General features: G+C 40.2%; 4 protein-coding genes across 12 annotated transcripts; all 4 read right to left on the bottom strand.

The window, feature by feature from the left end:
* Positions 1 to 74,483: 74,483 nt before the first annotated feature.
* Positions 74,484 to 75,419, bottom strand: LOC100493210 (cyclin-O protein B). Its single transcript, XM_002945558.3, has one exon. The coding sequence runs from the start codon at positions 75,417 to 75,419 to the stop codon at positions 74,484 to 74,486; it is 936 nt and encodes a 311-aa protein (XP_002945604.1).
* Positions 75,420 to 79,867: 4,448 nt separating this feature from the next.
* On the bottom strand, positions 79,868 to 116,777 carry clcn5 (chloride channel, voltage-sensitive 5). 3 transcript variants are annotated; one of them, XM_012968564.3, is made up of 15 exons: positions 116,671 to 116,777; positions 115,542 to 115,683; positions 113,633 to 113,734; positions 107,098 to 107,244; positions 99,521 to 99,666; positions 93,796 to 93,895; positions 92,936 to 93,123; positions 88,519 to 88,641; positions 87,489 to 87,695; positions 86,552 to 86,632; positions 84,560 to 85,102; positions 83,004 to 83,190; positions 82,048 to 82,446; positions 81,318 to 81,534; positions 79,868 to 80,846 (listed from the first exon to the last, which is right to left on the bottom strand). In XM_012968564.3, the coding sequence occupies exons 4-15, from the start codon at positions 107,240 to 107,242 to the stop codon at positions 80,756 to 80,758; spliced, it is 2,427 nt and encodes an 808-aa protein (XP_012824018.1). In that variant the 5' UTR covers positions 107,243 to 107,244; positions 113,633 to 113,734; positions 115,542 to 115,683; positions 116,671 to 116,777; the 3' UTR covers positions 79,868 to 80,755.
* An 8,975-nt stretch (positions 116,778 to 125,752) lies between these two features.
* On the bottom strand, positions 125,753 to 130,972 carry LOC100486478 (gastrula zinc finger protein XlCGF8.2DB-like). 3 transcript variants are annotated; one of them, XM_018096959.2, is made up of 4 exons: positions 130,689 to 130,972; positions 128,823 to 129,062; positions 128,059 to 128,204; positions 125,753 to 127,471 (listed from the first exon to the last, which is right to left on the bottom strand). In XM_018096959.2, exon 4 carries the CDS (start codon positions 127,414 to 127,416, stop codon positions 126,301 to 126,303), a length of 1,116 nt encoding a protein of 371 aa, XP_017952448.2. In that variant the 5' UTR covers positions 127,417 to 127,471; positions 128,059 to 128,204; positions 128,823 to 129,062; positions 130,689 to 130,972; the 3' UTR covers positions 125,753 to 126,300. The 3 variants fall into 3 exon arrangements, with proteins under 3 accessions (XP_017952448.2, XP_004916854.2, XP_004916855.2); XM_004916797.4 differs by having other exon boundaries at positions 128,823 to 129,049; XM_004916798.4 differs by having other exon boundaries at positions 128,823 to 129,049; positions 130,696 to 130,972.
* Positions 130,973 to 133,217: 2,245 nt separating this feature from the next.
* On the bottom strand, positions 133,218 to 143,774 carry LOC100486333 (serine/threonine-protein kinase Nek6). Of its 5 annotated transcripts, none has more exons than XM_002936791.5 (5): positions 143,564 to 143,774; positions 139,321 to 139,567; positions 137,651 to 138,793; positions 135,688 to 135,888; positions 133,218 to 133,679 (listed from the first exon to the last, which is right to left on the bottom strand). In XM_002936791.5, the coding sequence occupies exons 3-5, from the start codon at positions 138,777 to 138,779 to the stop codon at positions 133,525 to 133,527; spliced, it is 1,485 nt and encodes a 494-aa protein (XP_002936837.2). In that variant the 5' UTR covers positions 138,780 to 138,793; positions 139,321 to 139,567; positions 143,564 to 143,774; the 3' UTR covers positions 133,218 to 133,524. The 5 variants fall into 5 exon arrangements, with proteins under 5 accessions (XP_002936837.2, XP_004916851.1, XP_031747476.1 ...); XM_004916794.4 differs by lacking the exon at positions 143,564 to 143,774 and adding an exon at positions 140,454 to 140,801; XM_031891616.1 differs by lacking the exon at positions 139,321 to 139,567 and having other exon boundaries at positions 143,547 to 143,774.
* Positions 143,775 to 144,179: the final 405 nt, after the last annotated feature.

Genomic DNA, 144,179 nt, shown 5'->3' with positions numbered 1-144,179 from the left:
CTCACTTGTACTGAGAGCTATCTCCCCTACCCCTGTATTCCCTCACTTGTACTGAGAGCTATCTCCCCTACCCCTGTATTCCCTCACTTGTACTAAGAGCTATCTCCCATAACCCTGTATTCCCTCACTTGTACTGAGAGCTATCTCCCCTACCCCTGTATTCCCTCACTTGTACTGAGAGCTATCTCCCCTACCCCTGTATTCCCTCACTTGTACTGAGAGCTATCTCCCATACCCCTGTATTCCCTCACTTGTACTGAGAGCTATCTCCCATAACCCTGTATTCCCTCACTTGTACTGAGAGCTATCTCCCATAACCCTGTATTCCCTCACTTGTACTGAGAGCTATCTCCCATACCCCTGTATTCCCTCACTTGTACTGAGAGCTATCTCCCATAACCCTGTATTCCCTCACTTGTACTGAGAGCTATCTCCCATAACCCTGTATTCCCTCACTTGTACTGAGAGCTATCTCCCCTACCCCTGTATTCCCTCACTTGTACTGAGAGCTATCTCCCATAACCCTGTATTCCCTCACTTGTACTGAGAGCTATCTCCCATAACCCTGTATTCCCTCACTTGTACTGAGAGCTATCTCCCCTACCCCTGTATTCCCTCACTTGTACTAAGAGCTATCTCCCCTACCCCTGTATTCCCTCACTTGTACTGAGAGCTATCTCCCATAACCCTGTATTCCCTCACTTGTACTGAGAGCTATCTCCCCTACCCCTGTATTCCCTCACTTGTACTAAGAGCTATCTCCCCTACCCCTGTATTTCCTCACTTGTACTGAGAGCTATCTCCCCTACCCCTGTATTCCCTCACTTGTACTGAGAGCTATCTCCCATACCCCTGTATTCCCTCACTTGTACTGAGAGCTATCTCCCATAACCCTGTATTCCCTCACTTGTACTGAGAGCTATCCCCCATACCCCTGTATTCCCTCACTTGTACTGAGAGCTATCTCCCATAACCCTGTATTCCCTCACTTGTACTGAGAGCTATCTCCCCTACCCCTGTATTCCCTCACTTGTACTGAGAGCTATCCCCCATACCCCTGTATTCCCTCACTTGTACTAAGAGCTATCTCCCCTACCCCTGTATTCCCTCACTTGTACTGAGAGCTATCCCCCCTACCCCTGTATTCCCTCACTTGTACTGAGAGCTATCTCCCCTACCCCTGTATTCCCTCACTTGTACTGAGAGCTATCTCCCATACCCCTGTATTCCCTCACTTGTACTGAGAGCTATCTCCCCTACCCCTGTATTCCCTCACTTGTACTGAGAGCTATCTCCCATAACCCTGTATTCCCTCACTTGTACTGAGAGCTATCTCCCATACCCCTGTATTCCCTCACTTGCTAAAAAGCCATCCAACCCCTTAAGAATTTCACAACTTCACAGCTCTCACTGTAAAAAACCCTTTCTAAATATTTAGATGGAACCTCCTATTATTGTATTATTATTATTATTATTATATTATTCCCTAAGCGCCTCTTCTCCAGTGTTAACAACCCCAACTTGGCCAGTCTTTATCCATATCTTCCATGCTCTTACCAGCTTAGTTGCCCTTCTCTGGACCCTCTCTAACTCAGTAATGTCCCATTTGAGCACTGGAGACCAAACTGCACGGCATATTCTAGATGGGGCCTTACCAGCGCTCTGTAAAGGGGAAGAATAACCCCCTCCTCCCGTGAATCTATACCCCTTTTAATACAGCTCAAAACCTTGTTTGCCCTTGCAGCTGCTGCCTGGCATTGCTTGCTACAGCCAAGTTTATTATCTACAAGGACTCCAAGGTCCTTCTCCATTATGTATTTGACTAGTGCAGTCCCATTAAGGGTATACGGGGCTTGCATATTTTTCCATCCCAGGTGCATGACCTTACATTTATCCACATTAAATCTCATCTGCCACTTAGCCGCCCAGACTGCTGGTCTGTCAAGATCCTGCTGCAAGGATGCCACATCCTAGATGGAATTAATTGGGCTACAGAGTTTTGTGTCATCTGCTAACACTGATACATTGCTTATAATACCCTCAGGGCCGCCATCAGGTGATGCCATCAGGTGGGCACAAGGGGGACAGTTGTCCCAGGCCTGGAGGATTTCTACTTTTAAGGGGGGCCTGGCTGTGCTAAACTTTTCTGATTAGCCGGAGCCCCCTTTAATCAACTACAGGCACAGTCCACCTTAACACTGGGCATCTTAAATTTCATTGGTGGTAAGCGGCTAATCTGATTGGTATGTGTGTATGCATGACGTCAATACGCAGAGGGCGCAACCCTATAAGAGGGCCTATCTCCTGTCGCATGGAGACACAAGTGAAGAGGCGTCTTTGGGGGATCTTCTTGCCGGAGGAGCCACTACAGCCAGAGGAACTGCCAACGCCAGACCAGCCGCCAGCCAGCTACCCCTGGCTACCAGTGCTACCCCCTGGCCACCAATGCTTTTAGGGGGCCCTGGCCAGCCAATGCTTTCCATGTCTGTGTGCCCTTTGGAGGGAGGAGGGGCTGAGGGGAGAGGCCGAGGGTTAGGAGGGGGGCCCAGAAAATTTTGTTTTCTCTAGTTGGAACCTTACTTCAAGTAGAGAATGTACCATTAACAACCCCCTCTGCACTCAATCCTGTTACCATGTTCCTATCCCTATGCAAAAAACATTACTTAGACCAGCAGCCCTTAGCTTAGAAAGCAGTCTTTTCTGGGCACTGTACCAGTTACTTCGGCAAAATCCAAACAGATCACATCTACTGCAACCCCTCTGTCCAGCTTCTTACTAACCTCATCATAAAAAAGAAATCAAATTACCTGACAAGACCTGCCCTTCATAAAGCCATGCTGATTACTGCTCATAATGCCATTCTCCAGTACATCATTTTAGGTTTGAATGTGATCCTCTAACAAGCCTTCAAATAACTAGCCCCCAGTGGAGGTTGAGATTTTTATCCCTTTTTTAAATATAGGAATTACATTAACTCTCCTTTAGGGATGGGTGAAATAATTCACTAGGCATGGATTCGCGGCAAATTTTTTTTGCAAAACAGATGGGGACAGATTCGCTCATCCTTACTCTCCTCCAATCCATAGGTACCATACCAGACAAAACTGAGTCTAAAACTGAATTTAGCTCTCTCAGTACCTGAGGGTGCATCCCATCTGGCCCCTGGTGCCTTATTCACATTTTGAGTAAACCTTTATGTTCTATGTCCTACGTCACCCACTGACTAGACTGGGCTGAGCCCACAAATTGTTGGTCTTAAAACTCTGGCTCTTTATTGTATACACTGAAGAAAAGAACTGGTTTAGCACATTTGCCTTTTCTGTGTCCATTATAACCATATTGTTACCAGAATTTAAAGGGGCCACACTCTTCACCCGCATCATTTTACTATTAATATACTGAGAGGGTGATTTATCAACAGTCGAGTTTGATTTTTTTTTCTTGATTCGAGTTTTTTTGTTCTTAAAAAAAACTTATGGTTTGAACACTTGAATGTCTGGTATTTATTAAGTGCACAAAACCTAAAAACATGAATGTAAACATTTGCCATGTAAAAGCTTGTGAGTTTCTATAGAAACAAACTCGAAAATTGATAAATAAGCCCATTAGCGTCGGCCTCAATGCCGCCCTCACTTTCTATCTTTGCCTTCCGGATTGCTGTTTTACAACACTTGTTACAGTGTTTTTATTCATTAAATGCAGCTTCCCCTCTGACTTGTAATTCTTAAATTCTTTCATTTTTTCTTCTATTAGCTTCTTTACCTCTGAATTAAGCCACATAGGGTGCTTGGTGCTTCTATATTAACTTCAAAGGGAATACATTGAGAACAGTAATGAATTAATATAAATTTAAATGACTATTTCTGCTCTGTGTTTTTAGCAGAAAACATAATGCCCCAGTCTATGCTGAGAAGGACAGCCCTTAAGGAGTTTGCTTTTCTGAAATTCAGGGTTTTTGTTGCTTCAGTGTATATTTGTTTTTTTGCACTAAACATCAAAAGAGACATTATGGGCTCAGAGGTTCAACTACTTGCTATACGTTTTCGGTCATTAGAGATCATTAGATCCAGTACAGAATGGTTTCTGGTTGGCTCCTCAACAACTTGTGCCATAAAATTGTTATGCAACAAGTAAGTAAACTTGTTCCTATTTACTGTCATGGCAGTACTGTTGCTCCTGTCAATTATCTGGGTAATTAAAAAAATCCCCCATTCTCATTACTTGCCCCAAACAGCCTTTTCTATTTGCGACAGGAGCTGAGCTTCTTCCTCTTTAGCATTAGGGAGATGCTGGACTCTTTACTATCTGTGAGCAGCTCCACCCATCAGGCTTCAGCTCCCTCATTTTCCATAATCCCTTTTTCCTTTATATTGGCTTTTAAATCCTCCTTAACAAACACACATACCCCTCCTACTTTTCTATTGCCTCTGTCCCTCCGAAACAAAGTCTAGCCCCCTATATTTACTGCCCAGTCATATGGCTCACACCAATCACACACATCATATTTCCTCCAACTCCCCATTTTACTGCCAGACTCCTCACATTTGTAAACATACAGTACATTTAATACTGGTACCAGCATGAGGACTTTTGTTCCTCCTTGTATTATCTCTATATTAAATACTGAGCTGCATTCAGGGTTGCTGTATAAAATATTGGGCCCTGTACACCAAATTTCTTTCCTGGTTTGGCCAAACCCCACCTCTTTAATAGGAAGCTCCACCTAATCGAATGCAAGTTGTGGCTAACATTTCAGATTGCGTCACTTTCGGTGCTTGGTGTTAAAACGGCAATAGTGTTTAAATCTTATCAGCACCTATTGACACAACCCACTTTAGGAACTTTGGAATTACCTTCATGTTCAGGGTGGCGGTGGGCAGTAGGAGAAGCAGAAGAAGCAGGATGGGCACAATTGCACTTGTCATTTCCACTACATGGAAGTCCAAGGAGTGGGTTTGGACACTGAATTGTGCCAATAGCAATTTGTGTTTATATGTGTCTTCATAACTGCAAAGATCAGTCCACATTATCATTACTATGAAGTTGTATGGGTCAGTACATAAGGATTCTTATCTGTTGACTGAAATTAGTTGTAAGTTTGGACCATGTAATTGTGTGCAGTCTGAATCAGGCTGTTGCAGTTTTGGTGTATCAGTATTCCAGTCCAACTGAAAAGCATTTAAAAACACAAGTATTTGGCTAAATAATGTGCCCTCCTGAAAAGAGTCTCTTAAATGCCAAACCCAATCCAAAACCTAATTTGCATGTTAATTTTAATAAAAAATGACCTAACGGAAATGACAGATGGGGCCCTTTGTGGCCCGAGGGAAATCTCCTCTGCAGCGAGCGACAAAGTGCCGAAAATAACTTTCCGTCTGGATCCATTGAAACCCCTGTATGTTTTCCACCAGAGAGGAGATTTCCCATGGGCCATAAAGCGCCCGTCTGCCAATGCCCGAATTTTGCAGTCTGTGAAAAATTGTCTGCTTTTAGTCAGTGTGGCCAGTCCATGGGCTTATTTATCAGTTTTCAAATTTGTGATTTCGAGTTTTGTTTTTCCAAATCAAATAAAATCGCATATCGAATGCTCACTGATTTATTAATAAGGACAATTCATTCAAATAAGAAACTCAAATACCTCAAAGTTTTTGAGTTTGAAAACATGGCTTGACTTTACCTGGACAACTCCCATTGACTTCTATAGAGCCTGGCAAGTTTTTAGATGGCGAATCTTTGAGTTTTAACCTTTTTAGTGCCACAGGACGTAGAATCTACGTCCTGGGTACTAAAGGACCAAAGTGCCACAGAACGTAGATTCTACGTCCTGGGGCACTTCCGGGTTTGGGAGCGGAGAAGCGGCTTTTCAAGCCGCTTCTTCGCTCCCCGCTCGTTCCCCAGCCTCCAGACACAAGTCAGAGGTGGGGAACGAGTGGCCCCTGGGGCGCGATCGCCCAGGGGCCCCATAGGAAATGTCAGGACACGCTGTCTATGCGTGCCTGACATTTCCTGCTCTCCCTTCCCTCCCCCCTGGCCCCCCTTCTCATACTCACAGATCGGCGTCGCAGGAAGAAGCTCCTGGGTCCTTCCTCCCACCTTCACACGATGTCTGTGCCTGCTTGTCCCAGGTAAGTGTAAAAAAACACACATACACACACATAATACACTAATACACACTTATACTCACACTTACACACAAACACATACATTTTGGGTAGTTGTTGGGTTTCACACATTCAGAACAGTTACACTTACACATACTTACTTGCACACTCACTTGCACACTCGCACACATGCACAAAAAACACATTTTACCATGTGTACACACTCACTTACACACACTTATGTAATTTTGTATTTTTTTTTTTTTTTCTATCGCATCGTTTTTATTCTTGCCTGAAAAAAATGTTTTATTGCCTTTGCGGATAGCGTATTCGCTAACCGCACTGCGCAATACCTTTTGTGTATTATTTTGGTGTTTCTACTACATGTTCTGTGATTTTGGTGCATTTTTGGGTTTTTTACTGCATGTTTAGCCATTTTATAGCATTTTCAGTTATGCATAGTTGTTGTTCGCTTGACTTTGTCTGTAAAACTTATTTGCCCAAGCCAAAATACTCAAACTGTTATTCTGCCTGCAGATATTATTAGGCAAAAAAAAAAAATGATTTTAGTGATTTCTTTTTTATTTTTATCAATTTTAGGGCTTTTTACATTGTTCTTTGTTACTTGTCTTTGCACATGGACATTTTGTCTGCTGTATTTCAATTTGGCATCCTCTGTACCCCACATAGTTTGGTAAATCTATTCATATTGGGCATCAAACTGTTCAGTAGACCCCTGGCGTTCATAGTTAGAATGTTTTATGTTGATACGTTACTAAATGTGGGGGTACATAATGGGGTAAAATGCAAGCTTTGTGACAATTTTCAGAAATGTCATAAAAACCGTTCTGTTTAGCATAGCTTTGTAGTTTGGTAGTTTGCAGTAGAAAGATGTATTTACCCATTTTTGTTTTGTCAGAATGTGTACTTTCGGAAAATATATGGTTTTCTAGGGTCTCTGTACTGTTAGGGGATCTTATGCCGCATAATACACATACCGGGTGCAAAAACTGCATGAGCCGGAGCGTCTTATGTGAAAATTCATATGCACTATTTTTACTTGGGTGCCCCTGTACCCCACATAGTTTGGTAAATCTATGCATATAGGGCATCAAACTGTTCAGTAGGCCCCTGGCGTTCATATTTAGAATGTTTTATGTTGATACGGTACAAAATGTGGGGGTACATAATGGGGTAAAATGCAAGCTTTGTGACAATTTTCAGAAATGTCATAAAAACCGTTCTGTTTAGCATAGCTTTGAAGTTTGGTAGTTTGCAGTAGAAAGATGTATTTACCCATTTTTGTTTTGTCAGAATGTGTACTTTCGGAAAATATATGGTTTTCTAGGGTCTCTGTACTGTTAGGGGATCTTATGCCGCATAATACACATACCGGGTGCAAAAACAGCATGAGCCGGAGCGTCTTATGTGAAAATTCATATGCACTATTTTTACTTGGGTGCCCCTGTACCCCACATAGTTTGGTAAATCTATGCATATAGGGCATCAAACTGTTCAGTAGGCCCCTGGCGTTCATATTTAGAATGTTTTATGTTGATACGGTACAAAATGTGGGGGTACATAATGGGGTAAAATGCAAGCTTTGTGACAATTTTCAGAAATGTCATAAAAACCGTTCTGTTTAGCATAGCTTTGTAGTTTGGTAGTTTGCAGTAGAAAGATGTATTTACCCATTTTTGTTTTGTCAGAATGTGTACTTTCGGAAAATATATGGTTTTCTAGGGTCTCTGTACTGTTAGGGGATCTTATGCCGCATAATACACATACCTGGTGCAAAAACTGCATGAGCCGGAGCGTCTTATGTGAAAATTCATATGCACTATTTTTACTTGGGTGCCCCTGTACCCCACATAGTTTGGTAAATCTATGCATATAGGGCATCAAACTGTTCAGTAGGCCCCTGGCGTTCATATTTAGAATGTTTTATGTTGATACGGTACAAAATGTGGGGGTACATAATGGGGTAAAATGCAAGCTTTGTGACAATTTTCAGAAATGTCATAAAAACCGTTCTGTTTAGCATAGCTTTGAAGTTTGGTAGTTTGCAGTAGAAAGATGTATTTACTCATTTTTGTTTTGTCAGAATGTGTACTTTCGGAAAATATATGGTTTTCTAGGGTCTCTGTACTGTTAGGGGATCTTATGCCGCATAATACACATACCGGGTGCAAAAACTGCATGAGCCGGAGCGTCTTATGTGAAAATTCATATGCACTATTTTTACTTGGGTGCCCCTGTACCCCACATAGTTTGGTAAATCTATGCATATAGGGCATCAAACTGTTCAGTAGACCCATGGCGTTCATATTTAGAATGTTTTATGTTGATACGGTACAAAATGTGGGGATACATAATGGGGTAAAATGCAAGCTTTGTGACAATTTTCAGAAATGTCATAAAAACCGTTCTGTTTAGCATAGCTTTGTAGTTTGGTAGTTTGCAGTAGAAAGATGTATTTACCCATTTTTGTTTTGTCAGAATGTGTACTTTCGGAAAATATATGGTTTTCTAGGGTCTTTGTACTGTTAGGGGATCTTATGCCGCATAATACACATACCGGGTGCAAAAACTGCATGAGCCAGAGCGTCTTATGTGAAAATTCATATGCACTATTTTTGCTTGGGTGCCCCTGTACCCCACATAGTTTGGTAAATCTATGCATATAGGGCATCAAACTGTTCAGTAGACCCATGGCGTTCATATTTAGAATGTTTTATGTTGATACGGTACAAATGTGGGGATACATAATGGGGTAAAATGCAAGCTTTGTGACAATTTTCAGAAATGTCATAAAAACCGTTCTGTTTAGCATAGCTTTGTAGTGTGGTAGTTTGCAGTAGAAAGATGTATTTACCCATTTTTGTTTTGTCAGAATGTGTACTTTCGGAAAATATATGGTTTTCTAGAGTCTCCTAACTGTTAGGGGGTCTTATGCCGCATAATGCACATGCCGGTAGCTTATATTGCAGTATATACACTTTGTATGCACTAACTTCCTTTTGGGGTCTCTAAATGCCAGATACATCAGTGATCCTATGCACAATGGGCATCAAACTGTTCAGTGGACCCTTGGCTTTCATATTTAGGGTGTGTTTTCTTGGTACCTAATGTTATGTGGGAGATAAGGTGCTTGAAAGTGGAAGATTTGATGTGATTTTCAGGTATTTCACCAAAACTAGCAATTTTGGGAAAGCACTGCGACTCTGTAGTTTGGAGTAGAAAGACATGGGTACCAATTTTGAATTCGCCCGAATGTGTACTTTCCAAAAATATATGGTTTTGGGGGGTCAATGTATTTTTTTGTGTTTTTACCCCACAGAAAATGCAGTAAATGTGTTGAATTTTCAGTAGCTAAAGAGACCTCTGGGGCAATCTCTATGCACTAACTTCCTTATGGGGTCTCTAAATGCCAGATACAGTGGTGATCCTATGCACAATGGGCATCAAACTGTTCAGCGGACCCTTGGCTTTCATATTTAGGGTGTGTTTTCTTGGTACCTAATGTTATGTGGGAGATAAGGTGCTTGAAAGTGGAAGATTTGATGTGATTTTCAGGTATTTCACCAAAACTAGCAATTTTGGGAAAGCACTGCGACTCTGTAGTTTGGAGTAGAAAGACATGGGTACCAATTTTGAATTCGCCCGAATGTGTTCTTTCCAAAAATATATGGTTTTGGGGGGGTCAATGTATTTTTTTGTGTTTTTACCCCACAGAAAATGCAGTACGTGTGTTGAATTTTCAGTAGCTAAAGAGACCTCTGGGGCAATCTCTATGCACTAACTTCCTTATGGGGTCTCTAAATGCCAGATACAATGCTGATCCTATGCACAATGGGCATCAAACTGTTCAGCGGACCCTTGGCTTTCATATTTAGGGTGTGTTTTCTTGGTACCTAATGTTATGTGGGAGATAAGGTGCTTGAAAGTGGAAGATTTGATGTGATTTTCAGGTATTTCACCAAAACTAGCAATTTTGGGAAAGCACTGCGACTCTGTAGTTTGGAGTAGAAAGACATGGGTACCAATTTTGAATTCGCCCGAATGTGTACTTTCCAAAAATATATGGTTTTGGGGGGTCAATGTATTTTTTTGTGTTTTTACCCCACAGAAAATGCAGTAAACGTGTTGAATTTTCAGTAGCTAAAGAGACCTCTGGGGCAATCTCTATGCACTAACTTCCTTATGGGGTCTCTAAATGCCAGATACAGTGGTGATCCTATGCACAATGGGCATCAAACTGTTCAGCGGACCCTTGGCTTTCATATTTAGGGTGTGTTTTCTTGGTACCTAATGTTATGTGGGAGATAAGGTGCTTGAAAGTGGAAGATTTGATGTGATTTTCAGGTATTTCACCAAAACTAGCAATTTTGGGAAAGCACTGCGACTCTGTAGTTTGGAGTAGAAAGACATGGGTACCAATTTTGAATTCGCCCGAATGTGTACTTTCCAAAAATATATGGTTTTGGGGGGTCAATGTATTTTTTGTGTTTTTACCCCACAGAAAATGCAGTAAACGTGTTGAATTTTCAGTAGCTAAAGAGACCTCTGGGGCAATCTCTATGCACTAACTTCCTTATGGGGTCTCTAAATGCCAGATACAGTGGTGATCCTATGCACAATGGGCATCAAACTGTTCAGCGGACCCTTGGCTTTCATATTTAGGGTGTGTTTTCTTGGTACCTAATGTTATGTGGGAGATAAGGTGCTTGAAAGTGGAAGATTTGATGTGATTTTCAGGTATTTCACCAAAACTAGCAATTTTGGGAAAGCACTGCGACTCTGTAGTTTGGAGTAGAAAGACATGGGTACCAATTTTGAATTCGCCCGAATGTGTACTTTCCAAAAATATATGGTTTTGGGGGGTCAATGTATTTTTTTGTGTTTTTACCCCACAGAAAATGCAGTAAATGTGTTGAATTTTCAGTAGCTAAAGAGACCTCTGGGGCAATCTCTATGCACTAACTTCCTTTTGGGGTCTCTAAATGCCAGATACATCAGTGATCCTATGCACAATGGGCATCAAACTGTTCAGTGGACCCTTAGCTTTCATATTTAGGGTGTGTTTTCTTGGTACCTAATGTTATGTGGGAGATAAGGTGCTTGAAAGTGGAAGATTTGATGTGATTTTCAGGTATTTCACCAAAACTAGCAATTTTGGGAAAGCACTGCGACTCTGTAGTTTGGAGTAGAAAGACATGGGTACCAATTTTGAATTCGCCCGAATGTGTACTTTCCAAAAATATATGGTTTTGGGGGGTCAATGTATTTTTTTGTGTTTTTACCCCACAGAAAATGCAGTAAATGTGTTGAATTTTCAGTAGCTAAAGAGACCTCTGGGGCAATCTCTATGCACTAACTTCCTTTTGGGGTCTCTAAATGCCAGATACATCAGTGATCCTATGCACAATGGGCATCAAACTGTTCAGTGGACCCTTAGCTTTCATATTTAGGGTGTGTTTTCTTGGTACCTAATGTTATGTGGGAGATAAGGTGCTTGAAAGTGGAAGATTTGATGTGATTTTCAGGTATTTCACCAAAACTAGCAATTTTGGGAAAGCACTGCGACTCTGTAGTTTGGAGTAGAAAGACATGGGTACCAATTTTGAATTCGCCCGAATGTGTACTTTCCAAAAATATATGGTTTTGGGGGGTCAATGTATTTTTTGTGTTTTTACCCCACAGAAAATGCAGTAAACGTGTTGAATTTTCAGTAGCTAAAGAGACCTCTGGGGCAATCTCTATGCACTGACGTCCTTATGGGGTCTCTAAATGCCAGATACAGTGCTGATCCTATGCACAATGGGCATCAAACTGTTCAGCGGACCCTTGGCTTTCATATTTAGGGTGTGTTTTCTTGGTACCTAATGTTATGTGGGAGATAAGGTGCTTGAAAGTGGAAGATTTGATGTGATTTTCAGGTATTTCACCAAAACTAGCAATTTTGGGAAAGCACTGCGACTCTGTAGTTTGGAGTAGAAAGACATGGGTACCAATTTTGAATTCGCCTGAATGTGTACTTTCCAAAAATATATGGTTTTGGGGGGTCAATGTATTTTTTTGTGTTTTTACCCCACAGAAAATGCAGTACGTGTGTTGAATTTTCAGTAGCTAAAGAGATCTCCTGGGCAATTTGTATGCACTTCCTTATGGGGTCTCTAAATGCCAGATACATTGGTGATCCTATGCACAATGGGCATCAAACTGTTCAGTGGACCCTTGGCTTTCATATTTAGCGTTTGTTCTTTTGGTACCTAATGTTATGTGGGAGATAAGGTGCTTGAAAGTGGAAGATTTGAGGTGATTTTTTAGAATTTTCATAATTTTTTATAGAAAATGCTAAATTCAGTAAAGCATTGCTGTTTGGTACTTAGGAGTTGGAAGACATAGTTACCCATTTCGGATTCGTCAGAATGTGTAGTTTTCAAAAATGTATGGTTTCCTGGGGTAAACCTAATGTTCCAGGATTTTTGGCTTTGGAATGTAAAGTATGCCGTATTCTGCTGTAATGCTTTGAAAATTTAGTAATTTACTGCTGGGAGTTTTTGATCTATAGAAGTCAGAAATCTCAATAAAACTATACATATCAGGTATTGGCACGTTCGGGAGACATGAGGCTTTCCAAATCAGTTGAATTTTTGTCCATAAAATAAAATATGTTTCTGGTAGAAATCCTTATATCATGAAAAATAGCATTTTTTCTTTTTTTTTTTGTATTTCAAGCTCTAAATCTTGTTCCAGAAGTGGAAATACACAAAAACTCAGGTAGATTTGGAAAGCTCATGTTCTCCTGAAAAAAACAATACATAGTTTGCCTACCTAAACTTAACCCTGCCCCCAGTAAAAGCCCCTACATTGAGAGAGCACAGAATGTTTACAAAACGTCTGGCACTGGGGGGAACTGAAATGACGAATTCGGCTGGCACTTAAAGGGTTAAGGGTTTGTTGAAGTTAATAAATAACAGATATATGAGCCATAACTGGAATTAAAATTTTTGTAGCACAAAAACACTTGAATGTTGATAAATCTCCTACTAAGGGTTTAGATTTAGTTGTATTAAACCCTCTGGTGCAGCTGGAGCAGGGACATTCGCTGGTGACTGCAATTACATAGGAATTATTGGGGGAAACACTGCAAAAACACATATAATTAGATAAAAGTAGAAATATCGTATTTGTCTTGAAGTACAATTCATTCTTATCTTGAAGTACAATTCAATCTCATTCATCAGTTTTTCAGATCGACTGACGTATCTTTCTAAATCCTTCATGTGACTGACTGGAGCATTATCCTGCATACCCCATCAAGCAGTGACAGCTATTTGGCAATAAAGGGAGGGTGCCACAGCTAATTACTTTGCAGAAATAATGAACTTAGCAAAGGAGGATAATTAGCCCGTCTAAATTCAGCCAAAGGCAAGAAAACTCTAAGCACAGCAAGAGCAACTTAAACACTTCCACTAAAAAGCACTAATTCTTTGCAATTATTGATAAATAACGAAGAAAGCAATTATTTGCCGACACATGCGGAACGGGTCAGTCCGGTGTCTGAGCAATGTATTCCAGTTTTAATTTGATAAATGCTGCTGTGCACTAGTGGGATAGTCATGCCAGTATAATGTATTCCATTCAAATCATTCTCTTGGAGTTCAGGGATTTGTTTTATAGATGGGAATTTATCCAATTAACTGTACACTCTACATCAGTGTGATTAGGCCTTAAAGCCTCTTCTCTCATATACTGGGTACCCCTGTTTAAAGTAGTAGAAAAAGGTTATAAAGCGAACTTCAATTAATTGGCTTCTCCTAAATATTTGATTCATCACCAGTGTGTGCCAACTTTACTACAATTATTTTGTCTGATTTTGCTCTATACCATACAGAAAGCAGAGGTTAACAACAGAGGTAGATAAAGAGCAGCAGGAGGGGCCCAGGAGTAGGCTCTGGTAGGGAGACCTAACATAAAGGGGACCTATCACTTAAACCTAAAAAGCTATAAAGTAAAAGTCCTTTTCAAATTAAACGTGAAACCCCAATTCACATACATACCTGTTATAAACTCATTTAGTAATCTCAGCTGTCAATTATATTTTGTCTTCCCCACCTCTGTGCCTGAGACATAGGGGCAGCACAGGAAATTACTGTTACACTTAGATTGTAAGCTCTACGGGGCAGAGACCTCCTTCCTACTGTCTCATACCACAGGGCACTTATTCCCTCTGTATTTATACTTAATTATTGTATTTATTATGACACTTGTCCTCCCTGTATGTTATTGTATATATTGTAAGATTGTATAGTGCTGGGTATGCTTGTACAGGTATGGGATCACTTATCTGGAAACTCATTATCCATAAAGTTCCGAATTACGGAAAGGCCATCTCCCATAGATGGAGATCTCTCCATTATAAGCAAATAATTCTAATTTTTTTAAATGATTTATTTTTTCTCTGTAATAATAAAACAGTACCATGTACTTGATCCCAACTAAGATATAATTAGTCATTATTGGAGGCAAAACAATCCTATTGGGTTTATTTACTGTTTGAATGTTTTTAAGCAGACTTCAGTTATAGAGATACAAAGACCCCTTATCCGGAAAACCCCAGGTCCCGAACATTCTGGATAACGGGTCCTATACCTGTAGTGCTTTCTAAATAAAGTTATGCATACATACATAGTTTCTAGTTATCACTTCTCCACTGTAGAACCATTTGGCCTAAACTACTTTGTTCTGCAAAAACAGAAGAAGAAACAAAAAATGCCACCTGCTGGTCACTATGGGTTACTTGAAGCGAATCAAATTTTGCCCCTGTTATAACATTACCATAAATGCAAAGGGCCTTTTATATTCTTGCTATTTAACCCACATGTATGTGTGTTAAACTGCATGTGTGTTAAACTGTAATATACTTTATAGTGACATGTGTTCTTTGGAATTCATAATTATTGAGCATTCAGACAGGGCAGGATGGGCTTCGGATTCTTTCTTTATTATTCTTGTTTGCGTTGCCCTGGCAGTTTTTACTAGAGCAGGCCTGGTTAGGTGCTGGTCAGGGCACTGTAGGTGAGATGGTCAGCACTTTGCCTCTGCCTGTGACCTTTGTCACTTCTGGTTACATCCCATTGTTTCCCAGTGGTTTCTATGAGTTGGGGCTTTTATCCTTTTGTGCACAGTTTGCTCTTTTCAGGGAATTCTCTTTTTCTTTCTGGTACGCTTTTTCTATTTAAAAAAATGTCAGCTCTGATAATGGGTCAGTCATTGTTCTTCTCGTAATAGCCTGCCTTGAAGTTTAAACTAACACATCTAATGGAAGCTGCTGGAAATTCTGCTGACATCAACACGTGGATCAGATAACAAGTGACCTTGGGTATTTGGGAAGGTCCAGGGTCAATAAAAAAGCAGAGACTGTTTATGATAGCAATTGTGAGCCATGTTAAACTATAGATTCTAGGAATATTTTTCTTTTCTTTTTTATGTTTCATGAAAGCCTGTGGCTAAGGTGGTAAAACAAGTGTTAAGGTCAGTGTTGGACTGGGGACTCAAACCCATTAGAGGACCTGATGCCCAAGGGCCCCACTGCCAACCCCACCAACTGCTTGAACCAAAACTCTACTAACATCACTGCAAAACCTCCCTTTCCACCTCCTTTCCACCAACCTTAATCCAACCATAGGGCAGGGCCGGTGGGCCATTCCAACATTGATTATGTTCCAGGATGAGAATTGCCATTTTTTGTGTGTCCAATAGTGCAACTTTTATTTACTAGTATTAGGCAGGTGGAGAGGGTTGTTTTGTTGATAGCTGTTTTCTGCTGGATGGCTGCAGTAAACCCCCACCCCCCATGTGCCTTCATGTGATGAAGGAAAGCCCCCCATTTGTATATGTATCTTGGACCAAAATACCCCAGTCCAACTCTGCTCACAGGATACACAATAACATAAGCTCTATTAGAATTTAAACCCCAAGTACTTATTTGTGGCTTATTATTTCCTTGGGTAGACTTTCACATAAACTGAGCAGTTTTCTTAGGCCACTAAGCATTATCTATATTTTATGTCATGATATGTAGCAGCTTCACATATACCACCACTTCATATGTCTCCTAGGTTGAATGCAGCACAATTAATGTGTGGCATTATGTCCAGCTTTCCCCTGTGCTGAGATGCACTCTGTTATGTACAGCTGACCTGCCACTCCTACAGCTGAGCAAAATAGCATGAACAATCATATATCACCATCAAGGGCTAAACTAACTCCTATGACAAACTGTTACCCAGCAGCCTTATTCTAATACCTGCAGACTGTGCATAGGGGAGATGCAGCAAGGTCACTGATCCAGATCTGAATGAATCCCTTACCGTACATAGCACTCACACATCGAATAGAAAAAAGTTAAATGATGTCGGAAATTGTAGGCTGGCTGGCTGTCACTATGATCCTTGGAAAAGTCTTTGCTCAGGATGCTAATCTTTTAATCTGTCACTAGTATCTGTCCCCTAAATTACATTGTGTATGTGATTCCCCTGCTGCGGCTGTACCATACTGTACCAATTATATATATTTGTAGTTTGAAGCCTCAACAACTATTTGGTAGAAGGGCTTATGTATTTTGGGTAAAAAATATATTATCATGATGTTTGTTAGCCGAGATGAAATGAGCTTTGGGCGTAAAAAAAAATATAATATAAGGCAGGAACAAGAATAAGCAGATTTCACACACCAGAGGCAGCGCAGAGTTTAAAATTAAACCCCGCTGTGCCCATATAGCACAAAGGAGATTAAACAGAGCTTGTTCTATTTAGGGCAGGGATGGGGAGCTGGCAGAGAAAGATGAAAAAGATAATGCTGGATGACTTTCTGAGTTTCTGAACACTGGGAATCATACAATTGTGGAGACAACATTAAGGGGGAATTCTTGGTTTCCTTGTTTCAGAAGTCACATTTCTCCAGGCCTGTAACCCTGCCTGTCTCATAACTTTGCTTCTGCATAAAACTGCAGCTCTGGGCAATGGGGGGCAGATGTTTGCTAAAATTGAACTTAGATTTACAGAATAATCAGAGACTTGTCGATGCCAAGCTACAACTTAATACTCTAAAACAAGTGTGTTTGTACATCAGTGTTCACTAATAGGTGCTTATTTCAAGAAAGAGCAAAATCTATCAGGGGAAAGACTACAGAGGTTATTGTAGGCAGATAGGGGTCTTGACTATTTCACAATATATACAGTATGTGCAAACACATCATCATCTTTACCATGGAGAATGTTGTTGTTCCCAGACTAGGGACACTGTAACCTCTGTACTGTATTCAATGTTATTAAACACTTTGCTCTTGAATAAGACAAGGCCTTTATATTTTACTCTTAAGAAAAGCTTTCTTGCTTTTGCAGTGATGCTGGGAGTTGTAGTTTTTTATTTTTAAGTAATGTGGGCCCCAGAGAGTCTGTTTTTCCCTGGGCCCTGCCACCAGTATGGACACCTCTGGTACAGTTATTTCACTTTGCCCAATCAGCATTGTGCCTATTTATGCATTCTATAGCAACGCCTCATTACAGTAAGCACAACTACTTGTATTTATAGTACAAATCAGCAATTATCACTGTAAATGGTTTAATCTGCATACAATAAAGGCCACTGTTTTTCCATTAAACAAACAGCTACTGCCTTGGATGGACCCTTCTATGCAGCCTGTGCTCTGAGCAAAAACCTTGATAATAAATCGTATAGTAAAGTGCTATTTGCCTTTCTTGAGGCTATGGAATAATTGGATACAAAACTTAGTTAGGGCCGCCATTTCCCTCTCTTTATGTTGGCGCTAATTAGGCAGCTCGTTAGTATCGCAGCCTTTCTCCTGTAGATGTTGAAGATGTTATCTCCTATGGGAGGCTCTGCGATGCCTTTCAAGTTGCTCCTTAGCTGATTTTCAGCCTGCAAAGCGCAGCAGGATAAAGTCGGAGAAACGCAGCTCAAGGAGAATTTTCTCTTTCCACTGGTGCAAGGTGATACGCAGAGCTCACCGAGCCTCTGACCTGCATTTCCATGCCTTCTGAAGTATAAATGCTGGTTGGACTCTTTGATATTGTGTTTTCTTCTCATGCACCCACATTCAGCTCTGTGTTTAAAGGGACTATCAGTCGTATACATAGACCTGAATATTCTGCACAGAAAAGTGTCTCCCAGCATACAGTGTTTATCAGCATACAGTGTTTATACTAACATATTTCCATTCTGAAGGAAAGGCAAAACCTTGGGCTTGATTTATCTTTACATGGCACTGTTTGCCTTGGCGCATGGGGAGGCTTGGGGCCATGATAGGGCTAGGAATATGGAACTGGGTTGTTTGGGATGTGGGTATAATGGGAGATGTAATTTTAGTGGTAAAACCAATTATTTCACAGAACAGCCCCTATCTTAAGCTAATAAACTACATGATACTGCATACCCATATGGGAATGGTAAAAGACAAATGATATTGTTCAGTATAGCCCAGCAAACGCTGTTTAGTTATTGCACAACAAATACTAGACAGAAAAAGAGACCATCTAATAATTCTAATAAGGTCCTGAATATATAAATAATCAACAAATTTAACAGTGAAACAAACTACCATTTATTGGCTCAAATTGTTAACAAAAAATTCAAAAAGCAAATCATACTATACCAAATGATAAACAGGAGACAGTTATTCATTGGTCTATGAGGGCTTTAGTTTTGGGAGAGTATAATGGTATGTTATTTCACCACTACATTATTTTCTTTTACAGAAGGCCTTTGGCCTTTTGCCTTTATATGGTCATTGAACTCCTTGGTGACTTAAAATATCCTTCTATTTTAAAGGTATAGGACCTGTTATCCAGAAACCAGTTATCCAGAAAGTTCCAAATTATGGAAAGGCCATCTCCCATATTAAGTAAGCAAATCCCATTTTTAAAAAATATTTTCTTTTTTCTCTGTAATAATAAAACAGTACCTTGTACTTTATCCCAGCTAAGATATAAGTAGTCCTTATTGTAACCAAAACAATCCTATTGGGTTTATTTAATATTTAAATTATTTTTTAGTAGACATAAGCTATGGAGATCCAAATTACGGAAAGATCCATTATCCGGAAAACCCCAGGTCTCATACCTGTAGTTGATTTACTATTTCTATTACACATATGCACTGTATTAAGAGATAATCTTTATGGATATTGTAGTGGTTCTACACCCAGGACAGAACAAACAAAAGTACATTCTTCATACGTTCCTAGATACGAGTGGAACCTAGAAAAGGTTCTAGGTTCCGTACAAATCTAGCTGTGTTATATAAGAATAAAAAGATTATTTTGTACAGGCTTGATATAGCACCAGACAAGAGAATGCAGGAGAACTCTAACTATATAGGCCTAAGGGAAGCTGCATTCCTGTGAACTGAAAAGTGACAGAAAGACAAAGTGCATAATGTTACCATTAATGGAAAACACTTTAGTGCTACATTATTTCTGTTTCACCTCAGGATGCGCTTCACTTTTTATTTAGTTTTAATAATCACATCAAAAATGGGCACCGAATCAGAATCTGTCTGTTTGGCAACAACAGGAAATTAATTATGTAATAAGCTCACAGAATGAAATGTCTATTGGCATTTACATCGCAGATAAGTTAGAAGACAGATTTGTAAGTTGGCACATCAACTTTTTCTGAAGAAGGTACATATGTATGTAAAGTATTCCTTTGACAGAGAAGTATGTGGGAGTTGGCTTCGGCAACACACAGTTCACAATGTCTGCAATACTCATGGAGCAAAATTGTTTACAGTTTTCTCAGACCTTAGAGAAGAAGTACGGCTAATGCCACATGGGGCTGACTGTTCACCTGCAGAAAAACGGAGGCCGAGAATCAGCCCCCTATACTGGCATTAGCCTTCTCCCTTGCCTGCACCTGGAACCACTGCATTGGTTTGGGTACAGGCACATGTGGCGGATATTGGCAAAGAAACACAAGGTTTTGCATGTCAGAGCTGATAGCTACGTGTGCCTGAGCTCAGCCCAATGAAATTGTTCCAGGTGCTGGCAAGATAGGAGGCTGATGCCTGCGTGGGAACTCTTGGAAATCTTTTGGAGCACAACCTTGTTAGGCCCCCCGATGTTTTTAATCCCTAACCTGCAACTTCTTCAATAAAAAAATTGCATCGGCCTGGGGATCTATATTCTGAGTGGTGTGCGTCAGAGCTTCTCTGCTGTTCCCAGTCTTGCCCTGCGACTACTGATGCTGGGCACACGCAGTACAGAAATTAACTAAGAGGATTTGGACTACGCTCGCCCAGGGTGGCACACTAAAAGATGTTGGTGTGATGGTTCAGAATAAATTACTCTGGGCCAAGGCATTTTTGGAAGACAATGAGCACCAGCCCTGGCTAGGAGGTTAGTAATTCTGTGAAAACCACGCAAAACAGCAAACTTTGGCAAATTCAATGGAAAGTTAAAAGGCATTGTTGTTGTCTGCAATAGCATAAACATTGCCCTACCTCAGTGATCCCCAACCAGTGGCTTGTGAGCAACATGTTGCTCACCAACCCCTTGGATGTTGCTCCCAGTGGCCTCAAAGCAGGTGCTTATTCTTTAATTCCTGGCTTTTGGGCACATTTTGGTTGTATAGAAACAAGATGTACTACCAAATAAAGCCCCCTGTAAGCTGATAGTCTGTACAGAGGCTACATAATAGCCAGTATTAGCCCTTATTTGGCTCCTCCATGAACATTATTATGCTTGTGTTGCTCTCCAAGTCTTTTTACATTTGACTGTGGCTCACGAGTAAGAAAGCTTGGGGATCCCTGCCCTACCTTGTTAGAGAAGCTTCTTTCTACTATACTACAGCCAGTGTTGGACTGGGTCATTGTATAGGTATAAGAGACAAATGGCTGGGTGAGTAGGAGGCCCACTGACACCTGGGCCCACTGGGAGTTTTCCTGGTATCCTGAAGGCCAGTCCAACACTCTCTATAACTATTCTTCATAGAAGGAAGATTCACATGTAGCCCATTTCTTCCAAACATGGTAACCAGGCAGATTCTTACAGACGTTGGTGGGCTCTGATGACTGATGATGAAGGCATGGGGTGCATAATACTGACGCTGGCATTTTTTCTGGTGCAGAAACCTGCATTTTTTCAGCAACAACAAAACAATGAAATTCTTGCACAGTTTCGAGAAAATTTTGGTGAATTATACCATAAAAACTGTACTGGACAAAAAAGTTCACTCATTCCTATTTAGGATCTCTGTTGTCTGCATGATTTCTTCTAAACCTAGTTAGAATCTCAGCCATAAAGCATGGAGGAATTACTGTTCATTCAGTATGCAGGGCACAGCATCAAACCAGTCTCGGCAAGTTCCTCATTCAGCTGCTTTGGAAGAAAGAACATGCAGCACAGCAAAATTAACACTTTCATAAATCATTTATTACAGCTTGCATTTTTAATACTATATACCCTCTGAGATATCCAAGTTTTTCTTCCTTACCAGTGTCTGAAAAATCAAACAGCAGATTTGTCCAAAAAAGGAAACTGTGATGTTACTTTACAGAAAAGTTTTCTATTCATCCGTGTCAGGCATCCCCAAGGGAACTTTACCCACCTCTTCCTTGCTTCTGTGTGTCTATATTATACCTATAAAAGGTGTTTTCCTAACTGGTTATGCAATTTGATAGTGAGGAAGGAGGGGGAAATTTCGGACTGCAGTGATATCCAGGATGTGCTGAATGGAAAGTGAAAGTAATTGTCTGCCCTGCCGCTATACCTAAGGCAAATAGGGGGGGTAGGCAATATACAATTGACAGCTGGGATTTTAAATGCTTTTATAATGGTTATGGATTATCTGGTTGCTAGAGTCCAATTTTCACTAGCAGCCAGCCAGTGGTTTGAATAAGAGACTGGACAATAAATAGAAGAAGGTATGGATAGAAAGTTGAGTAATAAAAAGTAAAAAAAAAACAGTAAAAATGGCAGACTCACAGAGCAATAGTTATGTGCCTGCCACAGTCAGAGACCCCCATTTGAAAGCTGGAAATTAGCAGAAGAGGAAGGCAAACCATTTAAAAACAATAATCAAAACCGTTTGAAAATTTCACAGTCTATAACATACAGTTACTAAGTTGACTTAAGGCTAATGCCAGACGTGGCGAAGGGCTGATATTTTCGGCAAGCGGAAAAACGCTTGCCGAAAATACCGCCCTACGCCTGCTACTTGTGCCTGCACCCGAATGAATGAGATACGCTCAGGTGCAGGCACATGTAGCCGATATACGCATGAAAACACGAGAGAATGCAAAGTCTCGTGTTTTCATGCGTATATCGACTACATGTGCCTGCACCCGAGCGTATCTCATTCGGGTGTAGGCACAAGTAGCAGGCGCAGGGCTGTATTTTCGCCAAGCGTTTTTCCGCTTGGCGAAAATATCAGCCCTACACCACGCCAGATGAGGTGTTTTTACGCTGCGTATTTCCTAATTCTCTCGGCGGCTGAAAAACGCATGATAACATCATCCATAGAAATAACTTAAACAGTCTCGATGGAAAACACACTATGCGTAAATACGCTAGAAAACGCGTTACCACAGACTTTTCATGCGTTTGCCGAAATACGCCGTTATTTGCACAGCAACCTATTCCTATGTATACACAAAGGCAGCTGCCAGACCTTGCGGAAATACGTGGCGTTTTTACTAGTTCGCACTATTAGCACCATGGAAAACCATGGATTTGCTTACGTCACCAGTACTAGGCTGAAAAACGCCATAGTCAGGGGCTGTGTGGGTTGTGCCGCGTTTTTAGGCCGAGAAAATACGCAGCGTAAAAACGCCACATCTGGCATCAGCCTAAAGGTCCCTTTTAAAGTCCAATATTTGTTCAGGTTTCCCCTGATTAGGGCAGCATGGGTTGACCTTACGTTTTACTCTTATTAAGCTTTAAGATGAGGTTGCAAGAGTATTTATGAGAGCAAATGGCCATTTTCCTCAAAAACCAAGGCTAATGCCACACATAGGTTAATCTCAACAAACTGAAAAACACTTGCTGAGAATACGCCCCTACACTTGTGTACTTGTGCCTGCACCGGGAAGCACTGAATACACTCGGGTATATTTCAGTGCTTCCCAAAGCTGCAGGGCGTATTCTCGGCAAGCGTTTTTGACACTACATGTGGTATTAGCTCAACCCAACAGGCTTTCAGGCTGGGCCTCTCAGCTGCTGATCCAACCCCCTATAAATGGGGCACCCCCAGAATTTAGGACACATTGCACACTGGAACTTTGTAAGTTTTGTCTCCCCTATATTATTCACCAGTATAACAAACTGGAAAAAAAGAAAGCATAATCATTTTTAAAACATTTTAAAAAGGGAAATAATGGAGAAGGATAGACAGACAGAAATTCTCCATATGCTTTAACTGATGAGCCATTAGCCAGTTATATAGGATTAACATGAATTAGCAGCAAATTCTTCTGCAAATACACAAGGCATTCCAATTAATCATGCGCTCCATAATTAATGTCACTTTCCCCTGATAAATGGATGCACATCTCCCTTCGCAGAGCAGAAAATTGGCTTGGTTAGGGGGTGTGACAAATTGTCAGCATTGTTCCGCAATCACTGTTGTGGCTTTTTGGATCCTCTTTGCAAATCTTTTTTTTTTTTTTTGAGAGGCAAAAAGAGGGCGGGCTCTTTGTGATTAATCTTAATTAAGCCTGCTGCCTTCAATTCAGTCTGTTGAATTTGTATCTAACCTTCCTGTTCTGATGGATCAATAGTTGTTTGTGATCTTTTAAGTAGGACAGCATTAGGTTTCCATCCACGTTTCAGCAGAGAGTAAATTGTAATCATAAAAACGTCATTTTATATATTAAACCTGTTACAGTTTCCAGCCCTTCTTCCTCCTGAGTCCATTTTCTATGCACTTCCCTTTTACTACGTCCTTGTTCACACTTGATATGGATGTACCTCACAAGGATTATTGTTAATGTGCTTTATTAGGTGATAGTCCCTGCATCCAGAGCTATATTTTTAGAAATCCAAGGGGCAAATTCCCTCAGCCCCCTACACAGCAAAGCCTTGCAGGTATTTATTCATGGGTTGCCATGCAGTAGCTTTTATATCAGTTTTACCACATAAGATAATGTAGGGCATTCTTTTCACTTGTAAATAAATAACTGAAAATTACACAGGCATTTTGAATTGCATTTACTGTGGGCAGATTGGAGAGGTTTTGCTGCAAAGCCCAGAGATAAATTGGTAGTCTGTTATTACATATATATCAGTGCTATTTTTTTATGCAGGCATAGGTTCCTTTATCCTGAAAACCTATTATCCAGAAAGCAACTAATTATGGGAAGGCCATGTCCCATAGACTTTATTTTAATCAAATAATTTAGTTTTTTTTTAAATGATATCCCTTTTCTCTGTAATAATAAAACAGTACCTTGTACTTTATACAAACTAAGATAATTAATCCTTATTGGAGGCAAAACAAGCCTATTGGGTTTATTTACTGTTTGAATTACGGAAAGATCCCTTATACATATGTTTATATATTTGTTATATATATGTTTTGAATTATATATATGTTTTGAATTACGGAAAGATCCCTTATATATATATATATATACATACATGTACCAGGCCTAAACCAATCCTTTTGGGTTTTGCCCGGACGGGGAGACCCAGCAAAGATGAGATCGGTATCCAGGGTGCAAAGAATGATAAATACCCGTGTGATGGACCTCTGGGGTTTCTACATGCCGTATGCCCCAGAGTGGGTGTTCGACGAGGTCGAGAAACGGGTACAAGAATGGTTGTATGGAGAGATCATCAGGCACGCAGACATTGGCACGGAAGGAGTCTTCCACGGTGATGCCGAGAGACGCGGCCGTGATGTAGAGTTCGTAGGAAACATGATGCACGAGTGGTGGTATGGGAGAACCATCCTTAAGCACTTCGTTAAAAGTTGTGGTAAATTTCATGAAGACAAGTTCTTCAGCATGAATGCTCAACTCCCCGGAGTGGGAAGGATTGACAAGCCTCATCCTTCTTACTACCTTTCCTACGAGGAGACCCTGAAGAGATTTGGGGTACGTCAGTGAGTATTCCACAGTGGCACCGGTTGGGCACTGTAAATTTCATTTTTGTAGGGACTGAGCGTCTGGCCAGTACCCGAAAATTTTGCATTTGGGAAAATTTCCCCACTCTGAACTCACGTTTTTGAGCATGCAGAGATCACTTCCTTCAGTTAGTTCAGTATGTGAGATGGTTCTCCTCCTAAAGGAGGCACTACTGAGACAATAACTTTTAGTTGTACATAGTTGGCTCTAAAAAGACTGCTGAGCCCCCACCTCACTACAACTTCTACCTCAACCTCACCAGGGAGGACCCATTGCCTAATCCACACCTACGAAGTGCATGACGGGAGATTCATGAACACTGGGCTAGGGTGGGAAGCAATGGACTAATAAAGTTGGCTTAGGTGGGGCCATGAATGTCTAAAGAGTTAACTATTGTTTGCACTAACCTTTTTCTCTTTAAGCTAAAGACCTGGGACAACTGAATGAAGGCAGGATCGTTCCCATGTGTAAGTGTATCTGTTATGCCCCCTGTTGCAGGTTACAGGTGGTATATAAAGGATCTCTTAAGTGTGTGCCTGAGCACCCCTGTAGTGGTCAGGAAGGTGACTCAAGAATTGCTCTAAGTATTGTGCCTGTCATACCTCTGTTGCAGAGCCAGATGGTATGTCATGGATCTATAAGTAAAGTGCCTGAGTGATCTATTATGACACTCACGAATGTATATGGTTTACAGTAACGTAACTAACAACAAAACAGTTAATATTTTGTTTAAATCAAATTTCTGTTACAGCTAAGAAGGTGCCTGGGAACCTGTACCTCAGGAGAATTCCCATGTGTGCACTGGAGTGATCCTACAGGACACTCAAAGTGTATATGATTTCACAAAAGTTGCTGTATGTGCCTAATCTTTCTTGCAGATATCCAATGTACCAGATACTCCTCAGGAGAGGGTATCAGAAACGGATGTAAGGGTACTGTATTTTTGCACTAACTCAATGCACTACTGTTATTGCTTGAAAAGTGTACTTATTGTTATTTACCATTGCCGGGTCGGAATGGATTCTTCCCCCAGGTGAATGTAGGGACCCATAGGGTTAAGCTCCCTATGGTGTTATCCCCTATCTTTATGTTATCTGTGTTGTAATAGGGCAGAGCCCTCTACACTCAGATTACAGTTATTAGGCTACCCCCTATAGGTTTAGCCCAGGTTGACCACTCCCCTTGTGCAGGCTATATAGTGTCTGGCACAAGGAAGTGTCTTCCTCTTTGGCTGATGGTGTCTAAAGGCTCCTGTCACTGAGCCTGAGGCATTGGCCCCAGTAAGGAGAACTGCTGATTTGTAAGTCGGGGACAGGGCCCCGTGAATGAGATAAAGCCAGCACAGTCAGTCATATGTAATAGCACCCTCTAGGAGTGGTGAGCATAGATAGCTTATTTAGTAAGGGCAGCACTAGCCCCATCAAAGGAGACTGTAAGGGTTTAGTATAACCCAGGCTCTGTGTGCCTTGCTGTAGGGACCACAGTTAAGACGCAGGATTCAGGCAGTTCCTTACCCTGAACCATAGTTGGCTGGAAGGGATCCGTTCCAGTAAAGGGCATCCATTCCTGGTATACAGCTAATACTCTGCATATCCTCCAAGTGGGCTATACTGTTACCTTGAGTGTCACTTCTGCTGTGTTCTCTGTGACCAAGTTCTATACTACTGTGACTGTGAGTATATACCCTGATGCACTATTCTATATGTGCCCTGTCCAAATAAAGTATCATTCAGTTAACTGCAAGAGCTCCTGGCTTCCTATCACTTATTATATTGCACAACACCAGTGTGGTTTGTAGTTCAGCAACACCATAAAGCCCCTGACATAGCTCCCATATAGTGGAGGCCCATTCCTGGGAAAGGGGGTTGCTGTAACACGTGCTCTAAGTGTCCAACTAGCCTGGTATAATACCCCTATTAAGCCAAACAAGTGTTACATATATATACTTTAGGGCTATATATTTATATATACTGTAATTTCCCAAACTGCTGGGTTGGGCCCTTTGGGCTGTTCAGACTAGACCCATCAATGGGAGTGGGGAAGTAAATAAAAGGCCAGTTAGGGTGAGATTTGGAATGTGTTCCTGCTCTAAATACCCCTGGAACTATAGCAGGGTCATTGATTCTATTTATCTGTAACTTTGATAGGATGGGACCCAGACTGAGGGTCAAGGCTCAAGGAAAAATCATTGAGACAGAGTGCAGGTAATTACCAAAAGTCTGAGTCCCCTCTTGGGTATTATTCAGAACACAGGGCACAGGGGGGAACCAGGGCTTCCTACCAGCTCTGTGCCCTGCACTTCCCATCATATTTCATCATAGTAGTAAGTGTATGGCCCTAAGGGGGTGTACCCATTTTTGCATTCAGGCATTTGATCCCATACCCACAGCAAATGAGCAAGAGGAAGTCTGAAGTATATTGCCTTTAGAAAAGCTAATATTGTTCCTTTTTAGCACTTTTTTTCCTTTCTATGGCAGATCAGGCATTCTGATTTACACGTTTGCATCTCAAGCAGCGATAATAACAATGGCCTGATGGTGGCTCTTAACAGACTGATGTGACTATGCATTTTTCTCTATCATTATGTGAGTACAAGCTTCCAAGCTAGAAACGAGGGCAGTAATAGCATTACCATTGGTTTGGGTGTTAATTACAGAGATTTTGCCAGAGATGAAATGCAGAACGAGAAGCAAAAATCTGATTTCTTGCTGCTGCTAAAGATTTGCTCATTATCCAGACTGGTTGTGTTGGCAAGGTTTAAATGCACATATATGACGTAGCCCCGCTCGATTCCATTTAAAGGCTCTTTTATTGAAATCTAACAGCCTGAAGCTATTGAAAAATTCTGATTATCTCTGCGGGTTTTGAAATCTGAAAAAGGATTTGTGAATGCAATCACGCTTGTTTCTTTTATCTGCTATTTTTGAGTTGCTTTGTTCTGCTTGTGACAAAACCTATAAAAGATTCCCCCCATGTAGCAGTAACGTTGCTCAACAAAAGAGAAATGAATGTCACACATTAAAAAAATGAATAATAGTGGTGTTTAGCCCGTTGGATATCACAGATGTTAAAATCACAAGGGGGCTTATAAAGGGAGAAAGAAAGTGTCCACGGGGAAGAAGAATTCCTCTTGATAGATGTATGCTAGGGGAAGCCAGCCTTACAGATTTGTCTGGGAAGCACATAATGATCAATAGGTTAATAGCACTAGGCTTTCAACAGTAATAAAATGCTTAGGACAACCAGACATTTATAATTTTACAACAATTCTGGAGGCGGTAATATTCCTTATCTCTTGGGGACTTCAATGTAGCAAATGAAAAAAAAATAATCAAAATGTTTGTTTGGAAAGCAATAGACTTTTTTTAAAGGTCATGCTAGGAAAATCTGTACAGTGGTTTCCCCTAGAAAAAGCTACTGACTGGAACAGAATTCGCTTCTACAGTTACACAGAGAAATAGTACGGGATGCTCACCTTTCAATATTTATTCATTATATCACCCATATCAATATTAAACATATCATCATTTTAGAAAAAGTGAATGATAAGAGTCCCAATGAAATTCGTTTGGTCCTAAGCATAACACTTGCTGCTATTGAAAGTTCCATGGCTCTGAATGGTTACATGACCAGGTCTACTGAAACTTCAGCTTTGAAGTCCATATCAAGTTTTACTTCTGGCAAGGCATCTGTCCCCAACATTGCAAGGCCCTTGACACTGATGGTAGGGGTAAAGCTGGCTTACAGGTAGCACCCAAAGCCATATATGATTTTAGTAGGGATGCTTCTGTTCTTCTCTTCATTGGATTTTTAAGAAGGCGACATCATCTTCTACTGGTAAGGTTGTCCTCCTCAACTAGAGAGCCACTGCTATATTCACTTGGAGGTTTTATCGAAAAACTTGTACCCATTCCTCTTGGTGGAAGAACATCTTGTAAATCCTGGAACTTATAGTGAACTTTTCATCTGTCTTCTCACATTCTTTTACAACAATCTTTAATTCCATCATGGATTGGGAATGTAGCCCCATCTCCAAAGATCTGACAGGGTTAAAAAAAGAGGGCTGTGCCTTCCTTTAACACAAGGGTTGGTTCAGTTATGACCTTGCTGCTTTAATAAATGGCTCTACAAGGGTTAAGTCTAAAGACTGTCAAAATCCTTCCTCTCAAAACTCTCTTATCTAAATCATCATTCATTGCATAATCCAGATTATGATTGAAATTCCTGATAGTAGTAACAACAGATTAGCCCTTCAAAATCACTCCTTGACCTTTTTATTTTTTAAATTAAACTTTACTCCTTCCACTACTGCCTGCTTAATACATTTCTTAATATCTGCTGTGTCTGCACACAGACTTTGTCTCGTCTACTTGAGCAACACTCAGTTCTGAGTGTGGGCTGGCTGTTTTTATTCTTTAATAATATACATTTATTATTGATATGCATTTAATACACTCAGCAAATTTCCATGTTTCACCATTGGCCGATTTTTCAAGAAGCGGACACAAAAGTTTGCCGCAGAAAAAGTTCGACAAGTGACAAAAAAAATCTTGTACGGCAAAAAAAAGCTGCATCTCAAAAAAGTTGCATTTCGCAAATTTTTCTGCAAAGCGAAATGGGACAGATTCGCTCATCACTACACTCTTTTCTTTATTGTATTTGTATTTACACATATACATTTGTTCAACTTCAGGAAACCCAAAAAATCCACATGAATCATGTTTTTAAGAAGCTTCCGGAAATATAAGGTGGCTTTGAAAAGACAAGACATTTCCTAGCAATGTGAATAAGAACAGGTAATTAATAGTATTTCCTTCACAGGTTAACAAGCCGATATCTTGACGTGGCTCTCAACAAGCTGTGATGAAGGGTGAATCAATATACTTAGGTGATTTCAGTCTGAGCGGCTGTTTTAATTATGAAAAATGAGCGAGTCCCACAGGATGTCTTTGGGGAGGTGTGCTTGATGGTATAGAAGTGAGATGTCAGCTGGGAGCATGCATTAACACTTATGTATATCATGTCAGGATGATGTTCCCTGCTTATCCTCTTTCACAAATATCTGTCACTGTTCTGTTGGTGTGGCCCTGTCAGTCACTGTGGGTCCTGCCTGCTAAGCTGTATCTGTTCCTGTCTGTGCCATGGGTGTCCTACTTCTCACTGCTCATGCTAATGTAGTGCAAATGTACAGATGTATAAAGACATAGTTAATTAAAGACGAAGGTTTATGAAACATAGTTTGCTGATGGGTGTTGGGTTAAATAGAAAACTAGCGGAGCATGGTATATTTGCTCCATTTATTTCAATTTGTGTATGTCACAGATATGCAAATAATACATTCTGCCGTACCCTATTTCAATTAAAAATATTTAGGCCTAGAACTTTCCTACAGGTCATGGGACTCTGATGTGAATTCTAATATCCTTATATTATACAACTGGGGGCAATGTTCTCTCTAAAGGTGGCCACACACGTGGCAATTTTCCAACCCGCCACTGACGTTCAGGGCTAAAAAGTCAGATATGGAGGTAGAAACAATAGGATTTATACCTCCTTCTGCCGATTCAGCCCTGAAGGCAGATTTTGCTCAGGCGCCTTCTACGGCACATGATCAAAATCTTTTAACTGGCCCTATCGGCGAGTCGTCCGATATCAGCAGCCTCCTGCGATATCGGTCACCTCGCCAAGTTGCCATATACGCACTGAATATTGTACGAAACGAGGTTTCGTATAATATTATCGGTGCGTGTATGGCCAGCTTAATTATTTTGTGCGCTCAGATCAGAATCTACACAAAATGTTTTGTTTTTACACAAAATTGTTTGTGCCTATGACAATTTGTTGTGCACGAGGACAAGTGCACAGATAAGAAGGAACATTGATTGGGGAAACTTTATTTCTTCATAATACAAATGTTTTAGTGAGTCGTGTATAACAAATCACATCACTGATCACAGGTTATAACTGACGACATCACTATGCAGCATGTATAAGATATAATTTACAGGATATTCATGGTTCTTGTGTATTATTTATATAAATGTATTGAATCTATTACCTGGAAACCCATTATCCAGAAAGCTCCAAAACCAGGGCATTATGCAACATTAGAACAACTTATTAACCTATGTCTGGATAAACTATCACACATCCAATGGTATGCTTATACCTCATAAAGGGCTACAAGCTTTGTCAGTCACCTTCCCCAGCTTTGTTGGATGGGCCAGTAGGGCAGGAAACTGGAACCCATATCTTCCAGGATCCAGGCCATAGAGAAGAACACTGTCTGAAGACTGCCCATTCATTCTTGGGCCTAAGCTTGTCCCCTGGAAAAGTTCCAGTAGCTCAGCCATCTAGCTGTGACTTACCCAAATTTGTTGTCCTAATACCCTCTCTTTAGGGTGGGCAGGAGGGATGTGGCTTAAAATCAAGGAATACTACAATGCTCACTTCCTGCCCTCTCTTGTGACCTCCTCCCAGCTTATTAGCACTGTCAAGGCAGCCCACTTCTTCTGGATATTACAGGTACAGAGGCGCTTGCTTGCAGGCAGTTTTTAGGAGAGTTCAGTATTTTCTATAAATAGCATAGTAACATAGTAACATAGTAAGTTGGGTTGAAAAAAGACATACGTCCATCAAGTTCAACCATAATGCCTATATATAACCTGCCTAACTACTAGTTATGGCATAATAACTCTTTGGAAATGTTTGCCTTTATTAAAAGCAGTGGCATTGAAAGCAGTGGTACACTGAAACTCCATTCTTGGGGACAAGCACCCCCCAAAATTAGGAAACATAGGTGTGAAATGCAAAATATCAATGCAACTTGACATGGTTTAACCAACAATACAACATTTGCATCCAGAATTCCAGTATAAATACACATATGGCATAACTTATACACTACTGGCATAACTACGCGATGGCAGGTCTAGGTGCGAAATTTGCAACTTTAAAACACCTGGCAGTGTTTGACTGGGCCTGGAGGGGTCAATCGGTATTGGCACAAATTGGCACCAATCAGGAGCTGATATGGTGTTGCTCTTAGTGTCTTGTACATAATGTCATTGCATATGCTACAATTGCCACAAGTAGAAAAAAGCCTGGCTTACTGAAGTACAGGGCTTCCTTGTGCCAAAGTTCTCCCTGTGCAAACAGCATATTGCTTTATAGCTTTAGTATAGATGAGCACTACTAGAAGGGGCAATAACTATACGGAATAATGCAATACTATGCCTATATCTCCACACTGAGTTTATGTTTTATACTTTTTTTTTCTCTATTGTGCAGTCCCTTTTTTAGAATCATTATGTTTTGCAAAAGTTGTATCACATTTCTAAATGCCACTTTTTAATTTGTCATATATTTCCCAAATATTGCCTTTAGTACAGTAGCTGACCCAACCGCCCACGCATGTAATGTGCGCATACAGTTACTTGGAGCAGAACTCTCACATAGCCAACAGCGCTGTCACTTCCTCTGTTTCACTTATCATTTCTCACGCTCAATAAAATTTCTTTTTGTCTACCTAAACGAGAAAAAGCTGCCGCCTGACTGTATATTTCCCTCCTAGCCAACAAAACCATTTTGTGCCTTACACAATGCGTTTGTGCACCCATGCCTGTGAATTTGTATTGCAGTGTCTGGGACACGCTGCCTGTAAGTCAAGGTTTCTAAGTAGTTTTATATTATGGCACATCCATTTAGTACAACTGTGTGTATCAGTGTGATTTTATTTAATTCCATGTATTATTTAATATATTTGTATGTAATGGTATAATAGATGCAAGTGTATCATCTCTGCTTTATGCCGCCACCTTTGTCTGTCCCCTTATCAAGTCTCAACTAATCTATTTTGCCTGGTGGCACTGTTTTTATACCAGAACAACTACTAATACTTTCAAAGAAAAATATTTTGCTTTTTATAAATGGTAATGCTTAATTTTTCAAAGTTTAGACAGAATGAACATAATATACTGTATATGTCAAGGTCCTTGAATAATAAGCAGTGGGTCATAAGAACATAATTGGAAGAGTAACGTTGTGAACTGTGTAAAATTTTCACCTTAAAAAGGTTCATAGTAGGATAATATGTATTGTTAGATACATAATGAAATCACACAGAAAAAAAGAGCAACTAAGGTAGTAAAGGCTATAGATTGTATCAGTTATGAAGAAAGACTGACTGACTTTGGGCTGTTTATGCTGGAGAGGAGGTGCTTAAAGGGGAAGGAAAGGCAAAGTCACTTGGGGGTGCCAAAATGTTAAGCACCCCCAAGTGACTTTAACCGCTTACCTTGTACCCCGGGCTGGTGCCCCTGTTCGGAGAAAATAGCACCAGCCCGGGGCACCTGGAGCGCAGCACTTCCTCCTTCCACCTTCCACTTCCTAAACTGCCGGTGGCCGGGCATGCACAGTAGAGCGAAAAAGCCGACTTAAATGTTTAAGTTCGGCTTTTCACTCTACTGCGCATGCGCGCGCAGCGAAGCCGGAAGGAGGAAGCGCCAGCAGCTACCCCGGGCTGGTGCTGTTTTCTCCTGACAGCGGCACCAGCCCGGGGTAAAAGGTAGGCGGTTAAAGTCACTTGGGGGTGCCTAACATTTTGGCACCCCCAAGTGACTTTACCTTTCTTTTTCCTTTAAGGGGGTGATATGATAACTATGTATAACCCAAGGGCATCTATTACATTAAGAAAGGAGGTTTCTTCATAATATTAGGAAATGTTTTGTTTTTTTTCAAGTGGAATCCGTTCCCTGAATCAGTCGTACTAGCTGATACATTAGATAGCTTCAAGAAGGGGTTGTATGACTTTTTAGCAAGTGAAAAAATATAGGGTTATTGACAATAGCTCTTAGTACAAAGCTAATCCTGGGATTAGACCAATTGCTGTCTTGGGGTCAGGATGGATTTATTTTTCAAATCCATCAAATTCAAGAGGCTTTAAAAGGGTTGTTTTGTTCGGGTTTTTATATTGGCACAAAAGGTTGAATTTGTTGGATGTGTGTCTTTTTCAACTTAAGTTACTAAGTTAATATACTAATAGTAAGTAATCAGTACATGTTTTGTTTTGCCACCCTTGGCAGGTCTGTAATACACATGGGATTTAAGGCAAAATAGGTGGGTGGCAGATTCATTCTTTATACAATGCCTGGGGCATAACAGACTATGTCGCCCAATTAATATAGTAGTAGCATGTCCAACTGGTGACCAGTAAGCTGTCAGTAACCTTCTAGCACATCTAGCACATTTCTGGCTGTCAATAGGCACTTAAAGACAAATTTGAGCAACTGATAGTCTGCAGGTTGGGCCCAACTAACTGTTACTCCCAATCTTCCTATAAGTGTTGCTCTGTGATGCTATTGCCTCTATTTTCACCCTGTAAAACCATCTATCTCTATACATGCAGCATTTAATTTGCTTTACCCAAGTCTCTCATCCTGCACAGAATATACAAATATGTCTGAGTATATTTCTCAGTACCCTGCATCAGTATTTATATCAGTTTGTCTGTTTATATTACCTTTCTATAAATCAGTATGTCTGTGTGTGTGCAGATATGTCAGTGAGTATTAGTGTATGCTCTTGGATATGTCAGTGACTATCAGATTAAGTCCATCACCACGTCTGTATGTATCGGTGCATGTGCATGAATATGTCTGTGTTTATCAATGTATGAATATGTCACTTGCTCTGTCTTCACCAAGCCATGATGTCTAAGTCTTCAAAAATAAGTTGCTATTGTTCTTTGTGGTCAACATAAATCCATACAGTACTTCTCTTTAATAATATATGCATCTTAGGCTTTGAAATGTTATTGGAAATCTTGAAAAAGCAATTTTGCAACAAAATACAATATCTGATTATAGATCTAGAGATTGTGTGAGTCATGTCGGGTTAATCACACTGGACCCTAGTGACATACCTTGAGGGCACACCAGGGCCCTCCTGCAACAAATCTACTGGGAGCCAGGTGCACACCCTCAGGCCCCTATACTCACCCCTATTGCTGGCAGCTTCCCACCACCTACAGCTAGGTAACAAGTTAATGCTGAAATATAAATGCAGGGGAGGGGGAACTACCATAAAGTAGACACTGCAATCTGTCCTCCCTTGTCCCCTAGAACCCCCTTCAACTGTGGGGTCTGCTGTATGATACTAATGCTAGACCCACAATCTGTATTTTTATCATGTCAGATATTCACCCTTGCCATGAAACATGAATACAATGTCACTTTAGAAACAATACAGTTTTGGAGGGCACACCACAAAATGAGTTAAGAAAAGAAAACAGAAAAAAAGGGTGCAAATGAGAATCTGCTTCAAAATACAGAATATCAGTACAAATCAATCAATTGCTCAATGTACACCTATTTAAACCTCAATGAAGCAGAAAAAGCAGACATGTATTAATTGAGAAAACCCCAACATTTCGGAACCAAGTCTTTTGTCAAAGAACTGGGTTCCGAAATGTTGGGGTTTTCTCAATCCATACTTGTCTGCTTTTTCTGCTTCATTGTATTTAGGCCAATTGGTGGTATGTATATTATGCATTGTGCTAATTGTTTTGTGAACATCTCCTATATAAAGAGCAATATATGTTAAACATACCATTTGCTGTTCTTTTTTTCTGAAGTTTAAATAGATGTGCATTGAGCAATTAACTGATTTTAACAATGTCACTTTGGCCCAGTATTAACATAATTCGAGGTGCTGGTGACTTTAACATTTCCTATGACTATAGTCATGATATAGACTTTCCCTGTGTATTTTCTAAAATTTGCCCACACACCTAATTAGGCTAATACAGAAACCTATCCACTTTAATGGTATTCAGCAGGAACTTGACCCAGTGCAGGATCTAGCTCATGTTGTATACTTATAGGATTTCCATTCCTCTGGGTCACATACAGCAGAAACTAAGTAGTCATTTTTTGTCTTTAATTAACAACTATAGTACTATATATGTCCAATGTTATGTTCATCTTATGCTTTGTACTCTATAACCAACATGCCCCTTGGGTACACTCTGCATGGATAAGGCAGGTTAAGTTGATTGGAAAAGTTTCCTTTGCAGAGAAACTCAGCAAATACGTGTTGAGATAACATGCCAACTTAGCATTGCACCAAATCTAATAAACAGCCCCTTAGAGCCTATTCCCTAGACCAGTGATCCCCAACCAGTGGCTGGTGAGGAACATGTTGCTCCCCAACCCCTTGGATGTTGCTCCCAGTGGCCTCAAAGCAGGTGCTCATTTTTGATTTTCTGGCTTGGAGGCAAGTTATGGAGGAACAAAGACCATGTGTACTTCCAAACAGAGGCTCCTGTAGTCTGCTAGTCTACACTGAGCTACAAATAACCAATCACAGCCCTTACTGGGTACCCCCTAGGAAGGTTTTTCATGCTTGTGTTGCTCTCCAACTTTTTTCATATTTAAATATTGCTCACAGGTAAAAACGTGTAGGGACCCCTGCCCTAGAAAACCTATCACAAGTATCTACTTTCACTCGCCTGGGGTATTAAGTTGTCTACCATTCTTTGAGTTTCTTTGCTGAGCTATCTAACTTGGCTAATATTTATATTTCCTATTTGAGGGATCAGTTTATGTCAACTCCATTGTGATCCGTATTACGAAAATGTAAACAAACTGAATATAAGCAATGCTCTTGGGTCTGAATAAACATACCTGGGAGTAATTAGCTTAATGTAGTTATAGCCAAGCCATCATTTCTAATCTTCTCCATCTTATCTGGAATCATAGTTATCTGAAAAGCTGGTGTAACCGGCGTAAAAAGGTTTTTGGTTTCACCATGGCACTGATTTTTTAAAATGTAGTAGATATGAAGTTGTATAGGCTAATTCATTCTATTCATGTGGCATCCTTGCAGAGAAAACGTGGCAAACTGGCATTTAGGGGGGTAACTGGCAGATGAGATTCAGTGTTGACCTTTATACTGTATGCATTTACAGTACTGTGTACATACGTAGTGCTATGTAAATAAAAATATACAAACATTTACAATTCCACCTCCATATATTCCTCTCGTGTAGGCATCGCAGGGCTATAATTATATCCAAGATCCACATCTGAGCATTTACCTGTGCTGACCGCAAGCTGTTATTCACAGTCACCTATGCAATGTGACATTTGTTTTGTAAAGATAAAGGCCTATTGGATTACCCTGTATAATTTTCTTTTGCCCATTAACCAAATCACTTATTTTTATGGTTAAAGTTGTTAAGAAAGAAATTAAAATATAAATGAATGACAAAACACATTTCAACATGCAGAAATGGAGAATGCGGTTGATGGCATTTATTTAGTTCCCCCTGGAGTATGATCATTTATTTATAAAGTAACTTCATCCCCAGTACAGAATAAAAAGCTTTTAGAAATAACAAGAAGCCACTTTAACCCCCTCTTGTTCTTTGAATAAAACAAGTGTTGATCCGTGATATTGTTGTCAGGGACAATAATTAGTATAGTAAGTCTCCCTTAGTAATCATATCAATTAGTCCCCAATGGCCAGATTATAAATTCCAAACTTAAATTTACAAAGATATAATATTTGGAGAAATATTACGTTGAATACTTATACAGTGCCCAACTGATATCTGGCCAAAAATTAGCCAGGTGGTGATTGGGCAGGTTTGATTTTGTAGTCAGACTGGGGCCTGCATCAGCTCATTGATGTAGTCCTTGCTCCGACTTTTCGTATCTCCTACATTTTAATGCAATCAATTGCATTAGCACAATATGGCCCACCCAAGGTGGGCGTATCGGGGAAAGATTTGTTGGTTTGGTGACCTCGCCCAAACAAGTAAATCTTACTGTGTATGGCCACCTTTAGTTACACATTGGTTCACCGTTTGCAGCCAGAGCAATTTCAGTGATGCTTGACAGAAAAGGCATTATTGGGGAAGAAAGCTAAAATTATATAAAGTATAGGTATTTCTTTCAAGAAGCGGTGGCAATGCTAGTTACAAATTTGCATATAGCATACATAAGTTAAAAGGCAATGTCGGACTGGCCCACAGGGATACCAGAAAAACTCCCGTTGGGCCCAGCGGGCCCTTCTGCTTCTAATTCATGGTCATTTCCTATTTCTCTATGGGAACAAATCGACTAAATATAAAGAAGAATAGATTACAGTACGTACAAATTAAAAACTTCGAAAATATAGAGGTTGAGTGAGAAGTGGATGGAAAATAGTTTGAAGCGTAGGCCCACGGTCTAAGGTTTTCTTCTGGGCCCCTGGCATCCCAGCCTGACACTGTCTAATACCCTTCTAATACCTTTCTCTACCCTTCTCTAATACAGAGGAAGTCATCTCCCAAGCCAATCATCTTCACCGGGGAAAATAAATATGTATCAAATTAAGTATAGATTATACCTATAGGTATAGGTTTAGTATATTTATTAAGCTCTAAAACATCCCAGGGAGTCACTATTGACTCTATTAAGTGGTAAGTAAATTTATAGTGGCCAATTCACTGTGACACCCATTTGTCTATAACCAGAAATTCATCCTAAGGCTGATGCCACACACGGCGTAGGGCTGATTTTTTCAGCAAGCGGAAAAACGCTTGCCAAAAATTCAGCCCTACGCCTGCTACTTGTGCCTGCACCCTAATGTATGGAATATGCTCGGGTGCAGGCACATGTAGCCGATATACGCATGAAAACACGAGAGAATGCAAAGTCTTGACATTACCAGTTGCCTTTAGGATGTTTTTCCAGAACTGTGCAATGGGCTTTTCACCTACTCTTTCTCCCTGCCTAATTGCTCTTTCCCTGCTTTGTTGCCTCTTTGTGAGTTATAAATGATGCAGCTGTCCTTGCTAAGCCTTGTAAACCTTAAATGTGGTTTCTTTTTGCCTTTATTTCCCATCTTTATTTATTTATCTTGTTATTAACCCACAATAGCTTTGATGCGATCTTTTATATCTTTTATATCTTTTAATCAAGGATACACACTTTAATGACATTTCAAAGACTAATCTTTTTTGTTTGTTTTTAGAAAATAAAAATTCCTCACAGTCTATGAACTATATGGATACCTTAATCAGCTTTATCATAAAGGTGAGTAAAGGTTTAAACAAGAACCTTAATCTTTTGTCCTGTTATGTCAAGAACACGCACTATTTACATTCTAAAGAACAAAAGCAGGAAAAAATATGCATACATATATATATAGGTATGGGGTCTGTAATTCACCTGGGGTTTTCTGGATAAAGGGATCTTTCTGTAATTTGGATCTCCATACCTTAAGACTACTAAAAAAAATTTGAACATTAATTACCAATTGTTTTGCCTCCAATAAGGATTAAGTATATCTTAGATGGTATAAAGTACAAGGTACTGTTTTGTTATTACAGAGAAAAAGCAAAGGCAGCCGGCCTAGGGGCGCACTATATTGAAAACCGGCACTGACCCTGAAGCTATCTCTACCGTGGACCAGGCAGTAACTCCAGGGTTCCCACAGCAGGTTGCATCAATCGGTGCATCAGACTTGCACCCTGGGAATCAGATACAAATGCTGTTTTTGAATGCATTTTCTGTAAATGATACAACCCCTGCTCTGAAAATGGTAGACGCAACATGCAACCAATTTGTGCCAAAATACAAGCGCAATTGCATCAGTTTTGACACATCGGCCTAATTCTGTCAAAGCACAATCACAATTAGCTTGGTGCCCATTATTGTGTGAGTGAAGTCTTGTGACATCTCCTACGAGTGAGCGCCTGGACAAGGCTAAGGCGTCCATTATTACTACCTGTGTTCTGCCTAAGTGACTGAGGGACTTTTGAAAGAATGTAAAATTTAAAAGTAGGAAAGAGAAAAAAGAAATGTTGTGCTGTCAATACAGAGAGGAAATAAATGGGACCTTTAGAAAGTATTCTTTAGCAATTTATATTTTATAGGGCATTTTGTAACAATGTTTTATTTATGTAACATACTATACAATCATGGACCCAGGGCTCATTTTCCAACTTCAAAGATGCCATGTTACTTTACATTAAATTGCTTATAGATGGTCTAATCTGCGTCTTCGGAAAATGAAATCGAATTGAGGTGGTGTCTCAGCGTGACCTACTGAAAGTCATCCCTGGGTAGTGCCGAGCTATGGGATGCTGAAAACCATTTATAATAATATTGTATTTATTTTCCGAAGCTTGTAGAAAGCCACTGATTTTCCCTTCCTACTGTGTCATACCATTATACAGTATAATCAGCTAACATGTATATTCAGAGAAAAGGAATATACAGTATTTTACTAAAGAAGAACAGAACATCCTTACATCATTTTGTATTCATGTCAGTCAACAGTCCTTTATAAAACAGGCCACGTTTTATTTAGAGTTTTACTAGGCCACTTCAATGCTCTGTATAAAAAATAAAAAAAATAAGCTTTTCCTAAAAAGAATGTCAGGCTAATATATACATGATATATACATGTGTGTATATATATATATATATATATATATATTTACAGGTATGGGACCTGTTATCCAGAATGCTCGGGACCTGGGGTTTTCTGGATAAGGGATCTTTCCATAATTTGGATCTCCATAACTTAAGTCTGCTAAAAATAATTTAAATATTGAATAAACCCAATAGGGCTGTTCTGCCTCCAATAAGGATTAATTATATTTTAGTTGGGATCAAGTACAAGGTACTGTTTTATTATTACAGGTATGGGATCCCTTATCCGGAAACCTGTTATCCAGAAAGCTCAGAATTACGGAAAGGCCATCTCCCATAGACTCCATTTAAATCAAATAATTCTAATTTTTAAAAATGATTTCCTTTTTCTCTGTAGTAATAAAATATATATATACACACACACAAAGGATGGCACACTGCTAAATATCATACCTCGGGTGCTTGGTCACTTCCTATTGGTTTGTGGATATTTAATGGTGTATGCTACAGGCATGGTTGCCTTGAGAAAGGTCCCAAAGGGGACCAAAACATTACGTTGGCTGTTCATGCTATTTTAAATAATAATAATAAAATTAATAACATTTTTGTCTTTTTCACAAAAAATCCCGGTGTTGCTGGTCTTTTTTTGTACTATATATACATAAAAAGACCAGCAACACTGGGATTTCTTGTGAAAAAGACAAAAATGTTGTTAATTTTATTATTATTATTTAAAATAGCATGAACAGCTATTTGTTTTAAATATTTGTTTTAAAGGAAAAATCTGACTTGGGGTTTGAAGTAAAATTCAAATTGAATTTCAATTTAACACTTGCCTTAGGAAAAATAGGAAGCAATGTCATTTTTTGGATGGCTGTGAATTTATATAACTTAATTTTCCTGGTGGCTTTGCAGCATCTCAGTGGCTTCCGGAGGTCACTTTATCTATTCATAATCAAGAAGAAAAAAAGATTTTCACAATCATCTTCCTCCAGGGCGCTCTGATTCTCTTCAGGTTTGTCTTGGCAGCCCTTGATTGGAGTGAGTGAGGAACCAACAGAGAGGGAAGGTAGTGTAGTAGTGTAGTAGGCCTATATCCTGTTGCATATGCACAGTGGGCATGAATGTTTTTTTATACCATGTAAGAAAGGGTCCTAGGGCTGTGCCTTTGAGCATAACATGTCATTGTGGAACTCACAGACGATTTGAGAAAAGACAAGATGGGATGTAGTCAACCATTTTACCTCATGAGGCAGATTCAACTTGACTCTCAGCCTGAAGGTCATGCAGAGGGCACCAATGTCTGGTTCACCAGAGAATGGCCCCGTCCATCAGCTAAATAGAAAGGGATTCAATGCCACAAACTGAGCTCTTCAGGCACACAGGAGTTGTTTAAAAAAAAAATCTAATTTTTTGCACACACAATACATTTTTTTAGTATGTTGCTGTAGCAACTGGTTTTATTTGTGTGTGTGTAGATAGATGTATAGATGGATATGTAGATGCATAGGTAGATTGATTTACTTTTTGTCACTTCTGCAGCTTTCCCACTTGGGATTGACTGTTGACTGTAGGCTATACAAATATAGCCTAATATTCTATCATTGGGGTTAATGTGATTAAGGAAGGGGTAGGGGGTCTGTAAAGGGAGGCTAGCAGGTAAAATAATGGGGGTTTAATCACCTTTTCACAAAGCGATCTCATTCATAATTCAGTGAGCAGCATAGTATAATTTTAAAGCCTGGTATGTGTAAATTGTATACATATTTTCATTGTTTACCATTCTTACCCACACTGGCGACATAAAACTCTTTTTTGAGTGCATGGTTTTATCTGTTATTTTCCAGCCCAGATGTCCATTAGACATGTAAAAAAGATTCTCTTACTGTATTCCTGCTCAGAATCCTGTATGCTCAGGATCACTATAGAAAGCAGCCAAGTCATTAGAAATATATACCTTATCTGGATCTGTATACAGTGTTCCAAGTACTGATGCCCAACTTTGCTGTCATGGCATTATATACTTATAACTTGAATTAGTAACTAGATTGCATTGTTATTCTGTGAAACCTGCTTATTGTAGCCTTGTGCTCCCAGGAAATGTCATTTGGAATAAATAGATATATCCATTTCCAGCCTCATTATCTGTGTTGTGAGCCCTATGCTTTGGTATTCAGCAAGGCTCCCACTCAGACATACTTTTTTGTGCTTCAGTTGGAAATAGTAGCAGATTACAGTGAGGAAATTAAGGGGTTTTAGCCTTATCCTGGCAGTTGCTGGCATAGATACGGCATTCAAAATCTGTGGCAAATGCCCCCTTTATGCCCCAAATCTCATGCCAAAAACACCAACAGTTGCTTAATCCCACCCCATCTATTCACTCACACTCAGTGATTATTCCTTTATGTCTGGCCCAATAGGGTAAGGGTCTGAATGTATAATAAATTAGAAGAATTGACACCGTACCTATGTCCATCTAGTCACCCCCTACACACCTTCTAACCACCTTAGTGTGGGTCTGAATTTATATTAAACTCTTAGCATACAGCCTAACCTGCACCATTTTATGCTGGGTTCATTGAAGGTATTATTTTATAACAAAGATTTAAAATATATTGTAACAGAAAATATATACAAAAAAATACTTTTTTGTATGTATGTCATGTTCCTTAGAAATGAAATGGGCCCCATGCAGGATCCATGACCTTCAAGAAATAGTTAGAACTTTCCACTTTTTTTTTGTTAGAAGACCTTGCTAAATCCTATGCAGCTGCAACAATGAATTCCTAAAAGGTTATCTGGCTCAATACCTTTTGTCTGAGCTAAAGATGAGCCATTTTTCCTGAGTTCTAAATAAAATATGTTTTATTTCTACTGGTCATTTATTATTCCGTATTTTTTCAGTACTAAAGTGAGTTATCCACAGTATGGCAGTCTGCCATCAACTTTCACAGCATTGCTAAAACAAAGTCTTTGATTTTCTTGTGAAAAATATATTTACTGGCGTCCAATGTTTGTGCTTGGATAGCTCATTTAGGAGTATAAGTTCAGTTGTACATTGATGCTATTCACACCGGTACTTGCGTCTATACATGCTGCTGGAAACTTGTGATGAATTGTGTACATAAATCCTACGGAACCCTGGAATAGTACTTGGCAATTCCAGTTTTGGACGGCGCCCATGACTTGCACCAAGCAAATGCTGTATTTGATGCCACACATATTTGCCACTGCTTGTACAAAAGAAGAAATGGACTTTAATTTTTTACTCTTATAGGTGCCCTCTCTAGTCATGTGTTATCCAACAATAGACAGCCCAAGGGAACTCACTGATTCTGTCTACTCACCTGTTGGTCTTGCCCTGCAGTTCACTACAAAGTGTAGCCATGGGGGTAGCCATTCAAGGTAGATTGAGCTATAGGGCATACATTTAAGGGGTTGTTCACCTCTAAATTAACATTTAGTATGACATAGACATTGATATTCTGAGACAATGTCAAATTGGTTATAATTTGTTATTTTTGCAGTTGTTTAGTTATTTAGCTTTTTCCAGTTCTCCAGCTCTCCAGTTTGGAATTTCAGAAGCTATCTAGTTGCCAGGGTCTTGTTTACCATAGCAGCCAGGCAGTAGTTTGCATGAGAAACCTGAATATGAATAAAAGTGGCACCATATAGAAAGTTAAGGTATAAAAAGTAAAATTAAAAAATAAAATTGTAGTCTTAAAGAGCAATAGTATTTTGGTTTGAGGAGTCATTGGCTCCTATGTAAAAGCTGTAAGATGTGGAAGAAGGCAAATAATTCAAAATCTATAAAAAAAATAAATATGGGAGACTAATTGCAAAGAAGCAAAATATATTACATTCTATAAGATACTAAAAGTTATATTAAAGCTGAACCACCCCTTTAACATTGCAGATAACAGATCAGCTGGGTAGAATACAATAGTTTTAGTTCTTAATAGAGAGATAAACAGCAGTCAAATGTCATTCTCTACAGAACTATTGAATGAAAACCATTCTCTAATAATACAGAATTGATTGCATTTGATGAACTGTAAAAAAAAAAATATACAGGAATGGGACCTGTTATCCAGAATGCTCGGGACCTGGGGTTTTCCGGATAAGGGATCTTTCCGTATTTTGGATCTCCATAACTTAACTAAAAATAATTTAAATATTGAATAAACGCAATAGGATTGTTTTGCCTCCAATAAGGATTAATTGTACTTTGGTGGGGATTAAGTACAAAGTACGGTTTTATTATTACAGGGAAAAAGGAAATCATTTTTAAAAATTAGAATTATTTGCTTGTACTGGGGTCTATGGGAGATGGCCTTTCTGTAATTCAGAACTTTCTGGATAACTGGTTTCCGGGTAAGGGATCCCATAACTGTACTTTATTGTTCTTTAACAATAATCCGACTTAGATAATGTTCCGGATAAATGGAAGTAGAGATTATGCGACTTAATGTTGTTGTGCTGCATTCCTTGTTAAAAATATTCCTGGAGTCCAACTGGCAAGGGTTAAATCCGAGTGTAGGTTTATTGCACCTCCAATATGAAGACAATGTTAAGGTCAAGCTGAGATTGTGCACTTTAAATTATAAATGAACAGACATTTACTTGTAAAAATTTTCAAAACCACATATGCTTGGGGGAATACTGTACGGCATATTACCATATAGAACCATGAAATATATATAAGGCATATACAGAATAATGTGTGCATATGTGTGAACATATATCTACTAGAGACTTATCAGGCTGGTTCTAACCTGGCATGTGTATTCTGTAATCTGCATAACAATGGCAGCCAGTCGCTAAATGGAAGGATAATACTGACATTACTAACCACAGAATACAATACGTGGAAATAAATAGAAAGGGGCATCTGGCTAAAAGAGAATTGAATGAATGCCTGTAATTAAACTTCACAAACAAGATCTGAGGAAATAAAAGACATTTTGTTCTATGCGTTCAAGGTAAACTGGGCCCAATTGTGTTGGTTTAAAATGGACATTCGATCCTCATTTTCATTTGGTTTCCACAGTTTCCTGAAATGTTTAATAATATATAAGTAAGGGTATTAAAACCTTATATTGTATCACTAAAAAAGTAGGAGAGTTAGGACAGATGAGGGAATACTGAATAAAGAAGTTTGATTTATGAGTTTTGTCTGAAGGAAGGAGGAATTCAGGTCTAGAAATTCTTAAAGGGTTGCATCTGAAATATAACGAGAGTAAATGGGGAGTATCAGTATAGTGTATGGGGCGGTGAATACTTAGGCATGACCTTGCAGTTTGAGGTAGATTCATACATAGCTATCATATTGAACCCAAGGGGACCTGTCACCCAGACATAAAAAGCTGTGTAATAATAAAAGTCCTTTTTAATTAAACATGAATCCCAAATTACTTTTTTTAATTTAAGCACTCATGCCTGTTAGAAATAATAACAATCTCAGCTGTCAATCATAAAGTGCCTGTCCAGCCTCTATGTCTTAGGAATAGAAGCAGGGCAGGCAATAACTTTCACTTTCCATTCAGCATTTCCTAGTTGTCACTGTACTCCTTGAAATCCCCCTCCCTCCTCAACATCTAATTGTGTAGCCTGTGCATGTTAGGTCCCCTATTCTGGCATAGGGATGTAGCGAACCTCAAATAAAAAGAATTCGCGAACTTTGCGAACCCCATAGACTTCAATGGGAAGGCGCACTTTAAAACCTAGAAAAGCCATTTCTGGGTGCCACGACCTGGACAGTGGTATGCAGGAGGGGGATCAAGGGCAAAAATTTCTCTGAAAAATACTTTGTTGACACAGCGTTGCGTAAAATCGCAAAGGCAGCTGGCAGACCTAGCGGAAATACGTGGCGCTTTTTGCTATTTCGCACTATTAGCACCATGGAAACGGGATTTGCTGAAAAACACCATGTGTGGCTTGTGCGGCGTTTTTAGGGCGAGAAAAAACGCAGCGGAAAAACGCCACGCGCACCCAAATTGCGAACATACGCGAAAAGTTTGCGAACTTCCGAACTTGCGAACACCCGATGTTCGCGCAAATTAGTTCGCCGGCGAACAGTTTGCTACATCTCTATTCTGGCACATTAACAAGATTTTGGCATGATGCAAAGTTTTCCTTTATAACAGATTTCAGAAAATGGCACTCGCCTGCTTGTTGTGATTGTTTAATTTTAAGATTGAAAGAAACTTGATTTGTATAATTTTTATAGCATAAGAAAAGTTTACTGACAAACCCAATAGAAACGTATTTAGAATTACTTCTTTAATGCTAGATGATACAGGTATAGGACCTGTTATCCAATTTGCTTATAATGGAGTCTATGGGAGATGGCCTTTCCATAATTCTGAACTTTCTGGATACTGGGTTTCCTGATAAGGGATCCCATACCTATATAGAGATTTGTTGAGTTGTATTTGTAAGGCACATAAGTCAGGCAATGAAATTCATTATCTGGAATTAGAGATGTAGCGAACTGTTCGCCGGCGAACTAATTCGCGCGAACATCGGGTGTTCGCGTTCGCGCAAATTCGCGGACTTTTGCCGATGTTCGCCACTTTGGGTTCGCCGCGTTTTTTTTTGGCGCCGCGTTTTTTCGCCTTGGTTTTTCCGCCGCGTTTTTCCGCCGCGTTTTATCGCCTATGCATATACATAGGAATAGCTTGCGGTTTTTTTTGGCGTTATTTTTTGGCGGTTTTTTTTTTTTGGCGGTTTTTTTGGCGTTATTTTTTGGCGTTTTTTTTTTTTTTGCATTTTTTTTGGCGGTTTTTTTACAAAGTATTTTTCAGAGAAATTTTTGCTTGATCCCCCTCCTGCATGCCACTGTCCAGGTCGTGGCACCCTTTAAACAACTTTAAAATCAGTTTTCTGGCCAGAAATGGCTTTTCTAGGTTTTAAAGTTCGCCTTCCCATTGAAGTCTATGGGGTTCGCAAAGTTCGCGAATATTCGCGAGTTTTGGCGAAAGTCCGCAAACGGGTTCGCGAACATTTTCGGCGATGTTCGCTACATCACTATCTGGAATGGTGTCTGTCTGTGGCACAGAACAAATAAACATAATAAGCAACATTACAATAAAATGCATTCATATATTTGTGGCATCACAGGAGGAAATGGTTGTATTTTAGAAATTTTCCCCAAGTGAACCTGTTATGATTTGTTTAGCAATAGGGAGACAGAAAGGGATTAAGCAGTGAGCATGGGTTGAGGTTGTGATGAAGGGGATATTCACTGTAATAAAGATTTGTGGAATAGCATGTGTGCTCTGATGGTTAAAAAGAACAATTTCTCTCTGCAGTTCAAATGATAACTTCAGAAAATAGTGGGTTTAGAGTAGAAGAAGGAGATTAACCATATCAAATGCTGCAGAGACATCTAAAAGCATCAATGGAATTAGAAGTTTCTTTTTGAGCTTTGATACAAGCCGGTACAGAGGAATCGTATAGAAGCCTTTTTCTCTGTAGTGTTGTGTTCAGGAACCATAATTGTAGTTAAGTAGATGGGAGAGAAATTAAGTGAAACAATTCTAATCTTGACAGTCAAGGATCTTGGAGATCAAACTTGAAACTTCTTCAGTCACAGGGGGTGAAGATGAATAAACCTATTGGTGAGGCAATAAAGTTATTTATTATTTCTTTGTTTTGCCTCTTATGCCAAGAGCAATATTTCCTACATTTAGAGGCTTATTTATCAACCATTGCTAATCATTAGTAATGAGCGAATTTTTTCGCCAGGTATGGAATCGCAGCGAATTTCCGCATTTTGCCATCAGCAAAACTTCAGTGAAAATTCACCGTGGAAAAATTTGCGGGTCACCTGAAATTGGGCGTGGTGGCGGCAAAATAACCATGATCACGGCAAAAAAAACACGGGTGACAAAAAAAAGACACAGGCGACAAAAAAATTATGTGGGCGACAAAAAATGAACAGGCGACAAAAAAAGTCACACAACAGATGCGTTTCACATTTTTTCCGCAGTTTCGACAGAATCGCTAATTACTACTATTTATCTAACAATTTATTTTCTGCCCTGGATTGATTGCCCCGGTGCAAAAAATTATTGTCCAAATGCTTTTTTCTCACATTCGTTTTATATTGGGATGGGTGTTAGTGTCGACTCAACTGAGCAGCACTGAACTCTGACACCCTCACAAACAGAATGGTGACTAACAGCTCAAAGCAAATCTTCTTTATGCCAATTTGTTAAAAACTCTTTTTTTTAATTAAACTGCTGGGAATCGGTCTGAATTTTTCAATTCAAACTTTGCTAAATCTGCATCGTTTAAAAGTGTAAATATAGAAGGTTCTCCGATACAACTAAGGAAATAATATTGCAGAAAACGTGCAGGTTGTCATAGGAGCAGTACAGACTCACTGATTTGGAGGTTTTTTAAGCACAATAATAAAGGTGTACAAGGGTAAATTGAACTAAGATAATTAAGTGGTGATTGATCAAAGGACAAATTCGATTTCCTGTCTGGAATCAGGAAGGAATCGACTTCCATCCTCCATTTTGATACGGCTCAGTAAACCTTTTATTTGCAAACTCTCTGAGTGTTTCTGGATGCTATTTAAAAAACATAACCTGGCCAGTAAAGCTCCACACAACACCGTAGGACACATTGACTATAGCTGACACTAAAATCTTGCACAATGTTTTTACCCAACATTCCAGACTAATTACACTGGTAGATACGTACATGCAAGTTGGGCTAGGTTCATCAATATTTGTGCTATTGTACATGGTGTGGGCATGCCAGAGAATGTGGTGATGGGGTTTGTATGCAATATAGTTAGCACAACATGCAAAGGAAACCCAGGAATTTCCACCCGCATTGCATATTGCACCAAAATGATTTGTGACTTATGCTCTATTCTACAGAGCAAGCACAACTAAAATACTGATGTATAGATGAATGAAAATAGGATCAGATAGCTTTATTATTTGCACCAATATGCTAAACCAACTCTGTTTAGACAAACTATGTTTAAATTAATTTCATGCCACACCTGCTAAGAAGTATGGGAAAATAACTAAGATATTTTCATCACAAACTGAACTGATTAAACTCAGATGGAAATTATAATTAAAATACAGTTACAGTCAAGGATGCTTAACTACATGAGCAGACTGGGCACTGGAAAATTTCCATCAGGAAGGGTAATCCATTTGGCCAGTTCAAGCCCAAAATATGATGATTAAGGCAAAGCCACAATACCCTTTTTCAGCACAGTTGTTCTTGTGCAAGAAAATACCTGTGCCTGTATAGCCTTATGGTATCTGTCAATACAGATAATAAAATGTTGTCCCTGGTGGGAAGAATGCCATAAATTGCCCTGTTAGACTGACCATACCCAATGTTGCCAGACCATACCCCATAACAATCAGAGCACTCACCACGCGCTTATTATAATGGTTGGTTCTTTTAAGAATCCTTTTCCACACTGTACTTCTGTAGTAGTATCTCGGCAGTTACAACACATCGTCACCAGAGGACTTTTTCCTGCTTTTTTTTTCTTTATGCAATTTAAAGTGGCCTATGAGAGGAAACATATGCTAGAATATAGTTACTGTGTTTATTATGGATATAAAACCTTAATGTTTCTGTAATATGTAGGCAGCCCACACAATAAAAAGGCTTTAATGGATATTGATATAATTAAATATGGATGAACAGTAATATTTTATGCAGTATGTATGGTTATTGCAATTTTAACCAAATTAGTAGCATTGTTATTAGTTTTAGCTTTCTTAGTTTTGGGTGCCCAAGGAGAAGCTATATGTACTCCACATGTAGGTGTAACTTCTTTTCTTGAAAAATAAAAAAGAGAGGGTAAATGTCTTGCCACCCAACTAACTCTCTTTTCCCTGGAGGCTAACCCAGGAACACTCTGGTCTGTTAACTCAAAATGGCTAAAGGCAGTCAGTTCTGGGGCCCTAACATACCAAAGAAAACCAAACTAATAAATATTAAGTTAATCTGAATTGGTGGAGGCTGACGGTATGCCTTAGGTATGCTTTGGCACAAGTTTTTATTGAAAGACAGTGGTTTTCAGATTTTTTAGGTTAAACCCCTATATGGTTCCACATTTGTTCTGGCCCCCCCTATCTCATAAGGTGATTACACATATATGAAAACACTGCTTTACTATATTTAAATTAGTTCTAAACATTCATGTAGATGTTCTCCTTATATCTTAGCCTAATTAACCTTTAAGACTGAGAATCACTGGTGTAGGATATTGCCTGAACTTATTTAGTGAGGTCTATCAAGGTGTTCCATATGTACTATGTCATATTACTTTTTTGATCATTTGCTGCTGTTTTTCTATGTATTGTAGTTTATTTGCCCATCCAGGTATACCACTTTCCTACCTGGTACAAACCATTTATAGTATTTGCCAGCAATCAAGGTAGCCACCAGCCATATTAACTCAAGAAAATTAACTTGTCCAAGATCATGTGGCTTATTCACAGAGATTAGAATCAGGGACTAGGGTGATGTACAATGTCAGATGAAGAACTGCTGGACCAACTCTAGTCGAATCGTTGATGCCGTCCCAGATTGGACTTTGCCTTTACCCGTCGTTTATAATTTGATACCGAATTAGCCTGAATTCTCCCGATATCGCCCACCTGTAGGGAGAAGATCTACTCGCTTGGCGATATCACCAAGCGAGTGGATCTGAAGGTGTATGGCCATTGTGTATTCGACTTCAACAAGAAAGCAAATAGCACAAAAATAAATGATCTAGTTTACATTTTTGTGTGATTTATCTTATAGCTGATCTTGGTGAAGACAAAGTCATTTAGCAAATGGAGCAATAAAAGATCCATATCCATCTCAAGTCCTTGTTTCATAATAATACAGACAATAGAAATCCTACTGAGACTCAGTGCCTATTCTACCTCCAAAGGATTTTATATTGTTTTAGGAATGCTGATCCTCTGCAGTACACTGGTAATGGAACACTAATCTGGTAGTGCTATTTCTTTTTTCTTACTGAAACAAATACACATTCTTGGGGAGCAAATCCTAGCTTGCATTTAAGGATTATTGAAAAGCAAAACAGCAGAAATAGAGATAATGTGTGTAGATGTGCTTTTATACTGCCTGGTAACTTTCATCTTCCTTGATTTATATAGTGTAACTATGCACCTGCCAGGAGCCAATTGACCTGCCCCTGTGCATTAAAGGAGAAGGAAAGTCATTTTGGCATTTTACTGCCAATACATTTGCCACATTAGTGCCACCTAAAACAATATATTTATCCTGCAAAAAGCATTACCATACCTGAGTAAAGAGCCCTAGAAGCCCCCTCCGTTTGTTTACGATAGCAGCTGCCATTTTAGCTTGGTATTCATAGCTTTCTGTTGCAGCTCTAGAGGCTGGTAGCTCAGATTACACATTCCTAAGGGTGGGAGGAGTGAGTTTTATGAATTCTTAAGGGAGGGGGGAGCAGGAGAAGGGAGACAGGAGAGAGCTTGGCAAATTTTGGCCTCAGGAATGAAGGATTTTTATGAGAGAGGAAGTCTAATACCAAAGAACATGTTTACAAAAAAGGAGACAATAAATCCTGTGTTTCTTTTGACAGAAGACTCAGTGCAGAGTTCCTTGAGTGCTTATGGCTGTATTTACATATACCTTTCTGATAAAGCCTACTTAGTTTTTACCTTTCCTTCTCCGTTAACAAGAGAAAACTTTGCTCAAGCACTTTAACCTATAGCAAACAACCAGCAGGTAGCATCTACTTGCCATCTTTACAACTCTTATGAGGTACGCCCATGACTGGAACTGTCAACAGTCCAACTGATGCAGTGTCACTAGATTTGTGAAGATATAGGTTAAGGAAGAAGAATACTGTTGTGTGTTAGGGTTTCCAGCTGCATTGTTTTGTCCTGGGACCCTCTCAAAATTCTTGTTCCACAAACCCAACATCCTGTAACTACTTAGGGCTCTGGAACACGGGGAGATTAGTCGCCCGCGGCAAAACTCCCTGTTCCCGGGCGACTAATCTCCCCAAGTTGCCTACCCCTGCCATCCCACCGGCGAACATGTAAGTCGCCGGCGGGATGGCAGACGCGCCGCCGGTGACTTACATGTAAATCCTCCACCCCACCATGTTTTGCTGTGGTTTAACCTGAATGCAGATAAGTACTAATTTTATTGTGCTCACCCCTTGGAAACAGCATTTTATCTGATTTTAGTTTCTTTCACAGCTGTCAGCTTCTTTTTAAGTCATCACACGTGTTTCATTGTCAGAAAAGAAAGAGGAAACTCTAATGCCTTATGTCCAATCTGTAGAGATGTGCAAAGATAACAGAACAACTGGCTGACAGTCAGAATTCTGGCAGGCTGTTTATTTTTGCCCTTCAGCTTAATGGATTAATTGATCTTTGGCTGGGCCTCAGTGAAATTGAATTTATTCTGTAAAAATGGAAATTGGTTGGCACATACTAGCAATTTATTATTAAAATAGATTTATAAAGTACAAATGCAGTGCTGTACAAGGGAATTACAAGCTGGAATTTCATCAGAACGGGATGGATGATTGGCTTATAAGTGAGCAGCGGAGCCCATAGCTCTTTTTACATAAACAAGTGATGGTTCTGACAGATGCTGGTCGGGGCAGTTAGTAACCATTTCTTGAGACAGTCACATGTCCTGTAGGTTCTGTTTGCCTCAATGAATAAATGTTTATCAAGTGGTTTATTAATCCTGAGCCTAATCACAATAAACGGATGTAAATGTTGCTTCCCAGAACATCAGCAGAGACATCCTACGGGCTTTATCTCCATCTGCTCCTCCAATTTCTCTACATTTGGCCCTCAGCAGTTGTTAAGACATCCCATAATGTGTCAAATCAGAATTAACTAAATGGTAGTGGCTTTGATTGCCATGTTTTTAAGTAGCATGAAAATATGTGAGGTCAGCGTACCAGAAACTATTCCCTCTCAGGTTTGCATTGAGATTGCCTTGCACTGAAACTGTGGACATGTAGACGCAAGTGTTTGTCAGGTGATTTCAAAGTCTTTGGGGATTGGTTTTAGATTTTAGCTTTGCTGCCATGGTCTTTTTTTTTTTTTTTTTGCAGTGCTCAAAATGCCCAAAAGCACTCCTTGTGCGTTACCTTGAACTCTTGAGATCATTCCCATATTTGGTCATTTTGTCATCATTTCTTATTTTTGTAAACTTTGAAATGAAAAAAGAAATCAGTGTTATTTAAATAACTTTTGTTATCAAAAGGCTCTTTTGACTAACTCTAGAAGTGTTATGGCTACCAGGCCGGTGCTGGGCAGTACCATGCTGGGGTTGAACCATGTACAAAATGTGACATCACGTGACATGATGCCAATGACAATGCCTCTTGATTATGTCATCCTGCTTCAGGGGCATATGTATTACTTTCTAAGCATCAGGATTGGGATAATAAGGGACTTTTTTGTGTTTTCTGGCATCGATCATTTATATTCCAAACCCAATACTAATAATTATCTGCACATGTAGTTGCATTGATTCTGGTGAGTCAGACACAATTGCTGTAGGCGCAGCGCATCCAGAGCATTGCCCCTTTGCAACCATGATTAGGCTGGAAAGATGCCCTAGGATGTTAAGAATTAAGAGAGTAGAGTAAGGAAAGATTAAAAAAGATTAGGGTAGTGATTGAACTTCTGAAGAGAACTGTTAGAAATGAAGATAGAAACAGAAGGGAAAAGAGTGGGGGAAATTGATCAAATGTAAAATTAGAGAAGAGAGGAGAGAAGTGAAGAGAAGAAAAAATAAAAGAACATAAGGTATATTAGAAGTGGGGAAAAAAGAGAGGAAACATTTTGTTGCTGTTACTAATATGAATCACAGCTGTAATGTTAACCTTATCAGGGCTAATGGTTTAAAGCTGGTACTGAACGTAGAAAAGATGGCAAAATGGTGCTGGCTATAGTAGGCAGGCAAGGTGGGTACTGAAGACAGGTAACTGAATACCAGTAAAGTCCATTACCGGATAACAGGCAAATTAGGCAAGCCAGTTGGTGTTGTAATAAAGTGGTTACACAGAATCTGTGGGCAAAGTTTTTTTTTTTTTATAGGTAAAATTTATATCAATTTTTGATAAAGATGAGTTTGACATCAGTCCAAGGGCATTAAAGCAAAATTCACAGTAAGGTGTAATGGATGGGGTATGTAGAACAAAGCACTAGGCTACCATGTATAGCTAGCAATCTAGTCCTACCTCCCACCATGGAGTCCAGATTCTATCAGATTTCTCCTGCTTTCCTCTTGCTTCAGGCATAATTTTAATTAGTTTTGTTTTGCTGACCAGAGTTTTCCATGCCTTAATTAGATGGTGGGTGACGACCCATCCAATGCATGGCAATGTTTTTCCTTGCATAGAATAGATGAGAGATGGTCTAGGACTCTGGATATAATGCAGCAATACCACATCATACTGTATGGTAAAATGTAACTGGGGAGGTACTGTATCTGAGGCAGGAGGTGTCAGGTCTCATTCCCATAGAATACAACCTAATAGGGGCCAAGTTTAGCCACAGGCTCGGACAGGCAGTGTGCAGCATAGTTAAAAGATAGGTCAGTAGTCCAGGAATAGATCAACAGGAAATCAGGAACAACAATAAACACAACCACAGCATGCTCAGTGTGCCAAAAACTGCAAGTGGCCAAAAACAATAGAATTATGGCAGAAGGGTTGCATCCTGTGGCCTGTTGAGGGTAAACCATGTGTATCAATCTGTCCCTGCCCATGATCCCCACAACTTTTAGGAAAGGTCTTGTTATTTTGCTGCTTATTGCTGCAGAAATCCCATTCTCACATTTTTAGAAATTTCACCCTAAATGTTAAAGTCCAAAAATTACTTTCTTAAGACTTAAAAGCAAATATAACACACAAGCCCTACATAATTCATTCTCGGTTACTCTAAGCCAGTGCTGTCCAACTTCTGCGGTGCCGAGGGCCGGAATTTCTCTCGCATACATGGTGGAGGGCCGCTACTGGAAGCCAGTTTTGGCCACTCCCCAATTTTAAACCACACCCACTTCAAACCACACCCATTTTATCACAATGGTCGCTGCAGGGATATCAACCATCATTCATATGTGAAAGAATTATATTATGTCATATTAAGACACACCCTTAAATCCATATGCCTCCTCCTCCCCTGTGGATAGCACAGCAACCTCCAGTATATAATTACACACCTGCACATAATTACAAACCTGCCAGGTTCACCTCCCACAGGCAGCATAGGGCAGGCAGAGTATGGCAGACACAGGCAGCACTCTGCCTTTCCTATGCTGCCTGTGTGTGCCATACCCTCCCTGCCCTATGCTGCCTATGTGCCATACTCTGCCTACCCTATGCTACCTGTGTGTGCCATACTCTGCCTACCATATGCTGCCTATGTACCATACCCTCCCTGCCCTATGCTGCCTATGTGCCATACTCTGCCTGCATAGGCCATGCAGTACATACAATGTCTGAGGTGTGAAGAGGTGAACAATGTGGGTGATTACAGTCTGAGCCTGAGGTGTGAACACTGCAGGGGGTAAACAATGCAGGTATTAAAAGGTGTGAACAACACAGGGGATTACATGTTTAAACAATACAGAGGGATTACAGCCTGAATCTGAGGTGAGAACCATGCAGGGGGCCAGTTAATCTCAGTACTGATACCATTTAATGCTTACTGAAAGGTAAGCCATCAAAGCAGCCAGACAGGTGGGGGGCCACACAGAGGGGGGTCGAGGGCCGCCAGTTGGACAGCACTGCTCTAAACTGTAGTGGTGCATTCCAAAAGTACAACCTTCATTGCTAGAAAGCTTGAGAAATGTTTTCTAAAGGGCAAAAAAAAAATGTAAGGAAGGCAAATTTCCCAGTAACTCCTAACCACCAATTACAGATTGTTGTTATTCATTATTCTATAAGCAGCAGAGTGATAAAACATAATTAAGGGCTGTTTGCCATAGCCAATTTCACTAAAGCAGATTTGCCCAGTGTTAGTAAATAATGTTTTTCTGCTTGTTTACTATAGTATGTAAGTAATATTGTGTAAAAATTTACCACAACCTATGTGTATTTACTATAATATATATCCCACTTTTCTTTGCTAATCATCTGTTCATATTTCCATCATGTTCTCTATTATTTGGTTCATTTAATCCTCATTGTTGCGGAGATCCTGATGCTTTAAACAAAGTTCAAAATATCTTTGTTGTCTTGCAAATGGCAGGCTTTTCATTACCCCTGGCCAATATTATGCTAAAACCAGTGTAAGTAGCTCTGATTCCTGGCCCTCGGTGACACAACTCAACACCATAATCCATCTGTGCATTAAAATCACTGCTCAGCTGTTGGATAATGGAATTAAACTAGAATGTGCATGGCCAATTTGATTTGATGCAACAGAATTTCTCTTGTGCAGTCTGTTTCTAAACCAATTCCTTATTTGACATGCATGGACAACTCATATATTATAATCAGTACACCAGATCTGTTTGTCAGATTATAATTATCTAATGTGAATGGTTAAATTGCCAGTGCACACATGACCTTCTCTCGGAGAAGTGTGATAAGAATACTAGTTTAATGTTTACTCTGTTTACAGGTAACAAGAATTATTTCTGTTCAAGCTATGCCTGTTTAATTGCCTTTTCAGCTGCTTCTGACAAGCCATAACATTCTCCTCGGATACTATGCTGCATCCATGCTGATTTATAAATACCAACGGTGGGGTCTGGGAGAGTAATATTAATCTCGTTGCATTATAGTGATCTAAAGGAAGCTTTATGTGCCTTGCAATGGGAAGTGGCCACAGATGATTTAGGTATTTTGTCTGCTGCTGTTCTCCCCATGAATCGCAAGTGTCATAAACCTTCTGTTTGCAATTATCTAATTAGCAGCTATGGATATCTAGGCCTGAAGCATACATTGAGCCTTATGTTAAATCACTCCTTATAGGGATCCTAATTTTTATGGTATACTTTTTATTTCTAAATTAAACTGTTTACATAGCAAATAATTCACTCTACCAACAAATGTATTTTTTTTAGTTGTAATATTGGTGTGTAGGCCCCATCTCAGTGCATTGTGCCTGAGTCTGAGCTTCCAGAAGGAGCCAGCACTACACATTAGAACTGCTTTCAGGTAACCTATTGTTTCTCCTACTACCATGTAACCGGAGGAGCCCCAAGCCGGACTTGGATTTCTTACTATGAGTGCTATTCTGATATCTACTGGGAGTTGCTATCTTGCTCCCTTCCCATTGTTCTGCTCAGCAGTAAAGTGTGACTGAAGTTTATCACGGCACAAGTCACATGGCTGTGGTGCCCTGGGAAATGAAGAATATGGCTAGCCCCATGTGAAATTTCAAAATTAAATATTAAAAAACCTGTTTGTGAAAAACAGGATTCTGCTAGAGAAGCTCTATTAACGGATGCAAAACACGTTTTTCCATGACAGTTTACATTATAGGTGCACAATGGTGCATTACCTTTTAATGGTGCAAGTTACATTTTATTGTTCAAGACAAACCATAGGCTAGAGCAGGGGTGGGCAAACTACGGCCCACGGCCCGTTGGTCTTTTTAATCTGGCCCGCCGACTTCGCAAGTCTCATCATGCAAGACTTGGCGTCTGGGGACTGACGAGCGGAAACGACGTAACGCTGGCCCAGCCCGTCTGTAAGTCAATGTGGCCCCTGAGCCAAAAAGTTTGTCCACCCCTGGGTTAGAAACAAGCGGGCCAGTCTAGCCAATGACTTCATGTAAACCCACTCTTATCCTAACAGTTGCTTCTGGTCTGAAATGCAGTTAGCTCTCTACATCTTTGACTTTGACTTCAACGGTTTGATTTGTGACAGAACATTAGTCTGCCATCTGCATATTGGTTGGCGAGTACTTGAAGACATTGTTATGCTTTACCAATATTAGTCTGCAGTCTGACATTTCACGCGCGTCTATTCTGCGTTTGGATTAGATATTCTAAATGGGCCACAAAGAGATTAATGCAGCTCATAGATTTTGTGGAGGGTGGAAGCCTTGTTACTGTTCTGCTTTAAATCAAAGTGTACAAGGGCAGCATGAAACACAAGCAGATCAGGGGAAAGGAAAAAACAACGTGGCCTATTTCAAAGGAAATCTAAACAAATCAGCACTCAGGGGTGTAAACAGCAGGTCCTGCGCTATACATACTAGTTCTGACCCAGCAATTTATTCTTAGGAGAAGCTTTTCTTCATAGCAGCATTGCAATTAATAAAACATGCTTTTGTTTCAAATCCCCCTTTTTTGATCTCTCTATTTGTTAGAGGCAAAGCATTCAACCTTTCACATAAAGCTCTTTTTTTTAATACTTAACATGCAAAACGTGTTAGAAAGATATGCAGATACATAACAGTGTATGTGTATGGCATGTATCCATGCCGGTATTAACCTTGATCGTATTATACAGCTCAAATGCTTGTCTGATAATAGACTAACTAGTGGATTGACATGAATCTAGCTAGAGATTGTATTTGGTACAAACAATGAAATATAGAGCTGTTATAGAAGATGTACATGGGCCTTAATTGGCCCCTCTATTAGTGAGGAATCGTACATTGTATGTTTGGAGCCCCTTTTATTTATTTATGCTTGGAGTGTCATAGTATGACAACTCATCCCTTGTATTTCATCTGATCTTCCCTGTACATACAGAATAGAACTCTCTCTCTCTATCACTTTTGTGATCTTCAGGATGTATTCCCTGAAACAATGAAGGGATATGTACCATCCATTTTTCTTTTAATGTATCTAGTTCATTTAGAGTTGTGTTAGAGTCCTCTGAGAGTTCTGTTAGAATACCTTTACTATGCCTTTACTAACAAGCCTGATAAATACAATATAGAGTGAAAATAAAATAACTCATGGAGCCTTGCAAGTCTATGAGAGCTGCACAAACAGGTATACTATGCTCTATAACTGTTTGTATTGAATCAATGTTAATTTACAGTAAACCTTGCCCTGCTGGAGTAGCCTGGGGCCACCAAATTGAATGTAACTTTTGCTTTTAACACACCACAATAAAGGAATCTTTTCCTGGAGTTGTGCTCTTTGAGGTACTGATAACAAGCATGGGGAGATAGGATGTACTACTCTTTCTTCTCTGTTTTTGAGTGTTCATATAAATAGGTTCTGTTATTTCTTTATCGCTATGTTCCCTTCTATCAAGCCACATGTGTTTAAAAATGGGTGGGGGCTGCAGTGTTATGCCACTATAAGAAAAGAGAAAAGGCCGCACTCCTTCTCTAATAAAAATTATCCTTTATTGTTTAGTTAAACTCATAAGTGGCTACTGCGTTGCCAACAGCCTGACGCGTTTCGGGGAAAAACCCTTAATCAAAGGCTAATCGATGATGTGTGCATTTCTTTTAAGCATTAATAAACAGTGCCATCTATAGGTCAAAAAACAAAACATTTTTATGCATAAGAACAATGACATTTTTACGTGCTTTGAAATCACTGCAAATCTTTTTGGATGAATTGCATGCAGTGCACCAATTAATGCAAGGGAAAGGGGTTTCACTGCAGCCAGTGCCAACATGCTCTGCAAAATTGTGCTTAAAGAATTGGAGACATCACTTTGATATCAAATTCCAGAAGTGATGGCGTTTGGACTTTTCAGTGCAAATTGTGTTTGAATTGCATCAAAACTCAGCATGCAATTGTGCGTGTTGTGCCAAATGCAACCCCTCGGCTTAGTCACAGTGACATTATGCAAAAAAGTGCTGTATCCCGTGTAAAAAAAGATAGAGTTGTATCAAGAATTGCACTTTGCACGCTGCATATGCTATTGTAAATGAGCCACTATGAAACATTATTAATATACAGAGATTGAATCAGCACCATTTATATGGCAAGGTTTCTGCTGTCACTTGTGCTGCCAAAGTGCAGCAAGGACACAACTATTAATACAAAACATACATAGAAATTGTACTTAAGGGAATAGATTTGCTATAGCTATTGCTAAATCCCAGTCTGCTGAATTACTGAAGATAACTCAAATCCCTCTTAAGCCATAAGCATAGATGGGATATTAAATTCTTCACTGGTTTCAGAATTTGCTTTGGATCAACATCTTACTTGTTTTTAACAGACTTCTCCACCCAAAAACCATTTATGAATAATAAAACCTTGATTCGTGGAGAGGTGGTAAGTGAAGTTGCTTGGGAAGACAGAACACCAGGGAGGAATTGGGGTAAAATAGAAAAAAGCAGGTAAAAGTACATGGTCAGTAGAAAAGGATGGTACATAATGAAACAAGCAGAGTAGGGAAAACCAATTAAGTTTACACAATGTGGTATCAGCAGCAGGTAAATGGGTTATAAGGTAAGAATTGGCATTTGTAGAGTGAAAATGGTCAGGACACGTAGTGTCTGAGGTGCCTTTGCTTTTCACTGTATATAACTTATTTGGGGTATCAGCACTCACTGTTTCTAACTAATGTGCCCTCTGTATATAGTTTTACAGTACCCACTGTCTCTCACTCATTGTGTATAATGTTGTTAGGTTACCAGTCCACTGCCTGCATATAATCATGACTTGTTAGTGGCCAGACTGTGCTTATCATGAAATGCTGGGGGCCATACTGTGCCTGTTAAATAATGTTAGAGGTTATGGTGTACCTGTCATGAAATGTTGGGGGCCATACTGTGCCACTAATACTGGGAGACCAAACAATGTGCGGATCCTGTTATTTCCTGCCATCCTGCCCAGCCATGCTTTGTACAAGGAGCGGTCTGTATGGCCATTTGTTTGGCTGGAGACCATGACAGCATTTGTTGGTCAATGGGTTCCCAATTAACACCAACACCACCAATGTGAATATACTGACAACTCTACACTAGATAATGGGGCTTCCCCTGCAACTCCCAGCCATAGTCTCCTGTTTAGCAACAACATCATAACTTGCATATTATGCATTGAGAGAAGCTGAGACTGCCACCACCATCTGCATCATTGCTTATCATTGCTACAACAGCGATGAGTGAAATTTCTCGTCAGGTTTAAGTGTGAAAAACACCCATAGACTCCAATAGCCTAATAAAAAAATGTCGGAGAAGCAAAATGGGACAGATTTAATAATCTAATCTAGCTATTTGCTAGTGTATATATCTATTTTACATGAACTGCTTCCAAAAGTGTTTACAAATACATTGTCAGAATTATCCAGAGATGATAGACCTGTCACTCTGACAGCTGTAGCAGAGAATTCTCTGTATGTTTGGCAGTGCATCTACAGTATGTTACTGAAAATGGCACCATCATTAGCAACACTGTGCATGTCAGTGTCAAAAGCTGGCAAAGTAGTGTTTGTGCCAAAGGGAATGCTACATGTCCCCAGTGCTCTGCCTGATCCCTGTGCCACTCTATCTTCCAACTGCTTGGAAAAGCGACATAGGGCCCCATAGCACCCAATAGGGATCGGTTCTGGGCCTGCTGGGTTTTTTCCCGGTGTCCCGCCAGACCAGTCCGACCCTGGCAGAGATTTATTGTGGGCAACTAATCTCGCTGTGGGCTATTAACCTTAAGGCATTTGCCTCTGCTAGCTACCCCCTGTTCCAGCCCTGTCAGTATTACTTTGACTCTTGGAATAACAATGAGCCCTAATATAACTTATGGGGCTAATACAATAATAGGTTCAAAGTTTGCTCCAATTCTTGTATCCCATAGCACATAATACTCAGTTTTAAGTACCTAGAATTCATACCTGACTAGCAACTCTCTATATAAAACTCATCATGCCTTGTACGGCTCAGTGCACGTCTTGTTATCCAAGACCAGATGGGTAGGTTAAAATGATTTAATGAGCTGATCATTAAAAGAGTTTAGTTTTCGACAGAGATTAAGAAATGTTTAGAATGCCTATTGAACTGCATAAATTATCGGTAGCTGAATAAGGAGAGAAAGATGTAATGCATGATAAAGTGCTATAGAAATAACACCCTTAACATGTGGGCCTGCTTTAACAGGGGGGAGTTGTGAGATAATAGCATGTATGCAACTGGGCCAAGTAGATTTACATTTCCTATTTAGAATATACAAGTAAAGGGAAAAGGTACCAAAATTCTCTTTAACTCTTTGTGTGCTAAGCAGATAGATTCAACATGCTGGCAGGCAAGGGCTCAAAGTGCTGCAATGTAAGATCTGCACTGGCAGCTAGTGGTTATTCAGTCCATCACTTGGTCTTGATGCCGCTGAGTTGGCACAGTTTCAGTTTATGTCAGTGCCAACATGCAATGGACTGGCGCAGGCCCGCAAAATATTTTATTAACATTAATGATTTTAATAAAATACTAAATAAAATACCCACACTGTTTCTACAAGACATTGATGTATTTTAAAGTGATTCTGACATAAAATACTTTGTAGCTAACCACTTTGCCAAGACCTTCCATACTATTCACTAGCCACTCCTTGTTCTAATCAAGGGCGTTCTAGTGTGGAGCTCTAAGGTGGTCCTTTCCAGCATCAAGGTTCTGACTCCCGGTAAGCTTGACACCCACTATGAAAACAATGAAACTATGAAAAGTTCCAGGGTCCCTTGCACCATTGTATGTGTGTGTGTGTGCAAATTGCATAGTTGATTAGAGCAGATTTAAAAAGCTTATTGGCACTTTCTACATGCTGCAAAGATGCATCAGTATATACAAATTGAGCATTAATATGTCTTGTGTATTATACAGTAATACCTATGAGACTGCAATATGGAGCAAATGAAAATGGAAAAGGACTTGTTTGACATTTGTATTATTCATTGTTTATCCAAATCTGCTGTTTGATAGTACAGTTGGGATCTGCTATCTGTAAACCCATTATCCAGAAAGTTCTGAATTACGGAAAGGTCAACTCCCATAGACCCCATTATAAGCAAATAATTCGAATTTTTTTTTTATTTTTAAATGATTTCTTTTTTTCTCTGTAATAATAAAACAGTACCTTATACTTGATCCCAACTAAGATATAATTAATCCATATTGAGGCCTTCTTGCCTTGTATTCAAAAGATATACAGGTTCTTTTCAAAAAATTAGCATATTGTGATAAAGTTCATTATTTTCTGTAATGTACTGATAAACATTAGACTTTCATATATTTTAGATTCATTACACACAACTGAAGTAGTTCAAGCCTTTTCTTGTTTTAATATTGATAATTGTGGCATACAGCTCATGAAAACCCAAAATTCCTATCTCAAAAAATTAGCATATCATGAAAAGGTTCTCTAAACGAGCTATTAACCTAATCATCTGAATCAACAAATTAACTCTAAAAACCTGCAAAAGATTCCTGAGGCTTTTAAAAACTCCCAGCCTGGTTCATTACTCAAAACCGCAATCATGGGTAAGACTGCCGACCTGACTGCTGTCCAGAAGGCCATCATTGACACCCTCAAGCAAGAGGGTAAGACACAGAAAGAAATTTCTGAACAAATAGGCTGTTCCCAGAGTGCTGTATCAAGGCACCTCAGTGGGAAGTCTGTGGGAAGGAAAAAGTGTGGCAGAAAACGCTGCACAACGAGAAGAGGTGCCTGGGCCCTGAGGAAGATTGTGGAGAAGGACCGATTCCTGACCTTGGGGGACCTGCGGAAGCAGTGGACTGAGTCTGGAGTAGAAACATCCAGAGCCACCGTGTACAGGCGTGTGCAGGAAATGGGCTACAGGTGCTGCATTCCCCAGGTCAAGCCACTTTTGAACCAGAAACAGCGGCAGAAGCGCCTGACCTGGGCTACAGAGAAGCAGCACTGGACTGTTGCTCAGTGGTCCAAAGTATGTCATTCGGAAATCAAGGTGCCAGAGTCTGGAGGAAGACTGGGGAGAGGGAAATGCCAAAATGCCTGAAGTCCAGTGTCAAGTACCCACAGTCAGTGATGGTCTGGGGTGCCATGTCAGCTGCTGGTGTTGGTCCACTGTGTTTTATCAAGGGCAGGGTCAATGCAGCTAGCTATCAGGAGATTTTGGAGCACTTCATGCTTCCATCTGCTGAAAAGCTTTATGGAGATGAAGATTTCATTTTTCAGCACGACCTGGCACCTGCTCACAGTGCCAAAACCACTGGTAAATGGTTTACTGACCATGGTATTACTGTGCTCAATTGGCCTGCCAACTCTCCTGACCTGAACCCCATAGAGAATCTGTGGGATATTGTGAAGAGAAAGTTGAGAGACACAAGACCCAACACTCTGGATGAGCTTAAGGCCGCTATTGAAGCATCCTGGGCCTCCATAACACCTGAGCAGTGCCACAGGCTGATTGCCTCCATGCCACGCCACATTGAAGCAGTCATTTCTGCAAAAGGATTCCCGACCAAGTATTGAGTGCATAACTGAACATAATTATTTGAAGGTTGACTTTTTTTGTATTAAAAACACTTTTTTTTTATTGGGCGGATGAAATATGCTAATTTTTTGAGATAGGAATTTTGGGTTTTCATGAGCTGTATGCCACAATCATCAATATTAAAACAAGAAAAGGCTTGAACTACTTCAGTTGTGTGTAATGAATCTTAAATATATGAAAGTCTAATGTTCATCAGTACATTACAGAAAATAATGAACTTTATCACAATATGCAAATTTTTTGAAAAGGACCTGTATACATTTCACCTCAGTTCATTGTAACATATCTAACAGATCTGCTCCTTGACTTTAAACCACAGCCTACTCAATCCCCTATACAGGTATGGGATCCCTTATCTGGAAACTGATCCAAATAGAAGGTCAAATCATGGCAAGGCTCCCATAGACTCCATTATAAGCAAATAATTCTAATTTTTAGAAATATCCTTTTCTCTGTAATAATAAAACAGTACCTTGTACTTGATTCCAACTGAGATATATTTTTTCCTTATTGGAGGCAAAATAATACTATTGGGTTTAATTAATGTTTAAATAATTTTTTACCAACCAAATTATGGAACGACCCCTTATTCAGAAAAACCCAGGTCCCAATCATTCTGGTTAACAGGCCCCATACCTGTACGGTCTAAAATAACATATTGGCTATATTATTGGGATACCTACAGTATAATCCACCGGGATGATTCAGTATTACGTGTTCTGGGCATGCGTAAAACAAGCTCAGTGAGGTTTTGTTAATCCTTTTGTCTGTATCTAACTGTTCAGAATACTGGTGGTACTTATATTTATTTGACATACCTATTTTGGATTAGTCAGAATGTTTATTTTCAAAAATACATGATTGCCTGGCTTCAACTAATTGTTTAGGGCCGTTCATTTTTTGGGCTAGCTGAAATGTCAGCCATGAAAATGTATATATTTATGTTTCAGGGTCTCTATTGGAATTTTTGGGATCTCTGTTGCACTTACCCTTAATTCAGGAGCTTATTAACCTACACCTGTTAGTAGTTCCTTGTTTTAAAGACCGAATGGCAGCTAGAAGCAATATTTGGTTACAATTTGTACACAAGACTCAGAAGCAAATCACCAGCCCTTGGTGTAACACAGGCTGTAGCATTGACTGCCTGATGGAATCACCTTTGCGCCGCATTCTGGCCTTGACCAGCTGTGAAAAATGTCTGTAAACTGAAAAAGCACAAAATGTTGAAATATTGCTTGGCATTAGGTATGTGTGTTTTTGGTAAATCTTCAATGGAAGGTTAAAAAAAGAATTCTAGGGAATTCTACCGACCCCATGTTCAATGTCAACTTCTGTGGAAATACCAAAGCCATGATGCAGCATTCTGAGAGTCTGTATTAAAGAAAAGGAATAATCTGCTAATCTCTATTGTTTGGAGAGAAAATTCTCTGCTGATTTAGTAAAAGAGTTTTCTTTTATTCAGTGGTGTAGAACCGATGGTTCTTTCTAACACAGCTCATGTGCTCCACCTGCTGGTACAGAAAAGGAGGTACATAGTAATTCTTGGATTGAGAAATTTAACTGGATATTTTTTATGGAAGTCTGTTGTTAGCTAACCTGGAATCTAATTGGGATGGCATGTCTTTGAATGCAGTTCTAAGAAGAGTTTGTAGGATATAAATGTACAGGTATGGGACCTCTTTTCCAGGATGCTCGGAACCTGGGATAAGGGATCTTACCGTAATTTTGATCTCCATACCTAAAGTCTGCTAAAAAAAATCACTTAAAACAGCATAATTGTAGTTTCAGTTCTCACATTAAATAATACAGGTAAGGGAGCTATATGATTCTCGATTCTCTCAACCTCTAGGACTACAGGGAAAACAAAAACGATTTAGACACTTGGCAGGGTAGTATAAAGGGCCCCCATCCTCCTGACAGGTGCAGCGTCGAGACTGCACCCCTACCCATTTGACCCAACCCCATACCTCCTATCCCCGAAAAAAACTCAGATACCTTGGTTGGAAAGAGAAGGCCGCCGTTGCTTATTAACTTATATATCATATATGTATATAACATAACATACTGGTAACCAAACCGTTTGTATAACAAACATTTTCTTCAACCAACAACGTTATCTTACTTGTCCTGAGAGAACTGACCCTGCTCCCAGCTGTAAAGCCTGGTTCCTGCCTCCTTACTTCCCAGGCTTAAACCAGGCTGCCTACCTTCCCATCAGGACCACAGGCCTGCCATGCTACTTCCACTACTTGGCAAATACCCCATTTCAACTCTGTATAAAATTACCCTCCGCCAACTGTGACAACAACACCTTGTCTCATAGGGATGGTGGGACGATGCGAGCTGCTGCTCCTCCCGTGGTTCACCTGAATCCTGAAATTTGGCGCATCCCTATATTTTTCATTGTGATTTGCTGTGTAAAACAAGCACAATGTTAACAGCAGATAAAGGCCTGTGGTACATAGAGTGGATTCATTGCCACTGTGCCCAGGCAATGACAGCAATAAGGTTATAACACCCAGAGCATGAACAGTGCACATGACATACACCCATAAATCTAAAATATGCAGAACTCCAATATAAAGGATTAAGTGCAGCAGGAAGGAGAATTTTTCCTCTTGTAGACCTTAGAAAAAATTATCTCCTGCATTGGTTGAAATAGTATCAGAGATGTCAACCTCCTTGAAACTCATGACATGTTGGCTGCAGCCAGTTATACCCTGCTTCGCCCAACCATGACTTACTGTGCACAGGGGTATTTAAACATGCAGTTGATATGACATTTAGTCTGTAGGGTTCATTTACAAAAACAGGCCTAGGTTTTTTGCACTTTGTACACTGTTCTGACCATGTGCTCTCACTGATGCAGATTGAAGGCAAGGACCAGTCTTTTCCTAATGAATAAAGTGCTGCCTGCATTTAGCAGTGCTGTATTCATGAGGGGTGGGCTAGGGGAAGCAGAGAGGTCCCTTTACCTGTCCCATAATTTGAGAGTCATTGACAGATAGTATAAACACCTACAAACAGCAAACGCAGACAAACATGAATATGGTATAAGAATGTTTTACTCGGGTAAAGCATAAATTCACCATAATGTGGCAAGTAGAAAGATATATACAGTAGTATGAATTAAGCTGACACTGTAACATGCACATATTTCACAGAAATTCCCTGTGGGTAAATCTGCCAAGAATTCTGTAAATGATGGGCAACAGAGTAATAGGGAAATGAAGTGCATATTGTCTGTATGTCAGGCTGTCAGCTCCATGATAGTGACAGTGTCAGTTGACAGTCCCTAGCCCATCAGACTAATCCTTCATTCCTCCATTTACTCAACAACACGCTGCACTATTTACATCATTTGGTGGAAAAGGCCACAGTTTGTTTATTAGTTTATGTACATAAACTTCAAAATATTTGAACTACAAAACTTCCAGCAAGTGGAATAAAAAAAAGTACAGCTGATATCAAGTATTAAAACCATTAACTTCCTTCTTTTAACATCCAATAGCCACTCAATAGCTGCAAACTGTTATAGTAAAGTTCAACCTGCGGTCACTCCTAGGCCCAATTCTCCCCCATAACTTACACCAGTTCTTGTCCCCAGTTCTGACCCCTACCACACCCCAACCTATTTACTCCCTGTCATCAGCAACCCAACTGACTGCTCCCAACACTAAGGGGCTGATTTACTAACCCACGAATCCGACCCGAATTGGAAAAGTTCCGACTTGAAAACGAACATTTTGCGACTTTTTCGTATGTTTTGCGATTTTTTCGGATTCTGTACGAATTTTTCGTTACCAATACGATTTTTGCGTAAAAACGCGAGTTTTTCGTATCCATTACGAAAGTTGCGTAAAAAGTTGCGCATTTTGCGTAGCGTTAAAACTTAACGCTACGAAAAATGCGCAACTTTTCGCGTAAGTTTTAACGCTACGCAAAATGCGCAACTTTTTACGCAACTTTCGTAATGGATAGGAAAACTCGCGTTTTTACGCAAAAATCGTATTGGATCCGAAAAATTCGTAAAGAATCCGAAAGAATCCGTAAAGAATACGAAAAAATCGCAAAGTACCGATCATTACGAAAAAAACGCAATCGGACTCCATTCGACCCGTTCGTGGGTAAGTAAATCAGCCCCTAAGTACCTGCTTACCCATGGGAGCTGCTTGAGGTAAAAGAGACCTCCTACCTTGTTCCTCTTCATCCATCACAAATCCATTCTACCAGTTCCTATGACTACAATCCCCATAATCCCTTTCCCCAAACTTTCTGGTCCTTTATTGCTTACCCTATCATTGCCCTCTTATTCCCCAGTTTATGCCTCATTCCTTGGAGGCCCCTTGTAATGGAGGATTTTTATCTCATTCCTTACAGGCCCCTAGGATGAAGAGTATTTATCTAATTCCTTACAGGCCCCTTGAAATGGAGGATATTTATCTCATTCCTTACAGGCCCCCTGGTTGAAGGGTATTTAAACAGGGAGTCTGGGATTGGCTGCACAAAATCTTACGAAACACTGGTGGGATGCAATATTCAGAAAAACACATACTAAGGAAAAGATAAAGGTCATTATGACCTGTCCCAATTAGATTCATGAGAGAACTGTAGACTGTAGAGCAACTACTGCCACTGAAGGCATGTACAAGTAAGACTTAGGTCTCCACATGAAAAACTAACTGTGTCATTCTCCTCAAATGTACACCAAATGGGAACCAAGCCCATAGCCACTCAGCGCTTACAAGAGGGACCCCTGATGATTATAGGCTGCTCTAAGCTCTGTCTCCATTCACCTACCCATGTGGCACTTGAGGGCTGAAATGTTGTTGTGTCTTTATTTTATTTTTAACCCCTACACGTTTGTCCACTACTTGGGGTGTCTCTAAAACTACTAGTACCTCAGTTGGAAAGGTTTACAGGTAAAAATAAATTTTGTAGTCTTTTTGTACCCCCTTGGAAAATTCTTGTGCTATAATGTCTTTAATGAACAGCAAACTCGTGATTTTTTTTTTTTCTCAATGCTGGAGGCACAATGAGAAGATGCTAAGCAGGCTCCATTATGTTATATTTGTTCTTACCCAACTAAAGTACTAAAAAAGGAGCAGCTGGCAAGGAACAGTGTTTGGAAAGGAATGTTGAATTCCTCAAATATCCGCAAATATCACTGCTTTTTTTTTTACAATGCAAAAGTGCAGCCCCTGTGTGCCTACAAGCAGAAGGTGACCCTCATCTTTGCTCTCATTGCAGAACGACATCCTGCAGAGATCACTCATAGCTCAGATATAATCATAACTAGGGTCAGACTAGGCTGGCAGGACAATGGGAAAAAAAGCAGTGGGTCTGTCTGGAAGCATTGGTTCTGCCCCACTGACCTCCCTCTCCCAAAGTAAGTATAAGGTAAGCACCTGGGGGGGGGGGGGGCGAGTCCCAATGGGCCCTGCATTCTGATGTGCAGACAAGAAGCAAAAGAATGTTCATTTTTAGTGATAAGAGATTTCGTCCCGTTTCACTTCTGCTGAAAATTTTGTGGGAAAAAAACCCAAAACCTTTTGAGTGAGCAATTTTGAAGCTCTTTTTTAACTGACTCACTTTGAAACAGTATTAGAAGTTCATCTCTACTATTTTAAGCCTACACCCTATTAGACTTGTCGTTGTGAGATATATTTCCTTTCTGTATGTACTTAGGTTTTGCTCCGTGTTTTTATGGACATACACAAATAATCTTGTTTGCTTGTGTTTATCATTCCAATTATTATTCTTACCTTAGGTATGATATAGCACCTTCAGAAATGTGTAAATTAGAGTGGGTATTCTCCCTAAAGCTTCCCCTGAGACCTGTAGCTTTTTTTACTAACACAGTGCTGACTGCATTAGTGAGCGCAGTATTAGTGAAGGGCAGGCAGGGAAGCATGTAGGTGTCCCCCATCCTATGGGGTATGATGGGGGACACCTTGCATGTCATTCAGATGTGCAGGGTACAGACAGGAGGAAGTATATTTCAGGGTACAGACAGGAAGAAGTATATTTCAGGGTACAGACAGGAGGAAGTATATTTCAGGGTACAGACAGGAGGAAGTATATTTCAGGGTACAGACAGGAGGAAGTATATTTCAGGGTACAGACAGAGGGAAGTATATTTCAGGGTACAGACAGGAGGGAAGTATATTTCAGGGTACAGACAGGAGGAAGTATATTTCAGGGTACAGACAGGAGGAAGTATATTTCAGGGTACAGACAGGAGGAAGTATATTTCAGGGTACAGACAGGAGGAAGTATATTTCAGGGTACAGACAGAGGGAAGTATATTTCAGGGTACAGACAGGAGGGAAGTATATTTCAGGGTACAGACAGGAGGGAAGTATATTTCAGGGTACAGACAGGAGGAAGTATATTTCAGGGTACAGACAGGAGGGAAGTATATTTCAGGGTACAGAAAGGAGGAAGTATATTTCAGGGTACAGACAGGAGGAAGTATATTTCAGGGTACAGACAGGTGGGAAGTATATTTCAGGGTACAGACAGGAGGAAGTATATTTCAGGGTACAGACAGGAGGAAGTATTTTTCAGGGTACAGACAGGAGGAAGTATATTTCAGGGTACAGACAGGAGGAAGTATATTTCAGGGTACAGACAGGAGGAAGTATATTTCAGGGTACAGACAGGAGGAAGTATATTTCAGGGTACAGACAGGAGGAAGTATATTTCAGGGTACAGACAGGAGGAAGTATATTTCAGGGTACAGACAGGAGGAAGTATATTTCAGGGTACAGACAGGAGGAAGTATATTTCAGGATACAGACAGGAGGGAAGTATATTTCATCGGTGCTCAGTGCAGTGCAAAGCACACTGAGGAGCACCGGTGATTCCAAAATGAACACGTCATGAATGACCCCTTTAGACTTTTTTTTCCTGATATAATCCATTTGCCTCAAAGCTTTCTAACAGGCCCACTATTCCTTATTTATCTCTGAATATTGAATCCAATCAGTCTTTTGGAACTGTCTGATCTGTAAGATTTTATGTAGCCAATCCCCACTTCCGGTTTAAATAACCTCCTTTCATAGAGCTGGAGAGAGACGCCAAAGGGAGAACGCGAACAGACAGATTTGCAAGCCGGGATCGAAGCGAGCCCTGCAGATCACATAAATGAAGAAAACAGCAGCACTCCGGTTGTTTTGAAAAATGTGAATCTTACTAAGTGCCAAAGGCTGAATTTATCTGCCCAGGCAGTGGGTACAGCGTGCACCTGGGGCTGCAAGAAGCTATTTTCACTGTGTAAGCACATGTTAACTGATTCTATTTGCAGATCACATAAAGAGACTGATAAGCAAGCAAGGATCCGACGCTGTTTATAAAAGGACTCCCGATGGGCGCAATTTTTATGGCGTTCGTGAGTTTAAACTTTTAATATGTTTTAGAACAAAGTTTTAGGATTTTACACATGTCCGTTGTATATTTGTCCAGCAGCAGGAGAAAGTGGAAAAAGAGAAGCTGGCAGTTATAGTTCTACCAAGAGGGAATTTGTTACAAGCTCCAAGACCATAGTGTCGGTCTGTAAGTATATGCGCAATTGGTTAAGGATAAAAGGAAGTCATGGAAGTGTGTGAAATACGGAAATTCACTTATTTAAATAGACACGAACTTTAAACAATTTGCGGTGGATTGTATTTATGTGTTTTCACAGAAAAGTGAAGTAAATTTAGTAGTGGTGTTCACAAGATTTGTTTTAGATACAAACACGTTTAGAGGGGGGATTATTAATATCATATTACTGTATTACGCTATATATCTATATATATTTTTTTAATATATTATTTTACCCCATAAGACCTCATCTGGGAAGTCTGGACAGAGGAGGGCGCTCCAGAGTAAAGTATTTTTTGTTTAAACCAAAGCACAAGGTATCTGGAGTGGGCTATACATTTCACTCACACTAAAAAATAGTTTTGTTTCACAGCAACCAAGTAGATATTTGTCTTATTTGTACTATAGCAAATGGACCGCTCCAGTACAAGTAATTAGGGATGTAGCGAACCTCACAAAAAAAGTTTGCTAACCCGTTTGCGAACTTCTGCCAAAAAGTGCGAACTTTTGCGAACTTTGCGAACCCCATAGACTTCAATGAGAAGGCGAACTTTGAAACCTAGAAAAGCAATTTATGGCCAGAAAACTGATTTTAAAGTTGTTTAAAGAGTGCCACGACCTGGACAGTGGCATGCAGGAGGGGGATCAAGGGCAAAAATTTCTCTGAAAAATACGTTGTTGTAATCAGTAATCAGAAAATAAAAGCAGTCCTTACAAGGACTATTGGGTTACAGCAGATGAGATCAGAAGGACAGCTGTCCCCAGCAGCTACATACAGAGCAGTAGAAAGTAGATTACTAGTCAGCAAAGCTACCTAAACTGTCCCTCAAACCCCTGCACAGCTCTCTCCCTATGCTAACTCATCAAGCACACACAGGCAGAATGTAAAATGGCTGCTGGGCTTCGGTTTATATATGGAAGGGAGTGGTCCGGGGGTGGTCCAGGAGGGAGAGCTGCCTGATTGGCTGCCATGTATCTGCTGGCTCTGGGGTGAGAGGTCAAAATTTGGCTCCAGCTAAGGCGAACCCAAAATTGCGAACATCACTAAAAGTTCGCGAACTTGCGAACTTGCGAACACCCGATTTTCGTGCGAATTAGTTCTCCGGCGAACAGTTCGCTACATCTCTACAAGTAATGTGTAAATGTATTGTATACAGTTGCTATTGGTTACAGTGATTGTGTTCTGTTGGCCCTCTTTTAGTCTTTTAGTAAATGGGCCTCACCATCCAAAAAGCTTGAAGTTTTCACCTGACCTATTCGATTGTAATTAAAGAGTGGGGGCTCAGGAAATGTTCTGAAACTTATAGAATTTGACTAGTCTGCCAGAAATGTTCCCAGCGGGCCCTGACCTAAGTCGGCTTGTTGCCCTTTCTGAAGCACAGGGCCTTATTATACCTATGATTATCATTGCCTGTACAAATTAAACACAAGCAGAACCTGAAAGAGTTAAGATGGGGCCAAGCAACTTACAAGAGGGGGTTCTAAGGAAGATTTTGCTCCGTGTAAATGGAAGAACAAGAGTTTGTAAATACCTCAAACAGGGTGCAGGTCACTGCAGAGGATAGCACAGACAGTACCAGCCCGCACAAACCTTTCCCCAGAAGCTGTGACCAATTCTATATATTATGGGAGGGGTAGATTCCCCAATTTCTCACAAACTTAGTTGCCTGGTATGACAGCTATTTGAGCTCTGAGTGATGATAAATGAGACATTTAAGTGCACTGCATTCACTGCTGGATGGTTTGGGTGCAGGAAAGGTGCCGCTGCCAGTGACATAACATATAACTGTTAATAATATTGGCAAGAAGCAGCAATTTTTATAGGGCAGAAAGTATAGGCAAGAAAAACATCTTTTCCAGTGAGAAAAGCAAATATTCTGTATTAAAAAGCCACTCCTCTATTAGATGGTCTGGATAGTCAGCAGGATCCACCTTGACAGCTTTGCCTGAAGGATGGAATTTGTCGGCTACTTTGAGGCAGCACAGAGCCATAACAGATGGTGCATAAGTGTAAAAGTCCTGATGGTGTGTCAGGCTCAGTGCTGCAATGCCTCTAGCTGCCGTCAGTGCAATGGCTGCTTTTGGCGAGTCCTTCTGACTGGCTACTCTCAGGAGGGTGAAGTGCTCCATAAAGTAGTCCATGGTGGGCGCCTCCAGTCGAAACTTCAATTTCCGGATGATGTTTCTCTCTAGCCGGGACATTTCCTTCAGTGTTAAGGTGTCATCAAACAGCTTTTGGTGCTTCGGTCTTCTTTGGTTCCTTTTCTCCGCTAACTTGCAGGCTATATTGAAGCAAGTGGCTCCCACTCTATTCAGGTCGGTGGTCTTGATGGGATCAGCGCAGGCAAGAAACCGCTCCAGAAGGTTGGCGGTCAGGCACAGGGAGCGAAAGTCCAAGCGCAGGTGTCTGTGGATACAAATAAGACGGCTGGTGAACTCATACCATGATGCCGAGGTGATTTCTGGCTGATGTTGTAGGAAGTTCACCGCCATAAATTTCTCTTCAAGGCCCCTGCTGTATAGGTAGCTGTCTTTCCCATACTCCTTGAAGGTCTGTAGGGCATTGCCCATGTGAGCCAAGGTGTGCCATGGCTCATTTCTAGGTGCTGGCTTCCCAGCTGATGGTCTGCGGGTCCCACGTCGATCACCCTGGTGCTTGACCCTTTTAGGATCATGGCTGCACTCAGGGGCATCAAATAGATGTTCTTCTCCGTCGCTCCGTCGTCTTCGCTTTTTTTCCTTTGAAGTCTCCATATTCTCTCTCTCTCTCTCTGTCTCTCCTCTCCAACTGTCTCGTAAGACTGTTGGTACTGGTCATCCGTTACGCATTAAGTCACCTCTGCTGCATTCTGATTGGCTGGGCCAGCAGAAACCATTAGGTGCCCATGTCCAGTTCAAACCTATAGCTTGTCTCTGTCAGTACTCACCATTTCTTTTGTAAAAGTGTTTTGTGAGATACAGAAAATGATACAACTGGGCCAATTGCCAAAAGTTCCCCTAACTTGACAAGATATCTCTCATAATGTATTTGTATTTGCTTTCCCTGGCTGCATAGGACAGCCTGAGGCACTTTGCACAGCAATCAGCAGGTGGACCTGACAGGGGACTGCAGTATATATTTCCCTGGGTGAAGGCAGCAGAGCTGTGATTGGCTTCCCCTGCATCCTACTGTGTCTCTGAGCTTGGACCGTTAGGAGGTGCCCATTGCTCAATTATAAGAGATGCAGAGCAGGGAGTTTCTATAGGGAGCCCCAATAAATGTGTCATTTTTAAAGTTAACAGCCCTTTGTAGCTCCCATAAAAATCAGGCACTATATCTTATTCATTATTGCCTACATGGTGAGGGTGACAAAAGGTTATACGTGCCCTTCAGTGTTCCGCCATGTAAGGGTTTGAGTGGCTCCTCCTGTATTTGCCAGTGATTTTACACAGGAAGTCCCCTGTTCACTGAAATGTAAAGCCCACGGCTGCTCTGTGACATCTAATATCTTATATAATTTACAGTACTGGGGAAAGCTTTAATCACAGTGCTGCTCAGTGTTCCCTGCCCTGTATGACCTGCAGCCTTTTGCCTTTATATGGCCACAGAAAATCTCAGTAAGGCTCATTTATTAACAGTGGGCAAACCTGTACCAGTGCAGTAACCCACAAAAAAACAAATAATCTTTTGGCATAGCAGTACAATGGTGCGGGCACCATCGATGAAAGTGAAACTTTGAACCATAGTCTTTTCCCCTTGTCTACCGGCAACATACAGTGCGGCAGGATCAAAAGGACCCGGCCTAGAAAGAGTTTGGATTATGGTTTTTGTGGCAGAAAAAAACATGTATGCATAGCTTATCAATAATAACAAATCTAGGCCCATAAATGATTAGAAAAATACACTTTTTTTAATTTGAAGTACCAAAATCATTATAGAAAAAAATGTAGGTGTGTATATAAAATGTATATATATGGATACATAGGCCATGACCATTTTCCCCCTTTGGAATTTTACCTGTATGGTTTTTCTCACACCATGCAATTAAAACAGACTTGGCAATTCTTTCCCCTATAACAACTGTCGTATAACAAACAAGAGGATTGTGCCGCTCCCACTAAGATGCTTTAAGAGCTATGCAAAGGGCTCATACCTGGCCTGATGCTGGCTGCACTGGCAGCAGACTCCCCACTCTGTATGTGAAAAAGCCACTGCTAATAGGAAAAATTGATCCATCAATGACATTTGTCCAGAGTATAATAACTCATGTAAACAAGCTGCTGGCCCAGTTTGTTCAAATAAATCTAATTGGCCTAACCACTGGGGCAACCAAAACGGGCAAAAACCTGTCCAGACAATGTGATCTGTTTGTTAATGGATAGATGTAGGATTTACAGATAATGGCAATTTACATTCTTAAAGGGGTTGGTCACCTCCAAATTAACTTTTAGTATGATGTAGAGAGTGCTATTCTGAGCCAATTTGCAATTGGTCTTGGTTTTGAATTCTTTAGCTTTTTGCTCAGTAGCTTTACAGTTTGACATTTCAGCATCAGCAGCAGTCCAATTTAACCTAGCAACCAGATAGCGGTTTGAAAGAGGAAGAGAAATATGAATAGAGAAGGGACTAAACCGAAAGATAAGTTTTAAAAAGTAACAAATATTAAAAAAAAATTGTAGCCTCACAGAGCAATAGTTTGTGGCTGCTGGGATCAGTGACCCCCCCCCCCCCCCCCATTTGAAAGTTGGAAAAAGGCAAAAGAGGAAGGCAAATAATTCAAAAACTATAAAAAAATATGTAAACCAACTGAAAACTTTCTAAGAAGAACATTCATTAAGATAATAAAATTTAACCTGAAAGTGAACCACCCCTTTAAAGTGCAGCATCAAATGGCCTCTTGTTGCAGGTGAATTTCATGTATTCTTGCCTAAAAATTCACAATAGCGCTTTTATTATAAGAAAATTGCCCATTGTCTCAAGCAATTCCAATATCCAGCAGTAGGGGGTGTTGTAAGTTTGTAAATGGCCCCAAGGAACCCCACGTCTTACAGAGGTCACACAACTAGTTGCTAGGAATCTAGCTGCACACACTAACATGAAAATAAACCTCAGGGATGTAGGTAATGCATTGGTTGCTAGTGGAGGGCACATTCAAGGCAATTATCAGAGACGATCATTCAACCAGGGAAAGGATAAAATAAGATTTCAAGAGCACTGTCTTACAAATAAATGAGGCCCTGACATTTCATAAAGGCATAGGTGCTGTATATGGGCTGTGAAACTCCTCGGTAACTTATCCTTCTATATTTTCAGCAGCAGGTACACTATACTCTATATAAATTACAAGTATTGCATTTTACTATGCAACATCATGTAATTCATACCCTTACATGCTATTTCTAAAGAGTGATACTAGGTATAGTATGCTTATTTCTAATAGGCATACTATGCAGCTGGAATAAATGAGATTAAAAAAATGTGTCAGGGGAAACTGGCCCAGTTTGTTCTTACTAGCCTGGTAACTGAATACCCAAGGGATAAAGACCACCTGCCTCCTACCTGGGGGTGGGCCTGCCCCATTCCTCCCATGCTGGGGTGTATATATTAAAGGCAATGACACACAGAGCTACTTGTTGCGGCTGCCCTAGCCTGTATGACTGATACCTATGCCCTGCACAATGGGCCATGTCTCTACTGTATATTACAAGTTAGGTTAATGCCCCATGGGGAGATTAGTAGCACTTAATGAATCTCTGCTACTGCGGGCAACTAATCTACCCAAAATGCCTTTCCACCAGCAATAAAGGGAATCGCCTTACCCATCGCTTCAGTATTCCAAGCTGTGTGAAGTTGACTGCAGCCCTTCCCTTTATTGCTGGTGGAAAGGCTTTTTGAGCAGATTAGTCGCCATCGATAAATCTCTGCTACCATTGGCGACTAATCTCCTTAAGCTAATCTATATCAACTCATCTGTACTGGATATTTGTATCCTGTAAGTGCATTTATATAAAGGTCAATATGGGCATTGTGTGTCCTGTCCACCCATGTACTTATCTCAGATTATCTTGTTAATCTTTGAAGGGGTTGTTCATCTTCATCTTTTAGTATGATGCAGAGTGTGACATTCTTAGACAATTTGCAATTGGTCTTCATTTTTTATTTTTGAGTTTGTCATTATTTAGCCCTTAGTTCAACTGGAATTTAAGCAGCTATCTGGTTGCTAGGGTCCAACTTACCCTAGCAACCAGGTAGTGGCTTTAATGTGAAACTGGAAAACGTAGAGGCGAGGACCTGAACAGAAAGATAAGTACCAAAAAATAACAATAACCCTAAAATTGTAGCCTCATAGAGCAACACTTTATGGGCTACCAGGGTCTGTGACCCCCATTTAAAAGCTGGAGTCAGAAGGCAAATAATGCAAAAACTATAAAAATAAAAATGAAGACCAGTTGAAAAAATGCTAACAGGTCATTTTATAACATACTTGAAAGTTATTTTGAAGGTGAACCACCCCTTTCATAAAGGTTATAATGGTAAAGAGGCACTGCATTAGCCAATAAGCTCTCCTAGCACTTTAGTGAACTGCTATGGGAGCTTAAGGTGGCATTTGGTAGGCGATACCAGATTGATCCAATTGTTTGGCCCTTGGGTGGGAAGCAGGCTGTGGGGATAAGGCACTCCTTGCCCCAATGGGATTTTTACAACCTGTGCGATTGACATCCAGCTTATTATGGGGCAGATATCGGTCGGCAGGCCTGTCTGAGGGCCCCATACATGGGCTAATAAGCTACCAACTCGCACCATCAGCAGCTTTAATCTGCCCGAGTGTGGCCACCTTTAGAAACTATTGCATCTGTAACAGTGAACCTACTGTAGATTTCTTTCTACAGAATCAGGTTCCCTTCCATGGCTCCACAGGCAGTACTATAATCTGCACTGGGCAACCAACAACCTGGGGGCTCAGCATGCAGGATAAGTACTGTGGGCCAGAATCATGCAACCTGCCCACTCAGACTCAACTCATGTTGACTCAATGCATTTAATTAGTTCTACATTTCTCAATCTTGAAATGAGTGCCTTAGGCGTTGCACTTAACCCCGGCTTAGCCTCAATATCTTAGTAGGGATTCAAGAGTAATGTTTCTCAATTTTGTGGAACTAATAATAATAATAAGGGGGATACAACTGAATCCAGACAGACACCAATGGCAATATGTCCTTAGTGACTTATAATATCTTTATAAATTACAGCATGAGGGACATTATCCTATATAAAATAATAACCAAATGTTGTCTTTTTTTTTTTTTTTTTAAATAGAGATTTTTGTACAGTATTCTATGTAGGTCAGTGGTAAGGATTGCCAACTGAATCTCTAACTAAAAAAAATCGCCAAAGGGATAAATATGTTCTCTAGCCATGAGATATATATACACACATACACACACATTATCTCAGAATCATGCGTCTTAAATGTGATAGATATAATATTGACAATACAAGGTGGGCACACTATTGATTAGTGTATGTGCAAATTTTCTGTACTTAGTAAATCCCCAACATAAAGTATTAAATTTCATTATTTCTGTTATCACCATAACTGCTTTTTTCAAGTTAGAAATGAGTGTGTGTATTGAAACGTGTCATTTATTTCCAGGCCCATGATAAACTCTGTAAACGCTTACGCTTTGACTATACCGTACACCACCAATCGCTGACCTTTTAAGACAGGAAATGTGTGTACTTAAATATATAATTTATTCTTCTCTATAATTAAAGGTGCAATTTCCTTCAGAAATGTGCTTGCAACTTTGCAGCTATGCGTATATTCCACTCCACAGGCGTGTCCACTGAACCACAGTTGAAAGGACACATAAATGCGCCAAATTGGCTGTGGCAAAAGGAACGATGGTGGCAGCCATCTTTGAAGTGACCTGCAAGGAGAGCATTTTTTTTTTAACTTCATTTTTGTGAGTCGACCACCAAAGCTTCAGTCACTCCACTTCATGACGCGAGGCACCTCTTCACAGTATGTAGGTGCAACACGCACCGTACAATGACACTGAATATGGCTTCAACAGGGTCTATAGTTTGTGTTATTTTAGTGATCGGTTCAGTTAAATAATATAGAGTCCGGATCTTGATTGGCCATCTGTGCTATATGCTTTAGGACGTCTTTCTTTGTTATTATGCCAAGCAATCTCCTGTGGGGAAGAGAAGCGAAAAGTTAGTGCCCAGAACTGCGTGGCACATTTTGCTTTCAAGAACAAACACCAGTAACACAGTATGGGATATTATATATACTGTAATATCATTAAATACAGGGCGACCTCCAGGTAACTTTTTAAACATAGCAGTACCATTAAAACCAAGAAATTTATGGAATTTATATAATGGGCATTCAAAGTAATGACAATACCAGTATCTGCTATAGGGCAGTGTGTTCCCAATTCAAGAAATGGAAAAGGGTGCTCTGACCACCTAGCTTCTAAAAGGGTCATACTGACTTGCAGTTTCTCCAGTACTGCTAATTCTGGGGGTTCAGATCACATTAATTTTCTGTGAAGGCTTTAGCATTATGATTCTTTACTTGTCACCCAATTAAAAAGCCCTTCTTAAGCTCCTCCCTCACATTCCCAATTTTCACTTCAATTATTTTGCTTTTCCTGCCTTACCCATTGTGTGTCACAAGGCACTGCCGTAGACCAAGCTTACGGAAAATATCCACCACAATCTCCATAGGCGTCTGGTCTGTTATTGTGAAAGGGCTTAAGTCCATAATTGCCCTGAGTTTTAGGCTGGGCGGAGCGGTCGGTGGTTGGGGTGGGGTGTGTTCTGTAAAGTAAATCTGCGATGTGCTCACTATCCCTTCTTGCTTTTTCCGGGCGCTCTCTGAATAGAAAGAAAATAAAAATTAGATTGGTCAGGTAACAACCAAGTCCAACTGTGTATTTATCTTAAGCCAACCTGCAATTGGATGTGGGTGATGGTTATTGTCTGTCAGAGTGAGTTGTACTATAAACATTTCTGCTCTATGGGTTTTTCATTATAAACATATTACCAGCGATACCTTCATAAAACTATGGGGCTACTTGACCCATTTATTTGGCCCGAGGCCAATGACTTGAATCATAATTGGCTCCCATGGGCCAATGTAGTCTTCCTCTGATGGGATTTTCTAACATGACATGCAGTATATCGGTACGGCCCCATGCATGGGCTAATAGCTTTAGATTTAGAAACATGTATATACTCAAAGAAAATAAATCCCCCCTGACAGGCTACCTGACACACAGCATTTGTGCACCCCAATACTGTTCAGTCTATGGCAAATTAAAATTCATTACCACACACTGAGGCGAAGAGCAGAAAGTATTTTTACAGCTTTGAAGCCGAAACACTTACCGACAGATATAATTAGGTCTCGTCTCAGTACAAAGCCAACCAGTCTTTGGGATTCTCTAGAAATGACAATTGGGAAGCCACTGTAGGTTGTTTCATTTATAATGGCCTCGATGTCCTCCACCGTCATACTGTCTTGGGTAATGACTGTCAATATAGGGTCGTTGCGCCGGGGACGCATGACATCCATGGCCAGTGTTTTATGGCTGAACTCCTCCTTTGCCTCCAGGAATGGGTAACCATTTAAATGGATGTGGGCATCATAGATACTCTCCCGCCCCAAAGCGTCTGCCACCCACTTGCTGGTCATTGCGGCGGCCATCAGTGGTACAATGTATTCCAGCCCACCGGTTAACTCAAACATGATAACCACAAGTGAGACAGTCATACGTGTGGCGCCACCTGGAGAAAGAAATGCTATTAATATGCTTGGATCCCCATACTCTTATAGAAAAACAAATTAAGGATTAAATTGTGCTAAACTCTCTTGTTGAAGCTTAAAGATGTTATTGCTTTCTGAAAAATATATGCTCATTTTAAATTTCATGCTAGCAACAGGTTTCAAAAAAAGATGGGACAGGGGCAATAGGAGTTGTGCGATGCTAAAAAGAGTGGAACCAAAAGAGGTGGAGTCTCTCAGAATTGGGTACGGCATTAGTGCACATGGCAGGGGTAGCTTACACATCTAGGAAGGCACCAATAATGCTGAATGATATATACAGGTTTTACATATACTGCCATACGGACAGCATCTTTTTCAGAAAAGTCATTGCTTATTACTTGATTGCTACAGATAACAATTTGTCCTCATTGAACAAGAGTCATATACAGTAAGGTTCTCACCTCAGTTTACTTTAAAACTGAAGACTTGTGACCCAAAGACCATAGACAGCCTGATAAATCAATGTCTTTAAACAGGGCCAAAAGCTTCATTTGCTACATTAACATGGGCCAGTTACCTAGGCAGGCAGCTGCTCCAACCATGGCATAGAGACCAGGGGTAATACAGTCTGCTCCTTGGTTGCACCATCCTCTGAAGATCAGCCAGTCATGATGGTAGAAGGAGAGCTGTTCCATGGCAACCCCCAAAAGCCTTCCCATTATAGCGCCAACAGCCATGCTTGGGATGAAAAGGCCTGACGGTACCTATATTTAAATAACAAAGGATAACTATCATTTCCATACCAGTCTCATTACTTGCCCTCTATCAGCAATGTCTCAGGTGCCCTTATAAACACATAAATGCATAGACACTAGGTGACAATTCAGACACAATTATTGGAGAGGTCCATATTCTTGTGTATTTATTGGTTACCTTTATTTACAGGGTTTAATATTTTCTGTGACACTTAACAGCAACGGATCATCATTTACAGCAGTCCCTGCCCCAGTGGAGCTAATAGAGTAAGATCCCTACTATGCATGTACACACAGGGGAAAATGTCATCCAGAGCCAATTAATTTCCCCATTTCAGAATCAACCCCTGGACCCTAGCATTGAAAGGTGCTCTCTTCTAATAAGCATAGGGGGGCTGCAGTTTTATCTACTAATGTCTAAGCTTGCATTAACTAGAGTTAAAACTATAACAAATGGAATATTAACTAATGTAATGCAGTATTAAAAAACACATTTGTAATATATAAGTTGTATTATTAAGGTTTACTTGGCCTTTATTATTGGCACCTTGAATGAATACATGATGCAAACGTGGCTTCCATTCAGGTGGTACATAAATAAGGACAGATCCAATTTCTGCCGACACCTTGGAAAGTATAATTTACATAGTTTGCATGCAAGCCATAAATATACTAACAGATTGTGTTCCTAAAGTGCCAAGTGTTTATTAAAACCAAAGCTCTGGCTATTGTGCTAGTCAGTGCACGTAGTAAATCAAACATTGATTTTAAAATATGATTATCAGGGGAATAACCCAAACTAAAACAACTTTTTCTGGACAGCTGCTTTTGGTGCAATATATTATCCCGATGTCTCCACTGCAGCTGGCACAGTTAACTCTTGCCTTGTGTTCTAATGATATAACTGGCTACAACTATATTGAAGGGGTTGTCCATCTTTGAGTTAACTTTAAGTATAATGTAGAGGGTAGTATTCTGAGACAATTTGCAATTGGTCTTCATTTTTTATTATTTATAGTTTTTTAATTTTTCTCCAGTTTGGCATTTCAGCAGCTATCTGGTTGCAAGGGTCCAAATTACCTTAGCAACCAGAGTGATTTGGACGAGAATCTGGTATATGAATAGGAGAGGATTTGATTAGAAAAATAAGTTCTAACAATAGAAAACTGTAGCCTCACAGAGGAATAGGTTTTAGGCTGCTGGGGTCGGTGACCCCCATTTGAGAGCTGGAAAGAGTTACAAGGCAAATCATTTAAAAACTATAAAAAATATAATGAAGACCAATTGAAAAGTTGCTTAGAACTGGTCATACTGCAACATCCTAAAAGTTAACTTTAACCAGTGTAGTGGAAACTGCATTGCAATCATATGCCCTTACCTTCATGCCAAATGTGAAAATGGTGATAACAGCTTTGAAGATCAACGCCAGGGACAGTTGCCACATTGCTGTGTAGACTCCATTTCCTGCTGCGCGGTCAGGGAGGTTCCCCCCCTTTGTGTTATTGTAATCATTAACGTAATCACATAGCTTGGACGAGTCAAGAAGGCCACAGTCATTGAAAAGCTCAGATATCATTTCACTAGAGCTCATTCTGGTGTAATCATTGGGAAAAGCCAGCACTGCTGTAATAGCCGTCACCACAAGGACTTCTGCCACTGGATAGCGGCCAAGTTTGGTGGTTTTCCGTCTCTGGCACCAGGCAATGTTGCCTCGGATGAAAAAGGCACCCCATAATCCCCCAAATATCCCCAATAAAATGAATGGAATGAGCTCCAATAAGTGCCACGGTGCATGAAACTCAACATAGAAGAGGACCAGACGGCTGTTCCCAAAGGGGTTGATGGAACGAAGAGTAAAGGCTGCTACCAATGCAGCAAAAAATGACCTCCACAAAGTTTTCAGTGGGAAGTAATAGCTGACCTACAGATGAGATTTCAAAGGACATTCGTTATATTGTTTTCCTATACTTTGCCAAGTAGTTGTCACACATGCAGGTTGATCAGATTTTACTCCAAATTAATCATTCCTAGTAGAATACAAAAATAATCAGCTTGTTCCTATGGGTCTGTTCATACTCTCAGCACAGGTGGAGAACAATATAGATCTTGCCAGTCTGAATAAATGTCTGTTGTATCAATAAAGCCTAAAACTATAACTGCATTCTGTTGTTTTCTGCATTTTTATTCAACCAATGGAAACCCATAGCTAAAATAATGTACATCTGATATTTTTAAATCTTTATCTGCATGAAGTACACATTCACTAAATGTTGACAGAATAACCATGGAAGTGAAGAAGGCATGAGAAAGATGAACCTTATTTTGATGGAGTGCTAAGTATGGCATGCATGTCATGTTCAAGAACACCTTAAAATGGAAATTATAGCTAAAAAGAGAAGGAAAGGCTAAAATCAGGTAAGCAGCTATCTGGTTGCAAGGGTCCAAATTACCTTAGCAACCAGAGTGATTTGGACGAGAATCTGGTATATGAACAGGAGAGGACTTGAATATAAAAATAAGTTCTAACACAGAAGAATGGATTTTAGCCAGTGATTTAGCCTTTCCTTCTTCTTTTAGGGCTCTGGCACACGGGGAGATTAGTCTAATCTCCCCGAGTTGCCTTCCCCTTCCATCCCACCGGCGACGTGGGAGATTAGTCACCCACGGCAAAACTCCCTGTTCGCTGGCGACTAATCTCCCCGAGTTTCCTTCCCCCTGCCATCCCACCGGTGAACATGTAAGTCGCCGGCGGGATGGCAGACGTGGCGGGGCGATTTGTGCGAAATCGCGCCGCCGCGTCTGCCATCCCGCCGGCAACTTACTGGTTCGCCGGTGGGATGGCAGGGGGAAGGCAACTCGGGGAGATTAGTCGCCCGCGAACAGGGAGTTTTGCCGCATGCGACTAATCTCCCTGTGTGCCAGAGCCCTTAAGTTCAAACATGAAGGTAGGCTCAACAAGAACAGGACTAGACATAATTTGAACAATGGGTCTAACTAAAATACCAGGGGATCAGGCTGTGGACAGATATCAGTAAATGTTATGGAGTTGCCCATAAATGTGGTTGGAAATTGAAGTGTCAAGGTCCCCATACACGGGCCGATAGTAGCTGCCGATATCGGTGCCTTGGACCAATTCGGCAGCTAATCAGCCCGTGTATTGGCACTTCCGACGGGCCTGCCCGATCGATATCGAATTACCCTGGATTCTCCCGATATCGCCCACCCGTAGGTGGGGATATCGGGAGAAGATCCGCTCGCTTGCCGACATCGCCAAGCGAGCGGATCTGCCAGTGTATGGGGACCTTAAACTTTGTCAAGAAGAAGTTATAGTTTTGCAGCAACAATGTAAAATAGCTAAACACTTTCTTACCTCTTCCAGACTGAAGAGAACTCCACCAATGGGAGCACCAAAAGCTACTGACACCCCAGCAGCGGCTGCAGCTGACAACACCTGGTTTTTTAAGAGAACTGTGGTTAGCAAATTGTCTGAAGCACATAAGTTACAAATCGGCAAAATATTTTTATTGAAGGGCAAACTCAGAATTATCTGGATTCTATAAAAGTGTGCATTAGGAATAATCCAGCTGCATGTACAGATAATTCAGTCACTATGAAAACTATGACATTAGAGTCCTTACTGCTGCTAATTGAAGCAGTAATCATATCTCCCCTAACCTCAATTCCTATTTATGCTATAGGTACGTGGGATGTACCACTGGTTACCTAGCAGGGTGATTGTTGCCTACTTGGAATCTGCACTTGACTGCTGCTTTTATTAAAAGGAAAGATATAATCACCATGGGTGCCAAATGTAGGCACTCCCTGTGGCATTTGCGTCGTTATCCCTTAATTTTGTCAGTATAGTAAGTATTAAAGAGGGTTCTGTAATCAAGATCACCACTATCATTCAGCAAAAATGTACCTCTTGAAACTATGGGGGCTTTACCTGTTTTTCTGGGAAACATTTGCTTTGTTTGCTGGGTCATTTTTGATAAAACTTTTTTTGATTAAAAATCTGCGTTTTTCTACCCTGTGGCTTATTTTCTTTTTTTAGTGGATTTCACCAGCAGGTATTTCCTTGTGGACTATTTTTGCTCCTGTGGAATCCTGTTTCTGTTCAGCTGCCAAACTGTGCAACTAATGCTATGGCGCATTTCCCTTTTCCTAAACAACTCATTCCTGTTTGCAGTAGAATTCAATTCCAAAGCAAGAGTCTACAGCAGACTGAATCTTGTTAATGTATAGTTAATGATATCCCATACAAACTCTGATGATATCTGATACACAAGTGATCAAACCTGTCTCACCTCTCTCCTTTTGGCCTCATTCTTGCGGTACTTAGTGAATAGATGGCACAGGATGTTACCACAACAACAGGCAACATGAATGAGAGGTCCTTCCTTGCCCAAGCTGAGACCAGAAGACACAGCCAGCACCAGTGTCATAGTCTTTATAATCAATGTCCACTTGCCCAAATAGCCACGTATAATGAAACCACTCAGTATTGTCTTTATCTGAAGAAAGAGGTTCACAAAAGCTGTAAGAATATGGAAATATTTGAAGGCTATATAGAGTAAAAAAAAAAATCATTCTACTAGCATGGACCATATGTTTCTAGGTAACATGTTAAAAAGGAATAACCTATAGCATAAAGAATGCATGAAAGATACTTCCTACTCACTGAAAAGGTATAATGTTATTCGATTATGGGCGCCTAACCCTATGGAGATGGCATTCTCCACTTCCTGGCAGGAATTACAGGGATATGTAGTATGGAAAGAGTGGAAAAAACCCACCTTATGCTTTTCTATTTCTCCTTATTCCAGCACAATGGAAATAAAACCCATCAGGAACCAGCTGTCCAAGCTAAAGGCCAACTTCTGGTACAGCTTATGCCATGGTTAAGTTAATAAGAAAGACTACATCTTTATTCAGGACAAAGTGGGCCTTTCCCAAAATACTTTTACTAGAAATATGTTTATTAAATGTGGTAGCCGAGATAGACCCTACCAACTCCCAATGTACTCTGTGGAGAACCCTCTTACACTTGGCAAGGAACGCAATAATAATAAAATACTGATTCCCCCAATGCCCCAACATTAGTTTTCACTTCATGCGACCTCTGGTCCAACTGAACTGTTTATAATACACGGATCAACTTACATATAATGTTAAATCAACATACAGGTTGTAAGACTGTATATATGCTGTACAAGTCTCTGCTGTACCCGTGTTGATGCCCACCTAAACCCCTAACCCCCTTGTTGTTGTTATATGTTCTTCCAAACCTAAAAAAAAAAACAAATAAAGCCTACATACTGATAAATTGTTACTCACCTCAGGAATCCCTGAACCGCAGGCATATGGGGCAAAGTTACGGACCAGCAAAACAGCAAGCAGCGAGAAAAGCAGTGCCCATAACACATACATGAAGTAATTTAGAATGTATGGAAACGCTCCCTGTCAAAAAATAGATAATTAAAAATAAGTGAGATGAAAATATGGCAGACTGAGAGCAAGGGCTAAAGGGTTGGTTTCACTCATCACAGTCTGATGTGCAATTAAGGAAGAGTTCCAGCGAGATCCAATGTTGGGGTTATTTGCTTTCAGTGCGATCTACTGTGGCAAAACACAACGTATGGGAATAAACTTCACATGCTTTCATTTTCAAGGATGCAGACTACAGGTATGGGACCAATTATCCAGAATGTTTGGGACCTGAGGTTTTCCAGATAAGGAATCTTTCCATAATTTGGAACACCATGCTTTAAAGGAGACATATCCTATAAAAATGATGAATGTACCAGGGAATTATACTCCTCTAGATATAGAAGGATTGTGCTTAAAAAAGTTGTGTTTCTGACTGATTTATTGAGAAATTCCCCCAAACCCCACTAGCCCCGCCCATCTGTGCCACTTCCTGCTGGCTGAATTCTCTGGATGAGCTGGGGAGCCGGCGGCCCTCCGTACCCTGCACTGTAGGATAGGAACCAATCAGCAGCTAGGCTGACCTGATAGGGAACTAAAGCCTGTCTGTGCTTGTGTGACTGCAGGGCTGTGATTGGCTCTCCCCCTCCTACTGAGCTTCTGGCAGGGACAGTTAGGACACGCCCACTCTTCATTTCAAACTCGGACAGAGAAGTGAGAGGATCTATAGGGAGCTCCAATAAAGGGGCCATTGTTACAGATAGGGTTAATGTTTAGCCCAAAGGGAAACCAGCACCGGATATTATTCATAATTGCCTACAAAATTACCTTTTTTTCCCATTTATCCAATATGTCTCCTTTAAGTCTACTAAGAAAATCATTTAAACATGAATTAAACTAAACAGCATTGCTTTGATAGCATTAAGGATTTATTATATCTTAGTTGGGATCAAGAACAAGGTACTGTTTTATTATTACAGGGAAAAATCATTTTCAAAATTGTTTTATCTTAACAGAGTCTGTAGGAGATGACCTTCCCGTAATTTGGAGCTTTCTGGATACCGGGTTTCTGGGTAACGGGTCTCATACCTGTACTTTATGCTGGAGGAGATCACACCAGAGGAAGATGAGCTTGGCTGGCTTAAGGATGCTGACTGTGGGAAGGGACACTGCAACCCTATGACCTAACTACAAAGGGCAACTCCAAATGTTAACCCTTTAAACAATAGCCACACAAGAATAAGAATTGTCATCTTATTTAATAAATACCACTTCATACCTGCTGCATGGATATGGCTACCCATGCCAATATCTTACTATGCTCACCAACTACACTGATAGCTTCCTTTTGGCTAAATATCTTCCTTTGTGGCTATTAATGAAATACAAGCTGCTCCTATATGGCAGATTAGGTGGCCATTTCTAAACATGCACATATCTCTGGTTACTTCCCTCTGCAGCGCTGGAACCACTTAGCTGAGCTATTATTTCTTGTATGATTAAAATAAGAACTTGCCAGAAAACTATAAAACAACACAAATTAATTTATAAATATCTATTTTCTCCACCACTTTACCCCTTGGTTTATTTTCATACAGTATAGGGTTTGTCTGTTTCTGCTGAAAATCCCAGACCCATGTGCCCACAGTGTGCCAGAGGCCCCATACAATGCACAAACCATGCATAGCCTACATAATATATATGCACTTCCAGGGGTATGGACCTTTAAGGTTTTGAAATAGCTTATATTCAGATCTGAGGAAACCTCTGGCTATGGGAAAATTCATTTTATAGTGCTTTACCCTTGTTAAAAATCACACACAAAAAAAAGCGAGGGAGCTAGTTATGCAATGTCTGATTTCTGCAGAAATACTGAACGGAAATGTAAGACAGATTGCAGCATAATTTACTGGTAATGGTGCCGTTTCCAGAGCAGCTTGTAAAATGCCCGACAGTGTTACTCTGATAACTAAGCTCTGCCATGAAACAGAGCGAAAGGGTCACTAAAAGCTTGTTATCCCTCAGTCAGCAATGAGCTACACGGATTCATATCCAGGGGATGAGACTTTCAGATCAGGGATGTTGTGTTTCAGGCACACAAACTAGGACTCGCCACTTCATAACAGACTTGTTAGAAGTTATAAGGACAGGTCTGAAAGGTGGTAGGTATGTGATACCTTATCCGGAAACCCATTATCCAGAAAGCTCTGAACTACAGGAAGCCCATCTTCATAGGTGCCTTGCAAGTGCCCCCGCCGGCCGCGTTCCCCGCACCCCCTAACCCCAAACCCCCCCCGCCGAGCCTCCCTAACGCACACGTTTAAAGTGTCAGGGTAGGAATGGTTGGCTGGGGGAACGCCAGCAAGGGTTGGGGCTGGGCCACCGGGGCCCACCTTTTTTTTCCCAGTGTCCCGGTGGCCCAGTCCGACCCTGTACGCATCGCTGCCCAGTTCATATAGTCACAATAATGCTCTTGTCTCTACATGTGTTTTAGCAGATGTTATTCTCAGTATTGTCTATGGCAGGGTATTCTCTGGAGTTTAATAGCCATTTAAATCTAACTGCTACTAATATCTCCGTGTGTCTTCACCCTAAAGGACACAAAGCCACCAGGTTGTGCTGTACTGCAGTTAAGATGCTAATAGCCGCTGTAGCTGATGCACACTGTCAATCTGACACCACCCAACTGCAGCTGCCAAACAAGAATTTTGTGGGTCTCAGTGGGCATTTCATTGTTTGGACCCCAGATAATAGTGATTATAGCAAAATCCATGAGCAAGCTGTTTGAGAAATGGATCGCTGTCAACAATGTAATGTTGTTTGTCGCAGAATATCAGTGTAACTGTTCTGCACTGTGTTTCTTACTCCTTAATTAAGTAAGATGCCTTATTGCACATTAGTTAGGTAATTGTCAGTATGCAGCAATTCACCAGCACTGTCTAGAGACCATAAACAGATGGCAATGTTATAATGAAGCTTTTGCAGAATGCCTCGGTCAAGAAAACAATATGGCAGCTTTCAGTCTCGCATATAAATGCACAGAAATGTTCTATGCACAAACAATGTCCTCATACAAACTTTATTTAAAGTAGAATTAAAGTCTCAACAACTATTACTCTCATTAATTATCCTCCCTAATGCCCTCCCCAAGGGCTATAATGGTTTCATTTCAAACACCATTACAGAAACTCTCAGCATAAAACACCCATTGGGGCAACCACAGTGGATCATTTCCCCTTTACAACAAAAGGAATAAAACCCAATACTCTATACTTTGAAAGCCTGCTCAGCCCTGGATGGGATGAAATGATACAGAGAAAGTCAGCGATGTTACTTATGTGTTTAAACAGAGGAGTGTACCTTCTGGAGATAAGGTGGGGGGTTCAATCTGCATTACTTAAAGTACAAGACAATATAAAATGATTCCATTTTTAGTGAAAGATCGGTATAAGGAAATTAAGGGATCTGCATCTCTCCAGATGATACTGTACTATAACTCTCAACTTACATGATAGCAAAATGCATTTTGGGAAATTAACAATAACTGTAATAACAAAATAAAGACTAAACTGACACTTAATTTTTTGGTTAAAGAAAGACAGTTTACAAACACTTTTGTGAATATGTGGTTAAAACGACAAAAATTAAAAAAATAAGTATTTTTTAACATAATTTTCTCCTAATATTATTAAAAAATGGAGTAAAGCTCAGTGTAACCCATCCGCAGCTTTGCATTGCCTCCTCCAGTCTCCATTCACCCCTATGTCAACACAAAACAGGTAACAAATACATGTTTTTATTTCACATTTGCTTGATTTTTTCTTTGCTTATAGAATGAGACAACATTAGCATTTTGGGTGAATATATGATATACATCTTTAAGGAGAAGCCTCCCCAGAAAATTTTCAGTTTTAGTAGCAGTGCACAGCCCCCTACCCAACATATCACTGACATGTGTCCCAACGTATCTGTGCCCCCGTAGCATATCCAGAACTACAGAGCTGCCCAGCAGCATTGGCCTCACTTTGTTTGTTCCCAACATCCATCTTTCTGATCAACAAGCAATTCATGCCCACTGGAAGCCAAACTGTGATCTTGGGCTACTGCACATGTTAAGATTCGTGATGGGAATGGAAGTCATATGGTCAAATTTGGTGATGTGGCTTTGCAGTTCTGGATGTACAACAGGCCACAGTTGGTGGCTATTTTGTCTGAATATCACCACTTATGTATATTCCCCTGATTATGTTTTGATCCACAGAACCCTGACAGTCACATAACTACCCCACACGATACCTAGCTTTAGAACTTTATTGATTAATCTTACCTCGGACCTGCCGAGAACAAGCTGGGACCAGCTTCTCCATTCCGGACAGTTGTTTCGATCTTCAAAAGTCACATTATTAGACTGCCAACAGCACTGTTCATGGTTAAACCAGAACCAAGGCAGACAGATACCCTCCTTTAGATCAGTCATCCAGTGTGATGAAATGTCAATCAAGCCAGCTAATGAACCTGCAGCAGTAAGTGAGATTTCCAGTGAATAACAGGAATCTAGAAAGGGTTAAGATTATTCTGACAGAGTTCCTCTAACTCAGTGATCCCCAACCAGGGACTCGGGGGCAACATGTTGCTCACCAGTCCCTTGGATGTTGCTCTCAGTGGCCTCAAAGCCACTTGCTTATTTTTAAAATCCTGGTTGGAGGCAAGTTTTGGTTCAATAAAAACCAGGTGTAATGCCAAATAGAGCCCCCTGTAGGCTGCCAGTCCACATAGGTGCTGCCAAATTGTCAACCAGAGCCCCTATTTGTTACCCCGGGAACATTTTTCATGCTTGTTTTGCTCTCCAACTCTTTATACGTTTGATTGTGACTCACAGTTTAAAAAGGTTGGGGATCCCTGCTCTAACAATAGAAAGTCACTTGACACACAAATTATATAAACAGAATGTTGGGTTTTTGTTCACCAGTTTGAAGCAGTGACTGCATCAAAGTCACAAAAATATATGCTCAGTGCTGATAGTACTAGATATTACACAGTCACTTTGACTGCACACCTTCCTCAGATCTCAATGCTGCCATATTTACAGTGAATGTACAGAAGTGAGCAGTGCTTGGGGGGTAACCACTTTCCGCCTGTGCTTGACTTTAGCTGCTACAGAGGCTGACACTGGCAGCAATCCTTTACCTGCGGTAAGGCCAATGAGCAGCATAAGCATCCATCCAGAAAAGGCATCACTGATACTGCGCAGAAGGGCCCACGTGGACTCTTTACTCTTGCTTAGAATCTTAGAAAGAAAAGATTAGTTAATAGGTGTAACAGTTTCAGGGAAGATAAATAACATTAGAGGCAGCCAATGACCCTTTAGATATTGCTGGACTACAACTTTACTACTGTCAGCCAACATTGTGGTCATGTAGGATGGTCACATGGTCAATTAAGACAGCAGAGCAAGACATTATGGCTTAAAATGTGGCTAGGCTTTTGTTTTCCTTTTTATTCACAAGAAAAAATAGGAAGGGTTTTTTTTTTTTTTTACATAGCCAACCCCTATTCATGTCCAAGCCATTCATACATACTTATGCAGGTTATATTTAAAGAGCTGCCATATTACAATCTTTTCCCAAAAGAAATCAGCTTCTCATAGGGACATGTATAAAAGCCCAAAGGGGTTTTTGGTGCAGAGAATAAATGATACATGTATATGTTACAGTCTATTTAAGGGAAAATAAAGAAAAACTAGTCAATGTGTTAAAAACACTACATAATAAACATAGGAAAAGAGTTGATTTGGAATAAATGCTGCAGAAGAACAAGCTTAGTTCATATAAACAGGATACAGGTTTCCTGTAAAGCTACAGCTTATTGGGAAGCTAGCCTGGAAATAATATGTTTTCATCTGATTTGAGGTACTCTTTACTTTATTCAGCTCTCAGCTCTCTCTGTGGCAATGAATCAGGGTAAATGAGTTATCTTGCTTTTAAAACTACAAGGACCATTGCCTGGATAGGCCCCAAACAGCAAGATAAACAGAAGTGTAGCAAGGGATTGTGTGTTCTCAGTCCTGTTCCTGCTGAAGTTTAGGAACCCTAGGATTAATAGTTAAAGAACGGCAGCAGTTTAAATTTAAACCAATAAAAGTCAAATGGTAAATTGTGATTGGTGGGTGTGCCACTTTTTCTAACCTTGAGTGGAAGTCACCCAGTGACAAACAGTGGGCACCCTGGCATAAATAGTGTGAGAATGGCAGCATTTTAAATTTAAACCAATAAAATTCAATGGATGAAATCTGATTGGCTGTTAGTGGCCCAACCCACTTTTCCTATTTTTGAACTGGACTCCACCACTGATCAACTTTGCAAGTTTGGTGACTCAGGCATAAAAATTGTGAGAGCATTTTACACTTTAGCATTGAAAGTAAATAGGTGAAATGTGATTGGCTGTTGGTGGCTCCACCTACTTTTTCAAAACTAAAACCACAGTTACCTGGTGCCTTACTCTGCAAAGTTTTGGGAACCTGGTGTTATTACTGTGAGAATGGCAGCAGGTTGGAGCAGGCCAAGTCAATAGGTAAAACCTGTTTGGCTGTTCACTGCTCCGCCCACTTTTGGGCATCCAACAGTCATCATATTTTTATTCAGGCTGGCCCTATGATTATGTGATTCAAGTTTGGGGAGTGTAGCCTCAAAGCTGTAACATTGGCAGCAGTTTTAATTTCCCCATTAAAGTCAATGGGTAAAATATGATTGGCTGTTGTTGGCCCCTCCCACTTTGGGGTCATCCAACAAATGTCGCTGTTTCATTCTGGGTGACCCCATTATTATGTTATTCAAGTTTGGGGGGTGTAGCTTCGAAGCGGTAAGAGTGGCAGCAGTTTGAAAATCTTCCCTGTCAAAGTCAATGGGAAAATTGGGGTGTTCGGAGCGGCGCCACAAAAAGATGGGGGGGCGGGATCGCTTAGAAAAGCATAAGCAACCTGCTCTGCTATAGGGCGAAGATGTGTGGGGAGTTTGGGTGTTGTACCCCTAAAACTGTAGGAGGAGTAGCGTTTACAAAATGTGGGGTGCTAAGAATAATAAGAAGAAGAAGCGGAAGAATAAGCCAAAGTCGAAGAACAGTATGTTGGGGTTTTCAACCCAACATAATTAAAAGTAAGTCTAAAGGCATTCTTTTTAAGTACTTACTGCATATCTAAATTCCCAGATCCCTGCTTGCTTCTCTGAGATATGGTGCTGGCAGCCTACAGCAGTGTGAAGCCTACAGTGACATCACTGAAATCTCTCTCCCCTTCCTATTCTCGGAGCATGTGTTTAACTTGATCCTGTCTCCTGTTCTGAGCTACACATGCCCACCAGCCAATCAGAAGCGGATCTGCCAGAGGGGAGGGGGGGAGGGAATGAAACACATGTGCAGTATGAAGCAAGAAGGGAAAGGAAGGGAGAATACCTTTTTAGAGATGGCTGCCTGTTCTAGAAAATGTGAAGTAAGTGTGACTGAGTAAATATTTGATTAGGTGAGCCAAAAGTGTGGCGTTTTTACTAAACAACAGGAGGACTATTGGGCAGTATGCTTTATAAATTTTGACTTGCATTCTCCTTTAAAGTGTATTTACCCAAATGCCAAACCGGATAATCTGTCCTCGACTTCTCATCCAAAGTACTAAAGTAGGGCCCACCAGCAGGACTGTCACGTATAAACGCTGCTGTTTTTAATGTATACTACTCAATAATACTTTTAAAGGGGAACGTCACCCAAACACAAATTTCAAGCAACTTTGTAATATACATCAATTAAAAATATATGCAGCCTTTTTATGATTTTTAACGTAATAATATGGTTTGGTACAGTTCCCTAAGCCTGACCCCCTGTTCCCCTGCTGATCTGGCTGGCTACTTTGGGACTCAAAATATAACTGTAGTTGACTGTCCTCAGCCTGCATCCTGCCAATCCCACAATTCCCTGCACACATGATGTCAATATGGAAAGGAACATCACAGGGCAATGCATTGTGGGCTATATAGTTCCTGCATGATGTCTGTAAGCTGTGGAGAAGTTGTTACAATTTGTAACATCAATATTTTAGTCCCTCCTCCCCTGCCAGGATTCCAAATGATGCAGAAAAAGAAGAACTGTTTTGCAGCTAAATTTCAGCATATACAGGTATGGGATCCCTTATCCGGAAACCCATTATCCAAAAAGCTCCAAATTATGGAAAGCCTGTCTCCCATAGACTCCATTTTAATCAAATAATTCTGAATTGTAAAACTGATTTCCTTTTTCTCTGTAGTAATAAAACAGTACCTTGTAATTGATCCCAACTATGATATGAATAATCCTTATTGGATGCAAAACAATCCTATTGGGTTTAATTAATGTTTTATTGATTTTTTAGTAGACTTAAGGTATGGAGATCCAAATTACAGAAAGACCCCTTATCCGGAATACCCTTGGTCCCGAGCATTCTGGCTAACGGGTCCTATACCTGTACAATTTTTATTTATTCATACAGATTACAGTGATATTAGGGGTTCTGCGATCCGGAAGCTGCTGCATTTCTCTTTACTACTGTAAATGATGCTGCAGGCCACAATCCGGTAGGTAAAAGGTATGAGATCTACTGTTTGGATTGCTTGGGTTTTCCAGATAAGGGATCTTTCTGTAATGTGGCTCTCCATACCTTAAGTCTGCTCAAAATCATTTAAACATTATATAAACCTAATAGGATTTGTGCAGCTTAGTTACCATCAAGTACAAGGGAAAAAATGCTTATTCGCTTAAAATGGGCTCTTTGAAAACAGGTTTATACATAAGGAATCACACACTTGTTTTTGTTAAATTTGGAGGCAGAAGATTCAGCAATTTAGTATCTACTCTATAACTTCTCATAAGGAGGAGTAACCTTCAGCTGCAGTCTGTAATGCATACGGCCTTGGTTTTTCTGTTCAGGCTGCCTCTCCATAATTGGTAGGAAGGCTCAGTAGTGTAACTTAAGAAGCAAGGACCACCACATATAATTTTTGGGGAAGGGGGGGCCAAAGGTTGGGGGGGCGTGTGAGTGAAGGTTCAGAGGTGGAAGTAGCCGTGGGGGGAAATATACAGCAGATAAGATCCAATGGCTTCTGATAAAATGGACCATAAGGTCTATTTGATCCCTACAAAAAAGCTGCCAAATATGTCAAGGCTATATAAAGTAATTATAATGAATGGATTATAATGAAGAAACACTGCAGGCTGCAGTCCCATCGGGTAATGCAACAAGAGGTGGTCTGATATATCATTCTGTAAGAATATTTGGTCATTTTTGTCTTTACAATTTCAGTTTACCCAGGGGATGGGGGTTCTCATCACCTCATTTTATTGTAGGAACAGCCTTGGGTGCAACAGAGCTGAACATATGAAGAGAAGAATTAAAGGGAAAGTATACACCCCTTTCAAAAGGAGCTCAATGAATAGCTCTTGTGCTGAATTTACTTATTGCCTCTTATTTAAATGGTTTCAGTTATTTCTGACACTAAACAAGAATATTAAGCCAGTTTCACTCCCACACAACCCTTAAAGGTGCTGATAAAACTAATTACCAGTCCACGGAAAAGCCCCTGTTCATTAGCTGCTCAAAGGCTGCTGCTTAGAGAAGGGAGGGGTTTGTTTGTTTGTTCAACAAGTTAGGGAACTCTAAACAAATGAACCTGTTTATGATCAGTGAAAATAGCCCATCTTTAAAATTAGCTTTATAATGAGAAAAATTGGAAAATATGGATTTTTGTTTAAATTATAAATAGACAGAATGTAATTTTAACACATTTTGTATTTAAACCTGTAATGTTTCTTTTTAGCAAAGGTGTTTTTACAGCCCTTTCAAATGGATACCACAACAGCAGAGTCCTTGCACATAAATGCTACAGCAGACCTCTTAAATATGAGTGTAGTTTATATTCTTGTGTTAATGTCCCTGTAACTAACTCTGCCTCGCCATTCCGCTCTGCTAAGCCCTTAAGTCTTAGTGCTAAACGTTCAGCAGCAGAGAAACAGGAACATTATTATTTGCTCTCAGCTACATAAACATCAGGATCTTAATGCGTAACACAAAGGAATGCATGACTGATTGAGATTTTCAAATATAGAGATAAATACACTTTGCCTCTGTTTGTTTTGGAACCCAACACCAGGATTTCAGTTAGAAATATACAATGAATTATGCAGCTGAATAACCAATTGTCCATAACTGTACACAATTCAAACGTGAAACTGCATTTAAAAATAAAGCATTAGAATGTAACCTGCATGCACAGAGCAAGCCTTTTATATGTAATTTCATTCACATATACATATGAATGGGAACTGCCACACTGAATGCCTTGGCTAAGGCACTGAGGCCCATGTATCGGCCATTACAAGCAGCATATCATGTATACATTAAATTATGCAAGGTTCTTCTTTGCACAGATTGTGTTGGATAAAAGAAATATATAAATCCATACGTAAAAAAGTGGAGTATTTGTATTTCTACCATGAATTATATAAATTAAAAGCAGTGATCACATGCATTTTACATATTTGTGGCTTCAAGAACCTTAGTGACTTGCCCAGGGGAAAAAGATTTGCCACTGGGACTGTAAGCAAGGTCTGAAATCCAGTATTAATGGCAGATAGCATAACATCTATGCCAACTGGCCCTTCACTAAACAATGATGGATACTAGGGGCTTTGGATTGTAAGCCAATCAGTAATAGTCTCACTTGTCAATAGCACTCATGGGCCAATCATTAAAAATTCATCAGCGCAGACCGTAAAGCTTAAACACATCTGTTAAATGTGATTTCTGAGATCCAGACAAACCCTGAACCAAATCCTGGTTTTGGCAAACTTCCTCAGTTCCACAAACGTAACAAATGGGGAAAATATCATTTAATACCTCTCTGTGCCGGTCTCGATCTCTTGACTTCTCCCTCACCCAGTCGATTGTATTAAAGTCTTCGTAAGTCCCCACTCCTGGCACGTCTAGGAAATCCATCACCTTAGAGGGACCATGCAAACCATTGCCGTTGTATGAAACAAAGCCTGAAAACAAGGAATAGAGGGGAGTCAGCTCATTCTCTGACAGGACAGTTTAGCAGGGCGAGCCCCAGTCTTACAATCAGACTTTACAGCTTTAGCAGATCTTTCACACATCATCTAATATGTTCAGTTTACATTTTGTTTCCTCCAACAGGGAGTACCATTGGCTTCAAATACAGCTTCCATTGATTCCTATTAGCAGGCCAGTATCACTGCATTCTGCTGGAGCTGCCTCCCCCTTTCAGTAATGACCACAAATGGCTTTTAGATCCCACCAGTATCAGCACATAAGCAGAATCATGTCTCGCTGCAACAGCCCTCTGCGATACCAATAGCAATGCTGATATGGACATGGATGCTCTTTTTCCTTTACTATATTCATATCAGAGTTACTTGACATTTGCTGGATCATCAAGCTGTAATGCCTTCAAAAACTCAGAAATGTCCACCCCAATCGCTTAAAAATTAATGCTACCTCATATGAATGATTTAATATATGAACAAAACACACCCTGAAATACATTCATTTTGTTTTACCTTATATTTTTCCCAAAGGGAGCAATGATACTGTAGTATGAAGTCCATTATATAGTACATATACAATATCTGTTTGGGAGTAAAAAAAAAAAGGGGGAGCTAATGTTCCAGTAACACATACACCAATTTTTTCACAGCCCAGTATCAGCTAATAAATCCTACCACATAGTGTCCCTATCTGTCCATGTAAAACAACAAAAAGAGTCCCTTATCTTTCCCCAGGCTGCATATGATATGCCTGCTTCTACACCCACCTTTGGTTCCTGCAGTCATTCTCATCTCCTCCATATTACGTACTTCATTGTCTACTTTCTGTCTTGGAATGGAGGTCAGCTGATTTCTTTCCCGACCAAAGGTCTCGTTCTGTCTCTCCTCCTCCTTTCTCACCTTACACACTCATTTCATTTAACCCTCTCGCATAGCAAAGGCACTTACTCCACTTACATGAACTCCTTCATATTACGCTCTGTGCTCCCTTCATCCTTTCTACACAACTGGATCCTAAGGCATCAGTTAATTGAACAATCTATAAATTATCTATAAATGAAACAAACTGTTTAGTGGGATCTACTACAAAAGACTTGAAGAACACTATAAATACAGAGCAAGCATACATTATTGATTTTACAATGACTGTACTGTTGTTGCTCCATTAGAATCACCCAGTGATGCCTGTCATGTTATGACAAAATGATATCACATCCACCAGACAAATATTTGGCTTTATTTTACAATGAGGCCACTGTTCAGGTTTGGCATTCCAGACTTATATCTCCTATGGTTTGACACAATAGAAATAATATTACTGAATTAATTGATTAATAATTATTTATTTTTTAGACAAACATAACCTGAGAAGCACTTGTGCTACCCTGTTTTTTTTAGGTGATACACTTAGGGGCCAATGGAGGGCAGCATCAGCTCAATTAGGCCCATTTGTTGCCTACTAAAGGCTCCTAATCACCTCCCAAGGGGGTTCCTACTATGCTTATAATATAATACCATAACCCTGGTATTACAGAAGTGAGAGAGTCAAATGATCACCACAATTTCGAGGTAACAGTTGCCCTTTAATAAATTAACTGCTTGCTCCTAAAATCTGGTCCTATTTCCATATATCTCCTACTCCATGTTCACCTTCGTGTGCCTTTCCTAATTCAACAGTATATTAAAAGAAAGAAGAGTATAAAAGCTAAACACACTATAATTAATCTTAAGGGGGTAAATGTCTAGTCTTTGACATAACATTAGGGTGATGGGCACACAGTAAGATTTGTCTCCCAAGATTAAATCTGTGCTACTGCAGGAGCTAAGCTCAGTACAATAGGAAGGTGAAGAGTGAAGTAACTGAAGTTGAAAAAAGAACATTCATCCATCAAGCTTCAACCTCCAGTCCCTGGATCATCTCTGTACTGAAAGTTAATTTGTTATCCTGCATTTACACAATACAAGCTTGATGAATAATTTCTTCAACATCCCCTTACATTGCAGCATAAAACCAGTGCACTCTGCATGAGAACTGATTAATAATCAGCCCTGAAGCATCGGCTCACAATTTGCTTCTCTCACACATACGGAGTCGCCATATGAAATGGACAAAGTCCATTGAAGTCACACAGTGATCTTTAAATGATTAATAATTTAATAGAAAAAGGAGATACGTACTTAGTGATGGCAAATCTTACCATCGGCATTACAGGCCCATCTAGAAGAGGGCTAAACACTAGTTCCGGGATCCTCTACCTGCAGCTCCTCACATATTCTACATAGTAACTTGAAAGAAAGACAAGTGTATCGATTTCAACCTTTTATGTCTATATAAAACCTGCATTAACTGCTAGATATTATGGTTTTACAACCATGTCATTTATTCCTTTATTTTCCACATGCGTTTTTTTTTTTAATCTATATGAGCTTCACACATTGCTGTATTTCCCAAACTGGTACTTACAGACTTCTCCCTAGAAAGACAGCTTCTGGGTGTGGGGAAATTGGAGGTTTTCTGCACTACCTACCCAATACTTTTTGTCTATATATAGAAAAATATATGGAAAACACCCTCTATCTATCTGTATGTCTGTCTACATACACATTCATAGAGAGTAAACGTGGCATATATTCTGAATGTATGCCGATATCATAAAGGTACAGAGTGTTCTCTGGGCACCTGGCTCACATATTATTAATTAACAAGAGATGCCTACCAGCAGACAGACAGAACAAAGAACAATAATGGAGGAGACTGGGCTTCCAGATTAATAATTCACTTACCATGAATAATGAGAAAGAACAGGGAAAATACAAACAGATTCTGAATGGGAGTTGTATTTTGTAATAACTAAACACATACATTAATGTAAAGACGGGAATTGCCTATATACACTTTGAAAAGAGAAATGTTGCTTGTATTAATATAGACATTTGTTGAACTTTTTCGATTATATAGATTCCCTGCTAGCTAGTTCATGTAAATGTTGCTTCTGTAAGATTTGGCTGTGTTACACATGGAGGGGCTGGCACATCTGGATTAACATATTGAACTCTGGGCTGGGCGCACCCAATCATTCAGTGCTGTAGGCGACTTCATTATATACTGTACCTAGCAAATACAGGACTACACCATTCTAGCAGCTGTAATCTTCCTTTACTATGTAAACAGGTCAGTAAACTCAATGCACCTTCCTCAAACGCCACAAATAGAACAGTATACCCTATATACTATACTCTATATACCCTCTCATTGCAAGGGATTTCCTGAAAGACACTGCCCTCTAGTGCGCACAGCACTCCATTCATTATAATCAAATGATAACTGAAGTAAACACTAAATGATAACAGTGTTACAGGAGAAATCAATTCTCTCTGTAAGGCATAAGATCATTTAAACATAGCTACTCAATCCTAAAATCCAAAATGCTTCTCTACATTTTGCTCCTTCCTGAATGTTTTAAAGGGGAACTAACACCTTTTTTAAAAACCCTTTTTTTATGTTTCGCATCTTTATGCTGGTCCCCAACTGAGCCAATAGATTAACAATTGCCGTAACTTAGCTGTAACCCAGAAAGGAGGGGGGGGGGGTGAGAAAAAGAAGGAGAGAAATACAGAGCTTTACACTATAGGAGCACATATGTAGCTCACCTTTAAATAAATGTTTGTTATGATGCAGACCATGATTTGCTGATAATATTTGCAGCTGATCTTGATTTAGTATGTTTTTTTAATTTATCTTTTTGACGAGAATCTCTGTTCATTTTCAGCAGCTGTCTGATTGCTAGGGTCCAATTTACTTTAAAGGCAGGCAGTGTTTTGAATGAAAAATTCAAAGAAGCAATTGAGTGACTGCTTCCCATACACTGCAGCCTCTCCTTGGCTGACATGTTTTTCTTTTTAACATATTGACAGTCCTTAAGGAAAGGTTTGGATAGGTATTTACAGCCAAAACATTAATTAATGCTTTGTGATTACACAAAGTCAGATTCCTATATAAAGGTACAAAGAGCATTAGATTTTTATTAGTCTAACTTGCACTTGATTGGCTGCTGTCAGTCACTTCATTCATATAAGCAAATGTGCCCATTATACTAGCATGCAATAACAGTAACAGCCACTAGATGGAACAATAGCATACAATGGATACTGTAGCATACAAAACCCAAGGAACAGAATATGATTCACAGCACCCACACAGATCAACTCAGTTTCCTCTTTTCACTGGAATAAGGATTGTTAGATATAAAGCTTGAATCACATTAAAAAAATGTGCTAATAAGGCAAATATCAAAACAAGAAAAGCATTCGTAACCACAGGCATTTACAGAAATTTCTCATGTTCGCTCCAAGATTGAAAACAGTTAAGTAGGCAGTCAAGTAATCCCATGTGCACAGGGGCAATAAAAGCAAAGGTAGTTTAGTCATATATACTGTAACTGGTCATAACTCAAAAAAATAAAAATTAAGGGGGGGGAAAAAGGAGGGGGTCATCCTTCCACTTTCCAAAGAGCTGATAAAGCCCCATCTAGAATATGCTGTGCAGTTTTGGTCTCCACTTTTTAAACAGGATATTATTGAATTACAGAGGGTCTAAAAAAGGGCAACAAAGCTGGTAAAGGGTAAAGTCTCAGTTATAAAGACAGACTGGCCAAGTTGGGGTTGATTGCGCTGGAGAAGTGGCGCTTAAAGGAGAATGCAAAGTCAAAATTTAAAAAGCATACTGCCCAATATTCCTCCTACTGTTTAGTAAAAACGCCACACTTTTGGCTCACCTAATCAAATATTTACTCAGTCACACTTCACATGTTTTCTTGAACCGACAGCCATCTTTAAAAAGGTATTCTCCCTCCTCGCTTCATACTGCACATGTGTTTCATTCCCTCCCCCCTCTGGCAGATCTGCTTCTGATTGGCTGGTGGGCATGTGTAGCTCAGAACAGGAGACAGGATCAAGTTACACACATGTGCATTGATACTGAAGGCTACTGCCGCTGGCAGCCTACAGGAAGGGGAGAGAGATTTCAGTGATGTCACTGTAGGCTTCACACTGCTGTAGGCTGCCAGCACCATATCTCAGAGAAGCAAACAGGGATCTGGGAATTTAGATATGCAGTAAGTACTTAAAAAGAATACCTTTAGACTTACTTTTAATTTATATTAACCTTTCCTAGTCCTTTAAGCTGGGATATGATAAATATGTATAAATATATAAGGGGGTCATATAATAATCTCTCTAATGGTTTATTTACCAGTAGGTCCTTCCAACTGACATGGGGGCACCCATTTTGATTGTAAGAAAAAAGGTTCCATCAACACCAGTGATCCTCAACCAGTGGCTCAGGGGGAAACATGTTGCTCACCAACCCCTTGGATGTGGCAAGTTTTGGTTGAATAAAAACAAGAAAAAATTAAAATAAAGCCCCCTGTAAGCTGACAGTGTGCATAGAGGCTACTAATAGCCAATCATAGCCCTTATTTGGCTCCTCCATGAACTTTTATGGTGCTTGTGTTGCTCTCCAAGTCTTTTTACTTTTGACTGTGGCTCATGAGTAAGAAAGGTTGGGGACTCCTGCTTTTTTTTTTTTTTTTTTACAATGAGAGCTGGGAAGTTGTGGAATTCCCTCCCTGAATCAGTCGTACTGGCAGATACATTAGATAGCTTCAAGAAGAGGTTGGATGGCTTTTAAGCAAGTGAGGAACTGGTCTAATTGCCATCTTGGCGTAAGGACAGAACTTTCCCCCCTCTGAGGCAAATTAGAGAGGTTTCAGAAGGGTTTTTTTTTGTTTTTTTTTGCCTTCCTCTGGATCAACTAGCAGTTAGCCAATTTGCTTATAGATATAAAAGGTTGAACTTGATGGACCCGTTTCTTTTTTAAACCTAACTTACTATGCTACTATGTAAAATGGAATACTTTGCAAGATACAAACCCTACACACAATATAGATTTCTATTTCCTTACAAGCCAGATGTGCAAATGTAAGTGAACTATAAATGATAAGAATAAGGCAAAGTTCATAGGCAGATTTTTTACTAACAGGAACAACCTGTACATGATCACAGTAGTATTATATAAGTAAGTTGAATGTCACACACATTCTCTGGAAACACAGTTACAATTACCAAACATGTTTAACAAAAATGTGAATTTGCCTTTGTTCGACTATTAATAAATGTGCCTGTAAGTTTAGCATATAAAATACAGCATTTCTAGCCACATTATTATTGGATTTAATTTCTTATTCTGAGAAAAGGGGATGTTTATTGAAAGAGAAACTTGCCTATCAGATACCAGATACTCTCAGATACTCTTAAGCTGGCCATACACGCACCAATAATATCGTACGAAACCTTGTTTCGTACGATATTCGGTACATGTATGGCAAGTCGGCAAGTCGACCAATATCGCAGGAGGCTGCTGATATCAGTCGACTCGCTGATCGGCCAGGTTAAAAGATTTTGATCAGGCGCCATAGATCTATGGCGCCTGAGCAGAATCTGCTGTCAGGGCTGAATCGGCAGAAGGAATCTGCCGTTTCAGCCCTGAACGTTAGTGGCAGATTTAATGATCTTTCGTGCGACCGATGGTCACAAATCGCCACGTGTACAAACATAAGGGTGTGGACATGCAATACTTATGCCTATTTGTTAGATCCAGTGGAAAGTACCCGAATGCCTGCCTTGGGTGAGGTACATATTTTCCATTGGCAAAATATATATTCAGTATATATTCAGTTCAGTTTAAAACAAGCAAACAAAGCATCAGATACAGACACACTGGAAAACATTGAGATCCCTTTTTAATTACAGGTACAGTGCTGACAGGCGGAGTGGATGGGCACTATGGGCACAGATCTGCACGTTGCCAGCCCTGCAGTAATTACACGTGCCTGGATTAACTCCCCTCTTTTTATATCTTTCTCTATTCATGAAGAACAAAGGAGATGGTGCTGCTGGAAACGTGGGTGGAAAGTAAAGTAGCACCTCACACAAAAGAGCAGGTACAGGTGTTACAGATTTACTGTACCATTTGGCCAACAGGCCGCACAGCCAGCAGCTGTAACAAAGCAGGAAACCACACCTCTCACTTTTGTTGCCAAACTGCTTGTTACAATTACAAGATTAGGCAGATACAGAAGTGAAAGCAGGAGAGGAACCAAGAAACAGGAATTTAATGTTTAGCTGTAAGAGGGAGAACTTATTATTATGAACTCAGAAGGAATTAGGTCAGGATCATGACATATTGCATCATGAGACAATGAGTACTGCAGGCCGAGGGTGGCACAAGCACTGATCCATGTATGCAGATGAATAGTACAGCGGTCAAGATGCCATTTTTGGACTCAAGTCCATTCAGCTAAGTAAACAACACAGCAAGTGTCTAATCAACAAAACAAGTGAATTTTTTACCTCCAGCCATGTCTCTGTCAATGGGGGGCACATCATCCGTCATGGTAAAATCCAGGGTAGCCTCGTTTATTTCAACCATGTCTTCGTCACTAGTGCTGCTGTGAAAACTTGTGAGGCTGGAACGGCGAAATCCTTTGTTGTCCATCCCTGAATTATAATAAAAGAGAGAAAAACAGATGAAGCGAGGCTTAGCAGCAAAAAAGACAGAGGATTTAGATCAGATACTGCACAAAGAGAATGATATACAGGTATAGGACCCATTATCCAGAATGCTCGGGACCAAGGGTATTCCGGATAAGGGGTCTTTCCGTAATTTGGATCTCAATACTTTAAGTCTACTAAAAAATCAATAAAACATTAATTAAACCCAATAGGATTGTTTTGCATCCAATAAGGATTAATTATATCTTAGTTGGAATCAATTACAAGGTTCTGTTTTATTTCTACATAGAAAAAGGAAATCAGTTTTAAAATCTTGAATTATTTGATTAAAATGGAGTCTATGGGAGATGGGCATTCCGTAATTCGGAGCTTTCTGGATAACGGGTTTCCGGATAAGGGGTCCAATACCTGTACCATGTACTGGGTTTGGGAAACATAGCAATGACATATTAAAGAGATCATGATTATTATGGTATACTTTTTATTTCTAAATTACACTGTTTACATAGCAAATAATTCACTCTACCATTTAAAATGTTATTCTTGAACCAACAAATGTATTTTTTTAGCTGTAATATTGGTGTGTAGGAGCCATCTCAGTGCATTGTGCCGGAGTCTGAGCTTTCAGGAGGAGCCAGCGCTACACATTAGAACTGCTTTCAGGTAACCTATTATTTCTCCTACTCCCATGTAACTGGAGGAGTCCCAAGCCAGACTTGGATTTCTTACTATTGAGTGTTCTATTCTGATATCTACTGGGAGCTGCTATCTTGCTCCCTTCCCATTGTTCTGCTGATCGCTGCTGGGACGGGGGGATACCACTCCAACTTGCAGCTCTGCAGTAAAGTGTGACTGAAGTTTAACAGAGCACAGGTCACATGTCTGTGGCACCCTGGGAAATGAAAAATATGGCTAGCCCCATGTGAAATTTCAAAATTAAATGAAAAAAACCTGTTTGTGTGAAACCTGTTTGTGTGAAAAACGGATTACAATGCAGGATTCTGCTGGAGAAGCTCTATTAACTGATGCATTTTGAAAAAAACATTCCCATGACAGTATTCCTTTAAAGTAAAAATGTCTAACTCCTAGCCATCCTGCTATTGCAAATGATAACTTTCAGCATGCACAACAGAGTTGCTTGGAGATGCTGGGAATTGTAGTTCACAAAAGCTGAAAGGCTTTTATCCATATATTGTGGATCACCTTTTAGTTAACTTTTAGTATGTTATAGGCCAATTTTAAGCAACTTTTCAATTGGTCTTCATTATTTATTTTTTTTATAGTTCTTGCCTTTTCCAAAACCCTTTGCAGCTTTCAAAATTGGGTCACGGACCCTGGTAACCCAAAAACTATTGCTTTGTGATGCTAAAATTCTATTGTTATTTTTTATAACTTATTTTTGTACTCAGGTCCTCTCCTCCTCATTCAAATGACTCCCTGGTTACGAAGGTAATTTGGACCCTAGCAAAGGGTCCAAATTTTGGCTGCTGAAACTCCAAACTGGAGAGCTGCTGAACAAAACTTGAAATAATTGAAAAACTACAAATAATAAAAAATAAAAGTCAATTGCAATTACCAGCTCCATCATACTAAAAATTAACTCAAAGGTGAATAACCCCCTGGGGGCTGCAGCAGTGTATGTGTTGTATTCGATATTCTTGCAACTATGACTGAATGTTTGACACACAATATATTACAATATCTCTAACCTTGTTTGGAACTAAGGAGTGTTTAACACATACTAGTTTAATTATCCAGTGCTCAGAAGAGGGCAATGATTTTCAAACACTGTAGCTGATTATGTATTCAAGCCTGAAACCAATACGTGTTTTTAAATCATTACATTCAGCTGATCTACAGACAGGATTTTTCTGGCTGCTTCCTTGTTGAGTTTCCAAATTCAGTTCCTACCCCATTCCCTTTAGTTCACGTGTTCTCTGACACAGAATGGGTGGAATAATTATTTGGAGAAACTTGTGTACTAAAGCAGAGCTTTTCAATCAGAAGCCCTACAATTGTTTTGGGCTAGTTTCCAGCATCCATCAGCACCTGTAAGAGCCACAGGCCAGGTATAGCAACTCATAACCATAACATATACTTATGTAAAAGTGTTCCTATACCAATAGATTTTGTAGCACTTTATGTAGGCAATAGGAGCAAAGCCTCTTTCTCTGTATTAATTTTAGCCTGTAAGTGTATTTTGAATTTGTAGCCTGTCGCACTGAACAACCCACAGTTTGAATGGACAAGCATTGTGCGATATTGGTAACAACACGAGGATAGAAGCTAGTGTAGCGACTGTCACTTTTTAGGTCCTGTATTATCCCAAAGGCATCTGATAGCAGGACAGTCTCATTAGTTGTTCCTACACTTAATAATTGGCCAGATAACTTGGCTAAATAAGTACCAATTAAATTATTATTCCATATGGATGCCTTAATCTTTCTAATCCTCTACCCATAGGCTTATGGCACATAGGTCTGAATCTCAGCACATAAAGTGGATTTTGGCACCGGAATCTGCCTGACCTGTGTAGAGGCTGTGTTTATCCAAGAACCAGCCCCATTGACACCTTAGATGTCAATTACAAACTTGAAAGCAGGAATACAGTGCTGCTTGCATTCAGCTTGCTTTAGTGCCCCTTACTGTTCTGCCTGGTGCCTTTGTAAATGACACTTATTACAATATCCCTCACAACCCTTCTATATTTACTGGTCAGTCAGAAAAATCATTAATGCAATATGAACACATACCTATAATGAGAGCCAGCTGCCAATAAGGTTGGGCTGGGGGCACTGCACTCCTTCCATACACCAGAATACTGTTTACATTTGTCCTTTAGTTTATGGAATAATGTAACTGCCCCCAGCCCGGCATGACTGCAGGAAACTACTCTCTCCATACAGCCAGTGCACTTTGGTATGGGGTACATGGGGCTGGGGGCAGTATAGTGGAACTTTTGTACAAAATGAATAGCACAGAGCTGTATTAGAAATACTGTCAGATTTCTTATAGTTGAATGTGTCAGTATCATTTTAATGCCTCTGACATGCCAATAGAATCAAGCTGTTTGCCCAATTTAACATCTATAGTATAATTTTAAGACTGTAACCATGTTGGAATTTATGAACAGATGCAAATCCTACAGTCTTAGGTTGCTATACGGGTGGTTAGTGCTATGTGGTTAACTAGGTTGCCCATATCGGGAGGAAATGAAAGGCAGCCGCTATGACATCATTGCTGATAATGTAGGAAAGCCGACAGTCAAGTACTCATGTGTTTAATAGCCAGTATTGACATTATGACTACACATAGAATTTGTAGATAAGCTCCCAGGTCTTAAAGTCCAATACTGGATAGCAAACACCTTCCAACCTGCAGCTGAAAATGATGTCTGGTTTTTGGGGTCACTAAAAGCGAAAGCAAGAAGATTTACAGCAAAACTTTCAACAGTAACTTGTTATTCTTATGTTTGCTTATTCGTCCCTTTTCAGTCCCTTTTTCAACTTATCTTGTATCTTAATGTCAAATATGCTTTCTGGTTGCTAGGGCAATTATCCCTTAACAACCAAGTCATTTAAATTCCAAGCCTGAAAGCTGCAGAAAAAAAAAGTAAATGACTAAATCACTGCAACAAACAGAAAATACAACACCCTGCAAAATAAATGTTCTGATAATTATGCCAACTGGTTAAAGGCCATTCCTGACAGTCAGGTAAGTGTTAATAAATCTGCTCCTTGATGCTCTCTGAGAAGACTAGGCAGTTTTCATTGGCAAATGCCCTCCAGCTATAAAGGAAAACAGAATGGCACTTCTAAAGACTTTCAGGCAGAACCTTCCTCTTAAGGCTTAAGCAACAATATTATACTTACAAATGTAAACATCATTCCAGGTGTAAAACCTTTCTACTCTATACACGGGTCGATTGTAGCTGCCAATATTGGCCCCTTGGACCGATTTGGCAGCTCAACGGCCCGTGTAGGGGAAGAAATGAGGGGCATGCCCGACCCATATTGGGCCTCAAATTGGGCAGATATCGATCGGGCAGGTTAAAAGATTTAGTCGGATTGGGGACCGCATCGGCTCCAGGGCCAAACGATCGAATTAGCCTACATGTTCCCCGATATCGCCCACCCGTAGGTGGCCAAGCGAGCGGATCTTCACGGGTATGGGCACCTTAACTCTACAAAGTCTAATTGTCCAAACCCCCTGACCATCCTCTCCCCCACAACTGGCTCCTCCATTATAAAATGAGGTTAAGCCAATTCCTACAAAAGAACCTGTAAATGTCTTTTTCGTTATACACAATGTATAGGGCTGATGTACAAATGTTTGTGTACTAGATGCATTTATTCATTGAACAATAGCAGAAAATAGATGAAACTGGGTGAAAACATCCTTCATATGACATTATAAATATCAATTAAGCTTGATTTTACTGTCTACCATCAATCTGTACCATTTTCTTTTTTTGCAGGTTTCTGCTTGCATAAAAGAAAATGATATTAGACATTGCTTCCTCCATTGCAGCTTTGTCTTTCCCCACAGAGACCCATTGTCCCTCACTGTGAATGGATCCTTTATAAAAGGAAGGCAGGTTGAATGAGTCTAGTAAAGAGAAATGTCTGAGTGGATATGATTCTGGGCTGTAACACTAGATGCCAGACTTGGCGGACATTGCAACCATGGAAGTTTAAATCCTGCCTTCATTTTGGGAAATGGCATATGGGCCTCTAATAGTTAAAGGTAAGTGCATTTTCCCAACATGTTCTTGATACTCCTTTTTGGTCTAGAAATATAGGCGCTTATTATGGGCCATAAGCTGACCATCACTGATTGATCCCAACAGCTCACATTACCAGACTGCATGCAGCTTAAATAACAAAGGTATTTAAGATTCAGTGATCTGATTGATCCTAGAAGGAAATAAAGAACAGGATTGAGCTGGTAAGAGTGGAACTTCCTGTCAGTCCCGTCCTGTCAGTCTATTACAAGTCCTAGATAGACAAGGAAGTATGAGAGGACTTGGTGCACAAAACATCCCCTTCCATGTGCTTACAATATATGCAGTTGTATGAGTTGTACAATATATGCAGTTGTAAGAGTTGTACAATATATGCAGTTGTAAGAGTTGTACAATATATGCAGTTGTAAGAGTTGTACAATATATGCAGTTGTAAGAGTTGTACAATATATGCAGTTGTATGAGTTGCATATATATGAGGGTAATGTTACTAGGTTACAGTAACTTAAACTTCAATAACAGTAATGCCCTTAACAAAAAGGTCTCTGGAGGTCACGTTTCTTTTTAGAACTTGAAACCACTTCACAAATCAAACTCTTAACCATGGATTAAATCAGATTCATCACTTTTATGCATTTTATATAAGCTTGCCCCTGCTTTATTTACTCTTTTAAAGGGGTTGTTTATTATGACATAGACATTGATACTTCATTTAGTATTTGTGGCTTTTGATTTATTTAATTTTTTTGTTTAGCAACGCTCCAGTTTGGAATTTCAGCAGCTATCTGGTTGCTAGGGTCTTGTTTACTTTAGTCTCTCTTTCCTATGCATATTCCAGTGCCTCTGCCTGGTTGCTAGGTCTAAGGGCTCTGGCACACAGGGAGATTAGTCACCCTCGACAAATCTCCCTGTTCGCGGGCGACTGATCTCCCTGAAATGTGGCGCCGCGATTTCAGGGAAATCGCGCCGCCGCGTATGCCATCCCACTGGCGATTTACATTTTCGCTGGTGGGATGGCATTTCGGGGAGATTAGTCACCCGCGAACAGGGAGATTTGTCGCGGGCGACTAATCTCCCCATGTGCCAGAGCCCTTAAAAGTAACAATAGTAATAAAATCATAAGCTCATGGAGTAATCGTTTTTGGCTGCTGGGATCGGTGACCATCATTTGAAAACTGGAAAGATGCAGCAGAGAAAGGCAAATAATTGCAAAACTAGAAAAAATAAATGATGAAGACCAGTTGCAAATTTCCTAGGAATAGGGCATGCTATAACATACTAAAAGTTAACTTAAAGATGAACCACCCCTTTAATGGGCCCTAAGCAGGTATTTGGCACAATGAGCGTATTTACACTAACATAGGTTTATCCCTGGCATGAATTCAAAGTTCTGTCTATAGAAGAAACATGCACAGCTTTGCTTCATATAGCACATATAGATGTGCCACAATGCTACAAAGCTGAGCTGCTGAGGCTTCCAAGTATACCCCTGCGCTTGGGACCTGTCAGGCAGGGAGGCATGTAAACATAGTAAAATGCATTTAGAATATCTGTCCAATACATACATTGACAGGTCAGCAGAAATGGGCAATTAGGTTCCTGAGTAGAATGATTAAGCTCACAATTTACCTTTGCGACAGAGGGGGATCCTGGTCAAATGCTGGATTACTTAGATGCAGTTACTCGATGTCAGACATTAGCTCTTATAATAGAGGCCTCTTGCTGTACAAACTGTTGATAAAGCAAAAAGACAAAAAAAAAAAAAAAAAAGATTGTTTTCCATCCACAAAATAGGAAGAGATCAGAGGAAGGAACACATACTTCCTGTTTGTTATAAAAATGTCAAATGCAGTGAACAGAGATAAAAAGAGGACATTAAATCAGTATTCAGTATAAGCTGTGTGGTGAGGCTGGAAGGATCTTACATAAAGGGCAATTAAGGCTGATATGCTGAGCTATCTGTATTGAAAATACAAAAAAAAAGTAGAGGTGGCCATACATGCTACAATTATAATCTTTCCCACAACCATTGGTCGTAGGGAAGATCCTTCATCCACTCTATTAACGTTAAGGTAATGTTAAGGTAATGTTAAGGTAATGCTAAGGTAGATACAAAGGAATTTTTTACACCATTTAGCACTGAATCAAAATTTTCAGTCCTGACTGATCGACCAGAGGCCGAGGCTTTTACTGATATTGGTTGCAACATTGCAACATCTCCCACCATTCAGGCACAGACTTTTGTACAATAATATCGGTGCAAGTATGGCCACCTTAATATAAAATGCTGAAAATTAAGGTCCCCAATACTCGGGCCGATCGCCTATGGGTGGGCAATATCGGAAGAATCCAGGATAAATCAACGAGTCAGTGCAGTCCCCGATCCGACTAGATTTTCTAACCTGCCCGATTGAGATCTGGCCGATTTCAGGCCAGATATCGGTCGGGCAGGCCCGTCGGTAGTGCCCATACATGGCCCGATTAGCTGCCAAATCGGTCTAAGGGACCAATATCAGCAGCTAGAATTGGCTCGTGTATGGGGACCTTTAAGCTGGCCATACACCTCGTTTTGTACGATATTCGGTGCGTGTATGGCAAGTCGGTGAGTCGACCGATATCGCAGGAAGCTGCTGATGTCGGTCAACTCACGGATCGGGCCGGTTAAAAGATTTTGATCAGGCGCCTTCAAAATCTGCCTTCAGGGCTGAATCGGGAGAAGGAGGTAGAAATCCTATTGTTTCTACCTCCTTATCTGCCGTTTCAGCCCTGAACATTTAGTGGCCGATTGTACAATCTTTCGTGTAACCGATGGTCGCACGAAAGATCGGAAATCGCCACGTGTATGGCCACCTTAAGTCTGGAAATAACACCTTGGTGTTGATATTCTCAGAACAAACTACTTATCAAGTTCATTGTTTCATCCAATAGATAAAATGAACTGATTTGCTGGAACACAATGTTTCCTAACAGCAGTAAATATTTAACAGTTTCTTACACAAGCGTGGCTACGTTCCCTTGCAAATTAGGTTTAATTGATCTCCTGTAAATTACAATATGTAAATATATGGTCAGTGTCTTCAAAGTTTTAAAAGATAAGAGCTCTGGCCACAGACTAGATTATTACAACCACATGTCTAATGGTTCACTAGCAGTACTGAAACAAAAGTGCAAAGTTGAAATAGTTCTCAGTTGTAAACAACAAAGCAGTTTTACTAAGTACAGGTATGGGACCTATTATCCAGAATGCTCGGGACCTAGGGTTTTCCAGATAAGGGGTCTTTCCGTAATTGGGATCTCCTACCTAAAGTCTACTAAAAAAAAGTATTTAAACACTAATTAAACCCAATAGGATGGTTTTGGATCCAATAAGGATTAATTATATCTTAGTTGGGATCAAGTACAAGTTACTGTTTTATTATTACAGAGAAAAGGGAAACCATTTTTAAAAATGTGAATTACTTTCTGGATAATGGGTTTCCGAATAAGAGGTCCGATACCTGTATCACAGTAAATAGGGACACATACAAGCAATGCTTACCCCATTGTCAAGCCATAATTTTGTGGTCACCTCCTGAGTGGTATTGTGCTCTCAAGAAGAGAGAAGATCAGCTAAAAAACATGGAAGAACTTGCAGCAGAGTATTACTTTTCTGAATGCAATCACAGCATTGTGTTAGTCACCTAAAAAAGCCAAAATAATGAATGAGAAGAGGTGAGCTGGGTAACAGTAAAGAGGCTATTCCCCCCCACTGCTACTATAGGTACCACCTCTCTACCTACTATACCTGCTATCCCACAGCCACAGTCCCTTCCCAGAGGCTATTATCCCCACTGCTATTATAGGCACCATCTCTCCCTACTATACCTGCAATCCCACAGCCACAGTCCCTTCCCAGAGGCTATTATCCCCACTGCTACTATAGGCACCATCTCTCCCTACTTCCCTGCTATCCCACAGCCACAGTCCTTTTCCAGAGGCTATTATCCCCCACTGCTACTATAGGCACCATCTCTCCCTACTATACCTGCTATCCCACAGCCACAGTCCCTTCCCACAGGCTATTATCCCACTGCTACTATAGGCACCATCTCTCTCCCTACTATACCTGCAATCCCACAGCCACAGTCCCTTCCCAGAGGCTATTATCCCCCACTACTATTATAGGCACCTTCTCTCTCTACTATACCTGCTATCCCACAGCCACAGTCCCTTTTCAGAGGTTATTACCCCCACTGCTACTATAGGCACCCTCTCTCCCTACTATACCTGCTATCCCACAGCCACAGTCCCTTCCCAGAGGCTATTATCCCCCCCACTGCTACTATAGGCACCATCTCTCCCTATTATACCTGCTATCCCACAGCCACAGTCCCTTCCCAGAGGCTATTAATCCCACTGCTACTATAGGCACCATCTCTCCCTACTATACCTGCAATCCCACAGCCACAGTCCCTTCCCAGAGGCTATTATCCCCCCACTGCTACTATAGGCACCATCTCTCCCTACTATACCTGCTATCCCACAGCCACAGTCCCTTCCCAGAGGCTATTGCACCCACTGCTGCTATAAGCAACATCTCTCCCTGTTTTTCCACAGCCCTTCCCAGTGACCTCCTTGCTTTAACTCTATAGTGGCCCAGAAATAAAATGGTTTAAGTAGCTTTTTACCTCTCTAACATGTAATTACATCAGAGTCGCAGACAGACCCTCTCAGATCGGTGACTAGGCTGGTATGAGGGCTGGGCGTATCCTTTCATTCTTCCACAGGAAGTGGTCATAAATGTGAATGACAAGCAGAACTGTGCAATAGCAGCACAAGCCCTGCCCCTGTCTCTCTGCTCCCAGTCAGGCTGCCTCACAATATTCCTGCTCAGCTGAGAGGCACTTTCTCCCCCAATTCTGAACTGCAGTTGTTTTCCTGTCCCTTAGATATCATTCCCAGCACTTTTATTTGTAAATACTCTACAGTGCGAAACCTCCCATGAGACTTGCCCCTCTATTACAGAAGTAGTTCATATAGCATGCTGTGCCCTGTTGCTCAGAGATATCCAGGTTGCAGTATATGGGCAGATTTAAGCTGCCGACTTGACCTATTCTGCCCGTGTATAGGGCCCTCCGATGGGCCTCCCTGACCAATATGTGGCCTGATATTAGGCAGAAATTAATTCGGCAAATTAGAAATCCGGTAGGGACGAGGACTGCATTGGCCGTTCTAGCCCTAATTGCTGTCATACTTTGTTGTGATCCGATCGTTTCGCCTAAGTGCCAAGGGGGACATATTGGGGGTATGTATCTTGCCCCACATACATGTATGACCAGCTTTAGATTAAGCAACTTATTTAATCATATCTGCCCATCTTCTTATATAATATCGTAAGAACAATGTCACAGAAGGATTCCCCACTCCTGGCTCTACCTAAGCTGATCAGAAAACCCTGCGCTACACTGATGAGCCCCAAAAAGGGCGAAACTGGTCTGTAGTTGGGAATCTGATCAGCTATTATCCTGGCTTCTGCTTTAAACCCAGTGGGTGAGCTTTAGCCTATAGGATAAACCCATGTAAATGGGACTTTTCTAGGAGCCTTAAGGAATTTTTCTTCCCAGAATCCTGTTATGACTTATTTGCATACGTATGAGGCGGTCTCCTCAATCCTTTTAGCTTGTTCGTGATTCCTCATGTTCTCACAATTGTGTTAGATTGCTGCATGGAAAGCATGTGGAAAACATGTGTCGATCCCCACACTATTTAAAGGAAAGCCATTTTCAGGAGATATGCTTTAAATTTATACTTATTTTGCAGGCAGGTGAGACACAGGAAAGTTTTCACTGCAGTACACAAAGCACCCCCCCCTTCCCCCCCCTTCCCCCCCCTTCCCCCCCCCTTCCCCTGACCAAACAACACAATGTTCTTCCAAGGCCCCTGTGCTTTCTTATTATCCAATAGCTTACGTCAGAAATTGGCCCTCCTGCTGTCCTTAAACAACAGTTACATCAAATCAAGGATGCAGACACTACTTGTACTGTATGGGCTAGATAATGACTAGCTGTGACAGAATTAAAACTAGTCAAATTGTCTTGTGACATCTGGAGGGCAGAAAACAAATTTTTAAACTGAACTCCATGGGCAGCTGCAATGGTGCAGAGGCTACTTTTGACCTACTGTTGCATTATAACGTTGGTATTCCCTGACAATAGTGCTTGTTAGAGGGTGATGGGAGTTGTAGTTCAAGTCAACTGGATCACAGTAACACATTATATATTATTTGAATGAAATATTCAAATAAATGGTGCATTTGTGCCTGCAAAAGGGGACCTTTTGGACATTTCAGCAAAGTATAATATATTATGTGTTATCATTGTGATACAGCTGCTCCTGAAATACATTCTGAACTTCAGCAAGAATATTTTCCACAGCAGAGGACACAAACAAAAATCAATTGAATAGCTGGCAGTGTCTCAGTTTGGGCAGTTGGGTTGGTACCCCGCATCTGATTGCTTGGTTGCTAAAAGTGGTGACATAGAATGAATAACTGATTGTTATGGGCAATTGCTGTTCATTACCCCCCTCACTATTACACACAGTTGCATGTGTGTGGTAGCAATTGGATGCAACTTGCTGCTATCATTTTCAGTATTAAATACTGAATATGAGATTCTTTTGTCTCAAGTCTGCTGCACTTATAGCTATCATGGGAACTCAGGAATTGCTGCCACGTCACAGTAGTTCCAGGGTTCCACAGCATCACTTGTGAGAGATTCAGCAGGCAGGATGGACATAATGGTGCATGTTGCAACTAAACAGAAGTGCAAGGTGCACCTTTAATAAATGGTGATGAAAAGGTGTGTTGATTATGCCACAACCTCACTTGCCGCTGTGCTCAGAAATGAGTCCTAATATAATTTTCAAAAGCAAATTAACCTAGCACTATAGTCTACTCTCAGGGTGCACTAGTGTGTATAGAATTATATGCATTGAGAGTAAAGACACACCTAAACTCTAGGCACACCTGCTTGGACTTTTAAAACACACTTTTATTTTTACCAAAATTAAAATCCTATACTATTTAAAATTCAAAGAAAGGAACGAAAAGAAAAGTTGTTAAAACCAAAGTTAACCTTTCCTTTACAAGTGCCAGGGACAAAAGTGGTATATTTACTTAGAAAATCACAACACTCAATGGGTATTGTGGGAATTCACATGACATAGAGTATAACCAGCGATTACACTTATCGAAACTCCCTCTAAGCTTTTACTCATGAATGAAAGGTTAAGAGAAATATTCTCCAGATCTGCCTCTGGTCTGTAGGACAGTAACATTTTTTGTAATATGTGTCCTTGATTCTCTGGCTTGTTACATTTTGTCCTTTGAGTGGTTACATAGAAGGTGATATTTAAACCCAACGTAACTCGCAAAAGTGTAACAAAACCCAGGATCTGCTGGCTATAGTATAGCCGGCAGTACTCCGCAAATAGGTATAAGGTTAACTTTGGTTTTAACACCTTTTCTTTTCTTTCCTTTCTTTGAATTTTAAATAGTATAGGATTTTAATTTTGGTAAAAATAAAACTGTGTTTTAAAAATCCAAGCAGGTGTGCCTAGAATTTAGGTCTTCTTTACTCTCAATTCTAATATAATTTTCAGGCATGCATTTCATTTCAGTAATAGTGTCCTTTACCCCTAGTTTTGAAATTCTCACCTCAAAATGTTAGCACAAATATTGCTGTAAGGGGTCTGCTTTAGCTTATTGTAAGAATAAAGTATTAAGATAAGAACCACATCCATTTTTGTGGCTACCTGTCCCGTGACCCTTACACAGTCTTAATGCACTGAAGACACCTACTGGATACATTATCAAACTACAACTGTTTGTGACTAGATAAACTTTATTCAGCAGTTTGCATCAGTGTTTTGCTGCTCTGCCTGTCCTAAGGGCTACAATACATTTAGCTCAGTGTCAGATCGGGGCACCTTGGGCCTACCTATGGTTGCCACCTATTCAGTTTTGACCCGGACAGCCCAGTTTTTGGTAGGGCCAAAATTTTATACTGAATTATCTTTAAAATACAATGACCTTAGTACATATATCTGCATGTGCATATATATATATATATATATATATATATATATATATATATATATATATATATATATATATACCAGTACTCTATTAGCTTTATGAATTGCATTTAATCAACTTTATTAAAAAATTTACAAAAATATTGATATGTTTCAAGTAAGTAATCAAGTAATAATTAATTCAGCGAGCATTTATTTAATCAAATTTTAATTCATTTATTGTAAGTACACTCACCCCAGTCCCAGTAAAATAATTCATGTCCCATGCAGAAAGGAAAGGGGGGGTTAGGAAGAGCAACTGGAGATGATGAAGTGGCAGCCAGAGTCCACAAGAGGAATGACTGATTGTGGAGAGATAGGGAGAGCATAAAGAAGAGGGGACGTTTAGGCACTAGAATAACAAAAGATGTAGAGCAGCAAACTAAAAGGGCTTAAAAGTGAAATAGTGTTGGGCACTGGGGCCCACAGGGATTTTTCCAACTGTCCCGGTGGGACAGTCCAAGCCTGATTTAGCTGCACCCTGTCTCTCAGCAACATCAGTTTGCAATATAAAAATATTCCATGTAATCACATGTCCACTCCGTCAGAATATATCATGTAAAAGGTTTTTCCCAATTACAGCCTTTTTTTTGGGACCCAGGCATCTCCTGCACTGCCCTGAACAAGTACACAGTGTTGGACTGGCCTAGTGGGATACCAGGATTTTTTTCCAGTGGGCCCTTTGCCCTTTCTGGAGCACAGACCATTAACCCTTTTGCTTGTGTTTTATTTATTCCCAGCAGTGAGAAACACAGGAGTTAGTTTAGGAGTCTGTGATGGGCTCACAACTTGCCCTACATGTGGGTAGCCAACTTGGGCCCAGATTGATGTCGCCAAACAAGTGTATCTTACTTTGTTTGACTTTTATTCTTATATGTGCATTTTTGGAAGCTGACACATTGGCTGCTGTGATATCTCTATGTAAAAAAATGTTTCCTATAGGCACCACTGCTGCTCTAGCGCGATTGGCTTCACTGGTGACTGAGCAAATGAGATATTCAAATGGCTGACCAAATCGCACACTCAGTTCTAAGTCGTAATGCACCCAGTGGGTGCCTTGTAGCACCCAGATTTTTGCTGCTCTATGCCTGTCATTTTTGGCCTGACAGCAAAGCAGTCAGTAGGTTGAGTGACATGCTTGGGTACTTTTGTTGTCGGATTAACAAACGGCATCCTACAAGCCGGATGTAGGTGCATGGATCAAAATATAATAGAACTGATACAAAAATCAAATGTAAACTACATAAAAGATTTGCCAACACAACAAACCTGACAGAAGGGAACGCTGCATACTGCGTCTTCATCCTATGAGATAAAGTCTGCCTTCAGGGCTGAATCGGCAGAAGGAGGTAGAAATCCTATTGTTTCTACCTCCTTATCTGCCGTTTCAGCCCTGAACATTAGTGACGGATTGAACGATCTTTCGTGCGACCGATGGTCGCACGAAAGATCGAAAATCACCACGTGTGTGGCCACCTTAAGCCAGGGGTGCCCAGACTTTTTCCTGTGACAATTGACTTCTAACTCCTCCACTATAGTGCCTATAGTACTATCAGTGTTTTCCAGTAAGACTATATTGAGAATGGTTTTCCGAAAGCATTTTCTTTTGTGGTTTCTTCCCCACCCAGTGTGTGGCCAGATTGCAGTGAATCATAAGATATAACACTGACTCATGTGTAGGATTCTTTTAACTGTGATTTTTTATTTTGCTTTAAAGAACAAGTCTTTTTTCTTTTGGGTATTTTCATTATATTAACTCACTCCCTGTGTACCATGTGTGCAACATCTGCTGAACTTGGAGCCAGTCAGTATGCAGCCTGTTGCAAATATGTCAGTCCTATTAGGGCTTAAGCCTACGTGTAGAGCAGCAAAATGTTGTGACCACACCCCCTAAATGCCACTCCCATTTTACCAAATTTGGCAATTTGGCAAGTGTGAACACATTTCTGGGGGTTTTGGGGTCTTGTTTTATGTGTTATTACAGTTATACTAAAAAAGGTGAAATTGCCCTCTAAGCTGCAAGTCTCAGTTCCCCCAAGACCTGTTTTTCTTATTATTTACAATTGTATCTAAGTGCAGGTGTAGCTTTTTAACTTTCTGGGCTCTCTGCAGGTTCAGTGCAGGAGATCAAAGGAAAATCGGCTTATGTAATTACATCTGTCATTTATTGGTAATAATATTCTATTAAAGCAAGCTATCTATATAGCATGCTAAGAATCCAAATACCTAATGGAATATTATAAAGAAATGCACATGTGCCCAATATAAAAATAGACATGCTCCGGGTGCTGTTTACTGAGCAAACTAAAAGGTAAATAATTCTGTTGGCAGAGCAAAAGGCTTCGGGTTTTCTGAAGTCACGCAAACTTTCCTCCTGCAGGCGACTTTGCGCTACTTTGGAAAACCAAAATGACGTGTAGGCCTTTCCACCGGCGATTCCCTTAATTGCAGGTGGAAAGGCTTTTCGAGGAGATTAGTCATTCACGGTAGCAGAGATTTATCTTGGGTTACTAATCTCCCAGTGGAACATTACCCATAGGGCAAGGTCACACATGGCAGATTGTCAGTCTGCGCATAAGTGCAGGCTGACAATCCACCAATAAGCTTAAAAATTCTGCTCCTGGAACCAATGAATCAGCCCGAGTGCAGGCACGTGCAGCTGTCAGTTCTCAAATGCAAACTCTTACATTTTTTTTTGATGATATAGAAGAATTACAGCATAATTGTATATGACCAGTAAGTTTTGTTTGCCCCAACTTGCCTGCCACAACGCAAAATGCGGCCAAGCTGCAAAGCACGCTTTTTTCCCTGTAGCTGAAATGGTAACACTTCCTGCCCGTAGTCAGGGCCGGATATCTCTGTGAGGTGCCCCGAGGCCGCCCCTGTGGCTGTCCCCCTCTGCGCATGCGCGAACGCGGCCCCCAGTGCGCATGCGCGAACGCGACCCCGTGCGCATGCTCAAACGAGCCCGCTCCCCAGTGCGCATGCGCAAACGCTTCTTTAAACTCCCATACGGAGCAGTGGGGAGAGGTCCCAACTGCTCCGTATGGGAGCCAAATTTAAAAACTTTCTTGCGGCGGGGCGGCATGCCGCCCCAGGCCCGGGCCTTTGTGGCCTTTCCACAAATCCGGGCCTGCCCGTAGTGTATATTAGGTCAAATTTACTTGGCACAAACCCACTAGGTGAACCCTGGAATTACTGCCACATACAGGCTTAAGGTAGTTCCAAAGATCCCTAGCATCCATGCATGCACACTATTCATCAGACCTGGCTGGACAGGTGCAATGCCACTTCTAACATAATTTGGTAGGAGAATGTATGGAAGCAAATACCTCTTCTGAATAGTGTCAGTCTCTTCACCAAACTAGTCAGGAAAGTTTGAGTAGCTCCGGTAAGATCAGAAAAACCCATTAAGGAAGTTATTGAATTTTACCTACTGGCTTCTTATAAAAGAACGCAATATCTGGGCTACAGGAGTTGTAAAGAAAGGTTATGGCCAAACAGCTTAAATTGGTCACAAATCTACCCATAAGGTTCTTTTATACGATTTTCAGTATGTGTATAGTGGGCAAAGATCCTGACCAATCCTGTACTATGAATTCCAGCTGGTTTTTGACCATACAGGTTGAAAAATGTCATCTGTTGATGCGTCATGTCAGCCAGTGATCAGCAGATGAAGAAGTGAAGAGGAGCCGCAGTCATTCAGTCAGGCCCCCTTAAAACACGTTAGCACTATTTTGGTCCCTCTCATAATGGCCATTTAGCTTAAATAAGTCACTAAATTTTTTTTCAAAAGTGCCTCAGCAACTTACATTTAGATAATTAAATTAAGCCTCTGCAATTGTAGTGCACTCCTCCGTGATTCATTTGCTGACATCATCGACATGGCTAATGCGCCATTATTATCCACCCCCTGATCTGCAACATTACTTTCTTTAAATATGTTTACAAATAGTACAGCGTACGAGTAGAGATTGCAACCTGCTTCCATGCCGGGTGAGTCGCTGGTGGGATGGCATACGCGGTGCCGCAATTTGCCCAAGTCGCCCGAAGTTTCCTCTCAAGGCAACTTCGGCTAATCGCGGTGCCACATATGCCATCCCACCGGCGATTTACATTCTAGCCGGTCGGATGGCATTGCAGGGAGATTAGTCACCCACGACAAAGGAGATTTGTTGCAGTGTGACTAATCTCCCCGTGTACCCCTGCCCTAAGACATATTACATTCACTTAACATTCCTTGTCATTTAGTTCATTACGAATAACATTTTGGGGAACAGATGTCCTGCTTTTATTCTAGAATTATCCAAGACAGCTTTAAGTTTGGTACTCAGTTCCAATACTTTACTCATTACCCACCTACTGAGGCAAGCCCTATAGTTTGGTAACCTACAGTATGGTTTGAGGAGAGGGGGCAAATACCCTTTTACAGAAAATAGACCCTCATTAAGTATGTTCTTATGAATAAAAACCCCAATGATGAACCTTCAGAAATTAATATAAATGTGTTTTATTTTACACCTGCATACCTTATTCATATTTTCCCTATAAACAGGATCATTTTGTATTTTAAAACCTGGGGTCAGCTCTTTAAAAGGAATATAATCATAAAAAAAGCATTTCTCTTTGCATGAAGACAATGCACATAAGATAACGTGATGAATCTCATATTTAAAATATTTATTGTCACTTTTTTTGGTAGCTATTTTCCTGGAACGCCAGGGTCAACTACTTACAGTCATGTGACAGTAGACCAAAACTTAATCTAAAATGCCTTTGTTCTCTTATAACAGAACCTCTTGATGTTTACACAAAGTGTGAAAAACAAGAAAATAAATGAAAGCAGAATACAAAAGTATAGCTACTGGATCACTTGACCAGAAATCTACACATGAAATACTGATTTTTACTAGGGGTTGTTTACCTTTAGGTTAACTTTTAGTATGTTATAGAATGCCCTAATCCTAGCAACTTTGCAATTGGCCTTCATTATTTATTTTTTATAGTTTCTGAATTATTTTCCTTTCTCTATCTAGCAAATGGGGGCCACTGACCCCAGCAGACAAACAACTGTTGGTCTTGAGGCTACAATTTGATTGTTATTGTTACTTTTTATTCCTTATCTTTGTACTCAGAAATAACTGAAATTGTTGCACAATTTTAATATCTATGTATGTCATACTAAAAGTTAATTTAAAGGTGAACAACCTATATAAGTGCAATGGCAGGGTGCAAAGTTCACCATGTTTTTTCACTTGCACTTGCTACCTGGCAGCACCTTACAAAATTGCTCCAGTTCTCTGTATGTACCCCCAGGTATAGATGTAGGAGGCGGCATATAGGCAGAGGTGCAACTTAGGGAGCACTAATCTAGCACTATGAGCAGAGTGTAGCCAGATCCTGGATGCAGATGTTTTTAGAATGAGCACTAACAAACGATTTCCATCCCTTAGGGTGAAGCTACTTAGTAGCAGCCACTTGTCACAGCTACTAAATGCCAGAAAATACCCTGCCATACATAATACTGAGCATTGCCTCTGCTAAAACACATGTAAAGACAATTATCAGTAAATGATCAGCATTGTCTATTTCTGCAGCCGTGAAAAGTAGCTTCTACTAGTAGCTCCATGTGTCTTCACCCTTAGGGCTGTGGTACACGAGGGAGATTAGTCGCCCCGATATGACATCCCACCGGTGAAAATGTAAATCAACGGTGGAATGGCATACCCAGCGTGGCGATTTGCGAAAATTGGTCACGCCGGAGGGATGTCATATCGGGGAGATTAGTCGCCCGCAACAAGGGAGATTTGTCATGGGCGACTAATTTCCCTCGTGTGTCACAGCCCTTAGTGCTCTTGCATTTTCTGCCATGGTCTTTCTAAATGACCCCTGCTATCTTCTTTGAACTTAATACTTAAGTTTGACTGCAACTTATGTGTAAAGCCTTTTTTACACTCCACACATACAAAAAGCTTTTCTGCTAAGTGAGTCTTTTGATGGCTGGCAAAGGTTAGCCTGTTACTTAGACTTATTCAAACAGAATAAATTCTTTGTGCAATGATTCACTGTGCAACATTCCCAATAAATTGTACCATACAATGGCAAAGTAATACATGCTCTAGTAGGATGTGGCCCATGTGACTTTCCAGGTACTAATGTCATTTATTTTAGAACAACCACAATCACTTCCTTGATACCAAGCTTTTATCTGCTTTGGTGTCAAACATGGGCCTCTCATCCTTATGGCATTTCTGGTGTGTTTTGAGACTAGAGTGTTCACTGAAGCTCTCGCCACACTCGCTGCAGACATACAGCATCTCCACAGAGTGGATCTTCTGATGTATGACAAGATAGGATTTGCGAGTGTACCTTTTTCCACAGTCTTTGCACGCAAAGGGTCTCTCCCCGGTATGGATTCTCTTGTGCAATACCAACTGCAACTTACGTGTAAAGCCTTTGCCACACTCCACACATACAAAAGGCTTTTCTGCTAAGTGAGTCTTTTGATGGCTGGCAAATGTTAGCCTGTTACTTAGACTCTTCCCACATTGATTACAGATGTAAATGGTGTTTTCTGTGTGGAGCTTATAGTGGGCTACAAGATTAGAGTTGCTGGTAAAGCTTTTTCCACACTGAGTGCAAATATAAGGTTTTTCCCCTGTGTGAGTCCTTTGATGTATGACATAATGTGACCTGTCACTGAAACGTTTGCCACAATCCATACAGCAATATGGTTTTTGGCCTGTGTGTATCCTCTGATGTAACACAAGATGTGAGCTCTGAATAAAAGTCTTTCCACATTCCATACAGATGTACGGCCTCTCTCCAGTGTGGATCCTTTGGTGAGTAGCGAGTGTAGAACTGCGAGTGAAACACTTTCCACAGTCAGAGCATCCATAGGGTTTCTCCCCTGTGTGGGTTCGTTGATGGGTTGACAGAGTAGAGCTGTGAGTAAAGCATTTGCCACAGTCCATACATACGTACTGTCTGTGACCTGCCCAAGCTTTGTACATAATCTTCTGCTCTTTCCTACCAGTGCCGCCAAATGGATCACTGTATTTATATCTTGAAGGTATGTCGTTTATCTGAAATGTATCATTTTCTAGATCACTGCTACTAGTCTTGACTGATGGTCCAAAACTTTCTACTGTTTCTTGCAGGGGAGTTCCATTTTCCATCTGATTTTGGTTCAGTCTATCCAGTGAATTAACTGGACAAGGAGTACTTACATAAGTCTGAAAATCTCCTCTCGACAAACTGGCTTTATCTGAATGACAGTGTAAAGTGGTATCATCCATAATCCAGAAAAATTGCCAGTTTTCACATAAGGGCAAGATACATTCATTCAATAACCTAATAAATAGAGAAAATGTATTGACAAAATATTCCAAAAATGACTAATCAAACAAGAAAACATTATCATTTATAACGTTAACTGCCACTATTATAAAAAAAAATTAAAGTTGGGGTGGTATGTAGCAGAATGGAGAAAAACATGTCTGTCACGATAAACATTTGCAAAGAATGAAAATTATTGGTATAATTTAGTTCTGACAGCCACATGTCAGGCCACTACTGCCATAGACTGCAATGAAACAGTGGCCATTGCCTGAAAGGTAGATAAGACTAGTACAACAAGCAGTGGTAGGTCTGGATACTGTTGTGGGGGATTTATGGGAAGAGCTTCTGTTGCTACTTCCCTAGCAGCAGCCATCTCAGGAAGCACCAATAGTAATTAATCAAGGATCATCACTGCAGGCTATCAGCAACAACTCCATTTTATCATCAAATCGCAAATTAATACTCAAAATACTGCACGGCATTATTCGAAAATAAGGAGGGACCAAAGGAATTTTATTAAGGTGGGACACAAATGTTGGTAGTAATGAGAAAAGGAGCAATAAGGGCTTGTTAGTTGTAAGGAATACATGTTTTCTCACCCTCAGAGGCGATTGCAGTTGTGAGTGATCAAATCTGTACTATGGGGGAATGAGGCGAGCAGTGTAAACTTCAGCAAACACACAACGCCTAGTTCCAGTACAGAAAGTGCATTATCTTTAGTGCAGATGGATGTGGAAGTCAGATTCTGAAAAAGAGCAAACAAGATATAAAAGATAAACCCCTTTCAATATCATATTCAGCTAAATAACAGCACGTACATGCATTTTGAAGGGGCACAGAATGCAGCGAGGTTTGGAATAAAGTAGATATCTTCACACCTCTACCTTTACTGTGGTTTAATACTAAAAAATGGGAAAAGGGTAAGTACATAGTAACAACATAGAAACAGAAAGTAGAATATAGATAAAAGGAAGGACAGGTTATACCCCAACATTTTGATAACTGGTTGTGGGTTTTTTTTCTCATTATAGATTATAAATTACCAGTTCTGGTCCTGGGCTTTTTTTGCAATTTGGATACAAGATGGGAGGTATATGGGGGTAATGCTTGGCTCAGGTATGATGAGCAGTTTATACATAAGATGTCAGCCAGAGCAAAAAGACATACTTCTCTGCAACAGACTTAGGACAGCACAAAAAGTACAATTACTCAATACAAATCAAATACCTTTTCATACAGGTCCTCATGTAGATACCTGTGTAGCATTAGCATTTTCATGGGTTTTAGATTAATGAAGTGTAGAAGAGCACTTGGGCACTTGTACTGAGAATTACAATAAACTCTGTGATTTAAAAAAAGATACCTTTAAAAGGCCCAGATGTGTCCTTTGTGTGTTGTTCAAATACATTTATGAGCTTCAGGTCATGAGGTTTATTCTTTTTCTTGAGCCATGGAGAAAGGTCAGCATTATCGAAATTCCAATTTATAGATATTTTTAAAAGAAATCTTCAGAAACTGGGCCTCTCGGAGAAGGACTATGGTCCCCATTCGTCCTGCATTGGGGCTACCACCCAAGCAGAATCATGGGGCCTTGATGAGAATTCTGTGAAAAATATAGGAAGACAGGAATCAGGCAGGTTTTGTCATACATAAGACTACAAATTAATATTTATAGATTTTACATGAAAATTCCTTGTATTAAAGAAGTCAGTCTTAATGTGGGGATGGTATTTTCAGTGTTACGCATCAAAATGGTGTCTACTCATAATTCTTTTGGGGCAAGTTCCCTGCATCTATCGACACAAGCTGCTTTGGGAACCCTGCACTCTCTTTTCCCTTTGGTGGTTTAATCCCCAGATGTATTGCCACGTTCTTCTGGTATAGCACAATAAAAGCTAGGACAGCAGTAAATATTGGTGTGTGCTATTTTCACTTTTTAAATGAACCCTGCAGCTTCTGTCACTATAGAGAGAGATAAGGGTAGTGCCACTAGGGTTCCTCTGCTTCAGTAGGCGCTTTCCACACAATTTTGGCAACAAATGGGCACTCAGCGTAACTATGTATAAGGGGAAACTTTAAATGCAATGAATGACCTTTAATGAATAGCAAATAAACCCTATAGTGTTGACTGAGGTTACCCTGATGAAGGGGTATGCCCCCGAAACATTGCTGTTTTTCCTTGAATAACCACACTGGGGCTCAGCCCCACTTGCATTACACCTGTTGTGCCGATCTAATCTTTGCTGTTTCCCTGACTAGTACATCACTAATTGCCAAGGACCTGGGGACTATTAAAACTGTTATGCATTAACTTGACGTTTGCATGATATTGGCATATTATTTGAATGTTAATTGCATATACAGTATGTTGCATATAATTTGACTGATATTTTGAAATTACATTTATAATGTGATATTTTATTTATGTTACTTCATGATGGCCTGTAATTTGATTGCAAAGCTGTGAACAGGAATTCATTACAGATACACATTACACCTTGCTTGGTCAAATACAGGGCTCCCTTTATGCGTTGCCTCCATGCCTGATAAAAGGTTGGGCCCATGGGGGGAAGAAACATATGCCTATTGCCCACTAGTGACATGTCATGCAAAAATTTGCACCAGAATAATCTTATTAAGTATAATGCACATTATGCCAATCTGTCACCCTTAAAAAATCTCCTTTTCTTGGCACAGAAAGGAAGGGTTTTGAGATCACTTTCCAGAATGATAAGATTCTTTCTGAAAAACTTCCCTGCAAAATATGACTTTTTCAATTCATTCTTGTATACAGTGCTCTGTCTTGATTCTACCACCCCTGCTACTGCACTGACAGGGCAACGACTGGACCTCAGTGCACTGATTGCACTTGAGTTGATTATTTATTAATTTACTGTTTTCTTAAATGTAGTCAGTGTGAAACCTAGCAAATAAACACATTCCTTATTATTTAATAAATAATAGTACACAGTGGCAAACAGAAGAGTCACGTATGTATTTAAGTTTATAATGGCTTATGAACAAAGGCATGAAAGTGTAGTATCCCATATATAAGCTCACATGTATACCAATAATTAGGTTTAATTGAATTCCATGTAAGCACTTATATGTATAGGCACCCATGCTGATTATGTACTACTATGCCCATATTATTGACACAGCCTCTATCCCCCTTATTAATACACATTATACAATACCCACACAGAGTACAGCCACATCCCTTGCTCACCTCCTACCTGCCGCAGATGACTCTTTGTGTGAGCTGCACTCTGACTGGAGGATTTCACCAGCCATTTAGAGAGCAAAGCCCCGGAGTATGTCGGAAAGTGTAGTTCTCTCTCCCTCAGAATATCTCAGCAGATCAGGTTAAGACTACAATTCCCAGGATACCCAGCATGGAACTGTATAGGCAGCATCTGATGATGACCGATCAGGCAATCACGTGAGAAAGAAAGTGGGGTTTTATAGGTCGAGTGTAGCTACTGCTGGCAAAGCAGAAGAAGGATCTTTTGTTTGGGAAGCTAGCTAACACAGTAGAGGGGCCAGGGGAGGGTTGGGGGAGGTGCCAGAGTGGAACAGAACAATGAATCAAGTAGCAAAGTGTTAAAATGGGGTGGGAGCAGGCACAGATCTGTAGTTTCTAGCAAATTATTACAAGAGCCAATATTTTCCACAATCCTGAGTAATGAGGATCTAGCCTGCAAGGGCTTACAATCTATAGGAGGGAGAGTTGGGATAGTTGATATACATAGTATATATATACAAGTATATAATTATGTAGCTATGGGGGAAGATATTGGAAAAATATTGACAGTATTATAACCACAGGTGGGGAGCTCTAGGTGGGCATGTGAGGGGGTTATTAGGGTGGAGGAAAGTCAAAGGTTTTTTAAAGATGAGACTTTAAAAGGTGGGGCACTGTTGCTGTGAGCCTTGTAGGTAAGAGTCAGTTTAGATTTGATGGGAGAATGTATTGGTAGCCAGTGCAGGGATTCGCAGAGGTGGTATGATGGCTGAGCTGGATAAGTCTAAGTCCATAATGAACAGCACAAGCAATGGTGAATATTGTAACACGTGATTACTATTGAAATTTGGACCAAATAATTCAAAGTATTGTTGTGGAAAAGTGTGCTGTTCCACTTTCTTTTATGAGCTGGATAAGTCTTGTAGCTGTATCATAGATACATTGTAGAAAGTATAAGCATGTGAGTGGTAGCCCAATACAAAGGAGGTTGCAATGGTCTAAGCTAGAGATGAATAATAAGCAGACTCGTATTTTGTTTGTATTGTGTTGGTCCTTGATGGGCTGCTATAAGATGACATAAATAATTACTATTTGTATAGCACCTACATATTCTAAGCCTCTTTGCAGGGTGTACATCATTTATATCAGTCCCTGCCTTGGTGGAATTTACATTATAAGTCTCTGTCACATTTATACACAATATGGTTAATTTTTATCAAGAACCAATGAACCTGCCTGTATGTTTTTGGAGTGTGGGAGGAAACCAGAGCACCCAAACAAAAGCCTCGCATACAGAGGAGGAACATACATATTCCTTGATTATATGGTAATGGGCCCAGAACAAGTAATTTTTAAACAACTTTTCAACTGGTCTTCATTACTTATTTTGTATAATTTTTTTAATTATTGGCCTTGTTCTTCTGACTCTTTCCAACTTTCAACAGGAGGTCACTGGTCTCAGAAGCCAAAAGACTATTGTCCATGAGGGTACAATTTTATTGTTAATGTTATTTTTTATTACTTATTTTTCTATTCAGATCTGCTCCTATTCATATATCTGTCTCTCATTCAAACCACTCTCTGGTTGCTAATTTGAACTGATGAAATTCAAAGCTGGAGAGTTGCTAAACAAAAAGTGAAATAATTTAAAAAACAGAAATAATAAACACCAATTGCAAATTGTCTTAGAATATTACATTCTACATTATACTAAAATATAACAACCCCTTTAGGTCTGAACCCTACAGCAATGGCCACAACTGGTGGGGATGTCAGAGCAGTCTCACTGGATCATCATCTAGGGATGGATTGTTGCTCCGGACTAACTGATCATAACAGCAGGGCGAATTAAACGTAGGTAATACTGAAACTATTGTTTCTAATGGAAAGCTGTCAGAGACTGAGGATGGTGGAAAGAAAATGTAAGACAATTCAAGAAATGGCTGCAGGAGTCTAAGGCTACAGAAGGCAGTAACGCAAGGGGTAACAACTAGCAAATGACAAGAATAGACAATTTAGCATCAGCAGGTGCTATGGAGAGACCCTTTAAGCAGTGGCAACTTAAGACCCATTTGCAGTTTGAGAAGTTGGTGGCCCAAAATTTGAGATTGGGCAACTCCTGTGGACCTGTTTGGCTTCTCCAGTCAACAGGAAACCCAGGAGAAGCCATTAGGTGCAACCACTGCACTTCTGCATAACAAGGATTCCTTCTAGAAGTGTGAGGGACAAAGCAGAAGTTCATTGCTATGCCAGGCAGCTGAAGTTCTCTTTTATACAAAAAAAAGAGGCAATGTTCTTATCTTTAGAGCTCATTGAAGTCATTTAAAATCACTTTGTTTTTTTGATAAAAGACAGGCGTTATTTCTTCTACCAAGGGAACCTTATATATCTGCATAGTATTGTAACCTTTGGATTTGGTTGTCATCTTCAACTGTCCAGAACTTTAGTCACATGACTGAGAAAGGAAAATGACTGATGTTCCTTTATTATACCACATAATCATATGCAAAATGGTATGATGTAAAAAAACAGAACTTTATTTTATATTGTAAAGAGAAAATGAAAACTACTATGTATACTTTCAAGTCAAATTGTATGAAGTTAGATGGAGGCATTGGCAGCAACATATGTTTAGCAGCAAGGTTAATTTGTTGAATCTCTGTACAAGAGGTGCCGCAAAATCTGCAGTATGGAAGTAGTGGTGGAGCTAAGCCATCAGTCTGGCCAGAGCTTGCTGATGCCACGGTTAAAGTATGCTACGTCTATGGCAGAATATTTCCTTAGGGTAAAAACATAACAGTGTTCATCGTCAGAGAGGTTTTTAAGATGACTCCTGGTCCATATTAAAGAGAAGGTAGCAGGTCTCAAGTCTCTCTGAACCCATTCTATGTTCAAATTGTGGTTGGAGGTCCATAGGGGTTAAACCATTCACAAAATGGTGGGAGATTTCATCATATAATGACTGTCCAACATCCCCTGTAAAAAGATGAAGGTTAAGGTAAGAAGTTATGATTATTGTTCGTATCTGTAGCTCTCTGTGTGCCATTGACTGTATAATCTACAGTGCTACCACCAATGTACTTTCATGGCAGCCCTGTGTTTCCCAAGTTACATATGGCCACCATGGATGGTGAAGTGCTCATTATACAGTACCTTTTTTTAAAAATTTCCCCTCTGCATTTAACTAATTGAAATATTAAGAGCTGAATGAGTATTTATTTTCCCTTTGGTTTATTTCTCCCATGCTTCTGTAAAGTTATTACTGGCTTAGCTTGCAGTTATTGTGACTACTGGCAGGCTTGCCACAAGATTCACACCACCTCCCACAGTTCCTCTATTGTATTCTTAATCCCATAATCCCATTACAGGTGGTGTGACTTTACAGTGAATGGAGTTCGTTGTGACATCATTGGGCACTTGGTCAGCTGAGCAAAGCTGAATAATTTGAGAGTACAATGTTCCTTTTAAAAAATAATTTCTTTTTCTAGACATGTTTTTTTCTGTTTTGTACAACATAAAGCGATACTGTAGCTTATATGTGCTAAGTCCCTATCTCAGCCCTAACAATAATGATGTCTCTTCAGACACAGCATCCCTATGTCAGACAAATGAGCCAGCAGACACAGTCCTCACCTGAAGGAGAAGATGTGAACATGGCATAGCTAGTTGTAGTGATTTAAGGACTGAAACTTTTTCCCTCCTGTTACTGTGGTTGATAAAGAAGCACCAGCACATTAGTACAGTTATCCATAGCAACTAATCAGCAGTTAGTTATCATTGTTAAAGGGATGGTTCACCTTTAAGTTAATTTTAATATGTTATTAAATGCCATATTCCTAGCAATTTATCATTTCTAGTTTTTTAATGATTTGCTTTCCTTTTCTATATCTTTCCAGCTTTCAAATGGGGGTCACTGAACCCCACAGCCAAAGAACTATTGCTCTGTGAGCTTAAAAATGTCTTATTATTGTTACTTTTTATTCAGGCCATCTCCTGTTCATATTCCAGTGAGTCTCTCATTCAACCCACTGCCTGGTTGCCATGGTAAACAAAATCCTAGCAACAGTATAGCTACTGAAGTACCAAACTAGGGAGCTACAGAATAAAAAACTAAATAACTGAAAAACCACAAAAAAATTAAAAATGAAAGTTAATTTAAATATAAATCACCATCATATTCTGCAGCACAATTTAATGAATGGGGCTTGACCGAACTATTACAAGTAAAAAAATGAAAATGAAAATCTGATTGGTTGCTTTGGGTAACTATACCACTACAAGTTAGCACCTATGTTAATAGATATTGATATTTAAATTCAAATTAATATTATAAAAGGGACCTTTCACCCTGAAAAATAATTGCAATTCCTATTTTATCATGGTAGTCAAGCAAAATATACTTTACTTACTATAAAAAATAATTTAAATTCCTCCATTCTTTTGGAATTTACAATGATGCAAGCTTTGCATCGCCCCGAAATCTCATGTGGGTCAGAAAGTTGGACCTGATGCAAATGCCCATACACAGTCTACACAATTATAGAAAGTGAGAAGGAAGGGGCATGTAAGAAGGGCAGTCATCTAGAAAGTGCAGATAGTGTTGAGTCAGAGGGGTAGGGACAGCTGAGATTTTTAAATGAGTTTATGGATGTTGTAATTAGGGGTTTAATTTGAAAGGGACTTTTATTACGCAGGTTTTTTTATGTTAGGGTGACAGGTCCCCTTTAAATCATTAATTATCATTAATCATCATTAAAGGAGAATGCAAGTCAAAATTTAAAAAGCATACTGCCCAACAGTCCTCCTATTGTTTAGTAAAAACACCACCCTTTTGGCTCACCTAATCAAATATTTACTCAGTCACACTTACTTCACATTTTCTAGAACAGGCAGCCATCTCTAAAAAGGTATTCTCCCTTCCTTTCCCTCCTTGCTTCATGCTGCACATGTGTTTCATTCCCCCCCCCCCCACCCCATCCCTTACCTATACACTGCTGGCGTATGGTCTTCAGTGTTGCTGACAGAGACTGGTTATCTTGGTCTCCATTATCATCCTGAAAAGTCTCATTGTCTGCCTCAACTTCCATTGCTGACCGAGCATGACTGACCACCATCTCCAGTGTATTTCCCTCAACCTCCTCGAAGTCATCTGGGTATTCTGACTCACCTTCATCATCAACAAGATCTGGGCAAGTACAAAATAAAGGTATCATGATTTCTGAGCAAAACCCCATTCTGAAATTTCCATATAGTCTAAATCACTGATCCCCAACCAGTGGCTCTAGACTAGAGCAACATGTTCCTTATCAACCTATTGGATGTTGCTCCCAATGGCCTCAAATCAGGTGGTTATTTTGTAATTCCTTCCAGTAGGCTGCCAGGCTATACAGGAGCTACCTCATAGCCCATCTTTGGAACCCCTTGAACTTGCATGCTTGTGTTGCTGTAACTTTTTTTTGACATTTGAATGTGACTCTAAAGATAAAATACAATGAATGATACAAACTAAAGATAAAAGTTTTTATCAAATTCAACAGAGCTCAATGTATATTGCAATACAAAGTATGGTACTAGCAGATCTATTTTGGCTGAGCACACGATGGGCCAAACATGCTAATGCAAGTGCTGATCCACACTCTTTGGCAACTGACAAAAAACTGATCTGGACATACAAATCTGAGGTGCACACTGAAAAATCAGTCTATGGCTAGGCAAACTCACAGGCATGGTGGTCAGGGGCGTTTGGGCCCCTCTTGCCGCCTGAGGCGGCTCCTGGATGCCGCCCCCCCGCTCCCCATCGCTTACCTCTCCAGCGCAGGAGCGGGTCCGGGGGCGGTCTGATCGCTAGTGCAGAGAGCGCAATTGCGCTCTCTGCACTAGAAGAGCCGAATTTCCGGTTTAAAAACCGGAAATTCGGCTCTTAAAGTTACCAGGAGCGGCTTTTTGCCGCCCCTTGTAACTGGGGCGCTTCTGCCGCCTGAGGCGAGTTTCTCAACTCGCCTCATGGCAGAAGTGCCCCTGATGGTGGTAACCAATTTGGTTGAAAACTGTTACATCATCAAATGATTATGTGGGTGTGCATTATTTACAGATTAGGATACTAACAAGTAAAATACAATAATAGACCATAAAAGCACATCGCTAAAAGGGCAAATTACTTTTCCTTAACTTCTTTCCCCAGTCCTTACTTAAATAACAGAGGTAATAAAAAAAAAACTACAAATCAGAACATATATACATAGCAGTAAATTTGACTACCTGCAGCTGCTTAGAGACCTGGAAAACTCTGCAAGGATGAAGAAGCAATAAAGAAAAAGAATTAAAAAGCTAGCCTTTTGGTTCAAAGAAGTGAAAACCTTGTAAACTGTATTTTCATAGTACAGGTATGGGATCCGTTATCCAGAATGCTCGGGACCAAGTGTATTCTGGATAAGGGGTCTTTCCGTAATTTGGAAAAGTCTGCTAAAAAAATCAATAAATCATTAATTAAACCCAATAGGATTGTTTTGCGTCCAATAAGGATTAATTGTATCTTAGTTGGGATCAATTACAATATACTATTTTATTATTACTGAGAAAAAGATAATCAATTTTAAAATTCTGAATTATTTGATTAAAATGGAGACGGAGACAGGCTTTCCGTAATTCTGAGCTTTCTGGATAATGGGTTTCCAGATAACAGATCCAATACCTGTACTATGAAAATACAGTTTACAAGGTTTTAGCTTCTTTGAACCAAAAGGCTAACTTTTTAATTCTTTTTCTCAATTGCTTCTACATCCTTGCAGCTTTTTCCAGGTCTAAGCAGCTGCAGGTAGTTAAATTTACTGCTATGTATAATATGTTCTGATGTGTAGATTTTTTATTACCTCTGTTATGTGAGTAATGACTGGGGAAAGAAGTTAGTCAGTAAGCATCACTCCTGCTCCATGAATCTTAATACAAACCTATTTCTTCCGGAATATCCTCATTCTCACATGGGGTACCATTCTCCCCTTCTAGGTTTTCCTCTACAGATGATACGCTCTCATTGTCATCAAAGTCCTCCGAGTATTCTGATTTATCTCCTGTACTTGATAGCTCTTCCTGATCCCATAGTTCACACTTGGTAACATCAGGCTTGTAAGGACCAGGTGGAGCAGATTTTGGTCGAAAGTTATCTTTTGCGGTATCATGGTGGCCCACTGATGTTTTGCTTCTGTTTTCTTGTGGTGATGTGTTCTCTTTTTTACTGGCAGTCTGTCTATAAAGCTGGGACTCATGTTTCTGTATAAAGAGTTTTAGTTGTTCCTGAACAAAGGATAGGTTCAAAATGCAGCTTGCACTGGGTCTAGACTCGGGGCACTTGTCCAAAATAGTTTTGACCAACTTATGTAAGTCTATAGAGTAACAGTCAGAAATAGGTGGATACTCCCCTTTTACAATTTTAAAGAAAAGACTTATTAAATTTGCGGCATTAAAAGCTGGCTGTAAAGCACACATCTCATAAAGAAGACAGCCAAGAGCCCAGATGTCTGATTTGGAACTGTAGGGAATATCCTGGCAAAGTTCTGGGCTCAGGTAATATGGCGTTCCCACGCATGTGCTTGCCATATCCATGGTACTACTCAGAACCTTGGAGATGCCAAAATCTCCAAGTCGAACCATTCCCTTTTTAGTGAGAAATACATTGGAAGTCTTGATATCTCTGTGGAGGATCTTCATGGAATGGATATACTGAACAGCCATCGTCAGCTGGATAAACCAGTCCATGATGGTGTCTTCAGGGAATAAGGCACCATTTCTTTGTTTAATGTGGTCATCTAATGTCCCACCATCACAGTAATCCTGAACAATGAATATGTGCTCATCCTCTTCATCACAGATGCATTCGTGACAAGCTACTACATGGGGATGCACAAGCTTGCCCAATATAGTTGCTTCTTGAAGAATGGACTCTTTGTTCCTCAGTCGTTTGGATTCATCAATCTTTATTTTTTTCACTGCATAATTTTTTTTGGTCTCTTTATTCCTCATAAGGAAGACTTCAGCTGTTGCCCCTCTTCCTATCTTCAGTATTTTTTCATACTTCTCCATGGTGGTTCCATAAGCTGCAGCACCAAACAGAAAATATCAATGAAAAAAAAACCTTTATAACAAAAATTGCACAATAACCTGAATATAACCTACATGTATTTGTCCTTAAATAGAATTCTCAAGAATTTAATGCTTCTGTCTATTGCATCTAAATCATACATTATGATATTGGAAATTTTTCTTAGGGAAAGCCACACAGAGCTGCTAGCCAGTTCCTAAAATATAGTGTAAGGGAGAAAGTACCTTAAAATACAATTAAACTTTACTAGTACCTTAGGCCAGTGTGTCCTTAGCTACAGTCGTAAAATAATGTTGAACTAGAAAATCTTGCATGCTATAACCAGTAATTATATACATTGTAGAATTCTCAGGACTGGGAGCGGAAAAACTGCTTTACGCTAATGTTACAATGGGAGACTTCCCAGTAGAGAGTATTTACTGGCTCAAACAGAGCCCAACTACTTGAAAAAGCAACGCCTAAAACATTTAGGGTTAATTTCCACAAGCATTTTTCATCAAATTTTTGTGGGACAGATTTTACCTGATCCTCCATGCAGCAGCACACAACACTATGTAACAGCACGAGATTTTGTAGGATCCTACAAAATCTGATCTCCATAGGCTGTAATGTAAAGTCGGATCAGATGAAGTTGGTGAAGTGTTTGGTTCCTGCCTCTACACATGACAGCCAGTGTATTCCAATGTGGAAAAAAAGACGCCCCGACTGGATACGACAATATTGCGTCAGACACGGATGTAGCATGTCCCAATTGCATCCGACAGTTGCACTGTGTCGGATGGAAAAAATTACAAGTAGTTTACGCATGCGATTTTTGTATCAGTCACATTATATCTTGACGCATGCGACTACACCCAATTTGTTGCATGCATTTTGTCAATCCCAACCGTCCACAAAAATACAGGCCCGAAAATGCTCGTGTAAATTTATTTATGACCAGTGACAAAGTGACAGGCTGAAGGCATTCATATGATTGCATACTTCCAAAGGATGGTTTTTCACCTATATCTGCATTGTGTCATTTGCCATCCGGTTAATGTGCCTGTGCACCCTTACTGTACAACACTGGTTAGTTTAAATTGATTGAGATTGTAGTGGTGTAGATGCATACTTTTATTTAGCCCTAGTCCTTTAAGTATGGCTTAATGACTGTTACAACCACCTTCCCATATATGCTGGACCTCAAAGAGGAGCCCATACTATAGGGATATCCCAGCAGGTGGTTTCAACCCAGGTGCCACAGTTTTGTGGACATATATTTCTCAGTGCACAATTTGCATGCATGGGATGTATGTCCTGTCAGACTAGATGTGCTCCTTAACTCAGTTTTCAGGCATAGCAAATTGCAGCTCACTCTAAGAACAACATGGTGCCCTTTGGTGGTCATGTAAACGTGAAAGCCAAACTTTCCATTTTAAACTGCATGTTTATTCCTTGCTACTGAATGAGAGATAACACACTCTCTTCAATAGTGAGGTTTATCCCTAACCAGCTCCCACCTGTCAAACACCTTTAACAGAGCAGTGGTGCAAACAAAAGTTACTGGACCCCAGGGCTGCTTTAATAAAGGGACACATACCCAGGGCCCATTGAAACAGGGGGGCCACTGTGTCTGTATTCACAAACTATAAACTTTTCCCCGTAAAGTCATTTACCTGTCTTGGTTCCTCACAAAGTCTGCAGTCAGAAGGCAGCACAGCAGTAGTTATTATAACAAGCACAGTACCAGGGAAAGACCAGCATTCACGAAACGTGATCTGTCTTCTCTTCCTGTTATCGTCCCCCTCAGCTCCTCCCCATCCCTGTTTGCATCTTTGCAATAAAAGACTGAGGAGGAGGCTGGCATTTCTCCTGCAATACTAGCAAGGAAGCTCTGCCCTGCCCTGCACACTTTCCCTAGTAGTCCTGAGTGATATTCCAAAGCCATGCACACAGTTATTCATGGGCCCATTTATAAACACTGAACAAATTTGCACATGAGCAGTAACCCAAAGCAACCAATCAGTAACTGTTGGTTTTGAGCCTGCTGCAGGTTGAACAACAAAAGCAAAGATTTGAGTGGTTGCCGTAGGTTACTGCCCAGGGGCTAATATGCACAGTGTTTAAAAATGAGCACTGTGTCAGACATCATTATCTTTTTGCAAATATTTTTTTCTGCTGCTGCTCAGCCCCCAGAAAGTGTGTTTATGTATGTGATAGTACTTAATAATGTCTAATAATAATGCTAAGTGCTTATTATTAACCTTTTATGATTTTATAACATTTTACAAATAATATTTAATCATTCATATCTATCCCTAACCAAGTGGTGCTTACAAAGGACTTCTGCAAATGCACAAGTATTAGGGACAGTTATCTAAGGCACATGTATCAAATACAAGGCCTGCAGGCCGAATATGGCCCTTCTGGATCTTTTATGTGGCCCCTTGTGACTGACTGTGCAGAACCAATCACCTGACTGCACTGTGCCTGACCGTACAGTATGTTAATATAAAATTTGGCTGGCGACTTAGTCTGTGTTTTAGATTTTGGCCCCCTTATGTGATTGAGTTTGACACCCCTGATCTAAGGGCAAGTTAACCTACTACTAGTTTGTAACTGGACTGGGAGGAAAAGCAATCAATCCATGGTTAAACACAAAGATTCCTGTCAGCAGTGGTAACTGTTCCACCAATCACTACCATTTACATGGGCTTAAGGATAATGCCCCCCCCAAAAAAGCCTTTTCACCAGCAATAAAGGGAAAGGCCTACACATTGTGCAACTTTGGAAAAATTAACCAATGCATAGGCCTTTCCACCGGTGATTCCCTTTATTGCAAGTGGAAAGGCTTTTTGGAGAGATTAGTTGCCCACGGTAGTAGAGATTTATCGTGGGCAACTAATCTTCCCACGGGGCATCAGCCTTAAGCCCAGGTAAATGGTAGGACTCAGTGATTGGTGGAACAGTTACCACTGCTGACAGGAATCTTTATGTTTTCCCATGGATTGATTGCTTTTCCTCCCAGTCCAGTTACAAACTAGTAGTAGGTTAACTTGCCTGAAATAACTGTCCCTAATACTTGTGCATTTGCAGAAGTATTTTGTAAGCACCACTTGGTTAGGGATAAATATGAGTGATTAAATATTATTATTTGTGACATGTTGTAAAATTATAAAAGTATAATAATAATAGATGATTGGCCTCTGTTATAAATCAAAACTATAATGGCTATTTTGAAATGGGGTTTCTATTCATGTTTATATAAAATCCCATTTGTCAGATTCTTATTAAGACTTGATGACTTATTTACTAATTTGCCATACTAGATTGCAAAAATGACACAACTTTGTCAAACTGTCAACTCCCCCATATTTCTTTGGGAGTAACCTGTTTGTCGCCCCTCCCTGGGAGGGGGGTCTCCAATCACCCTACATCATTCTCCTGATTTTTGAAAGATTCTCCTCAGATTCTTTTAAGCATTCAGCAACGTCATAGATAGGCATGTGTGTGCACATGTACTTTCATTTGTTTCAGGGTAGCATTTGTGCATGTGGGTGAGTTTCTTCCAGTAGCAGGTATGTGAATGTGGTGTCACGACTGGCTATCAATGGAAACTTTTGGCGACTGGCAGTGCGCACCACAAGATTCCCCCTAAATTACAATACACCCAGGTTGACAGCTCTGCGTTGTGTCAGTTACTTTACCATATATAGAGTACCATCTGGGTGTAGGCTGTAGTTTCTTACTAGATAACATGCCTTTCTGGAACATGTTCACCCTGGGCCCCTGGGATGGTCGGAGAAGGCATTGGAGGCAGGCCGGTGCAATGTTTGTAGATTGTAAGCTCTTTTGGGCAGGGCCCTCTTCACCTCTTGTATCAGTTATTGATTGCTTTATATGTTACTCTGTATGTCCATGTATGTAACCCACTTATTGTACAGCGCTGCGGAATATGTTGGCGCTTTATAAATAAATGTTAATGTAATGTAATGTAATGTGAGGGGGGCCCACAAATATGAACTTTGCCCGGGACCCCCACAGGCCTTAATGCGGCCCTGCTGTGCCCCACAGCAAAATCATTTTAGGGCCACATAAACTTTCTAAGACATTTTTCATAAACATATACTAACACTGCTTCATGGTGTCCCTGTACCATCCTTCAGCAGCCAGGATATGTTTCTCTAAATTAATACCATACAGAGTTCTGAAGTGACCTAGGCCAAGGTGCTCAAGGCAGTTAAGCAATGGGGCAACAGTGGTGGCCGGGTTCAAAAGACCCAGATTCCACCAGAGAGAAAGTAACAATACTTCACTATGCCATAGTAATCAGGGGGCTGTCTAGCCTGTGCCCTCCACCTACTAAACTCTATCTGTAACCACAGTACAGCTGCAGGCCTGCCCTTTACGTTATAAATAATGGAACCTATGCATGTTATTATATCACTGGCTTCACCACCATTCTATTATGCACTAGAACAGATGGGTTTATAGATGATGTTGAGGAATAACTGCGCACCTTGGGCCTGTCCCTAACACTGAGTGACGCTGCACGGCTACGTATCACAGACTGTATATTACACACTGTAAGGCAGCGCTCATTGGCGGCTGATGACGTAAACATCTTACAGAGATCTGCGCCGAGAACGATACAGCCTTAAAGTAAATGCACATTATACACATAAGCAGCGTAATGTTTCCTAATTATGTTCTCTATTGATGGCATTGCGCCAAAAGTCAGAGTCGCCAATACAGACAAGCGCACCCACCATATCCCACTCAGTACCTGCTACCGGGTCTCCGTGGCCAGCTATTCAGTGTCGCTGCTGGGTGCATAGGGCCCTTGCTCGCTACACACTCCCCTTAGCAAGAAGCATACTGTCCGTGCCCGCCGCCTCCAACTGCTGCTCAGTTACTCTCAGATCGGGTTACAGCGGGCGTCCCCGGCCTGTGTTTATCTCCAGGGAAACGAAGCGCCATAAGCGCCGAGCGGCTGCGCCACAAAGCGGCCTCTTTGCACTGGGAAGTGTCAGACTTAATTACTGTCTGCTCACCAACTGTCCTCAGACTAGTTTTATACTTCCAAATGAATAATTTAAACTTATACACAATGTGGTATTTTATTGCACATATAACAGAGAATACAGCCTTAGCTTTTGTATCTAGTGGGCATAATAAGACTTCAGAGACAAGTCTGGGTATTCTTCATATACCCTATCAATATGCTGAAGTTGAAAAGAGTAGTGTGTAATTTACAGGTATATTAAAATGACAGCTGTGTCAGCCCACAAATTCTTGCAGTACAAACCAGGCTGGTGTTCCTCTTCTATAAAAAATAAATAATCCTGTGGTACCTTCTGCAGCATTCACAGTCACCATTTCTGTGTTTCTGTAAAACGTAT

The sequence above is a fragment of the Xenopus tropicalis genome, chromosome 8 (genome assembly GCF_000004195.4).
Source record: "Xenopus tropicalis strain Nigerian chromosome 8, UCB_Xtro_10.0, whole genome shotgun sequence".
Lineage (NCBI taxonomy): Eukaryota > Metazoa > Chordata > Amphibia > Anura > Pipidae > Xenopus > Xenopus tropicalis.
This window is presented reverse-complemented; position numbering and strand designations above follow the sequence as displayed.

Coding starts and splice junctions, on each gene's coding strand:
- LOC100486333 (XM_031891616.1), bottom strand. CDS start 138,779: ATGGAGAAGTATGAAAAAATACTGAAGATAGGAAGAGGGGCAACAGCT. Junction 135,889..137,650: donor GGATATTCCGGAAGAAATAG/GTTTGTATTAAG, acceptor GTACTTGCCCAG/ATCTTGTTGATGATGAAGGT. Junction 133,680..135,687: donor CATACGCCAGCAGTGTATAG/GTAAGGGATGGG, acceptor ATCTTTTTACAG/GGGATGTTGGACAGTCATTA.
- LOC100486478 (XM_018096959.2), bottom strand. CDS start 127,416: ATGGATGATACCACTTTACACTGTCATTCAGATAAAGCCAGTTTGTCG.
- LOC100493210 (XM_002945558.3), bottom strand. CDS start 75,419: ATGGAGACTTCAAAGGAAAAAAAGCGAAGACGACGGAGCGACGGAGAA.
- clcn5 (XM_012968564.3), bottom strand. CDS start 107,242: ATGGACAACAAAGGATTTCGCCGTTCCAGCCTCACAAGTTTTCACAGC. Junction 93,896..99,520: donor ATCGAGACCGGCACAGAGAG/GTATTAAATGAT, acceptor TTTCTTTCTAAG/ATTCTAAGCAAGAGTAAAGA. Junction 80,847..81,317: donor TGCCTTGTGACACACAATGG/GTAAGGCAGGAA, acceptor TCTTCCCCACAG/GAGATTGCTTGGCATAATAA.